The following is a 144,179-nucleotide window of genomic DNA, read 5'->3' on the forward strand; positions in this document are numbered from 1 at the left end:
GGTGGTGTGAAATGGGCCAATCACGCGATATCACGCAATGGGCTCGTGGTTTGCACATGCACAATGGTCTAGTCTCCGTGAATATACGGTAGAACCTTTACAAGGCACTGCAGATTGAACAAACACCTTACCAAACACCACATTAACCTTTCTGAAAATTCTAGAGGTAGGTTTTGCAATGCAGATAAGGAAACACTTTACACATTATATGTGAATGCGATCATATGATACTTTACATTATAAAATAAGCCGCATCTTCGGCGGACCACTAACTAAACTTGAGGATGTTAAAGAGCTCATTCCCTACCTAATAGCCCGATACCCGATACGAATCTGGACTTGGATAGGGAAATTTAGCAAAATGAAAACTCTCGCCTTCCACGCAGTAGCCAGGCTCTTTAAAGACCTGTGCCTCGATTATGAACGCTATCTTCATCTGTATATCGAGACGGTACACTTAACTTCTGTACTATTTGTATCTTACCCCGGTATGTTCTACCTACTTGTCATATCGACATCATATGATCGAAACAAGCCAATGGAATGACCGCACAAAATTCGTCCGCGTTTCTTGCGTCATTACCATTAAAAATAGTCCTCATTTATATTTTAAATAGGCTTCCGTAATAAAAAGTGCTCACTTAAAAGCGATTATAAACTCTAATAAATCCCAATTTAAGCAAAAAAAACTCGCTTAAATATGAATTTTGTATGACTTTTGGAAATCACGACGGTACGCTAAACGATCGTCTGGATGTATTTACCGATCGACTACAAATCTGGTTCCTTTAACGTCTCGACACGTACACTCGGAAAAATAGTAAAACAGATGGAAAAAAAATAACAACTAAATTTATTTTTTACAATGGTAACTTCCTTACGCCTAGATGCACTTATTTGTTAATAGGGCAGAACCTATCGACATTATTTTAACATCTAAGCGTTCGTTTTATTAAACTGATAGTTATGTCCGAATTTAATTCGACTTCAAAATTTACCAATTTTTCTCTCATATTTTTATTAGGCTTTTAAAAGTTTTAAACGATTAAAAGTTTTAATAAATCATATTTCAAGGAAAAATTGCTCTGTGAAACAAATTTTTTCATACTTTTAATGCGAAGATAAACGTATCGAGAGGTTCTAGACCCGTCGGTATAAGCCGATGTACTTACATCAAAACGTGATGTTGGGGGTATCGGTAGTGTACCTTTATAGTCGGTCGGGATACTTTTATATTCAACTATGACGTCATACTGAAGCTATGTCATTTGAGAGCGTAGATATGTGTACCGTGGCGTACTCTTTTTCTTGTTTCATATCGATGTACCTACCCAAAACTTGAAGGGGGGGGGGGGTCGGTAGTATATAATCGCTAGAGGGAACTTATCTTCAACTATACCGTCAAGGTGAAGGTATGACGTCTTTATCTTCCCATCATTATCGAGGCCCTGGACTTAAAAAGCGAGAACTATTTACGGACACCCGCGACAATATATGTTCTCAGATAGCAGTGACGTCAGAAGCTTGTTTTGCACTAACTCCTACCTTTAAGAATAAAAATGCTATTGTTTTCCCTAATAAATAAAATAAAATACAAAAGAATATTTAAGCAGGCCTCAGAAGGTTTATTTCTGACTTGTTGAGAAAGATTTTCCACTTAGATAAATCGTACGAAAAATCGAGAGATTTATCTCAATTTTTCTTGATTACCCGCGCCGTGCTTAAATAAATATTTTTCCATCAAGATTAAGTCTTTGAACAGGCAATGAATCATATTTGAAGAGCTTGTTGGAGTTTCGTATTCAGTCAAAAGTCCAACCAACTTCTCTCGTGGGCGGTAACAGGTAACCGGAATAGGTAAGACTAGCGTTAAAGTATTTACCACAGGATAAAGATGGTACTTATCAAAAAAATAGTATTTTTAATTATTCATCAAATATAGTGTGCGAGTATTAGTAACTATCTATAAAATAAATTTCCCTTTCGATTATAATCTATTTTATAAAGTATTACATCAAAGATATTATATACTAGAAAACATACGATTCAAAGATATTTTTCGATACAATTTTACATGTAAATATATATTTAACTATAAAATTACACAAAATAGATAGAATAACAAATATTGTTTTTTTAATTTTTTTATATTGTTTCAATTTCTTATACAATATACAATATAATGAAAAATAAATTGCGCGTGTGTACTTATTAACTACGACTTATTCCAAAGTGATTATTTGCAAAAATTGGAAGAATACCATGAAAAATGACAATTTTGTTATTTCGACAGTATGTATTATATTCCCGACACATGCGGACCATAGGTGTGTGGTATGTAGTATTGCTTGAAAACAAAGGCAGTTTAAATATGTTCAGATGTCTGAGTGTTCTCGATCCAGCATTTATTTGTATTTTATTGAGGAGGTTACTTTCTACTTGGTAAACAATTAACATGAAAAACAACGCGGCGTTTTTTCGGTTTTTTTACTAGTATACACGGTGTTAGATGGCCAAACGGCGAAACTTCTGTGAAATATTTTTTATAGTAAACTTGAAAAAAATTCCTATCAAGTTTTTTTCAAAAAGTCATTTTATCTTAGAGAAAACGTTTTTTTTTATAATTTGAAAATAAAGGCAATCCTAAAAGTCCCGGTCAAGCATCCATTCTACAAGCCCCTACTCCTCCCTTATCTTGCCTTTTCGCTATTCCGCATCTGCGTCCGGTGCGTATCGCTTCGTTAGTCAAATTGTCATGATCGTAGAACAACGACGCGTGTAATTTTCTTCGGCTTTACGTAAGAACATTTTTTTTGACACTTGTGTGGTAACTAAATAACAAAAAAAGTATATTTTTTTGTTACTTCGATTAACGGCAGCTTACGTTTTTTTTAATCTTCTGGCAGTCATATTTATTATTTCATTTCACCAATACTACACCGGCTAGGTAACGAGTATTGTGAAATCGATGTATTTCGTTTATCTTTATATAATTGTAGATAAAATCTTTTAAAGTTACAAAGGATTTAAATTAAACGGTATTCTTTTTAATTATATTATTTTTTATTTATTAAGTTTTATTAAATGTTCCTTTATTTTTTTTTAGGTATCTCTATGGTAATACATTTACTTATAGTTATGTGTGTGTCAGTGGCGTGCGGTGACTTTTTTTAAATAAAGAAATATTTGCGTTCTTATGATTTACCCTAATATTTAATTTTGAGTACTATTTTTAATGAGTTCTAAATAATTCACTATTAGAAAATGGGAATCAAGTTGGGGTAAAGTGGGATTCGAACCACGGACCTTTGATCCGTGAGTCCTAAAACACTAGCCACAGGATCACTACTCGATTATTTAATAAACGTAATATCGATGCTTCAGAACAGCAGTTTCCATTTTTTTCCTATGGAACCTTAATTATTATTGGTCACTTTTTTGTGGAACCCCATCTCAATAGTAAAAATGTAAATTGGCAAAAATAAATCCCGTGAAACGTATTTTAATTAAAAATATGAAAATTAAAAACTAAATATTTAAACAGTTTTTCTGTTTTCTACGTCGATTTTCCCGCGCATCCCTAACTCACAAAGTTCATGTGACCCTTCAACAAACCCACAGTATTCCGCGAAACACCTTTTAGGAGTTTCTCGTCTAGACAAAGTGAGAACAATATAACAAAAGTTTTAGTTTCTCAGATTAGTTTAAAGTTTTATACTAAGGAGAAAGCAGAGCGGATAGAACGCCATACCACTATTTCCTGATACACTTTCTAAGCACGCCGATTAAAAAATCTCCATAAAACTAAATATCCTGTTACTAAAAATATGTATGTAGAACTGTTGATTTCCCAAATAAAATAAAATAAAATAAAATAAATATGGTTTAATAAAATGTTCACTTTTTGATACAGTATATTGATACAACATACAATTCATATATGTATGATCACAGTCCGGCTCAAGTGTGATTCGTACACATAAAGTAGATTGTCATCATTCCATGTCCGTTCCCAAGTAGGAGCATATGGTGTCCACAAGAAGCCTCCGGGCATATCTGTCGGCCGCCATCTTCCGTGCCTCCTTCCTGGGCCTCGATTATGATGGGAAGATAAGGATATCATACCTTCACGATGACGGTATAGTTGAAGATAAGTTCTCTTGGGCGATTACGAAGATACACTACCGACTCCCGATCGATCAATATGAAACAAGAGGAAGCGTACATCACGGTACACATATCAACGCACTGAAATAAAGTAGTTTCAGAATGACGTCGTTGTTGAAGATAAAATTCTCACGACCAATTATGAAGATGCACTACCGATCCTCCCCACTATCAAATTTTGATGTAATTACATATGTTAGTATCGACGGGTCTAGAACCCTTACATTTGTCTACGCATTAAAAGTGACAAATATTTTGTCCCACCGAGCAATTTTCACACTAATTACGATTTATTACAACGTTTGATCTTTTTGAGGTTAAAACTTTTTTTCTTCAAAGCCTATTAAAAATATGAAAGAGAAATAAGTAAATTTTGAATTCGAATTAAATTCCGACATAACTGTTAGTTTTGAAAACGAGCGGCTAAATGAAGTGGATAAACTATAGTCCTTAAAATGTAACATGATTAGAATGACAGTTGTCAGAAAAAGTGACGACATAACTTTGTAATAACGTCAAAGGAGTTATTTATATTGAAACACGTAAAATAATTTGTATCTGGCGTGTTAATTTATTTTTTTAATACAATGCTTGAAACATAATACAACATTAATAAATAAAATCAGCTTTAAAACTAAAAAAACCTAAACTCAACCTACTTATTAACGACGTTCTTACATTCATTACATCATTTTGCAAAAACGTTAGAGATGGGACAAATTGATCAATGTAAATTGACCGAGTAAAAAAATAATTCATTTGATGTTGTTTTTATGAAAAAGGTGTAAATGTCTCATTTTTTGGTGAATAATTGTGTTAAACACATTATAATAGGCTTGTTTTTGCGTTTTTTATATCAATTTTTTAAAACAGAGTTTCATGATTGTATGAAATAACTGATAAAATCGATCACTAATTTTATTTTATTTTATTTTATTAGGGAAATCAACAGTTCTACATACATATTTTTAGTAAACAAACAGATATAGTGTATAAACTCAGAACTAATAACAGATTTCCACATAGTATACAAAGTTAGTAAAGAAAATATATTACTTATCAAATAAATAAATACAATTTATACTTATAAAAATGTTATTTTCATGTACTCAATAATCAAAGATTTTAAAAATATTAATTTTAAGAACATTAAGTTACTGTAAATTGGGCGGGATAAGGACAAAAATGCTTGAAGAGAGGATAAGGAGGGGAGGGGAGATGTACATATTTATTATTATAATGTCTACTAAGTTACATAATACATTTTTAGTGTAAATTTTAAATCTGACAGAGTGATGTTTGTGTAATCTTTTTTTTTAAATTTTGTATTTTGTAATAAAAAGTTTGACAGCTGTCATACTAATAAAGCTATATTTAAAGGACTTTAGCTAGATGCCTGCCCTATCAACATATAAGAGCATGTAGCCGTAAAATATTACCATTGTTAAAAATAATTCTAATTATTATTTTTTTTTCATCTGTTTTAATATCTTTATGATTGCACGTATCGAGAGTCGGTTTCGTTATCGCTCAGTAGATAAATAAAGACAATCGTTAAATATACCGTCTTTCTAATTGTCAAAAGTCATATGAAAAATCAGGGTCAAATGAGCATTTTTTGCTGCAATTGAGATTTATTGGAGTTTATAATTACTTTGAAGTGGATACTTTTTATCACAGAAGCATCAAATTACGGGGTCATTTATTGGTTCTCTTTGATCATATGATGTCGGGAGAATAAATAACTGTATTCATTAAAAAAATACTACTTGAGGAGGTACGTGGAGGGTGAAATTTAGTTTTAAGTTCTTTTTTTTCCCTTAAATATTTCTTTCTTGCAATATGTAAATATAAAATTTTTATTTTTTATTTTTATCATGGATTGTTTAAATGATGGCGAGCAGATGTATGATTTGTATCATATATTTGCTTGCTATCTTATTTCAGTTTTTATGTACGTAATATTACTTGTTACTTTATTACTATTTGTTGCTATATTATTATTGTTAACATACCTATATGTAAATATTTTTCTGTCCCAAAATGAGTTTGTTGTTACTCCTGGGAGTACAAAAAAAATAAATTTTGTATGATTTAATAAATAAAAAAAAATAAAAAAATAAGTAGGTAGAACATACCGAGGAAGAAACAGATAGTACAGAAGTTAAGTATACTGTCTCAATATGTTTAGATGAAGATAGCGTTCATAATTGAGGCCCAGGTCAGGTTCGACATGAACTGCCGACAAATAGTCAACAGCGGACGTCCAGGACGTCGAGAACTTGATACCTTTTAAAACAGGTGAGCGTGCTTAAGGTTTTTAGAAGGTATTCGCAGTATATAGTCCAGCCAACCGTATAGCCTCCGTTTGATGATAGTTGTCACCGTAGTTTGCTGCGTCCGTTTCTTATACCTTCGCTCTTTACAAATTCAAACCACCAAATATTTGAGATTCTTCTGAGAAATATTTTCTCAAAACTAAGTATTTTGCTGTTTTGTTTGATACGATTCGCATCCGTAAAAGAAAATAGGTGTTAGGTACGCAGTTTTGCGAATATGGTTCCCAAAAAAAATGTTTAAAATAATCACGAAACGGAGGGTTAATTTTCTGCTCTGGGATATTCTATTATTCCTATTTTTCTGCATTCTGAAGCCCTGGTTAATGGCTTTTGTGATCTCAATGTGTTCTGACATTATAATGGTTTGATACGCATGTTTCTAAGGGGGCATAACAACAACCATGAAACAGAGAGTCAATCATCTGTTCTTAGAAACTCTTTATCGTTCCTACCTTTCGTCGTCCTGAAGCCCTGGTTGATGGCCTTCGTGGTTCTGACGGCGGCGCGGTAGATCCTCCAGTAGAAAAACAGCATGACCAGCATGGGGATAAAGAAGGAGCCCATGGCGGAGTAGACTACGTAGCCGGCGTCGTTTGTCAGCTCGCACGTCCAAGGGCACGCGGGAGGGCCGCCGACACTAGCGTTGACGGCCAACGTCACGTTGCGAGCCCTCGATGGGTCTGGAGCAACCTAGAAATAACGAAACCTATTATTTATTTTTATATTGATAAATTAAATTATTAATAAAAATATGATGGTAAGATGAACCACTCCTGGAATTATAAATTAATACAGCAGAAATCAACTCTTGTGTGGCTGTGATGCTACATTAGTCTACATACTGAATTACTTGATAAGTTTGAACGATTGGAGAATGTTTGTATATGATAAATCTTTGATCTTCGCAAATTCTACCACATGATCGAATATCGCTCGCAACTACACTGGCTCAGTATCGGGCATAGAAGAAACATTCACATTCTATCACTTCTTCACAATATTTTAAATAATCCCACTTCGCCTGTTTACCTGAGAGAGTTCTTCCAACCTCTATCACAACACATACTATCTCTTCGTTCTAGTGACGAGAGTACCTTTTTAATACTCTTTCATCGCTCTAATTTTCTAGCCTCCTCTTTCACAGTAGTAGCTGCTCGATTGTGGAATAATCTAGCTACTAATGTTAGAGACGCCCCTTCTTTATTTACATTTCAGTCAAGATTAAAATGTCACTATCTCAATATTTAAATTGTTCCTTTATCCTTTTTTTTTCCTTCCCATCCCTTCTCCTCTCTTTATAGTATGGTGTTAATTTTTTTTAATATGTTTTTTATGTTAATATTTTTTTTAGGATATTTTAGTCATTTATATTTTTAAATTAACCTAAATAAGTAGCATTAAGTCGTCGTATAATAGAAAGTTAAATTTTGGCACTTGATCGTCACAAATAAACGCTCCTCAAGATTGAAATGTCACTATCTAAATATTTAAGTTGTTCTTTTATCCTTCTTCTCTCCTTTCAATCTCTTCTCCTCTGTTCAGAATATAGTGTTAATTTTTTTAATGTATTTTTATTTTCTTAATATTTGTTTTTAATTTTTGTCTAAAATTGTAAGATTCTATATGTCCATATACTTGTAATTTTCTCAAACTGAACGGTTTGTGTAGGTAGGAAGAAACTGCCTTAAGGCAATATGCCCGCCCTTATGTGTATATAAAGTATTAAATAAATAAAATTATATTTTTTTAAACATATCTATTAAAAGTAATTGTATTAACGTAAAATGGTCATATTGTCAATGTGAGTCCTTCAGCTTCCAGGATGTTGGGATTTGTGAAACATTATTCTAAACACTTCGCAGAATTGAATACCATCAAACTTGCGTATACTACTTTAGTACGTAGCATTCTAGAGAGTGGTGCGATGGAGTTGGGGCTGAAGAAGCCACTTACTCACTAATGGTTGAGAAAACCCAGAAGAAGTTTCTTCATTACTTTTACATGAGAGGGTATGAATACTATACATTGCAGTACCCAGCATTGTTTCTTTAAGGTATGCTTGGTATTACAATTTTGTTGGCCAGAAAGAGCATCGTTGCGCTTACGACGTCCTTAAAATTTCTGAACGGGTTAACTTACAATCCCAAGATTTTGGAAGGCATTAGATTATATGTATAGAGCAACTATTTAAGGGTTAGGCAAACACAGACCATTGGTTTTTCCAGAATGCAGGACAAATTTACTGTTTATGATACCTGTGGGGAAAATGATTGATCAGTTAAACAGTCTACCTAGAGAAGTGGCTATTTTTCATACTGGGATAACCAGTTTCAGATTCTTCCTCTCTTGCTATGTATCATAATTGATACCCCCCTGAATTTATTTGAAAATAAATTAAGACTCATTCTTTCTTGCTGGAATACGCTCCCACTTGCTATTTAAAGATGCTCACGCTTACACACACCTAAACACTAACTCTCACACAAATACACACTTTTGTTGCACCAAAATTTAATATATATGATTTTTATTTAGAAACTTCGCTAGTATGTCTTTAAACTGAATTTTTTAAATGTTATTTATCATTGCCGACTGTTTTTTTCTGTAAAATAAATAATGCATAAATAATCTATATGGGTGACTTATTCGTATTGGTTTACTATTGTTTTTGTGGATCGTATAATCTATTGTGGTTTTTTTTTATTATGCTTTTGAATTTACCCAATTATATTAAAAAACATTTAAGACTCACCCCTTCCTAGACTCCATACCAAATAATGTTTATTTTTTATTTTAAATTTACCTTGTTTATTTTTAATTTACTTTGTTTTAATTTACTTTGTATAAACAATACAAACAATAAAAAAAAGTGAAACGAACTCCCTCTCTAAACACAAGTATCTACTTTATTAGAGAGGTAGAAACGTTATATATAAGATGTTCTGTATATTTACCTATTTATTATAGAAAAAAAAATTATTTAATAAAAAATAAAAAAAATAAAAAATATATATATAATTTACGTACATTGCAATTGGCAGTAGTGCTGCATTGTACATTTAAATAAACTTATTAATTTTTCTCTTTTTTAAATGATGTAGTTTTATTGTTGTTATCTTCAAATGAACATTTTCACACCGGATTCAGAAAGTAAAATTTGTATGACTACGCTGGATTTTAATATAAAAAATCCTTACAACGCGAATAATGCAGGTGTGTTATACCAATACAGCAATAAATTTAACATAAAAAAGAGCACGAAGATAGAACTCATAACAAAAAAGATAGAGACGCTGTTTTGTAGCCGGTGTGCATGTGAAACAGATTCAGTCGGTTATTGACAGTGATGAGCGACGCACGTATGTGAGATGACCGACGTATTTGTGATTTCAAATTTATTTTCCTATAACAGGGCTAAACTAAAGTTTATTTTATAAATTATTGAAAGAGTATTTTTCATTTTTTTTTTTTTTTTTGCACCACAACAGGCCAGGATGCCCAATTACAGTGGTGAATTACATTACAGAACAACCAGGCTTGAGAAAAATCACATTTTTAATTTTTGTGTTCTCACCGGGAATCGAACCCGGAACCTTCCGTGCGTGAGTCAAGCGTCTTGACCACTACACCACGGAGGCCGCCAGTATTATTAAAGTATTATTAAACAGAATGTCTCTTTTTTTTTAAAATGTCTGAATTTTAGAATATTCCGTCGTCTGCTTGTAGGAACGCGATGCTACATCACCGCACGCAAAGGATTTATTTACTACAGTTTTTAAAGTGTATTTTTTAAATACTGCACCCTTTTAAAAAATTAAACAAGATCAAAAATAAAAAAAAAACAAAATAAATCTTTAATTTTAATTTATATCTACAAAAACATTGTATAATACTAAACACTTCAGTATTATTTTTCATTGGAAATAATCTTAGATATATATTTTTGCAGATATAAAATACAAAAAACTTATCATTTTTTGAGAAAAAAATACAAAATAAGATACCGTAAAGCGAATGGAAATTTCAAAGAATAGCTTTCTAAATTCTACCTTTGAAGACAAATGAGCGTGCTTTGTGTTTTGAGAACAAAATAAAAAGCGGAAGTTCCAATACATCCTCTTTCAGAACAAAGCGGATTCGGAAATAATGATGCGAGTCTTGGACTTCCTCGAGCATCCTCGTCTCCGTGGCATATCTTCATCAGACAGGATATCCGGCTATTGTGAGGAAATAAATAACGCGCGAAAAAAGTTTTTTAAAGAAAGCAATCTAGACTTGAGTTTCTATGCTAAATTGTCATTTTTATAATTAATACTTATTTATTTATTTTTTTATTAATTACATCATACATACATTTGTTAAGGACAGAGACACAGTTTATAGCGACACAATCAGGAACGACCCATGTCTGTGAACTTGCTCCGACTCGCTAGGAAAATCCGTGTTGAGTCGGGGCACTTGTAATGCATTCATAACCACATTCACACACATATATACATATATATTCGCACATACATATTTATACTATATTTTATACATTCATATACATATATATTAAGTTTATACACATCATTGATACTTTATACATTATTACATTTTACATTTATAAATACATTTTAATAATTTTGATTTGATCACACCACATTTGATCGCTGAAATCCATTCCCGTTCGAGCAAACCAGTTACTCAAACCAGATTTGAATTTCGAAAATGACTCAGATTCCTTTGTTACCTGATCTAGTAAACTAAAAATTGTCTGTTAATAGGCGACATAAACTTTATTTTTCATCATTGAAACTCAAAAAAAAAACGAGAAGTTTTTAAAATAATGGAGTATCCGTAAATAACCAAATATATAGAATAAGTATTTTTAGGCATTTATAAAACTTATGATATGTGATATTATCATTTTTATAATGAAAAAAATAGAACCTTGTGAAACCATGCAAATGAAAAATACAATTTTGTGTGTGAAATAGAACTAGAATTCCGGTCAAGCGTTCTTGGCTCGATAACTACTCTCAGGTAAAAATCCAGGAAAAGAAAATCGAGTGGAGATAAGTTCGCCCTACAGTGTAATGGTTGGTTTACCAAAATTGAGGTTCCGGTTCAATTCCTAAATATGTGAACATGAAATATTGATTTGAAAGGTGGTACTGTAATATTTCTTTTCTCATAGACTAGCGCCTGAAGCGTAAGATTGATCCCCTTATTTTCATGTAACAGACGATCAATATACACTGCATTTGGTGTACTAAAAAAGTGACCTTTGCACCATTGGGTGCGGATAAGGACGTGATGATAATGATGAAAACTATGTGGCTATTTTTAGTATGTCGTAGAAAAATAAAAAATAATTTCTGGCCGAGGGGGGTTCGAACCTCGAACCTCTTGATATAGTCCGCCACATTACCATGGGAACACTAGCCTATTTTGGTATTTTTAAAGATTAACAGATATTTCTACTATGATTACCTAACCTTTAACATACCTTGTGAAAAAACTCCGTCGAGTCACCGCGTGGTAACTCAAGGTTAGGAAACTATCGCCCGGTAACCACTTTCCTTTTTAACTTATTAAAATTATATGTCATTAGCCCAAAGCAACAGTGAGGTAAACTCTAAATTTCCAGATCCACATGCAGATATGTTAAAAAATGAAATAAATATATTTCATTTTTTTATTTTATTTTATTTAGAAAACATACAGTCATACAAAATAAGTACTAGGAACAACAATTTTTTAACATAAAAAGACCAATTAAGTTTTCATAAATTAAAAAGATATAAACATTAAATGTGACAAAAAATAAAAAATAAATAAGAATTTTAAGTGAGAAAAGGATAATTGTTGACATTTGCGTTTTCCATGGAGGTAATAAATTAAAATAAATAAAAATACCGAATGTACACTCCGAGCCATCCACGCACACACATTAACGCACATATAAAACATACACAAACATATACATTACATGTGGCACATATACAAAGCATAAACCACTCAAGATGTACATTCAGCAACTATCCCAAATAATCGACCCCATGAAGAAATTTTCTGTACAAATGCAACGTGCAGTTAAAAATGTCTACATCAATACTGAGTCCGTTATAATTTCTACAGGTACGTCTAATGAATGAATTCGAGGTTTAATTGTTTTTACAAGTTGGTACATAAAAAAGGAAATTTAATCTAGTATAGCGAAGAGGACAACGGAAACCAATATTTTGTAAAAGATACGGCGAATCAACTATGTTATTGAGAATTTTGAAAAGAAAAATTAAATCATATCTAAGGCGCCTTTTTTGTAGTGATTCTATATTAAAATTGATCAAAGATGAAAGTTATGTTTTCAATTAGTAAAATACTTAAATTATATATTTAACACAAGTCACATTCATAATCTACTTCAAATAATTTAATTCAGCCAGACCTTATACACACACCAAAGTCCACTTATGTCAGAACATATTATTCAAAGATATCCCACTGTTGCTTTGGCCAAGCGATGTGTGTGTTGCTTAGTGACCGAATCAGCTTATATTTCTTTCTCTTTAATAAATAAATGGTTTATACACTTGTCTCAGGGAACTCGATATTTTGTCATTTTCGGAGATCCTGATGTAATTTTTTTTTTATTGAAAATTATCAAACATTCTTAAAAATGTGATATTTTTTTTTTTATGTGTTAAAGTTCACTTAAAGATTACCAAAAAAGTCGTGGCAATTTTCATAGCAGTGTCCGAGATATGCATTGATTTAGTATAGTTTGCAACGCCAGTTACATCATATGAACAAGCGGGTTAGTACCTTTAAATTTATTTCGACAGAGAGGGAAAACATTTTTGAGAAGGGAAATGGAAGTCTAGGCATTTACAGGGCTTATGACCTGTCATTGGCTGGTTTAATTGGCCATTTTACACACTGTGTAACATTCACCATTCTGCCCATGTTTGAACATCCACATTTCCTCAACTGTTCCATCTGTTGACTTAAAGTGAAGTAAAAGAGCTGAAACCTTTATCACGTGGGTGAGATTCATCCTGTAAATGCCTAGACTTCCATATTCCCTTCTCAAAAGTGTTTTCTCTCTCTGTTGAAATAAATTTAAATATGAACAACTCCCTACGAAGGAAACCCAGCCAGTCTGCAAACATTTGGACATAATCAAACATTGTTAAATTACTACCTGGTAAAAGAAGAAGTATAAAAATTGGAAAATTGTTTTCATTTAAATATGAACAACTCCCTAGGGAGGAAACCCAGCCAGTCTGCAAACATTTGGACATAATCAAACATTGTTAAATTACTACCTGGTAAAAGAAGAAGTATAAAAATAGGAAAATTGTTTTCATTTAAATATGAACAACTCCCTAGGGAGGAAACCCAGCCAGTCTGCAAGCATTTGGACATAATCAAACATTGTTGGGTTAGTACCTATTAGAAAAGTTTTTCAATCTTTTACACAGTGCATGTTCTACTTATATTTAATATAATCATTTTTATTCAATTTTGAATTCCCGAAAAAAAGGTAATTGCATTGGGCACGCCCCTAATACGTCACGATTCATGTTCATTTTCAACATTGTTCCAAACCATTCGAATGTTTAGAGAACATCGTCACAAATCGTCACGAGCAAGACGTCACAACTATCAATACCCAACATGGCGCGTTTTTCTAGTGGCTTATTTTTTAAAAATATTTCCTTTTTAAAGTTATATCGAAAACATTTCTCCACAATATCCATATTGATTTTGAAAATTCCATTTATTATTAAAAATACATTTCATGAATTTCTATCGGTATTCATAGTACGTGATATTTCCCTTTTTTTACTAAATATCAAGAAACATCAATATTATTTCTTCGTCTCTTTTAAGATATTAATCGACTTTATCATTTAATTAAAATTACCCAAATTAACCCTGCAATAGTCACGCGGGGTAAATATTTATGTCACTCACTCCCATAAAAAATATAATATCTACAAACCAACAGACAAGTAACTTGGAACTCAATCTACTTAAAATACTCTTAGAATATTAGTGTTCCCTGGTCAGAGTATGTCGTGCTCTGCAGATACTTGGACGTGTCAGGAGGATCTCTCCAAGTTCGTTGTGTACATATTACATATGTAACGCGTGCCACGCAAATTTTCCTCGAGGTAGGACTGTAGGATTTTGCTGTGGTTAAGGGTTAGAGCTCCTACCCCAGTTGGAGATTGCTAAAATACATGAGGTTGATATTATACTATTTTTTACAACGCGTAAAAAAACATTCCGATTTCCTGTTTCACTGAAATTCCTCATTTAAGATGACAAAAAAAAACTGCTCTAATTTCAATAAAGTAAAATATTGAGCACAGCGTTTCATTTTAATATTCCTAAATCAAATTTGGTTATATATTAAGTATCCCGCGTGACCACTCGCATCACATATTAAGGCGCGACCACTGTAGGGTTAATAGCCGTTTCGGCACTTCTTTTTCGTAAATTGGAAGCAATCAATCAATTTTTAACAAATTGAATGTCCTTTAATAATGGCGAAATAAACTCTCGAAATAAATTACTATAAACCCTTCTTGGGTCCATGGCGAAAAATGATTTATATATTATTGCTCCCAGCTCTAATTCTAAAGGGTTTCTTTTTGAAATATGAACTAAACCTCCCTCACGCTAAAGTGCCTATTTTTTGTTTTACGGGAAAGATAAAGGCTTTGAATTTGACTCACTAAAAACCCTTTGCTGTATCGAATTACTAAAAATACTCTTTTCGTTTGAATAAGTTTTTGGACCGTGGCTAATGTGTTAATCGAGAATATGTATTTATTTATTGAAATATTGACGTTTTTTTGTAGATATTTCTTACTAATAAAGTTTCATGGTTAAGTTTTTGAAAAATGAGCGCTTTCGCCCGAGTCAGCTAGTTTATCTAGAACGCAGAGTTCCCTTAGATATTCTGGAGCAAAGTTGTGCAGTGACCTATACATAAGCCAATAGAGTTTGTATTCCACCCTCTGTGGAAAACGTAGCCAGTGTGATTCCCAGATAAAGTAGTGGGGTGATATGACTGAACTTAGAAGTTCCAAAAATAAGTCTCGCTGCGGCATTCAATAAATACTGTAGGCGAGTCATTTTATTCATTGGTACACCTGTGGAGACACCATTACAATAATCGACTCTAGACAGGGGTAGGAATATAAAAGTCTGGGCATCTGCAGGGCTTACGACCTGCAATTGGCTGGTTTGAGTGGCCATTTTAGAAACTAACATTTGCCTCTTATCATCTCTGTTGTAATATGTTAATATTGACAGCTCCCTAGGTGGTTGAATCCAGTTCTCGTTAACAAAAATTTGAACAAACTCAAAACATTGTTGCTTATTATTTTGCCATTAAAACGCATTGGCATTTAAAAAAAAAAACTTTTGACATATTTCATTATTATTTTTAAATTTACAACATTCCCAGTCTCAGCGTTGGTCTTTCATTTTTCGAAGTGACAAAAAATTCGAGCTTATTAATTAATTTATGTAATAAAAAAATTCACGGTCTTTATTGGGGAACGCGGTTGAAGAACGGTAGAACTTGTTGCTAAAATAATGACTGAAGTTCTTTAATATTGTTTTATAAAAGTCACACTTATTTCTGCGACTGAGGACAAGTTGCACTAAAGAAGTTGTTCTTTAGAATTTGATTTAACTTTAAAACCCGTAGAGGTATTCTCTTATGATAGAACTGAAGCACTCTCTTATGAATGAAAAAATCCAAAAGAAGTTTCTGAGATATCTCTACACGGGAGTGTGCGAGTATTATCCTCGGCTCTACTCGACCGAGTTTCTCCAGGGTATGCTTGGCCACAACAGTTTAGAGTCTAGAAGGAATCTGTGTTTGACTACACACTTTTATCAATTGTTGCGCGGTATGGTAGATAATTTTTAGATTATGATAAGCATTGGTTTGTATGTTTCTGATAATTATCTTAGTTAGCGTCAACATAGATTGTTTCATATTTCGATATACAGGACCAACATGCCGTTGGAAGAACTACCACTGTGCAGAACAACATTGCTTTTAATGTTATCTATTCGCAGGATTCTCCCACTTCATTGACAATCGAATCCAATACATTCGTAAAATGCAACTCTGAGTATTTCACATGAAATCGGAGGGCATCGTTCTACAGTACATTCACATCGTCCCTACCATGAAAAAATGAACTACAAAGAAACGTCGCCTACAAAAAGACCACAGGACGCAGCTTGCGCCAGTCAGCTCGTTCAGTCAGCCCAACAAGATCAGTACAGTTCCTCAGCTCCAGCATGTAGTTCAAGTGCAGTCTCTTCAACCCATCATCGCCGCTACGCTCGCGCTACCCAACCAAGTGCTGTATCTTATTCGCCATGCAATAAATACGTATTAAACACCAACCTCGTGTCTTCTCTGTCAATCTCTAACTGGGGTAGGAACTCCAACTAACATCCAACAACTTAATCCTACAAGAGTCACTTTTTTATGTATTATTTTCTTTTTATAATATGTTTGTCTCGAATTTAAGTTTGTAATGTACCTGTTATTTGAAATAAATGATTTGAATTGAAGGTCATTGTATAGTATTTTTTACTGTCCTGCATTTGATTTTGCGTTTTTAAATGTGGTAGTGTTGTTGTTGCCTGATTTAATATGTTATGTCATCATTTCGCATGTTTTCCCGGTAATTTTTTTTTAAATATAAAAAGTGTTAAATTAAATAATTATTCCGTCTTCGCTTAAATGGGAAAATTGGGTAGTTTATAAAGTAAAAACTGCTTTTGGCGTATTTTTACTTAGCAGTGAATGAGTTTGAGTCGTCACACTTACAAGTGAAACATTTATTTGGCTAAATTCGTAGAAGCCAAGCGAAAACAGCCAAGATAAAAAAACATTTAGAGCGTATAATTTTTTTTAGCGCCCAGTGAATATTATTTGGTTTGTCACGCTTTAAGGTCAAATGCATTCATTTAAACACGCGGACATTCTTATTGCGGGAACTATGCGCCGTTCATACTTCCGGCGTTCGGATTGTACCAATTTTTCCCATTAATTATAATCCTAGCGTGGCGGCCAAAAAATGAATTATTTTGGTATTTGATATCGTCAAATAATTGTTTGTCATCGATACTTGAAGGGATTGAATTTCAACTATGCCCTATGCACCACAAGGTGCGGAAAAGCACATTATTTAATCACATTTAAGGTATAAAGCAGCTTGTCTGTCACATACCGCACTCTGAATCTGAGTCTCTTTGGTGGTGGCACATACATGAACAAAATGTACAATAAATGGATGCTCCTTGCCAAACGAAAAAAGCTCCCTGCTGGCAGCCATGGCGTGTTTATGCTGAAAGAAGGTAATTCAGAAGCACATAATATGTACTTCAATAGATTAAAGAAATGATGGAAGTAAGTTCTAGACTAACTGGGATTAAATGCGCCGAAACGATTAAACGGTTGAAAAGCCTGTAAATTATTTTTCAAAGCAACCAGAGTTGTATATCCGACAAGACTAAAAGAAAGGCTATGGATTAAATGGCAAGAATTTCAATTTGGTATTCATAGAGAGAGAGAATGCGACAAGATCACAGGATGTGTTGAAAAGAAAAGAAAAGATGTGTGAAAAAAATATTACCATTACGAAAATCAAATAATTTTTCATGAATTTAATCATGACCTGATAAATAAACATTGGATTGTCCCGTAATCAGAGATAACTTAAGGAGATTTTAAGCTCCGATGAATTGAGGGGTATAAAACACATTCTCTGAAGCGAAGGATTCCCATCGCAATTGCAAAACATCAATAAAAGCATTTCAAGACAATTGTTTATATCCAAATGTGACATTCCATCAGTTGGTGCAGACATACGCCACTTATAAAAGAGGAATCCTTTGTTTTTAAGTGGGAATTCGCGGATCGTCACTGGACTTCCAGGTCCTAAGAAGACAAACTCGTTAGAACTAGAAGTGCTACCGTCGAGTAAGTCCAATATGGTCTAGCAAGAGCCAGAAGAGGTTGCCTTTGTCCGTTTTCAACCTCTGCGATTGGTTTGCTACAAAAACATGTATTTTTTCCATTTTTATGGTCTCTAGCGGCTTTTTAATTGACGATACGATGTGTAATCAAAATGAAATATTTTTTGTTTCAATTTTGTAAACACTAACTATGTAAGTAGGTACTTATTTTTTTTACTAATATATTACAGAAGAGATAGCAAAAAATTTACACGAGGTAAAAGTGCAGGCGTTTACAGGGTATAAACCCTGTAATCGACCTGACGTTGGCTGGTTTAGGTGGCCATTTTACATATTGAGTAATATTTAACAACTAACCCATGTTTGAACATCCGTATTCCTTCCATTCTTCTATTTGTCGATATTTGTGAAGTAAAAGAGCTAAAACTTTCATAGAAGCCTTTTTTCATTCTGAATCTCACCTGTATCAAAAAAGGTTTTAGCTCTTTAACTTCACAAAGATCAACCGATGGAATAATTTAAGGATAACGGATGTTCAAACATAGGCCTAATGGTAAATATAACACAATATATAATGCTGCCACTTAAACCAGCCAATGACAGGTCGTAAATTCTGTAATCGCCTATACTTCTACATCACCTTAATTAAAATGTTATTCATTTCTTTTGTAATATATTGGTAGAAAAATATGCAAAATGGTGAATGTTACACAATGTGTAAAGTGACGTCCAAACCAGCCAATGACAGGTCATAAGCCCTGTAAACGCCTGGACTTTTACATAACCTTCCATAAAATGTTCTTCATCTCCTAAGGTGGTTAAATCCAGTTTTTGTCCATAACAATTTGGCAAACTCAAAATATTGTTGATATTTTTTTTCGTTATAAAGAAACATTTAACTTAGCAAGGAAGATTTATGATCAATCCATGGCTGGGCACCATTAGTTGTGTTAACGAATAGGAGGCAGATCAAACGAAACGAAATAGGAAGTTAAAAGCAAACTGGAAATGAGGTTACGAACAAGAAAAAATATCAGGTATTTTGATATGCCGATTCGAGAAAATATTTTGGAAAGTTTTGCCAAATACATATATAAGAAAAAGTGGAAAAATTGTAATTTCCACAATTACTTTGGTTTTTTTTTTGGGTTTCCCGTAGTGATACGCAGAAAAAAGAACCTCAATCATACAAAAGTATCAAAAATATTTTGAATTTGTCCAAATTTTTGTAGACAAGGACTGGATTTAACTCCCTGGGGAGCTGTTAATATTAACAAAACAACAGAGATAAATAACATTTTAGATAATTTTGAAGTCGAGGAATCTACTGACAGGGCTTATGACCTGTCATTGGCTGGTTTAAGTGACCACTTTACACACTGTGTAACATTCACTATTGCATATTTTTTTACCAATGTATTACAAAAGAGATGAAGAACATTTTAAAGAAGGTAGTGTAGAAGTATGGGCGTTTACAGGGCTTATGACCTGTCGTTGACTGGTTAAAGTGGCTAAATTACATATTGTATAATATTTACCATTTAGTCTATGCTTGAACATCCGAATTCCTTTAATTCTTCCATATGTGGCTCTTTGTGAAGTTAATGAGCTAAAACCTTTATTGATGCACGTGAGATTCAGAATGAATAAATGTTTAATTAACCATTCTGCCCATATTTTAGCATCTACATTCCTTCAATTCTTTTATATGTTGATGTTCGCGAAGTTAAGGAGCTGAAACCTTTGTTTATACGGCAAAATTCATCTAATTGAATTATTTATATAATCGTATTAAATAATTCAATTATGAAGAAGTATAATAATTGAAAAAAAATTTTTTTTCAGAAGTTGCCTAGTATGTAGTTTGTACGTAAAATAATTCAATTAGATGAATCTCACCCGCATAAACAAAGGTATCAGCTCTTTAACTTCGCGAACATCAACAGATGAAAGAATTGAAGGAATATAGATGTTCAAATATGGGCAGAATGGTGAATGTTACACAGTGTGTTGAGTGGCCACTTAAACCAGCCAATGACAGGTCATAAGCTCTGTAGATGCCTTCGAAATAGAAGGAGCAATAAAAATTAATACAACTCACGTCTAAAAAAGATTCTGTTTCAATTACGGCACATGTACCTTATCTGCATAATGATTTAATCGGGCTGTGGTCCCGTGGCTATTGTCTCGGACTCACGGCTCATAGGTCCGTGGTTCAAATCCCACTCCACCCCGTGAGGTAGGTTACTTTAATAGGCATAGGGTGAACATTACAATGAAACAACGTAAACTGGGCTTTATTAATATAATGGTTATTTATCAAAGGAACATTATTTTATAAAGCTTTCCCAATATAAAATATTTCCATATTATTTACTTTTTTCTCTTTATTATTTAATATACGATTTGAACTCCTGAATCTTAATTCATAAACTTTCAAGTCAGGATTACACTTGATTAGGTGATAAGCTAAATCATAAAAATCTTATTTATTTATTTTACACAAACAAACAGTCGACAATGATATAATAACATTAAAAAAAACGGAAGACAGGCCATAGAAGTTTCTAAATAAAAATAATACATATTCAATTGTGGTACAACAAAACGGTGTGTTTGTGTGTATTTGTGTGCGACTAAGTGTTCAGGTGTGTGTAAGTGTGAGCATCATTAAATGGCAAGTTGGATCGTATCGCAGCCAGAAAGAATGAGTCTTAATTTATTTTTAAACAAATTAAGGGGCGTGTTTAATATATCATTTGATGAACAAAAAACATAAAAGTTGAAACAAGAACGATAGAGGAAAAAGTGTTGTGCAAAGTTAGTGCTACAGATTGGCAGATGGAATAAATACTTATGTCTTGCCGCGCGAAAGGGGACAATAAGATTGATTATGGAAAGTAGGTTAAAAGAGTCCGCTTTATTATTTCATCATTTGTATAAATAGCATAATTCTAATAGAGTCCATTTATTTTCAAGGATAAAACATCTCCTTTTCTGACTTTTTAAAGGTAGGATTTTCGTCTTCTGTGGTTTGTTTGGCCGCGTACTGTTTTGTCGCATCTGCCATCTTCACTAAACGCGTCTTTTCTTTCATCTCAAAATTAACACAGATCAATTGTTCAATAAAATAATCCTCACGATAATTATAAATCGCCACCCCAGGTATGTATATTTATTCTGTTATTTAATTAAACATTTTCAAGATACATCCTCCGAAAAACGTGTTTTTGAGGATAGTATGTATAATGTATAATGTCTGCCGCTCAAGCTTTCTTGCTAGCGTATTGCCTTTTTATGAATATGCGATGTAACAATTTAATAAGTAAGTTAAAAAAAAACACGTTAACGAATAGCAAGAGACTTATCTTTTTTCATAATTTAGAATATTTCAGATTAATAAAAATAATCAAATCGTACTTTATCAATTTTGAAAGCAACCCTTGGGCGATTTATTAAGAAATTCCATACAACATATTTCTCATTATCTCGCGTGGTATCGAGTTGTGTTTGCGTGTACAACGAATATAAAAATATTGAGCAAAATGTATCCAACCCCAGCCCACGCCTGCTACAGCTTTATTTAAGTAAAAACAAATTAATTTTAGAAATAAGTATTTCGGTAATGTCAACTAGAAGACTGGTCTCAGTTAGCCAAAGGTCAATAAACCTATTTAACATTACTCAATGAATAAAGCAGGCGTGGGACACCTATAATGAGGAAGTTAGTGTTTTTTTAATTTTATTTATTAAAATACTATGAAACTAAGCCATTTTTTTTTTAATCATGTATCGCAGTATCAACTGTTTTTTATTTGTTTTTTATTTCTGAAATTACTCCACATGTGACGCCTCAAGTTCTCTTCTGCTTCTTCGCGGTCAGTTCTACCGATTTGTTCGTTCACTACCGTAAACCGGAAATCTTTCGCAACTCTCTTATCATTAGTTGATTCGCATGAATTAGTGACGTCGTTCTTGGTACTTAGTTTTTATTAAAATATTTTTTTTATTTCTTCATAGATTTTCAATAAACTTTGCCGTACAATTTAGTGCTCTAATTTATAATTTAAAGAAAACTTTTTTCACATCAAAGTTCCTGAAGGGCCGAAGATCCCATTAGAAAATATATTTTTTTTATTTCTTGAATGGACAAACTCTTACACAAATTTTATTATAAAAGTATTTAAAATAAACAGTTTTTTTTTTATTTAATAAATTGTAAAGCAAGTTTTGAAAAATATATGTTAATCAAAAAACTTTAAATAATTGGTACATATATTTTTATGTATTTCATTGCTTTATATTTGTTTTATTATATATTATACTACATTATTTATGTTTAAGTCACGTGTATACTTTATATTAGTACAATTACGATTTTTAATTTCTTCTATTTGATTAGCTAGGCATTTATAATTAAGTATTTTTATTTTTTATGTTATTGTAGGACTACTTATGCTCTCAAGATAAAAAATCAACATCTTAGAACAGGCTGTGCCATGTTAGCTGGAGACTATCATAAACAGAGAAAACTCCATTTTCATTTTTCATTAATAGGTTTTATAAAAATTCCCTGTTATTAAGTATGTTTATTATTTTTTTGCAACAAATTTATAAATAAATAATTGAATAAATTGCGTAAAAGAAATAATGAAAATTTTCTTCCACGAACTTCTTCTTTGCCTTTTCCCAGTTTATCTAGGGTCAGTTCTTCTGGTACGCAGTCTCCAATTCTTCCTGTTCTGTGTCATCTCACTGGTCAGCTGCTTCCTCCTCTGGTCCTTTTCAACATTGGTCCACCAGGTGGCTTATGGACGACCTCCAGCTCTCGTTTGTGTGGAAATCCAAGTCTGACCACGTGATCGTCATTCCATCTGTTTACGTGTCCGTAGCATCGAAGTCTAGTTTCTATTAGTTTTTCCTGAATAGACGCGACCTAAAAACCACTGCGAACATTTAACAATGTTTTGAATAAGTCGAAATATTTGCAGGCAGGCTGGATTTTCTCCCTAGGAAGTTATTATCTAAATGATTTATTTTCATAATTCATAATTTCTGATCATAAGCCATGTAAATGCCTTGACATCCATATTCTATTCTCAAAAATATTCTTCCTTTCGGTTGCAAAAAAAATTAAAATTAACGCGAACATCTTCATTTTTTATATTATCAGCCCTGGTAACACCTGCGAACCATCTGGGCAGCATACCAACTGGTAAAATCTCTTCAATGTTTTTCCCAACGTTGGTTGATGCAACAAACTTCCGTCGTCATCACCAAAGTACTTTCGAAATGACTCCAATTTTTACCAGACACGGAGCTATAAGAAATTACCTATATGGGCTTAAATTAAGGAATGATGACTATTGTCCATGGGATGATATTTCTCCACAGAGTATCGAACATATGTTATTTCAATGCCCATTTTTTGGTTAACAACGCCATACTCTTGAAGCAGAATGCAGGAAAAATAGAATATTTTTAACATATATTAACATGGTCATTTAAAGTAGTTATCACGCGCCGTTGTTTTCGGACTCATAAAGGTAATAAACCAAAATCAATGATCAAATATCCCATTTTTAAGATAAATAATAACGATTTTTTCTGAGTAACTTTACCTTGTACATGATACGTAAGGCTTTTAAATACAGTGGTCCAAACATTAAAAAAAAACATCTGCGCATCTTAATTTCTGCAGGGAAAATTTTTTGCTCATGCTTTATCTTCATGGACCAGCATTCTGATCCGTAAAGCATATCTGGACGAACGACCGTCTTGTATATTTTCCCATTGGTTTTAATCGTCATTTTTGGGTCGCCTATTATACCTGACAGGGCTTGCGTGTATGAGAATATGTATGAATGTAGAAGAGGCGAGGTATGTATGCAAAGACATAGTGATATAGGGTTTTATTCTCTATGTCTACTCTTTCGGGAAAACGGAGGGATGGTTTGTTTGTTTGTTTAAAATTAAACGGTAGTGTGTGGTTAGTAGTTTTCTGTTTAATAAGGAGTGTTTGAGGTTGGCACCCGCAATATTGCGTATGTGCTATAACAAAATATACGCCTTAAAGCCCTCGACCCCAAAATATACATAAAAAGCCTTTGTTGTAAAGATTGTAGAACACGTTTTTTGATAATCAGGGGCTTTGAAAAGATTTTGCCAAGAATAAAAAAGGCACTGACCGCCATAACAAACAATATTTTCCAAGATTTTATTCATATTTATTTGGAAAAGAAAGCTGTCAGCAAACAATTCTTTGGCTTTCGAGTTGAATTTGTTTTGGAATATGATATACGAGAAAAAAAATATTAGTAAGCAAACATTAAATCCTTGTTCTTTACTAATTCAAATTAATTTATTTTACAATAATAACATAACAAATCAAATTAAACGTGTAAGCCGTAATAAACACAATTACAATAACAAGTTAAATGAAATATGTATTGGGACAATACATCAGATGAGGAATCCTTGAGCAATTAATTAGGTATAACACTTTCCAGAGCAAGAGTATTTGAAAGCGTATCTGCCCCTCACCTGTTGATGCATTGCCCCTTTTTCAGCTTTCAGAAGCAACAACTGGAGGCAAAATTCTTTGTGATGACCTATGTGACATCCGGTGATACTTTGTAAAAAACTTACGAGAGAGGTAATATCTTACATGGTTAATTTTGTACCGGATATTGGTAAAATGAAAGAAAGTAGTAGGTACTCAAAATGCCGAACACTTTTTTGGTGCAACGGAAGGTCTGTTGATAACTGTCATCAGGCCGGCTTCTGCTGAAGAGTTTAAGGTTGTTTCTTCTTCACTACAGCAAATGCTGAAAAGTTTATGATTGGCCCACTTTGAGAATGTCAATAAAAAATACCATAAAAGCTTATTAGAACCAGAAAAATCCACTTTTATGAATTATAAACTTTGTAAATAATAATAATAACGTTCAAACTGTCAGCTGCGATTAGTGCACCAATGTAGTGCCCTATGCACCATTAGGTGCGGAAAGGGAATGATGACGATAAAACGTATCAAAGATTCTCGTTCTAATTCATACGCCTAACTGTAATATTCGTTTCGCCCGGACATAGAAAAATTTAAAACAGGTAATACAAGTATTATTTCGCGTCTAAAATGCTTAATTTAAGATATTTTGCAGCCGCGTTTGCCAGAGGCAATATTTCAGGATATTTCATGATGTTTTAGGGATTACCTACAGTTTACTCCGGTAGCCCGACGTCTACGCAGGACAATGGGCCCTAATCTAGACATTAAACTTTAAGTTAATGCAAACATGTTTTCGCAATCCGACCTTTGCGTAAGGTCATAGATGAATATTTGGGAGCCATTACCTTGGAGGGCAATTATGTAGGCCGTATCCTTTATCGATAACCAATTCACACCTTCTTAAACTGTTGCGAGCTATCAGACTTATTTTTTAAAAAAATACTTGAAAAAAAAACGCAAGATTTAATTTTAGAATTTAAATACATAATAGGTATATCTATACCAATAAAAATATGTGAAATGGATTTGTTTTTTTTGTATTTTCAAAATCAATATGGAGATTGTCATACTTTTTAGTATATTCGGGAGTGTTGTCAAGTTACAGAAGGTGTTGACCTCGCTCTTTCATGACATTAGTCGTAGGGAGTCAGAAAATTTGATGCATGCCACGGATTGGAGATTCTTACTGGATGTCGAAAATAAAATATAAAAAATAAGGAATAATTTTAAAAATATATATTTATAGATGACAACCATGAAGCTTCGCATAAATAAATTGTCTATGTTTTTATGAATGTATGTATGTGTATGCGCATGGGTATATGTACGTGTGTGTGTATGTACATGTGTATATATGTGTATATATATTTATGTGTGTAAATATGTGTATGTTCGTATGTTTATGTATCAAAATGTGTAAACGAATAAATTTATATTTTGTTTGTCTGTGCTCTATATTGATTTGTTAACTATTATAATATATTAAAATGTAATTGCCTAGTTTGGAACGAGATATGTAATTTGTTAAGAAATTTTACTCATAGACTTAACTGTTATAAATAATATTAAGAAATATAATTGACTAGCAGTTTGGGAACAGTAGCCATTACGTCTTATTTACGATAACTGTAACACGTAAAGGTTGTTTGGCGTAATTTATCAATGTGCCAGTTAAAACTATCGATAGAATTAGGCGATATATTCATTATTATATAATATATGCGTATATTGTACCTATATATATTACTACCCTTGGGAACTAGGAAAACGTCTAAGTTCTATATTTCAATATATTAACCAAATTTACGAAAGACTTTAACTTTGCGATTGATGTACAAATACGAATTATCCATGGTGTCTCCTCAGTATTTATATGTATCGTTTTTTTTATTCTTGAACTCGGTAGTCGTTTGACTTGTAAAATAGAAAAAAACGCCTGTTGTAAATTTACTGTATTTTTTTGACATATTAAGTAATAGAGTAGTATTTTTTTCAGGTAAGCGTAACAAACAGGGCGTATTAGAATTAATTAATTAATTAATTTACACGGCGCGCAGTGCCTTTTACGAGGTTAATTCGTAAAGTAAGGTTCCCTATGCTGTCAATAAAAATAACGACGCGCTGGGAGAAATCTGGCAACACTAGCTGACTCATCAACTCCTCCAATCTCTATCCCTGGTGCTTTCGCTACGCTACACCCCTCAGTGCCGGCCTGGTAGCCATCGAAGATGGAGCTTCCTATCGCTGTTTCCGCCAGATGCAAAATTCGTGGTGTGATATTTTTTTACACGCAAAGAGAACTCCGCCTACAGACATTCATTGTCAGTCAATCGAAATTTATGGAAAAAGGTGTATATTTGTCAAACATCTCGCAAATGGTGTAGATAATTTAGTGAAGGTCGCACAGAAATTCACGGTGAAAACCGGAGCGGAAGGCCTTAGGAGGATTAAAATATATATATATATATGTATATTGTTAATAAAACATATAATACAAAAATTACATAGTATACTCCCAGGAGTTATTAAAGAAACTCATTTGGGACAGTACATTAAATTAATATTTTTTTTGACAATACATAATATCATACATATTAATACATCCGAAATAAAAAGAAAACATTATTGTATAAGAAACATAAAACACCATCTCATATAAACTACATTAATAATTATCACTATCAAAAAGATATAAGAAATATTTTTTAATTGTGACACTTCTGGATTTTTATTCAGTTTTTCGTGTCTTAGCTCACCAGGCAGTTTATTATATTCGGAATGGCCAATATTTTCCAAGGACCTCCTGCCAAACTTTGTTGAGCGAAACTTAGACACATGAAGATTTCCTGAACAACGCGTATTGTAATTATGAATATTATGACCAAATGTGTATTTTAAATTTGAATGAGCAGAAAAGTTGATGATATTTCAAATAGTAATGGTTATGTCATGCAGTGGCATTACCTTGAAATGAAGTTTCTTTGTTTGTTGGTAGATATCCTTGACATGGGAATCCCGTTTAAGTTCAAGAATTTTTCTTAGAGCTTTGTTCTGAAGAACTTGTATTTCCGAGATCTGATTTTTGGTGGCAAAACCCCATATGCATTATAAATAAGATAGGTGGGAATGAATCAAAGCGTAGTAGACGGCAAACAAAACGGAATGAGGAAGCAAGCCTCGAAGTATATGCCGTACGCCATTTACGGGTGCTATTTTTAATTTTACATGCTCAAATTGGTATCCATGAAAGTTTGGAGTCAATAAATAGTCCCAAGTATTTAGTTACATTGGTCTTTTCAGTATAGCCAGTTCCGAAAGAAATATTGATATTTAAGTCCTGTTTGTTCCCAAAAATTACCATAAACAAACTTGCTATTTGTACTCCTGGGACTTTCAACACCACAATTCACAATTTTTTTAATGAAAAATTAGGATATCGAAAGGTGTGTGCGCGGTGGGTACTACGAATACTCACAGAAAACCACAAGCAGAAACGTGTTGAGTGTGTCCAGCAGTTATTTCAACAGTGTGAAGACAACGAGGAAGAATTCTTGGATTCCATTGGTACAGGCAATGAAACAAAGGTGTTTCACTTTACCTCCAAAACCAAGCAGCATTTACATGAATGACGTCATTCAACTTCACCGAAGCCAAAGAAGTTTAAACAAACGCAGTCTGCCTGTAAAGTCATGGCAACTGTCTTTTCGAACAGAAAAAGCCTACTTTTGATCGACTTTTTGCCTCATGGAATTTGGAACGCATAATCTTGAGCAATTCAAATTATTTGTAAAAAAATGGCCACTTTATTTTGGCGCCCTTGAGATAGTCATCCCACCAAAGCTGTTAACTTGTTTATATAAAATTATTTTACAAAATCTCCGCCTTTTTATTTGAAATGTGGAATCGGACAAGGAGGTTGTCTGTCTCCGGCACTTTTAAATTTATATATGGATGATCTCACCGTGCTCCTTAATTCATCCAAAGTCGGACGTCATTTTAACGGCGTCTGCGCTAGCAATATTAGTTATGCAGATGATATGGTATTATTGACTCCATCTATTAATACTATGAGATTGTTGCTCAATATTTGCGAAAAATATGCAATTGACCACAATATGATATGCAATGCAAAAAAATCTGCCGTACTTAAACACTATATATTTAAACACAAGACGTCACTTTCTGAGTTCGTGCACCCATCACCACCTGTATTCCTAGACAACAACAATTTAACGGATACTGCAAAAGCCAAATATCTAGGGCACATACTGACTGATGATTTTAAAGGTGATAAGGATATTGAGAGACAGAGAAGAGCCATCAATGTCAGGGATTTTATGCTAGCGAGACGCTTCTTTTAATGCAGTAACGAAGTGAATAAAATCAAATTTACTTCGTTTTTGACGTCCATGTATACAGCGCAACTAAAGAACAACTATACGCAAGCAGCAAGGAATAAATTAAGGGTCACGTATAACAATTCAAACAGACAATTATTCGGATTGCCTAGGTACTGCAGTGCCTCTGAAATGTTTACAGCTGGACGAATAAACACCTTCGCTGCCCTACTTCGCCAAAGAGCCTGGAGCCTATGGGAATACCTGAAAAGCTCTAATAACGAAATTCTTTAAGCCACTGCAGGGTGGATCCATTCACCGTTGATCGAGCGATGGCGCGATATGCTTAGACCACCATAAGTGCTGCAAATATAACATTTTATTTTATGTTTATATTTATTATTATATTTAAGTTTATTGTTATATTTTTGTTGTTATTTATAATTATGTTCATGTTTTTATGGTAGAATTGGCTCTGGAATAAATCTATTGGAATAAAATAAAATAAAAAATAAATAAGAAATATTTTAAAATGGCAGTCAATTGATACAATGTAAATTCAAACGGAAAATGACCGCACGAATAATCAATCATGCATTTATATTTCTTAATTCGGCACTAAAGTTATATTTGTACCGTGCCGTAATCACCTCTTCTCACGATAGTCGTCTTTTGTATTATTATTAGAGTCAAATCATAATGCCGGTCAATCAATATTCTTATTATAGTTTCGGCATTTACTCATACTTTTACAGTTCGGTGGATATGTCGCGTGTCACCGAGAAATCGTTTTATTTCAGGGCTTTGTAGTATTTTAATTTAAACATTGAGCGAAAAATGAATAGGTGAAACGGCCAGCAGGCCTATTCGTCAATACTTGACCCATTATTCGTCAAAAGCGGACTGTCGGATGGAGATATCAAATGCGTTATCAACCCCAGTAATAAACAAAACAAACCAAATTATTTTTTAAGACGTTTATGGCATAGCCGAGATCCTACAATAAAACAAGGGTGTTTATGCTGAGTGACGTAAGCAGGCGTTACTCAGAGGGGATTTTGTAGCGTTTCATTTTTTTTTAAACATACCAAAATACCGAATAAAAAAAAAAAACATGGTGAAATACAGAGTGAAAGATGTAATTAAAATAATGTATACAAACAATAAAAAAATAAAAATAAAACATTGAAATAAAATAAAAATAAAAAAACCTTTAAAATGTCTGTCTATAAAAAAACTAAAATAAAAAATTGAAATAATAATTTTTAGTTTTGTGAAAATTTAACCAAGTAATCATTTCTCATTTGTTTGCATTACATCGTGGTTTGTAACGCCTGTGACTGATGATGGACTGTAACTATTAATTACAGTTTAAATAGTTAGTATGAAACAAAAGTATTTTAGTATTTTTGTTAACATCTGATTGCAACCTACCCAATTGTATTAAATTCAAGAATAAATATGTATTCATTCAAATTCATAAAGTCTATCCGTTTTGTAAGAAAAATTATTATAAGAGTATTAATATTTATTTTTACACATATTTATTGGTGGAACTGAATTTGGAACTGTAATGGAACTGAAGTAATAATAAAAATACTATATTGATGTTGTTTTTCCCCTTTCATTAAATTAAAAATAATCTAAAATAAGTTTGCAAACTCGTGGTAGAACAGGTAAACGTAGTTATGCAGAGAGCGGAATCCAAAATTTTGGAAAAAATAGATATTGGTGTTATCGGGTGCAGTAAGATCAATTTAATGTTTCGCGAAAAGCCGTCAGACCGTTTCATACAAAAAATTGTAATAATCACATTCTGAAAATGGTGTCGATCACAAAAACGACATTTTTTAATTTGCAGAAAACACCCACAGCACTAGAAAAATCCTATGGTACCTTCAAAATCCTTAAAAGCTGGTCCAATACATAATTTAATTTTTGTAGGTAAGATATAAAAAATAAATAAAACATTTTTCAAACCCAAAACATTCCATTCCTTTTGACAAAGGTACTATTCATTTTTTTTTCTTCTATGGCTGGCTGCTTTCTGCATCGTTTAATTATGGCAATTCATTTTGAATAAAAAAATAAGTGGCCGACTTCATCAGACTGGTGGAAGACTACACAAATTCTAATTTTAGTTAGATCATAAGCCTTGTAAATGCCTAGACTTCTGTGTTTCCTTCTTAAAAATGTTTTCCCTCTCCGTTGCAACAAATTAAAATTCTTATTTATGACTTATGTAGAATTAAGGAATGTTGATATTATTTTGGTATCTGTGTGACTTATTAATATCGAATTCATTATTATTTTCTTATTTGTAAATTTGTCTAATAGAATTTACTTTGTAAATAGTGTCTACTGTATGAATTGAAAATAATTTTTACAGATTTTGCGTTTTGAATGTTATGGGTTTCTTTTAAATTACTTTGATAATTAATTTTTGTACTATTTTAAGAGGGATTAATAAATTGGCAAATGCACCAATATTTATTATATAGAATCATGCAGTGATTAATGATTAAATTACACGTAAAGATAAGTTTTAAATACAGACCAGCAAAACTTCTGAACATTTTTTTTTTTAAATTTATTTGGAAGTTCAACAAGAATATATAAAATACATACATTTTAAAAGTAAGCATAACTAACGTTCTTTACATATATTCTCAATTATAGAACTCCACCATTATTCATAAATTATATAAAATAAGAGTGTTAAATCAATTTAAGTATTAATAAAGATTGAAGATAAAACATATAAAATAATGGTACATCCTTAAATTCGTGCATGCATACAAACTATTTAATGCGCGGTACGTCCATAAATTGAATGGAACCAATGCTTCCCTTAATTTTGACATCTAAACAATTAGTACCTTTTTATTTTATTTTATAAAATGATAAATATTTTTTTATTAATTTATTACAGCTATCTGAGATTCGTTCGATGTTCATTTATTATTAACAGCTTACAATTTTTGACAAACCCACATACAATCTTTCGCCTATGCAGTATATAAAATGCTGCAAAAACAATTTTAAATGAATACAACTTTCGATCAAAGACGATTGGCCTACTACTCGATTAAAGTGTACAATCTGCTGTATTTTGGATGCTTTTGGCACTATTTCTGTAGTTCATTGTTATATTTGAAAGGAATAAATAAAATTATTATTAATTTTACAAGCATTAACTTTGTGGTCAAACGTTAAACTAATTGTTATTAATTATTTGTGTATAACCACTTACCGACTTTTCTATGTCTACTGGTTTCGAGACGTACCCGTCCTTCATCAGGACACCGATTAAACCAACATGCAAAACCATAAAAAAAAATGCATCAAGAATAACAAATTTTGATATTCGTGTTAAAGAACATACTAGGTGTCTTCACAATAATAGCTTTTCTGAATTCGCAAATCACTTAATCAATTAAAATCATGACTTTAATAAAAATACTGGAGTTCTAACATACAAATAATAATGGGTTAAAAGTAAATAATATGGAAATATTTCACATTAGGAAAGCTTTAAAAAATAATGTTCCTTTGATTAATAATCAAACAAACTTCCACTATAGTCCTTTATACGATGTTGCACTGTAATGGTCACCCTATAAAACCTATTGAGCTTATCCCCTCCCTCCATCCCCTCTACTTTTTAAATTAATTTTCAAACTAGAGAATATTTTCATAATTTAATCAGTGCATATTTGTCCAAATCAGTGCATGTGCCTATGAAATGCATGTCGTGTTGGTTTTATATTTTTGTGCAACAACTATGGTGAAGGTGTATAGTGGGTTTTGCATATTGGTTTAATTGGTGTCCTGACGAAGAGACAGGTACGCCTTGAAACCGGTAGACAGAAAAGTCGGTAAGTGGTTATGTACAAATATTTAATAATAAATCAAATTACTTTGTTTTATGAACCACTTTTAAAAAAATATTTTCACAACTGACCAGTTGTGGCAACTCACGTTGTCCTTTTTAGGGTTATTATATAATTATTTTATTAGTTGCCAAAACTAGTCGGTGGTGACAATATTTAAAAAAAGTGTTTCATAAAACAAATTAATTTAATTTATTCTTTTAAAATGTACAATCTACGTCCATTGTCCACAAGGGCAATTAGTAAGTACTTTTAATATAAAATTGCTACCAAGAAATGGATCGTCGAGGTGGATTGCGCACGGATCGATGAGTGGATCAGGCCAAATGTAAAAATTGTTTCCTGATTATGAATGCAAATTAATGGAAAAAATCATCACTGAACAAATTTCTCCAGGGGTGAAGCACTTCATTGATCCAAACCAACACGGTTTCTTTAAAATGCGAAATGTTTCTACTAATCTTGCTGAATTTACAGATAGGGTTCTAAACGTAATGGGCAGCCGACATCAGGTCGACGCTCAGTATACAGATTTTAGCAAGGCTTTTGATAAAATCAGTCACAAAATCCTTCTTCACAAATTAAAATGTTATGGCTTTCACGGTAATCTACTACGTTGGATTGAATCTTATTTAAAGTATCGCCTCCAATCAGTTGCACTATTAAACTATCAGTCTTCATTTAAACAATGCTATTCCGGTGTACCCCAGGGATCCCACTTGGGTCCATTATTGTTTATTCTTTATATTAATGATATGGGTAACGTCTTTAAATTTTCCGAATACAAAATATTTGCCGATGACACAAAAATATACAATAAAGTTACTTCCCTACAAGATTGTCTTGATATGCAAGAAGATCTTGAAAACTTCTCTACTTACTGTGCAAATAATCAGCTCATATTAAATCCGCTTAAATGCAAAACAATTACCTTTACGAGAATAAAAAATCCGATAGATTATTCGTATTCTCTATCGGGTACAGTCTTGCACCGTGTCCAAGAAATACGAGATCTAGGTGTAGTTCTGGACTCAAAAATGACATTTCAATCACATATTGATAAAATTATTGAAAAAGCATATAAAATGTTAGGTTTTATTATACGAGTATCTAAGCCTTTTAAAAATGATCTAACAATAAAAAATCTTTATTATAGTTATGTAAGAACCCATCTTGAATTTGCGTCTATCATTTGGAATCCACAATACATTACTTATATTGACAGGCTGGAGAAAGTACAAAACAAATTTTTAAAACATTTGAATTTCCGATGCTCTCTTATATTTCCAAATCATGACTTATCTGGACGTTTTCACAAACTGATTAACCTCGAAAAAAGGAGAACATTAATGGACCTCACATTCCTCTATAAAATTATTAACAGTCTAGCTGATTCATCCCAGCTCCTAAATAAAATTCAAATTAACTGTCCATCACGTGCCCTACGAAATCACCCAACCTTTAGAATACCTAGTGTCAATACGAACTATTGCCAGAATTCGTTTTTACACAGATCGTGTTCCACTTTTAACAGCTTTTTTAACCATATAGATATATATCATACAGGATTACAATTATTTAAAAATAGTGTATTGAAAACTTTTGAATAAAACTCCGGTTGGTCCCTTTTTCTCTTATATCACTCAAATTACATACATTCATATTATTATTATAAATTAAATTTCTCTTTTGAAATTTTGTATTACTTCTAAAATCGCTTTAATGAAATTTTATCGACTTTTCTTGGTTTAAAATCTTCTCCTTAGATTGCTTTTTCAAATTTTAAATGATTACTTGCCATACTTGTTATTCCTTCTTTATTTTTTCTTTTTTCTCTGCTGCCATTGGCATGTTTTTATACTTGTTATACTTTTAAACTACTTTTAATTACTTATATTATATATGTTAATAAAATCAATATATTGCTGCTCTTACTATAATGTGTCATTAATTTTGAAGATGTTTTTTAAATTGACCTAAATTTAAATTTACTGTCTTATATTTCACTTAAAGATTCTTCTCATCGTTTCTTTGAATCTCTTAAAATAAATATGTGTTTATGTTTTTCCTTTTTTAAAAAAAAAATAAAATGTTATTACTATTGTATTTTATTTTTACATCTGAGTATTTTTTTCATTCTTTATTTCCATTCTTAATTCTTAATTACTCTTACAAGTTTTCTTCATTTTTAATATTATTTCCATTTGTAAATAGTCACTACAAACTACAAACCTTAAAATATATTTTTTTTTCACTTAAATTTAAATATTTAAACAACTTTCATTTATGTTTTCTTTTTCCTTCTCTTTTTTATACTTTCATAATTAACATTAGATTTAAATTGCTTTTTAATATGGAAACTTCACTGGTCCATTAGAATTAAGTCCAATTGTGTAAAATATTAAACTTTGTAACTGTACTGTATGTTTCCTGAATAAAAGAAAATAAAAAAAAAATAAAAATGAAATTTTGCCTGCAAGTTTATATGAATTTATTATGTTATTTATGATTATTTTTGTTTATTTTGCTTATAATGTTTACGATGACAATTAGGTTAATTAGATTAATTACGTTTGTATTATCTTATTATGTTAACTATGTCAAATAACTTATTTAAGGCATGTTTCATTATACTTATTGTAAAATGTTTCTCTCGGCATGGGACACCCCAGTGAGGGAACTATATTCTTTATGAAAAAAAAAAACAAAATTTTAAATGTATAAATAAATATAATTAAATAATATTGCCTTATATTTAAATTCAGTTTTTTTAACATCTCTAATGCATATGCTTACGCGTAATTTTCAATCCCAGTTATGGTCCCATGTAAAACATCAAAAAAATGGTCCAAGATTTAGAACAAACAGTATCGTACAAGTAACTGCAAAAGATCTTGTACTATTTTCTACCCCATATAATAAAACCTTAAGACACATTTGTATCTTCGCTCAAATGTATCTAAATGCCAATATAATAGTAAAGTTACATAAATTGTCGTCCTTAAATTTATTATCTATTTGTAGATTTGTATCGGGTATCTTTCAAAGCCAGGATCAAACGATCCTTAAACTTCGTCCTTCTATCCGTCTTCAGTCAATGGACGGTGTAAAATCCTTATTCAAGTTACGGATACGTCTATTTATAGAATTAGGAGGAACGAAGTCCTTAGATTCAAATTGAGTAATGGGTTAAGTAAAAAGAAGGATAGTATAAAAGCTGCTGGGACTTTACTTACGAGTATTATACATAATATATTTAATCGTCGGTATACAGACCAAACCCTTAAAAGGCATTTTCATTTATTACTGGGAAAAAATGATTTAAATGTTTTACCTAACAAAAGTATTTTTATTTAATAAATACAAAACAATTTTATTTTTAACTAGCTATTCTTTTTTTTATTCAATCTACCGATTTCATATCCACACAAGCTTATTATTCAAAGTATACGTATTAACTTATGAATCCTATCCTATTTTATTTTCACAGTGATTACTAAATATTATATCGATACATATGGAGCGAATAAGTAAAATCTTTTTGTCATGTTGTTCTTTTAAAAATGGGAAGTTTGAAGAGAGATGGATACGAGCTTTAAAAGTGGACTATAGGAAATATTGTTTATTTAGTTATTTTTTTTTCTTTCTTAATCGAGATTTTAATTTCTAAGATTTCCAAGTTGTCTAATAATTTAAATGATGATTATTTTCAATTGGGTGGTTGGCGAATTCAGAACAAATAATATTATTTTGGCTCATTAAGTGTTCTTTTACTCTAATATAAGGGTTTTTAAAAGTTTTTACAATGTAGATTGAATCGCAATCCTAACAATTCAATTGGCATTTTCCAGATTTATTATTTTTAAGAACTTTATTTTGGTGATTTTTCAACAATGTTCTTTTATTATTAGTTGTGTAGAATGCAGGTCTAATGTTTGATGCTAGAGAATGAGATAATTGTTTCGAAAAATTGACATTTATAAAAATAATCCTTCTCCACTCTTTCTCTTTTTCTTTGGTCTTATTTATTCATATTTTGTCCATATTGCATGTATTAATACTCATGAAACCATCTGAGTTTCTTTAGACTGTTGTGATAGATGATATGTCGATAAAAAAAATCTGAGTAATAGAATGAATGGTTTACATTAAAAATCATTTTGGAAAACTAATTTTATTAGCTATTTATTCAAGCTCACTTTGAAACTAAATTGATAATGACTTTGACTCTATTAAAAATCGTGGAAAACACAATATAAGGTAAAGTCCGTCGTGTAGCGTAGGCCTAGTGACGCGCGTTGGTCTTTTTTGAAATCCTGGGATGTATTAATTTTTAAACTAATTCAATAAAAACCGTTTCGAATATTTGTATAACCCTCAAGATCAATAACTTATTTAGTGTTAATTTATTTTTTGATATTTACTTACCAAATAAAACGAAACATGTATTATGCTCTTATTAGGTGAAGTTATATATTTTTTTAAATACTGATTATCCTACTTTTAACGCTTTTTTACCCGTTGTTTTTGGGTTACTTTAAATATTGTTTTTTCGTTATTACTTTGATCATGTTTTAAATGATTTTTATTTTAATTAAATCTTGTTACTACTTTCAGCTATGTTTTTTTCCTTATGATATCTATTATTATTATTTATTTACTTAAGTTAGTTAATATTACATTGTATATTAACTAATATATTTACAATTATAACAAATACTTATTAAATATTTCTTACATAACTACATTATTACAATGAACATAACATTTTTTTTTTAAATCCGTAAGTTTTCTTTCATTCTTCATACTTTCAGGCATCTCATCATACAGTTTTAACCCTTTATACATTAAGCTATTTTGTGATTTTGTTTTTTTCTTAAGTGGTAGTCTTATCCTATTTCTATTTCTTGTCCTATATTTATGTACATTTCTATTTAATATAATTTCACTTATAAAATACTTGGAAAACTACCACATAAGTCAAATTGCTAACTTTTCAGGAGACAGTGTTTTGTTTATTTATTTATTGGGGATATCAACAGTAATACATGTAACAAAAATAAAACAAATAAAATATACAGAGAATAAAACCAATTACAGATATCCACAGAAATACATTAAATACACGTACAATGCATACTAGTATGTTTTTGTGAGTGTAAGTGAGTGAGAGGGTGGGTGAGTGGGTGTTATATTGGAATGAGGGTGGACATGTGTGTAAATATTATTGCACAAGTAGTGTCGAAAATATAAATATATAGATATATAAATATAATTAGAGATAAAATAAAATAAACTACGATAAAATAAGACTTTGTCTCAAACATTGCGGGAATCAAATCTAATATTAAAAGAATGTCCCTTTTCTCTTCAATACTTATAAGAATTGGATAAATAATAGATAATTAGGTAATAACTCTTTAATGTAACGTCGTTTAAGGTATTAAGTTAGAAAAGGTTCTACTTTGAGAAAAAGTTTTTTTTCGCCGATAACTTATGAATTTATTTTTGCGTTAAGTATGTTGATAATACTATACTTAAAAACTTTTTGGTGTTTTGGAACACGTATGTATATAGTTGCATACTACAAGATGATCAAATAAAAAAAATAAAAAAATTAAGCTGACTCATGTGATTGTTCCCACCGCCCTTGAGGTATTATATTACGAAAATGGCGCTGTATAAGTTATCCATAATTATTATAGATATTATTTTTCTTCTTAAAATAATAAATAGTAATAACTTTACCACGTAATATAATTTAAAAACTTGTCTGGTCCATTAGAATTAAGTATAATTTTGTATAAAAACAAACAAACAAACCATCACGCCGTTTCCCCGTAAGGATAGGCAGAGAGGATAGAAAGCCACATCACTTTATCTTTGCATACATATCTCGCTTCCTCTACATTCATACGTCTTCTCATGCACGAGTGCAGATTATTCCGGCTTTTGACATGTCCATCTTCAAGTATTTGTTGAATTTGATCATGCCATGTCTTTCTCGGTCTTTCTCTATTTCTGCATCCATCAACATTTGCATTGTAAATATTTTTGGCCGTTCCCATGCCATACTTTTTGCTAACAACAAAGATGAACTGCAATTCTTGGTAACAAAGGTCTACGATGTATGCGAGGGAAGCGATTTGCTGATGAATGTCGATAAATCGATTATAATGGTTTTTGAAAGAAATGAATGTATGACTGAATGTGAAATCACTGTGAATGGAGTAAAACTAAAAAAAGTAAAGAAATTTGTGTATCTGGGAAGTATGTTTACTAGGAATGGAATGACTAAAAAACTATTGAAAGGATGGTGAGTGCCGGGAACAGAGTGAACGGCGCACTCAAATCAACCTCGGCAAATAAATGTTTGTCACAAGAGGCAAAATTAGCAGATAACAATGGAGCCTGGTCCCGACCCTGATGTATGGGAGCGAAGTATGGACTTGAGAAAACAGGGATAAAATTAGTCTGAATGCTGTCGAAATGCGATCTCTCAGGCGAATGTTTGGTAAAACTATGTACAATGGATGCACAAATGTCGAGATCCGTACATTATGTAAGTCTGAGACAAGCATTATCGACAAAATTAAGAAAGGAACTCTGCGCTGGTTTGGACATGTAGAACGAATGGACTGCGAAGAACGGATAAGAATGATTTTGTATACTACTATGAGATCGTACTGCTTGTTTTCTGAATAATGAACATTTAAAGAATTCAAATAGTAAGCATTACATTCAATTTTTTATAAGAGCTACATTATGCTTTTGAATGTTGAGTTTTATTTTTGTCTCCTATGCGATAGGAGGATGAAGGCAGAGAGGATGCGGCGCAGTTTATCCAGGTGGCAAATCAGAAGAGGGCGGTTGAGGACAGACAAAGTTGGTGGCGAAAGTTGCAGGAGGCCAAAGCTCGATATGGGCTGTGGCGCCATCGAGATGGAGATATAATTTATCAAGCAGTCGGTTAAGTAATCGGTAGCGATTTGACTGAGTTCAATTCAAAGTCGATAAGAAGAAAAACGTTCTGGATTTCCTTCACGCAAATGTAATCTCGAATTTTCTCCATATATTATGGCACAATGTCTCATGTGAACGCGCATAGTCACGACTTTAAGACAATAGAGATTTGCTCGACGCATGCGTGTTGCTTCCACGCGTGTTTTCTGCCATAAATGGGGGCAGAAAAAAACCCGCTTGAAAAAAATCAGGTTTATTTTTTGTGTTTTCACCGAGAATCGAACCCGGAACCTTCGAGTGTGAGTCAAGCGTCTTAACCAATACACCACGCAGGCCTCCAACTCACTCTCAATAAACACGGTAGTGTATTTTTTGTCGCCTTGCTCACTTGTGACCGCGGCAAATTTTTCTTATTGACAGCGTTCTGTTCTGCTCGGTCGAGGCTGTTTATAGCTTCATGGAGTATGCAAACGATACTTTACACGTGTAAACGATACTTTACCATGTCGTGTGGATTTGTACGACTGGTGTAAAATCAGCCGTGTAGCTAAGAAATAGATTTAACAGTCACACGATGTTCCATAATAATTTTCAGTTCCCCCCGTCAAGTTAAAGTAAACTTCTTAATGCTCGAACTTTTTAATTGCTTTCATGAGGGTGCCCTGAATCTGAAATATGTCACCCCCGATCGTGAATTGTAAATTATGTAGATATTATATTTAGTAACGGAGCTGTTGTGTAACAAATTTACAAGTTTTGAGGCGTATGTATCGTTTGAAAACGATGAATCCAGATTTTCTGGAAGTCTGTATTTTTTGTTACAATATAGAACGGGTGCGCGTGAGTTGATTTGGAGTAATGTGAAAAAGATAGATTACAATTCAAGTTATTTATTAAGCAGTTAACCACAAGTTACATCCTTTTATTTTGTACATAAGGAGTTTACAGTAGCGAACACTGGCGGGGAGCTTGTAGGCCTTGCGACACGAAATGTCAAGATGAATGCAGCCAGCCATAGAAAAGTGAAACTGAGATAATACCACCTTTGTGAAAAGACTGAATTATCAAATTTACCAAAAGTTGGAATGTTTTTGGCTTTAACAAATAATAAAAAATGAATACAATAGTTTTTTAGATTAAAAAAGTTATCTTTTTTATTTTATAAAATATTTTATTTCACTTGGGATTTTTACAGCTATCACTTAAAAAATAAGAAAAAATATATTACAATACTAGAGCCAATTAAAAAAACCACTGTTAATTTAATAATATATAAGAAGGGGGTTTACGTAATTGTATGCGTGAACGTTTGTATTCATGTGTGTGTATGTGAATGTGTGTATGAGTGAATGAATGAGGGAGAGGGGACATGTGTTTGTGGAAATAAATCAAAGAGAGGGTGCGTGTGTGTGAGTGCATAAATATAAAAACAATAACAAAAAAACCTTGTAATTATATTGAAAAGGGTACAGAAACGAGCTTGGTAAGAAGTTTGGTATAAAAAAATAAAAAAATAAAATAGTTTATACATACTATCTATTTGACCAGTTTTAACGATTTTTAAAGAACTGTCAAATTTTTCTAGTGCTGTGGGTGTTTTCTGAAAATTGAGTTAAGCCATTTTTTGTGATCGACACCATTTTCAGAAGGTGATTAATATGAAGATTTTTTGTATTAAACGCACTCTGACTGTTTTGAGCAGAACATAGAATTGACCTCACTGCACTCGATGACATCAATATATATTTTTTTCGAAATTTGTAAACTGGCTGCTTTCTGCAAAACTATGTTCCGATGTGAATGCTCTTCCGATGCATGACCTTCAATATATTGTCCGAGCTGACGTTGTAGCGGACTACGCGGACCTATCAACCCCACGGTTTTGGTGTTACCCTCCACAGAAATATTACCAACGTAATAAATATAATTTCAAAAAAATTAGCACATGGAAGAAATGAACAAACGCGGATGTTAAAACACAGGCAAAATGGTGGATGTTCCATCGAACCCGTGACTCTAGTTTCACAGTTGGCCGTCTAACCATGCAATAATAGTAATATGTCTAGGGATTTACAGGGCTTACGAAATATCGTTGGCTGATTTAAGTTGCGACTGAACCCACTGTGTAACGTTCACCATTTTGTCTATGTTCAAACATTCACATTTCCACAACTCTTCCATCTATTGACTTAAAGAACTGAACAAATAAAAGCAGAATGGTGAATGTTAAAAAGCAAATAAACCAGCCAATGACTGGTTGTAATCCTTAAAAATGCGTAGACCTTCATATTCCCTTCTCAAAATGTTTTACTTCTACAAGTTTAGATTTAAATATTTATTAAATAATGGTTTTCAAATTCGCACCAAAGTATCTTTGTATTCGTCTACAAATATTTGCACATACTCGAAATATTGGCAATCTGCTAACTGAATAATGTTATTAGTCTCGAATTTAATGAAACTTTGTATTCAACCTTATCTAAATTAACAAGATATAAGTGTGTTTGTGTTAGCGAAAACACGCGTCTTAGGAAACAGGCTGTGAAATTATTTATTCAAGTCAGCTGAACGTAAGTGAATATAAAATTTCACTTGTTAAACAAACATTTTCACTGTCATTAACTAAATTCGAATAGTATTTTGGTTGAAACATCGTCTAATCTATTTTATTTTCGGTGTAAAATCTTAACTGTAAAATATGAATATCTTTATAATCTAAATATTCCTCGAAAACTTCTTAGATATAACTTTCTTCCATATACTCCTCTTCTTCTTCAGCCTTATTATCTCCACTGCTGGATAAAGGCCTCTTTCAAACTTCTCTATTCCTTCCTATCACCCGTTTTCATCATCCACGTTTTACCGGCAATAGAGGCAATGTCGTCGACTATTTACTATGCAATATACTATAGTGTATACTCCTTTTGTTTCATCTAATTTTAGGCAAAATTTTTATGTGTTTTTTTTTCCTCTTGATTTCTACGTCCACTCCATAGAGCGTTTGAACATCACCAAACGCTTCCAGGAGATCCTGCCGTTAGCCAGACTCCCTCCTTGTGTTCTAAGGCTCCTAATATCATAAATTGTTATAAAACAGCAGACAAATTGCACAAACCGACGAATAAACAAATTAGTTTTTTACGATCTGTGTAATAAAAAGTTTCACTTAAAAAATCGAAATATTATTTGGCATATTATATTGACAGAGGCATTTCCTGGTATAAAATATGCCGAAATTCCAAGTTTTTAATGTCTCTGATGTTAATAATGTTTTTTGAGGTGTTCTTTCTAATGCCCATCTCGTTTTGACTAAAATTTGGTACCTCTAGCTTTAACCCTTAGTTTTATAAAGTAATAAGTTTTCGCGTTGAGTTGACAATCAAATTTATAATCAATTAAGGTAATTAAAGTTTAATATTCTAGAGCTTCAGAGTTTATGGAATAAGTTTATAATTAATGTAAGTAAGAAGCTTTAGAACAAAGCCTTCTAATGATTTTAACCGGAAATTAAAAGCCGATTGATAGGTCAAGATTTTTTAATTATTCCTTTTATTCATTATTATAAAAGAACTATAAACGAAGAGTAATAAATATTACCGAAATGAAATAACAGAATATGGTGGTGCTTTTAAATACAACAAAAATACTTAAAGTAGAAAGAAAACGTTTAATCATGTGGCATTGTGCAGCGAAACAATTCAGAAAACAACGATTCAAATCTTCAACTAACAATTCTATTGCTATCTTAAGATGAACTTTAAATACCCAAATTTAATAATGAATCAGGTAAAACGGTACATTTTGTATTGTGTTTTTTATCATATCTGCTTTTCCATTTTGTTAACTGCAATTAAATACAAGTTAAATAATAATATACTTGTTTACCTTATAGTACTAAAAAAATGGCAACACCAAACACCAGGCAGTCCACCACATTAGTTTAGCATGCCACCAGCCGCTAAAAGACGAAACCGTCAAACCCAGACTTTTTCTGTTCAGCGCTTGATTCTAAACGTGAATTGCAACGTCACAACCGACACTTGACATTTTCGTAAATTTTATTCCAACGGCTAAATTCATTAAATATTATCTGAATTTCGTATTTTAATATCTACTATAAATAAGTAAGGTCTAAAAGTAATAAACTTTTTTATAATATGTAACTGAACCTTTCATTTGATTACACGCAACCTATACAACAAGACTCTTGGTAAGTTAAATAAATTATTTTAATAAGGGTTGTGGTCATATTTCTAAGACCAAATGTATTTCAAATGCATGTATTTTATATATTATGAGGCGCAGTTGAAATCCTCGCACTTCCAATACTTTCTCGCTCCAAATACTTCCATAGGGGGCGTCTTCTGTGATTTGTCTCCTCAACCATTCTTTCTATTGTGTCATGCAAGAGACCCTCATGGCGCATAATGTGGCCCATCTGTGGGACTCGCCTCTCTGAGATAGTTTTGATTAGGTGCCTCCCTTTTTCGATTCTACTGAGAACCTCGTCAATAGCGATTTGGTCTCTCCAGGAAATTCGTAATATTCTTTCGTAATATTATTCTGTATCACCACATCTCAAAGACCTCAAGTTTTTTATTTTATTCATCTTTTTCGGTAAGGCACCATGTTTAAAAACCGTATATCAATATGTTCCATACATATGTCTTGGCAAGTTGCTTACAGAGTTTTATGTTTATGTTGTTTGACTAGAAACTCTTTGATTTTTCGTTGAACGCAAGCCTTGCATGATGTATGCGGCAGTTGACGTTTGTTCTAACATCCCAGGTGATCCTCAGGTGATGCTTGCAAGGTACATAAACTTTTTTACGTTTTTCAGAGTTACTTTTAACATTACTACATTTATTTGCTGCTCATTACGGGCAACAGTCATCACTTTAGTTTTGTTGCTATTTATTTTCGTATTTTTTTATTTTTATTATTTAGTATATTTTCAACGGATGTCAGAGCTTCAGTGAGTTTTTTTTTCTTTTAAGCGATAAAAACTATGTCATTGGAAAATGTTTATCTTTTTTCCGTGTATTTTAACACCCTCTCTATCACTCATTTTTTCCCTGATTTCATTTATCGCTTCATTCATTTATATATCCATAAAAGATTACTTGCAACAACGAGTATTTCTGTATTGACCCACTGTCTTGTTTTGGCTTCTTTTTTGTCATTTCCATAGGATATCTATAAAAACTGTGTTTTTGATTAAAAAACCTTAAATAATACATCATTTTTTCACTTGAATATTGAAATTTCAATGTTTATTGCTTTATATCAAAGGGTTAGAAATTTCTTAGTAAGAATTAGTGGGAAGACGCAGGCTGTGATGGAAGTATGAACTGAGAAAGGATGCAGCGCAGTTTCTCCAGGCGGCAAATTGGAAGACGGCGGCTGAGGACATACAGAGTTTCAGGCGAAAGTTTCAGGAGGCCAAAGCTCGATATGGGCTGTCAGAGAGAGAAAAAGCAAGTGACTTATATAATTAAAAATAGTAAAATATAATATGATAAAATACAATAATATTATAATAATATAAGTCACGAGTTCATATAAATCAACCAATGATAAGAGAGTCCAGAAGATTTCAGGTTTACGGTATGTAAGTTAACGGGCCAATCGGCGGAACTCACCGAGAAGAAGCAGAAGAGAAATTGAGACGTCACTCGCGGAGTAATTTCAGAAATACAAATCATACGTTGATAATATGATACATAGAAATTTTTTAAAAATTGTCTTAGTTTAAAAAGTCTATTAACAAATAAAAAAATATCAAAAAACATTGGAGCTCATCAAATATATTGGAGTATTGTCAGTGAAAATAATTAGTGATTGTATTGCTTTTGTCTAAAATAAAAATTAATAACTAGACTGTTTTTGTAATTTGTTGACTTATGTAGTTACGTAGTTCTACGATCTTTAGTACTCTTATTTATATTTTTGTAATTTATTTAAAGTTCTTATAGGGTACATTAATAAATTGTTAAATATATGTTTAACTTAATGCTACGAGTATAAGTGATATCTCATCTCTGTTGCAATCAATTTCTTTTCATATTCCCAAAAGTGTCACCAAAAGTCAAAATCTGATATTTATTCAATCTTCTAAGAGCAACTTATGTTGTTATGCCCCAATGTCCATAATGTGTAGATTAGTCAATTTGTTTGGAATTCTTTTGGAAAGACTTTCAGGCTTTTTGTAGATGTCTTTGCCATTAACACAGTGCGGGTTGAAGATGGATAGGCATTAGTTTGCTCGAAGTCTTATATGTTAATTTTGTTTATGAATATATTAAATACCATTATTTTATTGCCCTGTTTGTCATTGCTACATTGTTTTATAATTTTTTGCTGGGCTTCTTGTGCATACGTTTCTTTATATAATTTTCATAATTGAATTAGGCGGTGTGTATAATAAACAAATAAATAATGATGAATATCATTCTATTTAATATCCTATTGCCATTCATTTGAACGTTGTGTCAATTCAAAGTAATCACTTTGTCTATAACATCAAATGATGAGCAATTTTTTTACGGTGTGCTATAAATTTTCATCTCACGTTGCACTCTAGCAATATCCTCTTCATTCAGGCACTAAAGCCTTAATTAACGACCCCTAAACAATCCGTTTCATAGATAAGGGAACGCTTAACGGCCCCGGGAACAACCGTTGGGCCGAGTTACGCCACCGTTAGCGTTAGTATAAACATTACTCTATTACGGTTAACGTGATAACAAAAATGCAGCTTTATCGCATTTAAATTGATAGCTTAAAAATAATTATTGCAAGCAATAACTTTTATTTAGGAAATGTTATTTCAATAATAAGAAAAAGAGAAAAATAACTATGATAAGGAGTGTTATATTGTATTTTAATATTACTTTTGTGTTTAAACATTTCAATTAGAGATTATCTTTATTCTTCCACAGTTATTTCACCTACATACTAGGCAACGCCTGAAAATATTACTTTTTCAATTTCTATACTTCTTCATGGACCAGGTAATTTATCAACAATATTTTGAGTTTGTCCAAATTTTTGTAGACAAGGACTTAGGTGAAAAAATTCAATTAGATGAATCTCACCCGCAGAAATGAAGGTTTCAGCTCTTTAACTTCACAAACATCAACACATGAAAGAATTGAAGGAATATAGATGTTTAAATATAGGCAGAATGGTGAATGTTACACAGTGTGTAAAGTGGCCACTTAAACCAGCCATTGACAGGTCATCAGCCCTGTAGATGCCTAGACTTATATATAACCTTCTCTTAAACGTTCTTCATCTCCGTTGTAGTATGTTAATGTAAGTCTTTAGTTATTATATCTACTTTTTCTAATCCAGACTCTACATTTCACACCCTTTTCCAAAACGTCAAAAAATTTCTTTGAAAATCGTGATGCTTTGCCAAATATTATAAACCCTTGATATTTAAATCAGATGTTTGAACTGAGAACCCCTTTTTATATCCCCGCTATAGCTCGGAGGCTTAAAAAAATATTAATCGGTTTCAAACAAAAGGGCAAGGAATTCTTCCGAAATGAAAATTTTGTCAGTCCTTTTCATCTTAAGCTGTGAAATTCGAAGATGTCCTTTAGATCTTCATTTCGAATTTAAAATACTCACTGATTTTCCATTTAATTTTAGTTTTTTTTTATCTTCTGTATACGAAAATGGCGTCTTTATAAGCAATCTTTAAAAAGTAGACCATATTTTATATACTTTTTAATACATCACTTTTTAATTAATTTACTTTTGCTCAAATGGCACATTTAAAAGCAAACTTTTTTTAGAAATGGCAATTTACCCTTTCATCCCTGATAAAAGATTAAGTAGACTCTTTGAAATAATATGCTCTTATTTATAGCTTGAAAACGATTACACATTTTTCTTGGTTTTTTTTTTAAACTCCATAAGAAAAATAGTTTTACAAGGATTTAAAAAAAAGTTTTTTTTTTGTTTCAATGCGATATATTTATAAAAGTAAACTATTTATTGGTACATTATCACAATAAATCTTCACATGTTGCAGTGACGTCAAAAGTTTGCAAAGCACTAACCACCACCACGAAGAATAAGGTACATTACGTTTGCTATAAATAATTGATTAATCAAAATTTACGCACCACAAATATAGAATATTCTTTTGTAACGTCAAATCTTTCCTGGACTTCCTACTTTAAATAGAATTTAGTTAGGCAAGACAAATAACCGGTTTCTAGGCGTGGGTAACTCAAGATTGTTTTTTGAGCTGCAGGTCAATCAGTAGCTTGAATACTTGAGCTGAAGCTTTGAACCGGCTTGCAGATCAGCTGAATGGTTCACGGAATCGGAATCATCTGACTCAGCTGACCTAAAGCGTCCCGTACACGTACAATTCAAAGAAACTCCCAATGAACCATGAATTTTATATCGTCTTTAGTACCTTGAAGATTTATATCGGACAATTTAGAATTACAAAATAAAATCGTTTTTTGGCATTTGAAAGGCCTTCATTGACATAATACCGTAGACCCATATAATTTAAATTTGACTATGAAACAACTAATTTAATAAGAAAAGAGACCCAAACCAGGGGCATATTATTTAAATGATGATACTAAATTTGAGATTTAATTTTTCATAAAATTTACCATGGTGGACGGAAAGGTGTGCAATGCTACTCGTATCACCGAAACTCCCTTCATACAACAATATTATGTATTTGGGCTTACATTGAAAGATTTTAACAATGTAGATAAAGAAAGCAGATTTGAAATCATGGAGAATATACGTCTAGAATTCAGGTTATCGATGCTTCAATCCTGGTTAAGGTTTTTCGAACGTTTGTTACATTTTAGTAATAAAATACCTCTTATGAAGTGGCAAGCGCGTGGAGACGATGACAAAAAAATGATTGCAGTCACAAAAAAAAATATTCAACATAAATTCATCACCGTAATGAGTTTGCCCTTCGACAAACCAAAACCCAGTTCTGAAATTAGTAATGATGGCAATACATCCAGGCGTTTCTTCAGTATTACTGGAATAGATGTAGAAATAATTAGGAGATTCAAAATTGTCTTACAAACAATTTCCAGTGGCTATGAAATAAATGTGAATAAGTTTCGCATATACGCTATGGAAACTGCAAAACTCTTTGCGGAAAAATATACGTGGTACCCGATACCTCCAACTGTTCACATAGTTTCAATTCACGGCCCAGAATTCTTGCAATCGTTCTTGCAATTTAGTTAATTTAAGAGAGTCTAAAATTCTGTTATAATTTAATTGATTAGTAGAAAATCCATCTTAAAATTAATATATCTAAGAAATTTATTCGGAATTCTTATATGAGGTGTCTTCAGGATAATAATTTCTTTAAACTTGCAAATCACGTAATCAATTTAAATCATGACTTATAAAAATACTGGAGTTTAAATCTTACATACAAATAATAAAGGGTTAAAAGTTAATAATATGGAAATATTTCACATTAGGAAAGCTTTAAAAAAGCATGTTCCTTTGATCAATAATCAAACAAACTTCCAATATAGTATTTTATACGATGTTCCACTGTAATGGTCACCCTATAAAACCTTTTAAGTTTATCCCTCCATCCCCTCTACTTTTTTTATTAACTCTCGAACAAGAGAATATTTTCATAATTTAATCAGAGCATGTTTGTCATAATCAGTGAACGCGCTTATTAAAATGCATGTCGCGTTGGTTTTATATTTTTGTGCAACAACTATGGTGAAGGTGTATTGTGGGTTTTGCATGTTGGTTTATTTGGTGTTCTGACAAAGAGACGGGTACGTCTCGAAACCGGTAGACACAAAAAAGTCGGTAAGTGGTTATATACAAATATTTAATAACGTTTACTTTTATTGATGTTGTCGCTATGGATTTGAAGTAAATAACTATTTTTAAATAACGATTTTACATTTTAAACCCTAAATCTCTTCAACAAATAGACAGTGGGAAAGTGAGTATGGGTTTTTAAAATATGATTTTTGTAATTAATCCTCAAATATTTCTCTTTTAAAAAGTATGAATTGGTCTAACAAGAAAATGGTGAAGCGTTAATAAATCTTCCCTAAGCAGTCAGGAATGACAAACCTAAAATACCTGACTACGGAAATATGTCTTTCTAAAACTGTTTCATGTTTTTCAAGACAAAAAAGAGTAATTCTCCCAGTTGGCGTAAATTATTCTCACCCTCATAAAGAAGAATAAATTCTCGCGCCGATAAAGAGTGTAAAAAATAGTGTTTTCCATTTATTACGTAAATAAATCTACCCCTTCCAACTTCGGGAAAAATTCTCGTGTTAGAATGAAAATCATAAAGAATCTACTGTGCTGATACACTCGTTATTGGGGGTTGTTTTTTTGACGTTTGTCAGTATTTTTCAACGATTGACCATTTTTTTACAAAAATGTATTTCAACATTTTGATAATGTCCAAACGTGTGTAGATAGGACTGAATTTCACTCCCTTATGAGTAATTTATATATAATAAATATAAATTAGAACTAAATATTAAAAAATGCAAAATAATGTCATTTCATAGAACAAAACAACCAATTTCCTTCGAGTACCTATTAGAAAACTCCAAAATTGATGTAGTCAAGTCCATCAGAGATTTAGGAGTTGTTTTGGACTATAAACTGACATACAACGAGCATATAGATAATACAGTAAATAAATCACTGAAATTACTTGGCTTCATTAACAGAATATCCTCTGATTTTACTAATGTCCGTACAATCAAAACTCTTTATTGCTCAACTGTTCGCCCTCTTCTTGAATATGCCTCAGTGGTCTGGTCTCCATTCTATGTCAATCGCATAAATCACATTGAATCAGTCCAACATCGCTTGCTTCGAAAAATAGCGTGGATGCTTGGACTAGAGAGAGATAATTATTCTTATGCTGAAATAGAGTCAATGTTAAATATTTCTAGTCTACAAAAACGTAGAACTAATATTGACTCCATACATATGTTCGGCATACTAAATGGTATAATCGATGTTCCATCATTACTGGGACAAGTAAAATTCAATATTCCGACTCGTAGATTGAGAAACAATGAAGTACTGTTCATCGATCAGCATAGAACAAACTATGGCCTAAATTCTCCAATGACCCGCCTTTGTCGTATTGTTAACTCAAGACAGGATCTGGACTTTTTTGGTTTAAGTTTACAACGATTTAAACGAGCACTAAATAAATAGTCCAGATCTTGTCTCGATGTCCCTTATGTTTGTCAATGCTTCTTTCTTTTTTCTTTAAATGTTTTAAACTACTCTTTTATTGTAATATTTAAACCTTATAAATTGTATACATGGACAATGTCCGTTAATAAATAAATAAATATACAACAACAGAAAAGTTTGTGCATTATTACAATAATCTTATTGGCTTCCTAAAAGGTAACATCCAGTCTTAATGTGAAAACATTTCAACAATCTTAAAATATTGTTCATTACCTTAACTGATCCAGAAATTCGCATCAATAAAAATACAGCTCTTAAAGTACACAAAAATCAACAGATGGAAGAATTGAAGAAATATAGACGTTCAATTATAGGTGAATTGGCGAATGTTACACGGTGAGTAAAGTGGCTCTATCCCACTTCATTTATCTTGGGCATGCTGATGATCAACAGTTTGCAACGTAGAAGGGATGGGTTAATACGGACCCTTGTTTTCAAGCTGATAAGAGGTTATGTCGAGAACTCTGCCATTTTGGAGAGTATCAATTTTTATGAACAAATTAGCTGAACCCAGCCTCGTATCGCTGTTGCTTTGTCTGATATTTATTATTAGGGGAGTTAATAAAAATAGTCTAGCAACCATACATTTACCGAGAAAATACATTGCTAAATTTAATATCTTCATTTGCGTTGCTGGAATTTTGCTGTAGAATATAAGGAAAGAAAATTGTAACTTGAACTGGCTAAAATTGACAAAACGGCAGCACTGTGTAGAACTGTCATTCAGTACCTGTTAACTATGACAAATAAATTATTGGTCGATTTAAAACGCGTAGAATGTTCCGTTTTCATTGGAACTTCCGAAGAAAATGTATACAAACATTCAAACAAACAAGCTATCGCGCCGTTTCTCCGTAGGGGTAGGCAGAGAGGATAGAACGCCATATCACTCTATATTTGCACACAAACCTCGCTTCCTCTACCATGTTTATAGTATAGAAAACGTTCAACATAAATGTCTACGATATATAAACTACAAATTAAACATTCCAATACAAAATGTGAATTATGACTATTTATTAACACTGCTCAACCTAACAACACTTTCTGAAAGAAGAATTATTAACGATTTCATTGTACTGTATAAAATTGTAAACTCTCTTTTTGACGTTCCAAAAATACTTGCATTGATCAATTTTAGAGTACCTGCTGTCAACACTAGGAGTACTTTATTGTTTCATTGCTCCAGTACTTCTTCGAACCAACAAAACAATTCATTGATACCGAGACTGCATAGATTAGGTAACACTTGTGGAACGGCTGCTGGCATTCTGTCCAATTCTTTATTATCTTATAAGTCCACAATATCAAGTTTATTTGTAGCTGCTCGTCCAACTATAATTGACAATTCAATTCCACATATTAAAAAAATACTTACTTGTTTATTTTTATTACCTTATATACTTGTTTTTTTTTTTTTTTACTATTTTATCAAATTGCATTGTAGTATTGGCAAATACGCATTTCATATAAACATATTTTTACATCTTCTTTTTTCGCTATAATATATGCTTGCTGTTTATTAATTTAACTTAAATTTGTCTTTCTTGCTTACCGTAACACTTTATTTACTGTGTTTGCTTTACAGAATTTATTTCATAAGCTTATATCTTTGCATTTTTTGTTTATATGGTCAATGTTTTTTCTTGCATACCTTTGTTATTATTATTTTTACTTTTTAAAACTTTTTATTATACCCTTTCTAACTAATTTTACATATTTTTTCTGTATATTCTGTTTTTATTATTTAGTGTGTTAGAATGTATTTTATTTTTATTTTTTGTAAATGCCTTTTGGGCGTTAATGAACAAAATAAATAAAAATAAAATTAAAAAAATAATACATCTTTTTATGCGCGCACGCCAATTATTCCTACTTTTGACATGTCTATCTTCAAGTATTTGATAGATTCGATCGTGCCATGTCTTTTTCGCCTTTCTTCGTTTTCTGCATCCATCAACATTCGCATCGTAGATCCTTTAACCGTTATTTCGTTTTCCATTCGCTCTACATGTCCAAACCAACGCAACACCCTTTTCTTGATTCGGTCGATAATGCATATCTCAGCCTTACACTGTTCACGGATCTTGCCTACTATTTGCTTTGAAAAGGACTTTTCATTGATAAGTAGGTACCTAGGTACTTGTTTATGGTTGAATCCCAAAACATAAAATGATTCACTTTAAAATGAAAAATTAATTTTGCATGTCAAACTTGGCTCTTCTCACCAACAGGGGTGCAATTAATTCATGAATGCGATTTTTAAAAAATGTATAAAATATCAGTTAATATTATTTAAATATTACCAAAAATCCAGTAAAAATAAATAATAGGGAGAAATTATAAAAAATAAAACCTAAGAATCTGATTGGGATCCATAAAAAGCAAATGTTGTTTGTAAACATTTAAAAACCATATTTTTTTAAACACAAAAAACAACATCCTTTAATTTTTTGTATCTGAATTCTTGTCGTATGCACCCTTGGTAGGTCAATGAAAAAAATATTTCTGTTTCTAATTTTTTTAACTGATTCGATTGAAAATTTCAATATCTATGAACACGCGAAGCGCAAAGATCTACATTTCGCTGAAAACCACACGCAAATCGGCTAAGCCGCTTAGGGAAAGTTCAGGGACATCACACGTACAGAAGAATTATATATAAATATATATATATAAATATTACAACAGGGATGGAGAACATTTTAGAGAAGGGAAAATATAAGTCTATGCATTTACAGGGCTTATGAACTGTCATTGGCTGGTTAAAGTAATCATTTTAAAAAATATGTAACATTAATCATTTTGACTATAATTGCTTTAAGCTTTGTTAACCACTCATGAACAAATAATTACCAATGAAAAGTTACATAAACTTTTTTACAATGTTTATTCGAAAGGTTTTTACACGCTCTTATGACACAAGTTGGCATTTTGGTTTCGATTTTTAACGTCATGCCTAGCTGGCAGTCAAAGAACGGCTAAATACGCGTTGGGCATTAGTAAAATGACATCATTTTTTATGGCTCGGGGCATATCTATGTGTATTAATAGGTCAATGACTGATAAAATATTATTTTACTACAGTAAACGTTATCCTCATAAAATGTAATAAAATTCATTTGATATAACAGATAGTCAAATTCGCGGTTTATCACACACTATCCTGGCATATATTCCTAGCTTCTTTCACATTCATACATCTTGTCATACATGCCCTTCGGTTCTGTCGCTTTTGACATGACCAGACTTAATATTTTGGTTTATCTGATCATGCTACGTTTTTCTTGGTCGTCCTTATCTCACGTTACCGTTCATTTTGGCCATATATATTTTTTTTATAATTTTTTCGTCATCCATTCGTTCTACATGACCAAACCATCTGAGATACCCTTTCTCAATCTTATCAATTACACTTGACTCAGATTTACACTCTCGCCTGATTTTATTATTCTTTATCCTGCCATACATTGATTTCCCACACATTCGTCTAAGATATTGAATTCCAACCGCGTTCATCCTACGTTTGCCAGTTCCTAGTTTCACTTCCATCCATGAACGTTGGGACTAAAACTTCGTTGTCATACGCTAATATGTAATAAAAAGAAACCGACAAAAATTCTGTACATAATGTTTGTGTACCCAATAAAATAAATAAATATTTTTATTCCTTCCGGCAAATTGAAACCATTGTATACATTATGTAATGTGTTTTATTTTTTCTGAGAAAATAAAATAAATTAAGATTTTTAATGTTATTTTAGTCTTATAAATATATATTTGAGTGTGAATATGGATAATATAAACAAGCAAATGTATTAATCGATTAATTCAAACTTTGACCAACATACACCGATCTGCTTTTTGAATAAAAAAAGAAGAAAAAAAAATATATAGCCTCATAGATCTCAATGAATAACCCCATTAGATATACCACTTTGAGTGATGCTTTGCAGGTTAGTAATTTGATAACCTTTTTTGCAAAGTCAACCAAAAATATGGAACACAGCGGACGTTGTCGGAAATAAGTAAAAAATAAACGCAATGTGTATTTTTCTCCTGAAAATATTTTCTTCCTAGCACCGTGTTTGTCTCCGTAAAAATGGAAGATTTATCTAGTGATACTTTCGAGAATTCTATCTCTTGAAAGCGCGTTGAAAATTTATGAGAAAATTAGTAATAAGATGAATCGCAAGGACAGTTCAGTTGGTCACACGTGTTTGTTTTATTTATTTATTTATTTATTTATTTATTTATTATTTTTTTTATTTTTTTTTATTTATTTATTTATTTATTTATTTATTTATTTATTTATTTATTTATTTATTTATTCATTTATTTATTTATTTATTTATTTATTTATTTATTTATTTATTATTATTTTTTTTTATTTATTTATTTATTTATTTATTGAGACTAACACAGTTGTAAATAATCGAATAGTGAAAAAAAACAACGAATTACTAATTTATAAATAAGTTTGATAAAGATCAAGCTATTATAAAGTAAAACAACCAAAGAAATAAAGGTAATTTATGTTTTGCAATTCAATGAATATATCGTCATTGTACTGGTTAAACCTTCTAAATGCATTATTGACAATACTGAGAAAAATCACTTTGAATGTTTTAGTGACAGACCGAAGTTTCGGTTACGGTTAGTTTCGGCCGCCAATTTGATAAAACTTCGGCTCAGCTGGAACCGGCGGTCGGCATGTGCCAGATTACGTTTGTCTGTAGTCGAGTAAAATAATAGCGCAATTAGAGATATTGTTCTGTTGTCCATTTTATTATTTTTTTTATTTTATTTTATTTATTTATATAAGGATAGATTCCACAAAAAAATAATAACGTCTCCCTTACTCCATGAGGCCAAGAGCCTTATATTTTATTTAGTAGATATTTTTTACATTACCGACAGACTTGTGTTTACAGCATCCAATGAAATCCTATTAGGACAACGTCTATCGCAAAGATCATCCAAGAGATGGGGAAACATCATCTCAGGAGATGTTCTGTGATTCAGGTCTTAAGATGTAAAAGATGAAGAAGTTATAAAAGATGTTTTTTTTATCTCATTTTTTAAAACAATTTAAATAAACTTATAAATTTAGATCAAGATAACTCCCTAGGAAGGAAATCCATACTGTTTGCAAACATTTTGACATACTCAAAATATTGTTGAATTAACTTATTGGTAAAAGAAGAAGTATTCAAAATGGAAAATTGATTTCAGGCGTTGCCTAGTAGCTGAATTGGTTCAACCGTATGAATCTCACCGACATGATAAAGTTTTCAGCTATTTTATTATAGGGGCTTATCGTTGCTTCAAAAAACTAAAACTTGATTTAAAGGAAAATTACAGATTTTTTAATAAATTAATGAAATTGATTCTTGAAGGCAACGTCAAATTTTTATTCTTAGGACCTCTTCGTGCCGATTTCTTCCTGTTTTGACGAGCAACTGTCTTAATTTAACTGGGATTTTTTTTAAGAGTTCGCAATCTCTTAGGGGGCTTATTGTTGCTTCAAGGCGTCCGGGTGCCTCTGTGCAAATATTGTTTTCACTTAAGGAACCGTCAGTTATCGCTTTGGTCCTTTTGGAATTTATTTGAACTAGTTGGGGTGTCTTGTCGTGAATATCTTTTGACAGGGTTATTATAAATAGCAACCTCACATTCAAAACTTTTAATTTCCTAAAAAGTGGTAATGAATGATACTAAAATGCTTTTTTGAAATTGATTCGTTCAATTAATTGCGATTTTCTTTTATTTTGGTTTTGTCACCCTGTATTTTTGTTTAACTCTTTATCAAACTTAAAATAATTTTTAAAAAGCCCTTCAGGTACCCCAGCGTCAAGTTATTTAAGGAATTCGAGATCTTAGATATAAGACAATTATATATTTTTAGAATAATAATGTTTGTGCAAGTCAATTTTTCTATCAAATCCTTTTGAGGAACACTCCCAAACTACTAGAGGATGGGTCATGGGGTCATTCACAAACTCTGAATTCGGGCAATGAAATTTCAGGTTTCTGGGCCCCAAAATATTCAGTATGTTACCCAAAGATTGCAAAACCATAACCCGGATTCAATTTAAAAAACTTGTAAAAAAATGGTTACTGGATTTAAGTTGAGAAAAATCGGAAAATTTACTAAAAATAAATTCCTAATAAATTAATAATGTATAACTGTATAGTATATTAACAAGTAAGTAGTCATGTTATTGTTTATTTTTGCATAAAAATGTATGCTTTAAAACAGGTTGTACCTAGTTAGGCAGACTAGACATGATCTAGAGAAATCTATTACCTAAGTGTTTATGTAGTAGATAATGTTATTGTTATTTTTGTTAAAAAAACTTTGATTAATATTATTATTATTATTATCATATAAATGAAAAAAAAGCAAAACAGTTTTCAATTTAAAAAAAAACTCATATTTGGTAAAATTTTGAGAAACGCTATTGTATGAACAGTATTAAAAGTCGACTTGAATTAATGCTGTCTGAGTTTAGTTCCATTTAAAGTTAAGTCTTTTTAAATACCCCAGAAAGGTCAGGGTTTAAATAGTCCGTTATTCGGTTTCGTGGAACTGAAAAGCTTGTTATGTGTAGATAATTCGATATTCAAGTCCACATTTGAATCAAGAATTTACAATAGCGAATCTCTTTACAAACCACGTACAGTGTACAGTCCAAATTATTCTGAGTTTCTGAAGACAAAAATATGTGACCAGAATATCTTAATCCGTTTTGTCTTTTTATTTATTTTTTATTTATGAACCGTTATGGATTTATTTATTTAAAAAAACAATTTTTTTATATTCTTATTTTATTGTTAATGATAATATTTTAATTTTTTTTGGTAAGGTCGTCTGAATCATTTGTTTAGTTTTGTCTGGAAATTTATTGAATTTAAGTCCCTATTTAATTAGTCTTGACTGTCCTTGTCTTATTTTATAATGTTGTAAATGATATTGTTCTGATTTTTTTTTTGTGTCCATGTTTAATACATTTTTTTTCAATTTTTACTTCTTCGTCTACAATAACATCAGTAACTAATTAATTAATACATTTAAAGTATTCTAGTTGAAAGAGTTCAGTTATATTTAATTGTTTAGTTTGTTTAAAGACAAAAAATAAAATTTCTTTATTTCTTCATTGAACAAAAAATACAAACAAAAGGACTGTTTATTTATTTAAATCATTATGAACAAAAAGAAAGTACTAAAGAAATATTTTCTAGTCAACCAAAAAACAGACCAATTAAAAGAAGAGTTGGTATAAATTTGTACTAAAAAACGAAAATATCCATCAGAAGATACAAACATGAAAAAAACCCTAATCAATACAAATCAACAGCTGTGATCAGAAAGGTTGGATCAGAAAATGAACTTTGAATAAGAATACTCATCATCATCAATATATCATCATTACCTTTTCTCATTTATTGGTGTATAGGGCATAGCATTGGTACACCAGCACCAAAAAAAAATAGATGTTGGTGAATTTGCTGCAGCTATATTTATAGACTTAAAAAAAGCTTTCGACACTGTGGACCATGAGATTCTATTGGATAAGTTGAAACACTTAGGCATAGTTGGCATACCTTTGAAAATATTTCGAAGCTATCTCACTGACAGATACTGTGCGGTTCAAATCGGAAAAGAATCTAGTGATCTAGGTAGGATAACTTGTGGAGTTCCGCAGGGGTCAATCCTTGGTCCACTCTTGTTACTTATTTATATTAATGATATCACTAAGTGGGGGTTAAAGGGGACTCTTCAATTGTTTGCCGATGATACTGTCATTTTTTATCATAATAGTAACCTAAAAGAACTAGAAAAAATAATGAAGACAGATTTCGATAGTCTTGCCGACTGGATGCGATTAAACAAATTAAGTTTGAATATGAAAAAAACATCATATATGATTTTTGGGAACAAACAGGATTTGAAAATTAATATTTCTCTAGGAACTGGCTATATTGAAAAGACCAATGTTACTAAATACTTAGGACTATATGTTGACTCTCAACTTTCATGGAAATACCAATATGAACATGTTAAATCAAAAATAGTACCCGTAACTGGCGTTTTGCATAGACTTCGTGGTCTGCTTCCTCACTCTGTTTTGTTTGCCGTCTATTACGCTATGATACATTCTCACCTATCCTATTTATGCTGTATTTGGGGTTTCGCTATCAAAAACCAGATCTCTGAGATTCAAGTTCTTCAAAACCGAGCTCTGAGAAGCATTCTTGGTTTGAAATGGGATTCCCATGTCAAGGATATTTATCGTAACACAAAAATACTTCCTTTCAAGGTAATGGCACTGTATGACATCACTAACACTATTTCAAACATCATAAACTTTTCTGCTCACACAAATTTAAAACTTACATTTAATCATGAAATTCACAACTATAATACACGACATGAAAAAAATCTTCACATTTCTAAATTTTGTTCCACGAAGTTCGGCAAAAAGTCTCTGGAATACATTGGTCGTATACAATTTAATAAACTGCCTGATGACCTTAAAAATGAAATGTCGAGTGGTAAATCTCAAAGACCAGAAATGAAGACCTATTTCTTGAATCTTTTTGAAAGTGATAGTTTTTAGCTCAGTTTCTGTGAATAGTCTATATATTGTGTTTTAGGTTTAAATGTTTTTCTTTTCTTTTTTAATATTAAGTTCACAGAATGTTTGAATGTTTTTATTTTCTTTTTTAATATTAATTTCACAGAATGTTTAAATGTTTTTCTTTTCTTTTTTAATATTAAGTTCACAGATTGTTTAAATGTTTTTATTTTCTTCTTTAATATTAAGTTCACAGATTGTTTAAATGTTTTCTTTCCTTTTTTAATATTAAGTTCATAGATTGTTAAAATTTGTTTATATTTTTATTGTTTAAATGTATACTATGTATTGTTACAAGAAATGTACTATTTTTTTATGTACCGTCCCAAATGAGTTTTTTCGTACAACTCCTGGGAATATAATATCATGATATTCATGTCTTATATGTTTTATTAATAAATAAAAAAAAATAAAAAAAAATTAACATGAATTTAAGATGTTTTGATGTAAAATGTTTTGATATTAAAAAACAGATTAAAATATCTATTCATAAAATGATATCGAATTGCTTATTAGTTCGACCTCTTCTTAAAAGGCAAACCGCGAATTAAAATCGTCTCATATTGTCTCGTCTCACAATGAAAATAGAATGGAATTATTTCTGTATCAATGTAAATCCGACCCGACCAAAAATATGTACAAAATATGACGTCATCGCAGGCGTTGATGAAACTTCACTCAATTGGAAACACGTCATAGAACTCAAGACTGAAAGAGATAATAGATATTTTATTCATCTGACAGATCATTTTAATTTGGAAAATTTTTGTATGGAAAAATTGACAGAACGAACTATTGACTTATCGTTCAAACAATGGTTATAACAAAAGTGAGAAAATACATTTTTCAGATGTAGAAATGGAAAACTAGATTAATTTTTTTTATTTTTTTTATTTATTTTTTTATTTTTTATTTTTTATTTATTAAGGAAAAACAACAGTTGTTTTATAAGAATACAAAATATAAAAAATAGTACACACATCCAGTTAAAGTTTTTCACAAATATAATGAGAGAACATGTTACACAGTAAAGAGAAAAATAATATATTATATAAGACATGAGAAAAAAAAAGCTCTTAAGAAGGTTAAGGGATGAGGAAATAGAGTGGAGGAGTGGAGGAGAGGGATTTTCATAATAAAGTTGACCAATTCAAAATTTTTATATTATAGTAAAATAAACATAATTAAATGAATAGAAACTTATTACACACTGACAAATGTTTTATTTTACAGTGTTTTAAAAAGTTTTTTTTTGAAGTCACAAAATTTTGTATTAAAAATATCTAAATGGGGAAATATTTGGAGAGATTCACTGGAAATCAAACCATTATATTATTTTATTCTTATTTATAAAAAAAAACATATACGAAATAGCCATGAAAAAACAATATTTATTATTAGGTGTTAACATAAGCTGTTTTCATTTTTTTTTTAGCACGGTAAATACAACTGGGAAGAAGATCCAGCCTGTCTGCAGGCATTTGGACGTAGGTACTCAAAATATTTCTGATGTTATGACGTTATTAATGTTTAAAGCATTCACTTTGTGGTCAAGTTTGTAAACAACCACTTAGAGACTTTATATGTCTACCTGTTTCGAGACATACCCGTCTCGTCGTCAGGACACTCAATACAACGATATGCAAATACTAAAATACACATCACCGTTGTAAACATAGTATTTCAATTTGGGTACAGGAGTTAAAATTTTACATTTATTTACTGAAAAAGAACATAAATAAAATAACATGAAAGTTTTTCCCGATAAAAAATATTTAAAAATAATATTTCCTTGATTAATAATAAAATTTCTTTTTCAAGATAGCCCCCTTTTTTATTGCGAAAATAACCAGTCGTGTATGTTTCAATCTCCTAGCCCCTCCTCTTCTCAACCCCCACCCATTCACCAACAAAACACTAAATATTATTTATTTTTTTTGTGCATGTTTGGACATGGTGGTGTCTGCATCCCCTTGGACTCTGCATGTAAATTATTTATGTGTTTATAAATAGTATGTACGTATACTTCAGTGACGGTGAAGGTACACGTGTATTTTAATATTTGGATGTTGGTTTTGTGAGTGTCCTGACGAAACCGGTAGACATAAAAATTGCGGATGACTTAAAACTTTTCATAAAGGTGACAATTTTCGACAGTTTTCGTCTTCTCCGAGCAAATATATTTAATATATGTGAATGGGGAAGGCGAAACAAACTTAGGTTTAATGTTTCTAAGTGTTCGGTCACGTTTTTCACTAGGGCCCAAAAAACTGTATTTTTTCGAAACAAAATGAATGACCAGAATCTGATACGAACATCAAATGTTAAGGATCTGGACGTTAAATTTGTGAGCATCCATAGATACAATCAGTGGTAATGCATTGAAGAGTTTAGGATTCGTTTTGCGTACTGCCAGGGTTTTCAAAAATACCCGCGTACTGAGAACTCTTTACAACTCTCTTAGATATCTCTACATGAGAGAGTGCGGGTATTATCTTTAGCTCTACCCAACCGAGTTTCTCCAGAGTATGCTTAACTACAACAGTTTAGAGACCAGAAGGAATGTGTATTTGACTACACATTTTTGCGCGGTATGGTCGATAATACTGAGATTATGATAAGCATTGGTTTCTTTGTTCCTGATAATTACCTTAGATAACGTCAGCATAGATTGTTCATATTTTGACATACGGAACCAACTAGCCGATTGCTATGCCTGTTGGCAAGGTTACCGCCATGCTAAACAATATCGCTCTGGATGTTGATCTGTTCCATATACGAGTATTCGAAGGGGTTTTCCGGAGCTGGATTCTCCTACTATTTAGACATGAGTCTCATTCATGTATTTTTTGTTTTTTTATAATATATACGTATTAAATTTAAGTTCTTAATGTATGTATTATGTAAAATATTTTTATTTTTTTTACTAATAAACTTCATAAAAAGTACACGTTTTTGTAAAATTCTACACACATCTACTTTTACACATCTAGTAAATGTTGTCACTGTAACTCTCCAAAACAAGAGACTAACTCTTGTGCTAAGAGAGTGACTTACACTGTTTTAGTTGTTTATTTATAAGAGTTTATGTAATTTTAAATACGAGTACATGAAAAAGAAAAGAAAAAAATAGGATAAACTAATTGAATAGAATTGAAAATTCCGATATACAATAGGACCAACCTGCATCGGCTATCGGGTTATGCCTGTTGGAAGGGTTACCGCTATGCTAAACAACATCGCTCTGGATATTGATCTATTTCACGTATTTGAAAGGGTTTTCCGGAGCAGGATTCGCCTATTAAATTTAACAAGAGTCTATTTAATGTATTTTATTATTTACGTCTTGAATTTATGCTTGTAATATATTGGTTATTTTTTAATAAATTAATTGAATTGAATAAAGTCTGTTAGCTGAAGTATACTTATGACTAACATAAATTATGTATGACGTCATTGTATTTTTTAATTCGATCAAAACTATACGTTATAATACGTTCCCTCTTAACGTCAAATTTTTACTCGCCCAGAATGATTTGGATACTTATTTACTTCTGACTAAATTCTTAAGGACACATAATAGAAATATTTGAATTAGTAAAATATTATTTGCCAAATTTAAATAATAAGTCTAATTGAATGTCCCTCTTTACTTTTGGCCCAAAATTCCATGTTATGTTTACGTTCAATTTAGACGGTAATAATATTTTATTGTCATATAACTCTTTCATGCTGATTTTAACTACCTTACATTATATTACATTTTTTCGTGGGTATGGGTTTTTTTATGGCGTTCACTGAAGTGTATATTCTTTAAATTTCTTATTCTTGTTTCTAAGACCCAAAATCACTCGCAAACGAGTGGAGGCGTATTAAAATTTCAAAAAATAAAAAATAGAAAAACTATACGCCCTAGTAGTTGTAATATACAACTATTTATTTGATCATAAAATAAAATGTGCCCAAAATAGAATCCCAATGGAACACCTTTAGTCATGGATTTAGGACGAATGTTTACTGTGCCTTTTCTCTTAGCTCTGACTTCAAACAGACGCAGACGCAAGGATATGTTTGTATAGGGATTAGAGATGATGGATGACATCCTTGTTCTTAACGGGACATCAAAGGATGCCACTTTACTTTAATCTACGGAGAAAATACAAGCACAAATGTATTATTTACAATTGCCACTCGGAAAGATGATTAATTTCTGTTTCCATCCTGTTTTTTTTTTTAATTGTGGGGGGGTGTTTTTGAACAATGTCTAAATCAGCTTGAAAACAAAGAAAAGCCTTTAAGAATTACGCCTTTATCTACAAACAATTTGACATACAACAAGAACCCTGGACGAGCGTTTCTAGCTCGATAGCTTTTCTCAGGAGAAAATCTTTTTAGGGAAATCGAATGAAGGTAAATCCGCCTTGTAGTATAGTGGTTGGCACATTTTTCTTTCATACTTGAGGTCCGAGATCGATTCCTGAAATTATTAATTTAAAGTGTGGTCTTACATTGCAGTACTTAATTGTTTTTAAACTGGTACCTGAAGCGTAATACTGATCACTTTACCTTTTTTATATTTTTAAATGTAATTCAGTACCTAATGCACCACAAAGTGCAGATAGAGACATGTTGATGGTAAAGTATCAACTCTTAAAAGGATGTTTACATAAACAATAGCATAAACAAACTTATTTTAGTTAATGTTAGTAAATATAAGTTTTTAACTCAGAATAATAATGCGTCCACCTAAAGAGAAGCCCTATTTCTATGTTTCATAGACGTAAGCGATATTGGTTCGCAACAAATTGGCGGTAATTTTGTTTTGTTGGACGACATACGCGTAACGTTTTTATCGGATGCTTTTGTCGCTATGCTTGGCTTTGTTTCTAATAACTTGGATATTTACGTTATAAGAAATAAAAATCGACAATAGTGGATTGCAGTATATTTGGTTACAACTGAAGGAGCGTCAAAGGTGTTAAAGGAGTCAGTTTTCACAGGTAATAATTGCGAATATTTTCCTTTGATTAACATTGATTTTTGGCATTTATTAGTCCGACACGTACTCAGTGCATATTTAAAAGAAATATATTGTTAGGTTACCAGAATGCCATTTCTTAATGCGCTTTGTAGCTGCAAGACGTTCGTTAAAGTAAACGTCATAAATTCTAAACTATTTCCAACATAAAATTCATAAATTTGGATTAGGATTCCAACCGCCATTACGCTTTGTCGTTACAGAATACATTGTAACAGTTCCTATTCATAAACTCATAAAATAAAATAATTAGAAAAACTTAAATTCACTTTTGAAATTATGTGGAATTATGTTGGGCTAGGTTTCATACCATCCATGCGCTTTGTAGCTGCAAGACATACTGTAATTAACCTCCAGTCGGTTATCTGTCATTAAATATATTTATAATTGAAAACGAAGAACTAGAATCCTAACCGTCCATACGCTATGCAACTGCAAGACGTGTTGGGATATTTATTATACACCACCCTTGAGGTGATTTTAATAAAAGTAGCGCTTAAAAAAGTATTCATTATAATAATATTATATAATTAATCACTTTGTAAACTAATAGATTATGCATACATCACACGTGAGTTTAATATCAGTACATTAATAGTTTCAGGTATTCCGAATTTCCAATCTTCAGGTGTAAATATCAATTAAACCAAAGTTATTGTGCATAATAAAATTAGGTACTGATTGGGTTCGGTGGCGATGGTGTGGCAAGGTGATGTTGAGGGGTTAAAACAGGGTGGGTATTTCTTTTTATGGGAAATATTAAAAGCAAGGGTGAAGAATTTTGGATTACAATTTTATTATATTAATTAGAGTTTTGTCAGAATTTAAATTTCATTGGGCTTCCATATTTTCTTAACTATTCATTATTAATCCTTTATTTGAAACAAAATGTAACTTTTTAATTTATGCAAATTAAAAGAAAGATTATAATATATAAAACGGTTTGCGAATTCACAGAAACTGTTGCAAGAAAGTTTGCTAGAAAGTCTGAAAATGAGTAATTCAGAATACCAGATACTAATTGTGTTCTTGTATTATACCAGTTTTTGTTTAATATATATGGTAAATATATCGTTCGGAAGGCATTTAATGGCTTGACAAGAGGGTTCACACTTGGAGGAAGGAAGTTATCCAACCTGAAATATAGTGATGACACCACACCCATTGCATCTCAGAAATTTAAAAAAACGAATTGACAAATTAGATGCTGCTAGTTCAAACCTGGGATTATCAATGAACATGAGCATAACTAAGCTTATGCTCATTGATCAAGCTAATGAAGTCACGCGGTTATCTTTGTGGCATAATTTAGAAAGAGTCAACATTTTTATTTATCTAGGTTTTCTTATTAGCAATGGTGGTGGGTGTGAAGGAGAAATACGATGACGTGTTGGTATTGCCAAAACTGCTATGAGTCGGCTGGAGAAAATTAAGAAAAATCGCAGTATAGCTATTAACACCAAAAAGAGACTGGTGAAAGCCTTGGTTTTCACAGTGTTCATGTACGGTGTGGAGTGTAAGACACGAGAGAATCCGAAAAGAAAAAAATCGAAGCTTTCGAAATGTGGTGTTTGCAGCGAATGCTGAAGATTCCGTGGACATTCGTACGTGCAAATATATCTATACTTGAGGATCTGGACATAATGGAAAGACATACATCCACATACAAGAAAAGAATCCTGTAATTCTTTGAACATATTTGCAGGGTGAACTCTGATAATTTAGAGAACACTATTTTCCTGGGAAATGTCGAACGGACAAGGTTGCGTGGATGTCTGCCGACAAGATGGAGCGGCTTAGTCACTGAATTATCAGAATATTATCACTGACGAATGCCTGCAAAACAGCATACGACCGTTTCTGATGAAGAGAAACTGTCCACAAATGAGCCATGCCTGGAGTCAGGCGTGATCACCATCCTCAGACATGAAGCACGGATTGAAGAAAGATATCAAATTCGTATGTTGTATTTATATAATTACATTTTGCAAGCTGGTTTATTTCGAATATATTAAAAATTTTATTACACAAAGAAAGTTTTAAAACAGTTAGTAATTAGTATGACATTCAAATGTACGGTTTATCTGTAATAAATATTTAATCTTTAATCACGTGATTAGCCCTGAAAGTATTTTAAAATCAAATACGTTTGAACGCGTAGGTAAACTGTAGGTGGGCGATGTAAACGAACACATTAATTATTTCAGACCCACGCAAGACTTGTTGCATAATTTACCCACTACCCCGCTCACTCATTCTTGCATCAACTAGCCAAATATCTCTTATTTTATAATACAAATTAAAACCTTTTGTTTCCAACCACATAATATTTATTTTATAACAGACAGATTTCGAAGATCCACTAGCTTAGTTATTAAAGTTAAAATTAGAAAATTTAAACCTTGATAAAAAAGGTTGTGTAGCTTTGAAACTGGCGGTAATAAATTAAATATAACTCTTTTGATCCCTGAGCATAAATATCGTTGAGTTTTTGGGATTTTTCTTTTTGAATTTCTTTTTGAATTTTAAAAAATCTTGTTTATTTTTTCAAAAACACATTGTATAAAAAAAACAGTGGTACGAATTTGTAGGTTGTTTTTTCAACACGATAAATTGACAAAAATAAATTATAAACCCGAATTACAAAACCACAACATTATTCGAAAAAGGGGAACTTACATTCTAGTATATTAAATATATTGAAATTTATAATTTTAAGAACCAAACGGGTGACAGCTCTACGCAAAACTGAACCCTTAAAGTCTTCTTTTTAAATCTAATTATTTAAAAATGACCAAATATGTACCGGCAGTGATCAGTTTTTAAAATATTTTATTATATGGTAGATGCTTTATTACCTCGCTTATAATATACAAGATTTTTATTTGTGGATTTTTCTGCAGTTAAATTTCTTAATTATAATGTATCGGTTGGTATCAGGAGGGATATACCAATGTGGGCCAATTAGGAACTTCTCAGCATTTGCTCATGTGGAGATGAAACCACTTAAAACTCTTCAGGAGAAGCCGGCCTGTTGGCAGAAGTCAACAGGTTTCCGTTCCACTAGAAAAGCGTTGAGCGGCAAACAAAAAAAATAAATATTGGCAGTGATTAGTTACATCAAATACATTCTCATGTCGGAAATATCAGTTATTTTACAGCTGGAAAAAATAGTATCATCGGCGTTGGTCGAGGAGGAACGGCTTAGCTTACACATAGAGAACAATCAGTATTCTGCCTGATTGTGGTTTCCACATCTAGACAATTATTAGAAGTTGTATTCATAATATGTGTATTCAGATAAAATAGATTTACCTTATTTGATACTTCCTCATCCACGAAATATTTTGACGCTTTGGAGGAGTTTTTTGTAAATGGCAATAGTATTTATTTATGCGAAAGATTTTTTCTCACAAATGAAATATTTTACTGCTAGAGTAACTAGATTTTTTTTTTCAATTTATTAAGAGTATGCGTGCTCTGACTTATCTTCAAACAAATGTATTCCCGTATTTTCTCCCTGGGTTGTGGTACTAAAGCAATATTTTTTTACACACTACTGGTATATACCATTTGCGTGTTCCTGTTTGGCAATAAGCCCGCGAATGTACAATTTACATTATGTAAAATAAATATTTTCAAAATTGAAAAATAAACATTTTCAAAATTGAAAAAACGTACATCCCATGTGGTTGTTAGAGCGAATATATGCTTATTTAATGTTAAGTTTTATTCTTATCTCCTACATAATTTATAAGGTAGTCAGTTCACTAATCGTTAGCGATATGACTGAGTTCGATCTTTAGGTCGATAAAAGAAAAGGCGGTATGACTTTTCTTTACACAAATGTATTCCCGTATTTCCTCCGTAAATTATGGCACATGGTCTCGTGTGAACGCCCATGGACATAACTTTATGACAATAGAGATTTTCTCAACGCGTGCGTGTTACTTCAACGTATTTTTTAAAGTTTAAACCCTGAAAAGCGCCTATTTTTATTTACCGTCATCAAAAATAGGGTGTACAAACATAACTATTTTTTCAAAATCAAAACGTGTTCACAAAAAAAAATTGTGTTGATACTCTTTCTTAAAAATAATCAGTTCAGTTTTGGGGTACGGAAAACGGAAACACAAGACGTCGATTTTGACAGTCCGACGCAGTTGTCTTTTAAGCTTATTATTTGGGAAGCCATCTGCAAAAAATCAAAAGAAAAATTGCAATTAAATACCTATTCATCAAACTGCTCTTCCTAAACTTCTCATGAACCAGGTTTGAATGTCAATATTTTGAGTATGTCCAAATGTTTGTTTCGAAGGATTTCATCTAAAAATGTAGAAATATCAAACAAAACGAAAGCAAATAAACGTGAAAAGCCCTGTTAGTGCCTTGATTTCCACATTCCCCGAAAATTCGTTTTCATTACCATTTTATTATCTAAGTATTGCGTGCTTGTTTATTATTTTACTCAATTTCGTATTCAATTCTCAAGTCATTTGGACCAAATAACTGTGGAGTACAATAATATTAGTTCAAATGTTTGGCAATTTCATTTATGTTATCCCATAAAACTAAATGAAGGACAATGATCTAAACCACATACGATAAGGTATTCAAACACAACTCTTACTTATGGTTTTTAAAATAAAAAGCTTAGTATTACATCTCTTCATAGAGTGAAGATATTTTGTCGATTTTCATTTGTAAAAAAATATTTTGTTTTATAATAAAAATGTTATATAACCAACAATACGAGTTCGTATACATATCGAGATATAAGATAAAGAGATACCACTCCATACAAATCTGAAGTAAAATATCGTCCTCAAAAGAAAGGGAATCACTAGCGGAAGGAACAAGTATCGTTACGTCATAGCTCGTCGACTTTGACAAGCAAAACAAGTTGTTTAGTAAAAAACACGGACTGTATATATCGGTTTACTGTAAGTTCTATACGGAATGTTGCTCTTTTCCGCATACGCGTCACATTTGTTAAATTTTCACTATCCGCCCGACTAACCAAGGAGGACAGAGACAAGAGATAGCTTACGACTGGTAAAAAATAAAAACATTACTTACCGGTGAATGGTTATACCATCGCGTTTTCCATCTTTTCCAGGTCGATTTGTGCAGTATCTTAGCGTACAAATAGGCATTATAGTAATTACGGGGAGAAAAGTAGCCGGTGAACACTTACAACAGACTTAAGTCCGTTCTATCAATTATATGCCCTTTGGTTGCAGGTCAATGGAACATATTTTAACAGCTCATGTTTACTCTAGTTGTATACCTCAATTCATATACCACTGATTTTCTCAAATTAAACGGTTTGGGTAGGTGGGAAAAAAATGCCTTAAGGCAATATGCTCGCCCTTACGCATACGCGGCCTCCGTGGTGTAGTGGTCAAGACGCTTGACTCACGCACGGAAGGTTCCGGGTTCGATTCCCGGTGAGAACACAAAAATTAAAATGTGATTTTTCTCAAGCCTGGGTGCTCTATGATGTAATTCACCACTGTAATTAGGCCTCCTGGCCTGTTGTGGTGCAAAAAAAAAAATGTAAAAATGTAAAATGTGTGTTAACTGTACATGTTGTGATATCTCTTGAAACAATCCGATCGAAGTTTTTTATTTGCCCTTTTCTATGCCTTAAACTGAACCTATTTTGATTTTGTTAAAATAAAATGCATAAAAAATCTGTGTCGTTAAAAAGACTGATTTTAAGTGTTTTTGCATAGTCTCAGGTCTGATAAGACTTCCTATAAAAAAGTAATATTCTTGAACAAAAAAATATCTAACTACGAGTTTATAGATGCCTATGATATCCTTGCTCAGATTAACCTCAATATACCTCACCATAACTTGCGTACCAAGGCTGTCTTTGCTGTGAAAAATTCAAGAATCAACGTCGAATTATTTTCCCCTCTGTTAAAGATCCTCAGAACAGTTAACACAATCTCACTTAACACTGTCGATGTGTTCCTTCAGCAAAGTTAAGCATTCAAGAAGCGAGTGGTGTCATCAAAATATACTTGATATGACACACTTGCCATGTCTGCCTTGATTATTTTGTGACTTTACCTATTGTACATTGAAATACATTCTCAGATTGATTAGTTAAGTTGATTCCAAGTATTATATTATATCAATAATGCTTATCTATTAGAGTTCTCAAAAGGTTGATAGTCTTAAAAAATAATTAAAAACAAAACTAAACTTACGGTGCCAATAATGAATATATTTTTCACTTGTACTTAGTACTTTTGCGGACTTATTGCTGAAAGCAATACCTTCCAGCTAACCAAAAAAACAGATTGGTAAATAAGAAGAGATTATTAAAAAATTTGTACTAAAAAAACATTAGTATATACCAAAAAGTTGGTATATACATTAAATAAATAAAAAACCTAAGTAATTAAAAATAACCGCTGTTTTGTAATTAGAAGATAAACATATTCACTTTCATAAAATGAAAAAAGTACATTATGTTTTACTTGTTAAATAATCAGAAATGTGGGAACAAATAATGTGCTTGGAAGGAGAGAAAAAGAAGTACCAAGGAAAGAAACAAAGGAATGAAAATACATATTTCAAAAAACAAAAAAAACGCTGTAAATCTCAGGGAGTTCGGGATTCTGGGGATATATAATAATATTTCAGGCGTTTCTTGAAGATGACTAGATAAGGTGCGTTTTTAGTATGTAGAGGTAGCTCATTCCAAGTCAAGCAGCTTAGACGGAAAAAGAATAGCTGAAAAATGATGTGCTATGTCGGGAAACGGAAAGTGATCTCTCCTGAGAAGAGCGAAGCAAAAGACCATGATCAGAAAGATAAATTAAATTCTCAGCAAGATATTTTGGAGCGCAAGGATTGTGAAGAATATTATAAAGAATTGAGAGAGATTGAAACTGAATATCTATAGTATGTAAAAAAAATCATTTTACCGATGCCATAATCCAGGGAGGAAGTACGGAAATACGTTGCATGAAAAAAAAATCGAACCGTGCACGCACGTGAAAAAACAGAAGAGACGTCATCACAAGTCCTTATTACCCATTACTGTGCACATAAATTGTTTTTTTTATTTGTGCAATTGAAAAATTAAAAAAAAACAGTTAATTAAATTTTTTTAATATTTTATTATCATCTTAAATTTTTTTATAGATAGTGGCTGATTATTAGAAAAATACTGAAACCTTAGAAACAACAATGATATTTTTATAAATGTGTAATTGGAAATCAATTTTCAGTATCATATTATGTTCTACTATCGTATTAAGTACATTCAGAAATGAAGTCACAGATTTCATGTATGTAAACAATTAATTTACAACCCATTCTACCCCAACTTGATTTTCATTTTCTAATAGTGAGTTATTTACAACTCGTTAAAAATGGTCAATGAATTTAAATATTTGGGTATATCAAAATAACGCGAATATTTCTTTATAATAAAAAATAAAAATATCAAAGCGTTCAGTTGACTGTTAAAAGTGGCCACTTAATCCCATAGGAAGTTAAGTGACAGGTCATAAGCCCTGAGAATGCATAGAATTATATATTCCCCTCTCTAAAATGTTCTCCATCTCTGTTATCATTTGTTAATTTTAATTGCTCCCAAGAGAGTTGAATCCAGTTCCTGTCTGAAAAAATTTGGACAAACTTAAATCATTGTTGATAAATAAATGAGACTTTGTAACAGAAGAAATATTGTATAATATACAATAATACGTAGTACGATATACAAAATCTACATATTATGACGAATGAGAATCTTCAGCCCTACGGGAAATTGGATATAATAAAATGTTTTCTTGCGCGCTGTAAAAATTAGAGCAATAAATTTTACTGAGAAGTTTCCTGAAAATGTATGACAAAAATAATAAATAATATTGTAATAAAAACGCGTTACTTTGAACAACATCACTGGTTTATATGAACCAACCATATCCGCTGTAAAGGATATCCGGTTTGCTTATCGGAAAAACTGACAGAGAAGAACCTCTGACATCACACGTGGAGTTATTTCAGAAATACAAAACTTATAAAAATTGTAGCGATAATAAAACGATAAACAAGTTTTTTTAAAAATTGGCTTAGTTTAATAGTCTATAAACAAATACAAAATAAGAATAACTGAATATAACAATACTTTGTCTTTTAATAAACCATACTATAATTAGTATAATTCAGATGCTTTAAATGATTTCGACAAATAAATATTACCTTTTCGTACCTTAACACTTTTTTTTTAAATAAAGTTATTGACATAAAGTAATATTTTTTTTTTAATTTTTTTTTCGAGCTTTAAAAAGATGGGCTATCGTTGAAAAAGCCCTATACTGGAACGTATTTGCTATTAATCAAAAACTGCTAAAAGTTCAAAAAAAAAATATAATCTTAATTTTTTTTATTTTCACCTTTTAAGGCCATTTATTGTTCTCACTGAAAATCAAACCAAGAACCTTCTGTGTATGAGTCAAACACCCTGACCACTACACCACGAAGGCCATCGTTATAATTTTTTACGAATTATAAAATAACTTATAAAGTTGAATAAATACAATCATAAAGTTTAAAAAAACTCGCACTTTGTGATCAGTTAAATCAAGGGTTATGAAAGTATTATTGGTACACTGTTATTTTTTCTAAATAAATGAAAATATACCTTTATAATGAAAAAATAATTTTCTTAACTGATTTTTTTACGATTGTAATGTTCGAGTTTTATACGCCTTTCTTGCGTATACAAATAAATGCCTACAAAATCACACGGGGTTGTTTTAAAAGAGAAAAAACCTTAGAAAGCAACCCTGGTAAAATTTGTGCACAGAATAGATGGAAAATAAAACCGCGAACGGTACAGAACAATAAACTTACGAATCACGCGCTTGCTGAGCGTGTGATGAAGGGATGAGGGTTGTTCAGAGACTATTTGCGTTCACAAGTGAACAAAGGGAAACTAGAGGGAGGACTTAGATTATCTGTTCAGACTGCAGATGGAAAAAAGCCTTATCAGTGAGCTTAATCGAATTTCAATTTTTCTCGATCAAAAGACCGTTTTTAATTTTTATTTTACTTTTTAATTTTTTTTCTTACATTACAACGCGTACACATATGATATGTTAATATTTATCATATATTTTGCCTTCTCCAACTACAACAGTTATCTGAAGAAACATATGCACAAGAAACTGAACAAAAATAACATAAAACTGTGTTGCAAAGGCAAACAAAAGCAATAAAATAATGGTATACAATATATTCATAAACACCATCAACATATAGGACATTGTAACTCATTCAAATTCATATATATTCCGCATTGTGTTAATGGCAAAAAAATCTACGAAAAGCCGTAAGATCTGTCCAAAAAAATCCAAGTTGTGTTACGTATTGACTAATCTTCACATTTTGGACATTGGGACATACAAACTAAAGTTGCCCTTAAAAGAGTTAATAAAAGTCAGATTTTAACTTTTAATGACATGGTTGGAAACATAACACATAATTGTAAAAAAAACTCAAAAAAGCATAGCCTGTCGTAAGTATACATAATTAATCAGTTTCACGTAGGTTACCAATAAGCACAGTAAAAAATACACAGTAAAAGATAAAAACTCAATTTTTTTCTAAAACAATATATCTATCAAATTTATGTGATTCATTTATAAGAACTTTAATATCTGGATACATTTAAATAACAAATTATGTTATTCAAATGTTATTAACATTTAAAATATATATATTATTTTCTATGTATTTCTACATCAGATTGTTATTTTTCAAAATCATTTAATTTACATCATTTTTTAAATTCGCCACAGTAACGATTAAATTAATTTTTATTTATGTCCAGGCGGATTTAAAATGCCTACAGTTTTGTATGTAAAAAAGAACTAGAATCCTGTTCGAGTGATATTGACTCAATTACTACTCTTAGGTATCGAATCGAGTCAATCAATACTTAAATTTAAATTGATTTTGCATTGCACGACTTTCATATTAATTTGTATGGAGTGAACCTAGTAAATGATTATTTTCAGTTCAACGCAAACTTCGCCATGAAAAATCAAATCTGAAATGAACCTCGGAGCCGGACAGATTTCACTTAGTTAGATATATTGTTTATACGCCTATCTACGATAAACACGTTTTTGTGTATGGTACATAATATAAATTACATTAATGGGATTATTGCCATATGGAAATTTCTTCTACCCAACCTGTTTGAACCGATGCCCAACCTAATATCTTCCTACCAATCCGTCCTTCTTATTTCCTAGCGCACTCCATGTAACAATAATTTAACGTGTGAGTGCCGGAAAAAAACATAGCATTATTAGTACACAAATAACATTATTCGAGTGTAGTGCGTCTTCTTTCATCAAAATCATTCATGCTCCGTGACCAAAATATTATGCAGATTGCGAAGGTTAAAAATCTAGGCATCACTTATGTAAGTTCCCTGACATTTCATGATCAGATCGAAACAGTTTGTAGTAGTTCGTTGAAGATGTTTGGATTCGTCTTTCGTACTGCCAGGGTTTTTGGTGGTACACGAGTACTGAGAATTCTTTATAACTCGTTGGTGCGAAGTAGACTCGATAGTGGCTCGATGATTTGGGGACCGTGTGAGTTGAAGTACTCTCTTATGGTGGAGAAGGTTCAGAAGAAATTTCATCAATTTCTCTACATGAGAGAGTGCGAATATTATCAATGGCTTTTGTTCACTGAGTTCCTCCAGGGTATGCTCGGTTACAGCAGTTTAAAGGCCAGAAGGAATGTGTATTTAACAACGCGCTTCTTTCGATTGTCGCGCGGTATTATTGAAAACCCTAAAATTATGAGGAGCATTAGCTTTTATGTTCCGGACCTTAAACAACGTCAGCATAGACTGTTTCACATTCCAATATACGGGACCAACCTACCAATGGTTATGCCTGTTGGAAGGGCTATCTCTATGTTGAACAATATTATTTTGGACATTGACATTTTTCACGTCTCTAAGGGAGTTTTTCGTTACAAGATTCTCTTACTTTTTTAACATATTATTCTCTGGATATTATGTATACTTACGTGTTTTTTTTATATAAACCTAATTATTTGAATTATTTGTAAATGTATGAATTAAGATATTCTATTTTTTAATGTACATACATGTGAAATAATAAAATTTAAATTGAAAATACGAGCTAAAAAGAATTGTGGATGGGTATTAAAAATAAGAAAAAAGGCGCTTTGAGAATAAAAAAGAAGAGGTAAACTATGAACTGATGAGCGTTAAATTTTTCATAGAGATATTAGGCACGTTAGAACAATGAGTCTAGCAGTGTGACATTGATTAAGGTAACTGGGCCCGTATTCCAAAGGAATCTATCTTAAATGTTATCTACAAAGCAAAATTATGCTTTGTGTATGAAAAATAAGATATGCATACAATTTATTTTTTTTACAATTTCTCAACCGAGTACCGATGAAAGAAGCGTCTTAACACGCGGCCTTGAACACTCAAACAATGTTGGTAATGAGGCAGCTGATAAATTAGCAAGGCTGCAAGATGAGATATCATAAATAAGCCTTTAACCGTGCGTTGCTCAAATATGCTACTCGTAATGAGCTTAGGTCATAGGTCAGGAAGCAAGGCAAAATGCCATAGCAAAAATTGCCTGGTCAGGATAAAAAGGGTACTGACAAAAGTTTGATTTTGACGCAATAAAACTCAACAAAAATCAAGTAAAGATTATCACTAGGGCCCTCACAGAGCACTGAAGATTTAAGAAACACCTTGCTAGAATAAACCTTTCCAAAACTTCTAGGTGTAGATTCTACAGTGCAGATGCGGAAACGCCCATACACATAATATGTGAATAGGAAGCTTTACATCATAAAAGAAGCCTCATTCTTGAAAAATCATTCACTAGTTAAATCCGAGAATGTCAAAAATCTTGCCCCTTACTTAATAGCCTGATATTTTATGCAGTTAGATTGGGATGGACAAATTAAAAAAAAACTTAACTTTCGTCTTTCACACAGTAGCCAGAATTTTAAAGACCTGGACTGAAAGGCGAGTACTGTTCACGTAAATCCGTCTTAATAAATTTTTACAGGTTGCAGGAGCTTGTACAGCATTATCTGCCACCTCAAATATTTACAATAAGAATTGGTATATGAGGTATAGTGCACAGAAGTGAGACCCATAGCCTTATTCCTTTCCTTAACCTTACACGTTTCTCTACCTTGTTTCAAAGCTGAAGCGTATTATTACAATGCTCAACATGATATTTGCTTCACGGGTAATTATAAGTACATATAAAGGAGTTTTTTTTATCATGTTTTCAAATATGTATTTGGAGTTTCTCCATCACTCACAGAATTTTGTCAAAGCCATTTAAATACTCCTGGTTTCACGCACCTCGAACAGAAGTTTTCTAAAATAAGTTGTGGTTCTATTGCAGCACTCAGTCCTTGTTCAAGACAGTTGCCAGTATGGTAAGAATTGCCGCGACGATTTCTAACCTCCATTGTGAAGAAGAAAGAGGAGAAGAAGAAGTGAGGCAAAAACGAAAGATTATTTATTTGTAGCTCTACAAATACAATCAAATGGAGAATAAAGTTGGAAAGCGTCCACAACTGTTACTGATAGTTTTAAAGGAAATCAGAATGTTCGACTTTTTCCAGTTGAGAATGGTACAGGAGGCGTAATTATCGTAATTCAAAGTTGGTCGATTGGTTGTCACAACTCAACATCCGTTTACCTACAGCTACTGTTCACTTCCCACCTCAGTATTCTTTGATCATCCGCCACAATAAGGCCCCGTGTCGTGAATCGCGCGTTTATTTTGTTGAACGAGTGCCGCATCATAGACTTTGTTTCCACCAACCACCAGTGTTCAGCTCTAAATCGAGGCCCTGTCCTAGTGATTGTGCCGCTCACAATTGACCAATTGGACAACCGCAATTCCATCAAGAACGAACCAGGTTAGTGGCATACATTCCCAATCCGTGTCATTCGTTGAGGTTGTGACCAATTGACAATTAAAAGGACATAAAAGTACAATTTCTTTTAAGATAATTTCAAGTAAGGTTCAACAAGAAACAGAACTCGCGATTCTTGTTATACAGTAAAAATCAATTTAAAACAGGCTTATAATATGCAGTAGTGTGTCATTCTCCAAATCAAAACCTTATTTTTTTATTGATTTTATTTGGAAATTGGTGTCAAAAAACAAAATAATACCAAAGAAAAAATAAGTATGGATTATCAAAAAGAATAACGAAACATCTATACCCGAAGTAAATGATACTGAATATCATTTTGTGGTGAAAGTATTAGACAATATCATGCCTAATAAAAAATATATATTTAATCAAACTAACCAATAGTGGTATATTACAACCCCTGCGTGAACTAGCATTTTCAATTTATTGCCGAAGAAACTTAAATTGAACACTTGTGTATTGTTACATAGTTGTAACAAGAGAAAATTAAGAGAGTGGCTACTCGATCAAAAGTTTATATATGAATAGTAGCTTATGTGTAAATATTTTAATTTTTCATGTATTTATTTTAATTTAAAAAAAAAATGTTTTTTTAAAAATTACTATTTGTATAAACACGAATATTCTGATCTTTCTGACTGTCAATTTATTGTTTTTATAAATGCAGATAGTATTATATAGGTTAGTGTAAATATAATCTCCACCAACAAGCTACAGAAAGTGACTTGGTGGGATTTAAGTCACTAAAAATATAAAAATCGAAATATAAAAACTGTAAAAATGTATAATTATATGAATAAAATAAACGAAAAAAAAACAGGAAAATGACACACAAAACTACTTAAAAAATGAAATCAAATGAAAAATTTGAAAAAAATTATAATAAGAAAACAAAGTGCATCTGAATCAAGTAACTGAAATTATTTTTATTAAGTTTATATTTGAAAAACTAACTTCATTTAAAAAAACTTTGTTTTAAGCCAAAAATTAGTGGTTAAAAACAAAGTTGTTTTATTTATTTTATTAAATGAAATAATTTTTGTTTATATTGATTATAATATACGTTATAACTAGTTGCTCAAGATTTTTGACAAACTATGTAAATCAATACATTCCATTATATAAAAATGTTTGAAATAATAATTGCCTGTATTTTGAAAACATTGTGCGATGGGGAAAACCGATATCATATTTAAATTCAAGACAAAAAATACGACCAAAATAACATATTTTTCTTTCTGAGACAAAAAAAAATAATTGTTGCTCAGTGTTGTTAAAAAAAGTTACATTTAAACAAAATAGGAATATCTTTCCTTTCTTCCGGCAGACTCTTATGGTCAATTCTGGTTTCATTTTTCAGCTGAAAACAAAGGTTATTTCGTACACAATTTGATTATGTACATTCGGTTGGGTTTAACTATTTCCCTGAAGATATTTCCCACACATTGTGAATAACCCAACTCTGCAAACATGCCTCATACAAGGAAAAGTGTTCTATATGATTAGAGTAATCATTCGTTATCCCCTATCGCCTCAAGGAATAAAAATGAAAAATATACCCTTTGTTCTATGAAATGATTCCTTATTGTAATTTAATGTTGTTTACATCGAACCTTTATCATCAAGCTAAAAAGTATTTTGCATTTAAAATATTCATAGGTTTCTAGATAATTCCATGAATTGTTCACTCTCAAAACAAGGGATACCCCGGAAAGAGAGAAAATATTTTGTAATTTTTCATTTTTAGCACAAACTTTGTGCTTACTCGTTATAATGAAATAAATATAAAACAATATTTGAGTTTTCCAAATGTTTGTAGAAAAAAATCTGAATTTCAGCCCCTCGGGAGTCAAAAAGATTAACAAATTACAACAGCGATGGAGAATACCTACAATTAACATAGTAGCCTGCTCGACGGCAAAGTGTAAGCGGCATTCATTCCTTTTGAGAGTGATAAAGAATTACCAGGTAGAACATTTAAATTAGAAAATTTCTACTTAGTTTTTCAGGCTGAACTACTCGCAATACAAGAAGCTCTCGAATGGTTATTAAAAAAACCACCAGAGAGGTAGATTTTTGTAAAAATATTATCTGATTGTCGTTCGGGCGTTCAAACTATAACTGATACTCGGTCGGTAAATCCATTCATTGTAGATATTTATAGTAAAATAAACGTCTAACAATCAGAAGGATGATTATTCAAGTATGCTGGATAAGAGGACATGCTGGTATCGTAGGAAATGAGAGAGCGGATGAACGAGCAAGAACCGCAACTTGTAAAAGAACGGCACCTTCCTTCTCAGAATTTTCCCTTAGCTTTGCTAAACGCTGTATAAAACAAAATACGCAGCAGCGTTGAGGGGATCATTACCGCGCTTCTTCTACAGGTAAAAGCAAAGTACTTTCGAAACGACCCAAATTTCTACCGGACACGGAGCTATGAGAAATTACCTATATAGGTTTAAATAAAGCAACGATGACTATTGTCCATGCGATGATATTTTTTCACAGAGTAACAAACATCTGTTATTTCATTACCCATTTTTCAGTTTACAATGCCATAATCTTGAAGAAGAATGCAGGAAAGATGGGATATATGTAACAAATATCTACACTGTCGTTAAAAGTAGTTATCACGCGCTATTGTTCTTGGACTTTGCAACAATGGTGATTGGACTCATAAAGGTAATAATAAACCAAAATCAGTAATCAAACATCCCATTTTCAAGACAAGCAAAAACGTTTTTTTTCCGAGTACCTTTGCCTTGTACATGACACGTAAGGCTAATAAATACAGGGGTATATAAAAATATAAAAAAATAAAACCTACAACCAACTGGTCCGAGAAGAAGTTTAAAAAATTGGAAAATTGTTATTAGGCGTTGCTTGTATGTAAAATAATTCAGTTGGATGAATCTCTTCACAAAAATAAAGGTTTCAAAATCTCAAAATCAACAAATGGAAGAATTGAAAATATAAGGATGTTCAAACATAGGCAAAATGATGAATGTTACACAGTGTGTGACTTGGCCACTTAAACGAGGCAATGACAGATCATAAGCTCTGTAAATTCCTAGACTTCCGTATTCCTTTCTTTAAGGTATTCTTCATCCCTGTTGTAATTTGTTAATCTTTATGACTCACGAGGGGGTGAAATCCAGTCTTTTTTCTACAAACATTTGGACAAACTAAAATATTGTAAATTTAAAACAACTTTCACATACTATGATCTGTCTCTGGTTGGTTAACAACCAGTGATAGATCATAAGCCCTGTAGATGCCTAGACTTCTATATAACCTTATCTTAAATGTTTTTCATCCCTGTTGTAATATGTTAATATTAACAGCTTTTTAGGGAGTTGAAACCAGTTCATGTCTACAAAAATTTAGAAAAACTCAAAATATTTTTGATAATTCTACCTGGTCCAAAGAAGTGTAAAGTGATATGGATACGATCTTTAAAACTAGACAGGAGTCAGGAAAGTGAAATAAGAGGGAATTTATAAGTTGATTATACCTTGATAAAAAATCTTGTAAAGATTTGAAACCGGTCGGTAAATAAAATAGAAAATATGTGCTGATAAACAAAGTTGTTTTATCAACAATATTTTGCAACATTTAAGTTTGTAAGTGAAAATTATTGATGGAAGTTCATTGTAATTTATTATAAACAAATTTGAAATAACAAATTTGGAATATCTAGTTACCGATTTCATCGCTTTCGCGACATCTTTGAGACTGGTATCTTTATTGAGGAGTTCAATGTATTTATACGAAACAGAGGTAAAAATAGATAATTCAAAATTATATGAAAGTCAATTTAAAAAAAAATATATCTTAAAGATCATTATCAAAAGCAAAAGCGATGAAACCATTCACAGGATATTCCGAATTTGTGGATTAAAGTATCACTCGTCTTTTTTTTACATAATAAATTACAATGAACTTCCATCAAGAATTTTCACTTACAAACTTAATTGTTTTACCTAATATTTAATTAAGATAAATCTTAAGGGCATCAATAAAAGTTTCAGCTTATTATATTAAGAATATCAACATGTAGAAGTGTGGATAAAATATGAATTTTCACCCATAAGCAGAATAGTAAATGTTACATTGTGTAAAATGGCCACTTGAACGATGTATTAAAAGAAATGAGAAATTCGATTTTTTTTTTCTCTGGCTTGAACCTAAAAACTCTGTCAATATTCTACTTTACCTATTATTCTTACTATTTGCATTGTGCAAAGTGCATAAGGTACTGTTTGGTGAATAAAAAATATTGTTATTCGTTTTGTAAAAAAAAATATTTGAAATACTTGGATAATATGTAGAGATGATGTCATAAATATTCCAAAAAGACATTAAAAATGGATTAAGGTCCCTATTTCAAGAAAAGAATAACAAGACGTAGCCACAATATTTATTTAACATAATGTTTGGGGATTGCTGAAATATATCTTAATTTTTTGGGAATTTATTGGCCATAAAGACAGTTAGATATATATTTGCTCCCCTGTTATTACCCTATAGAACATCTATTGGAATATATATTCACTATTGGGGCGAGTTTATCTGTTCCCAGTTGGAATAAGGCCATAATGGTTATTTAAGATTTAGAGATGTGACTATACTGCCTCTACGTGCGAAGTTTTCGTAGAAATAGTATTTTGAGTAAATTCAAATATGTATTTTTTATTTATCATTTATTTAGTATGTTCATAACATCCTAAGAACTTATATAAACTTTAAATAGCATTAAAAAAAAAATTACAATTTCTCAAGAACATATTTTTCCAAATAAATTTGAAATATTTCAACACTTTACATTTCTTTTATTTCTTCGGGTAAATTACTCATTGTACAGCTTTAATTCAGTTGTGCAGTTTTTTTCCTCGTTGGTAATCATATGTTCTTTTATCCCTCGTTTCATATGTATGACATTGGTTGTTAAATTTAATTTTATTTTTCATTTATTTTTCCCCTGGATTATTTTATGCATGAACACTGCTAAATAATAGTGAATTTATTTTTTTTATTTTATTTTATTTATTTCATTCATTTCATTTGTTTCATTCGTTTCATTCGTTTCATTCGTTTCATTCGTTTCATTCGTTTCATTCGTTTCAATCGTTTTATTCGTTTTATTCGTTTTATTCGTTTTATTAGTTTTATTAGTTTTATTCGTTTTATTCATTTTATTTAGTGGGTTTTGCATGTTGGTTTGCATGTTGGTTTAATTTATGTCCTGACGAAGAGACGGGTACGTCTCGAGACCGATGGACATAGAAAAGTCGATAAGTGGTTACATACAAATATTTAAAAACATTTAGTAAAATGTAAGACCACAAAGTTTATGCTTTAAATGTTAATAAAGCATCTTGACCACTACACCACAGAGGCCGCCAAAATGTTGTTAATTTGTTGCTTTACTACTGTGAGCGAACCAATTTATGTGTACATTGTTTCTACACTAGAATACATATTTCTTTTGAGTATATTCTTCATCGCCTTAATTTAAAGAATTTTCATATTCTTAATTTCCCCTTCATAACATAAAAAAAATAATGTGAGAACAGAAATTTATACGTGGATATATGTTTTTTTTATAGATAAAAACACTACTTTTTATATCTATTACATTTCGTAAAGAGATCTCTTGCATGGTAGGCAAACGCGCTGAACATTACACCACGAGGCTGACTGAAGCGTTAACTTTTTGGTACAACATTTTAATTAATTTGAGTAAATATGAGTTTATAACCACTTACCGTTGGCTTTGTACTAATATTCAAGAACGTTAGATTTTATTTACTTTTTATTGCTTATGCATTTTACAAAGGTATTTTGTTTTATTATTTCAACACCTTGTAGGTTTTAATATGGTTAACATATGTAAATATAAAATCAAACATATATTTAACAAAAAAGTATTAAATCAAAATGAATTAAGAAGAACAAGAAAAAAAAATATATTTAAAAAAATAAAATGCAGACATATATTGCTGTAGAGAGAACTTGAGTGCATTTTTTCCGATCAATTATATTAAAATAATTTTAAAATGAAAAGAAGTTAGAAAAAAAAATTAGAATACTGGTAAAATTAATTTATTTTATTTATTTGTGTATTTTAACACTCGGTCTCGTGGTGTAATGGTCAGTGCGTTTGCCTACCATGCAAAAGGTCTCGGGTTTGATACCCGACATGTTTGATATGAAATATTTATTGAAAGGGGTGTTTTTACACTAAAAATATTGCACAGTCCCTGGACTGGTACCTGAAACGTGAGACTGATTATCTTACCTTCATGAAACAAAAATAATCCAGATAGGCTGCGATTGGTGTTCATACAGTGCCTTATGCACTATTACGCGCGGAGAGGATATTATGATGATTTAAACGGTTTATATACATATACAGCTTACATTTATTTAAAAAAAGGTATCGGCATATTGCCTTAAAGAAATTTTTTCCTACCTCCATAAACCGTTCAATTTGAGAAAATCAGTGGTATATGAACATACTGTTTGCTTATTATTATTATTTGTTCATTATAAAATAAAATATTCATAAACACACATATTTAAAAAAAAAAATTGATTAAATATCTACACTGTACTATGAAGAGGAGGAGGGAGTAAAGAGGGAACGAAAGAAGAACGAGAAAGGAAAAACTTAAGTATTCAGGAAGTGACATTTTAAACGTGATTTGAATTCAAATAATGAAGAAACGTCTCTGACATTAGTGGGAAGATTATTCTTTAATCTAGCAGCTGCTACTGTGAAGGAGGAGGCAAAACAAGTAATTACCGACAAACAAACATACTTCCTTTCAAGGTGGTGCCACTGCATAGCATCTCCAAGACTATTTTAAATTTCATAAACTTTTTTGCTCACACAAATTAAAAAATGCACATTTGATCATGACATTCATAACCATAATGCGAGTAACTCGAAACATCTTCATGTTACTAAATTTCGCTCAAAGTTCGGAAAAAAGTCTCTTTAAAATATTGGCCATTCTGAATTTAATTAACTGCTTGATGAGCTTTAAAACAAAAAGTCGAACAGCAAAACCAAAAGAGTCTCAATTAAAATATATAACTTTAATCTTTTTAAAGGGATAACTATTAATGTAATTTATATAAATTGTGTAAAGTACCGTGTTTTGTGTTTTTTATTTTATGTTTTCTTATTACTTTGGAGTGTATTAACTATGTATGATATTATGTATTATCACAAAAATCTTTTCTTTTTATGTACAGTCCCAAATGAATTTTTTTTATAACTCCTGGAAGTATAATATCTACTTAATGTTTTACATGTTTAATTAATAATACAAATATTTGTATAAAAAATAAATAAATAGGTTAATAAAAGGAGCACAATTTAAATCAAAATTGTAACAATAATTCAATCTAAATAGATTTTGCACATCATTTACATTAAACTACATTAATATTATTAAGTTTTCATAAAGACTAGACATTGTTTTGTCAGCAAATTTCATCTATTGAAGAGTTGGCTTATTCTGTTTTATGTTTTGTATCTGTCTTCGCTGTACGCGTCAACTGAGCAGCCTTTTGACAATTTGCGTCATTGTGAATCCTTAGCATTCTTGGTCTTTCAGAAAACGAATAAAGCGATCGCGAGCAATAATAATGTTTATTTGAGATATGTCTAGAGTATTAATATTATTTAATATACTTATTCGTGAGACAACGGACGCAGCAGTGACACTTCTCATCTAGCGGAGGCATACGGTTGGCTGGGCTATAATATGTTGTGGATACTCTCCTAGTGCTTTCACCCACCCGTTCCTGTGATGTAAATTGAACTTATTTAATTAATATCCCGGCAACTACTGTGAATATAACAAGGAATTGTTTGTGTATTCTTTAATTAAATCTAAATATTTAAGAAAAAAAAAATCATTTATTTAGATACGTTAGATAATTTTATATGAAATATTTTGTCCGTCAGGATCTCCGAAAATAAAACACAAGTACCCCGAGACAAATATACATTTACATCAATGTTTTGAATTTGTCCAAATTCATGTAGACAAGAACTGGGTTTTACCCCCTAGGAAGCTGTTAATATCAAAATATGAATTTATTTATTTCACATACAACTTTCAATTTTTCATTTTCCATATGAACTTATCGAACCATTTATGGTAGACAATTTTCACTTTTCACCGCGATCACGAACCAGTTACTTTTAAGATTAATAATTAAATTAATCAACTGTGTCGTAAAATAATAATAATCAAGAAACCATCTCAAGTGCTCTTCCTTCATGACCCCACGTTCTGATCTGATCCTGACTTCCGCGAGACAAGTTACAAACAATAAGGTACCAGAAACCCTGTGCTAGGTAGGAATTACATTAATCGTATTTAGGGTTCAGTGGCAAAGCATAAGGATAACACCTTCCACGAACGAGACAATTACGAGCGTTCATCTGCCAACGGGCAAGTGCTGCGATCATTTTTTGGTAAGGCATTCATTTAATATATTTTAATAATATGTTCTAGTACATAATAAATAAATATAATATAATAAATAACACTGTTTGGATACCAAATTCCTCCACGGACTGGCGGCGGACTTCTTTGAAGCTGGATTCCAAAAGTGGATTAGTCGTCAACAAAAATGCGTTGAAAAATCTGGTGATTATGTTGAAAAATAGTTGAGGAATTGGGCTTTCCAATAATGTATTTTTCAGTTCAAATAAAAAATGCCTCAAACCTAAAAAAAAATTGAAAACTTTATTTTTTACACAACCCTCGTTTATGAGGACCATTGCACTTTAGTTAACTCTTAATTTTAAAAGGCGTAATCTGCCGCTCAAAAGGTAATTATATTTTATTTAAAAAATCATCGAAAAGGATAGTTTACATTTAATGTTTCTTAATTAAATTTTTTTAAGGTGCAATAAAAAAAACGACGTTTTAAAATGTCAAAATCGTATTTTTTCTTACTTTTTATTAGACTATAGCCTTAATAATCAGCTTTTCGACGTTCTGGGCATCTACTGCTAACAGTTCATGGGTAGCTCACGTTTGAACTACGTGACAACGTGACAACGTGCTAGAAAATCGGAAATAGAATTGTGGTTGAACGAGGCTCAGACCTGGGAATTCTGATTTTTGAATCCGTGATGCTACTGTCGGATTTTATGCTCGTAGATGTTGTGAGCTTTTACTCCAGTTGGCTTCGGTGTATTAATTAATTGTTAAATAATAGACATAATCAGTAATGGAGCGTGAGAGTTACGACTTAACTGGGTAAACTGACTGAATGAGTAATTTCTGGTACCTAATAAGCAGCCTGTGGGTTAACATTTGTGGCCAGTAGTATAACTTAAATGTATTTTTACATAAAATTAATGAAAGGATTGGTCAAATTAACGTTTTATTGTGGCAAGAATATTTTTAAAATGTCAAAAAATCTGTTTAATTATGATTATGATTTTTTGTAAAAATTATCACGTCGGGGTCACCAATTATGTAGTGAATATATTTTCATATAAATAATTATTTATTTATTTAAATTTTTATTCCAGTAAAATGGCTATAAAGTGCAGAGCCAATTCTACCATATGAACATATAAACATGAACATAAATGTAAATATAAACAAAAATATAACAATAAACATAAATATAAACATAAAATTAAATTAAATTTTAATAATTATATGGAATTTCGACTGACTGAAGTTTTGTTATATGGGATGAAATTACAAATTAAATTATTAGCGCGTGAAAAATGAAATATTTTGCAAGCATATTTATGTCAAGTTGTATACTTAACGTAGTTGCCTAAAAAAAATTAAAAATACAATAAAATCAATGAACAATACCGGCTTAACCTAACCAAGGTGCGTGAATTTTAATGTTGAAAGTCGTTAACAACGTTATGAAACAATCGAAATCAGTGTCGGGCATTTGCAGTTTAGTAATTAAGTTGTTAGTGATATGTTGCGTTGCTGCGTTGGCAGACCTCACATCTGGTGTTGCAAGTGCCCATAGGTGCTACTGCTTATACAGTAATTGTACATAATGGTTTCTTTACTTTCCAGTGGGGTATCTAGGTTTTTTTCTATTTCCGTGACTGTCAGCATTTCCGGATGAGTCTGATACTTCTAGCCGCAAACCAATTTGAGATATGTTAATAAAATATTTGTAAATTTATTTTAATTATGTTTTTTTCTTAGTCTTCATATTTAAAATAATCCAATTTAATCATAGGTTTGTTAAATTAAGCGAGGACATTAACTGTGCTAGTCCAACATCGTATAAGTTATAGTCCTGAAATCTATTTCCACCCACAAACTACCCCCACTTGGCGTTATACCCCCATAGTTAGGGTGAAGGATGTTGGTGGCCAAGGATACAAGGTCCTAGATAAGTGAAAATATACGTTTATTTAAGGACTCGGCCAAGAATAACAAAACTGGCACTAACATATTACACTAATTAAGAAGGATACATGATATTTTCGACAAAGATAAAACGATTTAATTTTTTTATTTTACACGATTTAGTTAATTTAGAGGGATCTTATGATTTTTTCAAACGACTAGATTTACTGACGATTATTCTTGAAACTGGGTCTAAACTATAATAAGTAATATACGTTTTTGTTTGCCAACACATTTGATGTAAAATTGTTTACCAGAGAACGGCTTTAGTCGTGACCAATGTCGTCACGACAAAACCGTTATCCAACTTCGTCAGGTATCGTCGTGCCAATGTCGGTCGTAACGAAACCCGGTCACAAATGATCAATTTTCATCAAGACGCTTCCCTGATGATCCAGCGGACTTCTTGACTGTGGTACCCAAATCGATTCAATATCTGACTGTCCTGGATCTGGATGTACTCGTACAACACATTTTTTTTTCTTTTTCATGATTTTATTTCCTTAAAATTGTTTTCTGCTAAACGCTCAATAAATAAATTATTTATTTTAACATATTACAACAGGAGGGAGAACATTAAAGAAAAGGTAATATAGAAGTCTAGGCATCTACAGGGCTTATGACCTGTCAATGGCTGGTTTAAGTGGCCACTTTACACACTGTGTAACATTAGGGCTTAAGAAGATTCCGGGTTCTATTCTCAGTAAAAACAAAAAAATCAAAATGATTTTTCTCAAGCTTGGGTGAACGCGCTCTAATTCACCCTCGTAATTTGACCTCCTGGTTGATGTTAACGTACTGCAAGACGTTGCTCTTGTCGTTATGTACAGTACTGCTAGTCTTTCAGAATATGAGGGCATTGGTTTTGCTGTTTTCGAAAAAAATAACAAAAATTTCTACACTAATGCCAAAGATAGTTTTCACGTTAGAAATGTTATGTTTACTGAATTTAAACTTAAAGATACAGATAAAGAAGCTTTATTAGAAACACTAATTAAAAACACTTTTTAATATTTGTATGGCACGGCAATTTTGAAAATTTATACATCAAGCCTGTAATTGGTCGAATAAAATGGCTAATGGATATTGCTATGTTTGCTTCCAAACACTATTTTTAAAACATCAAAATAATGATTTTAAACTTAGTTTGCAACTCTACTCATGATTTTTATTAAAATAAAGTTGATAAACTACAGAATGACATCAAAACCAAAATTTTTTTTTTTAAGGTCGGTATCTTTGCTTCTCATGCCCTCATATAATGTGTTGAATCCAATATAAAATGATGACTTACTTTGTAGGTCGTCGCTCTGTATTTTAGGTGAAATGATTTTATACGTGTGTGTGGCATCAATTATGTACTTTGAACTCTACACAAATACCCCGTAATAAAATTTAATAATTTAAGAAATTGCCAATAATGAAAAAATGATTTTTACCAAATTAATAAGATTTTTTTAGAGAGAAATGAAGTAAGAAAATAAACAAGAGGCTAATAAATAGACTCACTATCACCGCCCATAATAAATCTTTTATATTTAGTTTTGGAGAGATGAAGAACGTCTAAGTGACCAGATATAATTTATGGTGAAAAAAAAAGGTATTCACCCGTTGTTCTCTTAAGAATGTATAAACTATAATACAAAATCAATGTACAGCATTCATAATAACCGCCATCTCCCAAGTCAATTATTGCATTATCTCCTTTACATCTAAATTCAGGAAGAACTTCCTGATGAACCATGTTGTGTGGAGCAATAGAATGGCCTTCCCGAGAAAGTGGTTGATGTACTCTCGGTCAATGAGATCAAAAACCACCTGGACGCACACATACAGCGGATATTTTTTTTCCGAATTTTTAAAAGAAAAGGTTCTAAAAAGTTGCCTTTTAGATTACTCGGAATGTAAAAAATATCAAAATAATATTCGATACTACTTTTGGTCCTCAACCAGAGCTTGGAGTTTTTTTTTGTCAATTTTTTGCGCTAAACCGGCTGTCATTTCGTATTTAAGTAAGAAAATCAACCCAATAAAATTTTATAATGTGCATTAAACCTTATAAAATTAGCGTTTATGGACGTGAGTTGCACTTTGTTTTGTAATAAAGGGGTAGCATTGTTTTAATGAGCCCCTTTTTTTGCCAATCACTCAACGGAATCAGTTCCGCGGAGTGCCAGCTTTTTGCATTTCGGTAGTTTAAAACATGTTCGAATTTGCAATGTGATTAAGTTATATATTTACTTAAAAACAAATAATTTGATCAATATTGATAATTAACAAAATTTTCAGATAGTGATAAAGTTCAAACCTCGGTTTAGGGCCAAAAGTAGTATGGAATATTTTTTACGTTCAATGTGATTCATAATTCAACTTTTTGGACCTTTTCCATTTTGATGTCTAAAAAATAAAAAAAAACTTCATGCATCATCGGCCCATTATATTGTACACGCATCAGCTCAAACGCTGCTGGGGTATAAAATAATAAGAATTTTACAAACTGAAAAGACTTACCTCTCGGTCCTTCCAGCCCACGAGCGGAGGGAAGCAGATGACGAAGGACAGCACCCAGAGCACGCCGATCAGGGACTTGGCCCTTCGGCGCGACATGAGGGACGGGTAGCTCATGGGGCGCGCCACGGCGACGTAGCGGTCCAGGGAGATTGCGCACAGGTTGAGGATGGACGCCGTGCACATCCAGACGTCCACGGCGAGCCAAACTGAGCACCAGACGTCACCGAATATCCACACCTGGGGAGTGAAAGTCTCTAGTAAAAGGGTGTGGAATGATTAACCGAAAAATCAAAACATGTATTTTTGGTGTTTTCAGTTGAATGGATAAACTTGAACGACTTCAGAATACATGCATAAGGTACATGTTTGGTCATAGGAAATATGACCACATTTCAGATTATCGTAGGCAACTGAAATGGGTCAAAATTAGACAGCGGAGAGATTATCACTCTGTTCCCTCTCACTTCTGTTCAATGTACTTCATAGTCCTAACGATCCTATATACTTGCGTGAAAAATTTCAATGCTTACCAGTTCATGGTTTACTCTTCGTTCTCATTCTCAAGGAACTCTCTTAATACACATCCACCATTCCTCTTTCTTCTCTAACTCATATAGTGTCCATGCGGATCGACTGTAGAATCATCTCCAATACACCATCAAAGATGTTACCACATTATCTCTGTTTAAATCACATCTGATGAAACATCTGCTCTCTCTTCCTTAATCTCTCTTCCTATCATTTTTCCTCTTTTTTCCCTTTTCCCATTGAGTAATAGTTTTGATTGGGTGATTTATAAACAAATACGTTTATTTATATTTTTATAGCTTTTTAATATTATTTTTCTATTGAATATGTTCTGTAACTTGATTTATAAAAATAAAACTTTCATTTTATTGGTTGGTTGAAGAAATTGCCATTTGGCAATAAGTCCGCTAACGTAACAAATAAATAACATTTTAATAGCGCAAAGTTTTGCTGCTAATATTGATTGTAATTAGGATTTAATAATAAATTCACTCGGACAAATATATTCATTAGCATGAAAGCACTTTCTAGTTTAAACTGCTTTCAAAGAATAATTTTAGATTCGCAAGCGTTATTATTTTCTCTCGTAAATTTAAACTTTAAGTAAGGAATTTCTCTGAACATTTTACTCAAGAAAACACATTATCGGCCATACGTGCAAGTGAATAAATTATAACTTGAACAAACTTTCTTTTTAACTTATTTTGCTATCTAATCGTAATCACCGTAATAATATAAAACCTTTATTAAGGTAATTTAATAGTAAATGTTATTAAATATTTGTATTTAACCACTTACCGACTTTTCTTTGTCTACCGGTTTCGAGACGTACCCGTCTCTTCGTCAGGACACAAATTAAACCAACATGCAAACCAACATGCAAAACCCACTATACATCAGTGGTGAATGGTGATTTCATTTACATGTAAGCCATAAAAAATATCATATATTTGTACCTACATAGGAGGTACATAATATAATGTTGACAGGTCATAAGCCTTGTAGATGCCTAGACTTCTATATTACCTTATCTTAAATGTTCGTCATCTCTGTTGTAATATGTTAATATAATGTATGTAATATAAACTATAAATATATATTTTCCTGTGGTTCTGTGTGATACAACAACTCTTATCCATGAAATCAACTCAAACAATGTAACTTCATGATATACTATATTATAAAGATATATTTTCCATTACTTTAATATATAATTCATTAAAAAATAAATAAAAAATACCACTAATTCAGTCAATATTAGGTATTTAATTGAAATGTCAACTGGCCGCATTATTCTAGTAATTACTAGTGCTTAAAACGGCCGCGTAGAGCGCTATATGTCCTGCAATATGACGCATGAAAGTAATTATGGTCTTATGTCAAAAGTACCATCTCAAAGAAAAATAGTTCTTAAGAAACAATGCTTGAAATACTGTTGTCCAAATCAAGAATCTTCAAATAATTTGTGTAATCTTCAAGTTGGATCTAGGAGAAAAAACCCGCACTGGGGTTAATACATTCAAAATACAGTAAACTTATTTGAATGAAAAAATAAGCTGGAATAATCGGCTAGTTTCTTGGCTCACCGCAGGCGCTGGGTGCTTTATTAAAATTTATTTTTATATTATGATAAAAATACAAACGGTGGAAATGATTTAAAATAAATGGTAATTATTCATTCGTTTTTCTGTAAATAATGTAACAATAAAACATAATTATGGTTAGTCAAATATAATGGTAAACTGTGCATAATCGCTTCTATACACAGTTCGCCCCTGCTAAACACCTCCATCATAGTTGTTGCACAAAAATATAAAACCAGCACGACATGCATTTTAACACGCACATGCAATGATTAGGACAAACATGCACTGATTAAATTATGAAAATATTATTTTGTTCGAGAACCAATGAAAAAAGTATAGGGGGGTATGTTTCGAAACCGGTTGACATAGAAAAGTTGGTAAGTGGTTATATACAAATATTAAATAACATTTTGTAAATGTTTGACCACAAAGTTAGCGCTTTAAATATTAATAATTATATAATAATAATACTCATTCTAGAGAAAAACCTTAACCTTTCCGAGCCTGAACGAGAAAAAAAAACCGCAAGTTCATGAAGGGAGTTAAGGGATTCCCCTCCAAAATACTTATTTAAAAAAAGACATTATGTTTATCATGGTTCCTCCATGGCAACTATCTACGCTGGCTTAGCACCAAGCATAGAAGAAACATTCACATTCTATAACTTCTTCACAATATTCGAAACAATTCCAATTCGCCTGTTTATCTGAAAGAACTCTTCCAACCTCTTCCACAACAATAACTATCTCCTCGTTCTAGTAACGAGATAACCCCTTTAATTACCAATTCACAGATCTTTTTTTTTTGCCTGATCTGATGAATCTACCCCCTTCTTCATTTATATTTTAATCAAAATTGAAATGTCATAATCTAAATATTCGAGTTTTTTTTTTTCTTTCTTCTTTCCATCCAATCTCCTTTTTCTTCAGAGTAAAGTATAGATTTATAGTCTATTTTTATTTTTAATTTTGTGTAAAATTATATTATTCAGTTTAAATATCCATGTACTTCTTATTTTCTCAAGTTTAACGGTTCGAGTAGGTAGAAATAAATTGTCTTGAGGTAATATACCAGCCCTTATATGTATAAAAAATATTTATCAACTGTTAAATAAATAAAACGGTAGTGTTTATAAAATTATTTTATAATATTTCGAATTTTCTGCGAAAGTCATTCATTCTTTTATCAAATACTATTGCGAGAGGATTCTTTATAACATCGAGCTGCTCTTACTGAGACACGTTGAACAGCACTGATCTCATATTGTACCACTCGTTACGGGACGGTAAAGTGGCAAGTTGGGGGGGAGGGGTGAATGCATGTAAAATGTTAAGTACGAAATCTAAATTTTTGTGGTTATGGCTGGAAAACAGTGGCCAAATTGCAAAAAGCATACGTGCAAACAAAGATAGACATATCAAAAAATATTTGACTGTAGAGCGATGAATTGTAATGTTTGCTGTTTGCACGGGGGAAAATTGATTATCTGTTTTTTTTTTGTAAATAAATAATGTTTTTAATTTTTTAAAATGACTCTGATTAAAATAATAATATTCGATTGATTGTACATTATGATAAATTACGTAAAGTCATTAAATAAAGGGTTAACAGGAGTTGATGTTTGTATTTTTTTTTATGGATGTGAGGATTGATGAAGACACAATAACTGACAAAATCAAAATAAAAAACTTCTCAGACAAGGGGACAGAATATCGCCAAAGCTTTTTGCTCTAGCCTTGAAGGATATTTTTAAAACCCTAAATTGGGAAAATAAGGGTGTTAAGATTGATGGCATGTACGTGAGTTACCTCAGATTTGCAGATGACATGGCCATCAGTTAAGACATGAACAAACAAGGCGAAATAATTATGGAACTACATGGTTTTTAAAAAGGATTGATTTAAAAATGATTATTCATAGAACAAAGATTACGAGTCCAACAAAAAAAGACATTTTCATTAACAATAATAAAAATGACGTGGTTGATGAAAACATATATCGAGGACGCAAATTCAAATTTGGTAAAGATAACCAGATAGCGAATTTGCCAAGAAGATTAGGGCTAAACTGAGCTGCTTTCGGCAAACTAAAATATCTTTTTGAAAATAAACAAGTTCTTGTACCCTTAAAAAGACAAGTCTACGAGTTGTGTATATTGCCGGCTAGAAACCATGTATGTAACAGGGAAAAGTAGCCTGAAACTAAAATGCACGCAACGATTCTTGGAAATACAGATGCTTGGTATATGTCTAAGAAAAAAAAAGATATGAAGAAATAAGACACTGAACCGGAGTCTTGGATATCATGGATCGTGCAGCAAAATTAATATGGCAGTGGGCTGGACACTTAACGTGGCAAAATGATGGCAGGTGGATATCCAGAATAATGAAGTGAAAACCATGGGCAAACAAAATAACTGTTGGAAGGCCACAGAAAAGATAGGTCGGCGACATTGCCTCAATAGCCGGTAAAACATGGATGACGATGGCGGGTGATAGGAAGGAATGAAGACGTTTGGAATAAGCCTTTATCCGGCAGTGCGAAAAATAAGGCTCAAGAAGAAGAAAGAGATGGAAATAGCTAATCAATTTCTGCACTTTAGAGGATAAAACACGGGAGTCTATTATATTCTGTTTTGCAGTGAAAAATGCAGAAATTACCGCAATAAGCTATTTAACACGTAAATAAAACACTTAAGTCCACACTTTCGTGAAATTTCTTCATTAATTTAAATAAAAATCTGAAGGCCGCTTCGTTTCAGTGCAAATTATATCAGTAGTCCCAGATACGGTATTTAAATATACTCGTAAACCATAATTATATTAAAAATCGATATTTTACATTGAAGGTTCTTTGTGGGGTAAAATTATCTTATTTGATTAAAAAATAATGATGTTTTGGAAACCGCACAATCATCTATCATAACCTAAATAATTCTTCATATTCGAACGGCATGCATGACAAAATTATACATGTAAAAGGTACTATACTTTAATGTCAATAATCTGACATTGTTTTTATTGATTTCTACATAATAAATACTTTGATTGATGTACTCGTATGTAACTGAATATTTCTCCCCCATAATATCCGCTTTAAAGCAGTGACTGGTTGTGTATTTAAGCGTTTATCATTTACACACCCTTACCAAAATAATTTCTTAATTTACATTTCATTGTGTATACATTGAATTAATAAGTGTATGAAGAGGAAATTCATTATTGAAATTTATACATGCGAGAGATACAAAACATAAAAATATACCATTCCAGATGATTTAAAGGGTGAATAACAATGATATTTTTACAGTTTTCATGTAGTTATTTTTATTTAATGACTTGCAAAACAAAACACGCCATTTCCTCCTAGAGGTAGGCAAAGAGGATGGACCGCCGCACACGTCTACCCTTACATACTTCTGCATTCATTAATCTTGGAAATCATGCCCTTAGGTTATATCTGCTTTTAACATGACCAGACTTGAGATTTTGATTTATTTGATCATGCCATGTCTTTCTTGGTCTTTCGCGTCCTACATAACCATTCATTCTAGCCATATATTTATTTATTTGACAATTGTAGTCTGCATTAATTTGCGGGTTGCAAATATAAGGTAGAAGTTCATGTATAGAAACAGATAGCTACTAAACTGCCGAAACGTAAAGAAAAAAGGTCTATATTATCCGCAAAAGCCGTATTCAGCAAGCTAAGTGCCCAATTAATTAATGAATTCTGACTTGCATTCGTACAACTTCTGGGTGCGTACAACAATGCAATCGCTCTAGTATAATAATTGAGAACATGAAAATATCTGTTTTATCATACAATTTTCCATAAATTACCATTATTTCTTAATCCATTCGTTCATGATTTTCACTCTCCGTGTTAAGGGGGATTAAAATACATATATGTGTTCGGAATAGAGATTTTTTCAACTCGATAACTACTCTTAGGTTGAAATTTTGCAAAACCTTCCCTGAGTTACTGCCTGCTAACGTCACTCAACATAAACGTTTTTGTTTTCATTGTAAATCTCAGTTACACCATAAATATCTCATTAAATAAATTGATTTATTTCGATTAATTCTGGAGTGGATAACGCGTCAGATATTTCCATCTACAAAGCTACTTCGGGTGGATTCTAAAACATCTGAATGGTCAACGCGTCGAATACTTACGAATTTGCTAATGGAGGATAATATAATAAATTTATGAAGTAAAATAGGGTGATATGCCTGCCTCTATAAAGGTAATAATACAAAAATAGCGTAATTAAAAAATAATACTTAGTAGGTGTTATTTGTGTGTTGAACTGAACGTTGCTGCCAGATTACAGCTTTCCATGTTCGTTATCGTAAATTGTAGAAGTCCCACCACGAAGCGGTCACCCCGATAGTTTTATGAGATGAGCTGTGGCCTTATTCATAAAAGCTACGATATTCTGTTACTGTTAGAGTATTCCGATCATTTTTGTTTTATAAAGTTTAAGACTTGATCTGTCTTAATTAGAATAACGAAATAACGCAAACCAAAAATCTATATTTTACGTCTACCCCACCAGGTATCGAGCACAGGTACTCAAGAAAAGTTGGCAAACTCGTCAACCACTATATAACAAGGCGGATTTACTTCCACTCAATTTCTTTATCAAAATTTTAACATGAGAACAACTGTCGAGCCTAAAACACTCATCCAAAATATTGTTTCTGTTTCACAGACAAAAAGCATTTTTAATGGTTTAATTATGTTTTCATTTATTTTTACAGTAAAAACCCACTAATGGCAATTGGATTACGTTTTTTTTTATATTGGGAACAAGATATTATTTAAAGTAACACATAAATATTAGTATTTTGTTTATCTTCTTTAAAGTAATTTAATTTATTTATTATCTTTATACCCCAGATAGTTTATTCAAGATAGGTGTAAAATTGAAATTAAAGCTTTGTCAGATACAAAAAAATATGAAATATAAAAAAACAATTATGAATTATACTTTTAATGGTATCGAATGACATTATGCTATATATATTTATTTATTTATTTAAATATATAATACTGCACTTCTGCCAATTACAATGTACATTAATTTTATTATTAGGTTATTACAAAAACACTTTTTAAAAAAAAGCTTAACAGATTATTAAGGTCAACATAAAGTTCATAAGAAAAATAGTAAATATAGAGTGATACTAATATACATCGTCATAGTTAGAGATCAAGAGTCATGTATACATAATTAATTATAATATACTGCATAAAAGTCGGTAGGTACTCAGTTAAATGTGTTTGAAAAATTATAACAATTTTGGGCAAAAAAAATATGTTTACAGTAGGTAACGGCAAGTAGGTTAAAGTCTAGGTAATAAAAATGGAAAACTTCGTTGTGATTTTTACATCGTTTGAATAATAAACGTTATTTTGATTTTATTACTAAAATAATTTTCGTGATTGTTAAGCAATTAAATGAGGGTGTGAGAATCTAAAATAAGCCATTCCATGAGTGCTCCGATTCAAGTTGAGTTTAAAAATCTAGTTGACTGATCGAGTTTCGCATGCCTTCCTTTCAAGATGCAACTACCAGCCAACTCAGTCATCAATAAAAAAAAATTCCATAAAATCGAAAATGTTACCACTTTACGAGATCTCTCACAGATTCACCCAGGAGAATACTTTGAAAGTTGAAATCGCAAACGCTCGAATGGTGTTTACTGAATTCAATTTTACAATTCAAATACAATACAATCTTATCTGGCACTTCAAATTTATCCTAACGTAATATTTTATTTAAATTATTTATTGACGATTCTTGGTAAAATTCCATTGTAATGCTGTAATAACTTATATTTAGGTATAATTTATTAATTAAAAAATACTTGGTACACTTCCACTTATTTGTTTGACCAATTAGCGTTTTCACCCTCTTGTATTTATAATTTTCTCAAACTGAACGGTTTGGGTAGGTAGGGAGAAATTGCCTTAAGGCAATATGCCCTCCCTTATATGTTTATAAAGTGTCAAATAAATAAATAAATAAATGAGAATCTTCAGACTGGTGAATATTAAACAGTGAAAGGATAATTTATATAAAACTAAATATTATCTTAAGTGTAAGTACATTTAAAAATTTAGTTGAAAAATATATAGTACGCAATATTTCAATGGAACAGAGCGGTACAAATTATTGAAACATGTGTTGGCGGTGTACTGTAAGGGAGGATTCTATTTTATGAAAAACATTTATTGTTTTATTACAATGTACAGGGTCCAACTAAGGGGACTAATAATTATTTGTCTTTATTTTTTGTACACGATCTCAATTATATCTTGCATTTTTTTTTCATTTTAAATAGTATGTTTTTTTTATACCTTTTCAGTATCGTTAAGTCATGGACGTCCAGTGTATATTTTGTTGAAAATGTAAAATTTATTTAACCGCAAAATCACTTAAGTCGCAAGTCACTCGAGATTTGACAAATGCCTCATACAACTATAATAACGAGTGAGTGCTGGATAAGACCCCCGTAGGGCGGAGTTAATCCGACCTAGGGTTTTGCGTGTTACGCGGCCATTATTCGTGTACTACTTCTGTCGTCGGACGCAGATGTCTCTACCGTAAATCTTACCGTCCTACCGGGCAACAAACACCCGAAGGGTTACAATAATATAAAGACGGAATTACCTTCGAAATACGTTGGACTCGACCATGTAGATAATTAGAATAAAAACGTTAAGTGTTTTCTGCTGATTGACTTTTGGATTCAAGCGTTTCCAGGCAAAAAAATACACTTCTGTGTCAAAATTGTGGTTTTCGGATATAAGATGATTTGGGAATTCTGAAAATTGATTATTATTGAGGCGTCTTGTAATCGTGTTCTTAGATTCTAATTTTGAATTTACATGAAATTTTACTAATAAAGAAATTTTGGCAAATATTATTTTTACGGTATTTTATTATATAAATAGAAACACAAATGGCACTAACTAATTTCAAGTCCTTAAAATAAGGAAGTTTCTTCAAAACCGGCCCACGTTAGACTCTAAAGTAAGAGTGCTTTAAACAAATGTTTAAATATATAAGTATAAAAAAGTTTAAACATTGTGTTGGTTAAATTATGTCAAAACTATTGTCCTTATTTTTTTTAATTATTATTTGTCTGCTATTTGGGTGTTTACTGAGATTCTGATCTTTCTCTTCATTCTCAGGTCAATAAAACGGTAAGTGCTGGTTCATTCCATCTCCAACAAATCACATCCGTGTGGAAAAATATTCCTATAGACAAACTAAAGTTCTTGTGGATGCTTATGTTAATTTGCGTCTAGATTACTGTAATGAAATAAACTTAAATCTTCCAAAATATCAAACTAATAAACTTTGGGAGTAATAAAATATTCTCACATCTAAAAACATCTTCGAGATTTTCACTGGTTAAAAAGCCCAGAGATAATAAAATACAAGCTTTACTGGACCGTATTCAAATCCTTTCATAAAATGGCTCCAAAATATCTATCGGACTTTTGTTTTAGGGAAAATATATATCAAAGAAAATCAACTCTTAGGTCAGCATTTGATTCAGGCAGAGAAAAACTTGTCAAAATCCGGCGCTCCCCAATCACTTGATTTGAAGATCGTGTTTTTGCCGTTGCCGGCCCCTCTGCCTGAAACCAATTGCCTTCAAACTTACAAATTTACGACAGTCCCAGATAGTTCAGATCTTAACAGAAATCTCACTTCTTTAGTTTATCATACCCTCAATTTTAAATCAGAAAATATAATATGTCAGTTTGCCTAAGTTAGAATGTAAGTTTAAGTATACAATTGCAAAGCGTTTTTGAGATAATTTTTCATAAAAATAGCGCTTAATAAGTCAACCAATTAGTAATATTATTATTTTAAAACTATTCTGCCATCAGATGCAAAAAGGCAGCGACATAAATCACAAAATTAATTGAACATAAGATAATGTTCAAAAGATGTTTTTAATCATCTGATATCAACCAAATAGCAATAATAAGTATATTTTGCACCAATGTCCCGATTGTGTCGTATTGTAAACTCGAGACAAGATCTGGACTTTTTTGGTGTAAGTCTTTATAGATTTAAAAATTCACTAAGATAGACCGGATCTTGTCTAAAGGTAGTAATTTTTTTTTTTTGTTCTAGCTTTAATGTTATTTAATTGTATTTAATTTTATTACTGCTTGTATTTATTGTAAGAAATTGTATATACCATTGTTTGAATGGACTGCATAAGTCCGTCAAATAAATAAATAAATACCTATTTTAGTACGAAAAAATACATTATGCTTATGCGATACAAATAAATTATATTTTATTCTCTCCCTCAGTGAGGGCTGTGTGATGACGTTTATTCGCACACACACACTAACATCAGTCGTCACGCCACTTTAGAGATTGTAAAAACTGGATGGGTAGTCTAGCCTCATCTTCCATACTGCCCAGACCTGGCTCCATCACATTTCTATCTGTTCGGGCCGCTAAAAGAATCTCGTTGTGGAATTCACTTTGAAGGTGAGGATACCGTGAAAATATCCGCGCGTCAATGCTTCAAGAAGTACGACCGAGTTTTTTACCAAGAAGTCCATGGACTGAAATTGTGAAAATGGACGGAGATTTGAGAATTGAAAAGTGTCAAATTTATCGTCATAAGTTTTTTTTTCAACCTATGTAATTGCATTTATATTTTTTGACAGTAAAAAGGAGAAAAAAATAATAATACTAAAAAAAATCGTATTTCAAAACACGACTTTTGCAAATAGCTACTTATATGATTTTGATTACAGTATAGGTATCATACGCAGTTTGTTCATAGCTTGAACGGCTTTAATGCTTCCCTGTAAATTTGACTTCTCAGAAATCAGTACTTATTTTTTTATTTAATAAATTCAACAAAAGGTACACTGATCTTTAGAACAATAAAGAAAAATACTTTCAAAATTATTTTGTTGATTGTAGCAATTTGAGATGAGCTCGATGTTCATTCATTTGTAACTTCTTAATCATTGCGACAAGTCCACACACAACCTTCTTTCTGCGTATTTAAGCGCTAACGCCTCAAACTCAAGTAAAACCCACTCTGCTCGCACTCCATTTAATTTGTAGAACTGCGTAAGTCTGTAGCTTCCCATGAGGCGGTCTCCCAGTACCGAGCTCACAGGTCCGCGTCTGCACAAATTAATATATCATTAGCTTTGTGGAAGCAATTCTGACAAACCAATCAAACAATTTAAACAAATAAAAACTAATACCTCTTTCGGGCAAAAGGATTTTGCGTATAATTTAATAAAAATCTATAACCTTCTTCCACTATCTATTAAAACAAATAGTAACGAGAAAATGTTCAAAAAGGCTATAAAAAATGGATAGTGGAGCTAGGTAGAAGTTAAATGGATTGTCTTGATCGCCTAAATCAATATTGAATCAACCACTCCACAAAGAGATTTTTTAAATTTATTTTTTATTTTATTATTTAAAGTTTTATTTTTTTGTTTTTTTACAATAATCATTAGTGATAAAACAGAGTATTTAAAATTTAACCTAATAACATAGTAATAAAATACATATTAATAGTCAATTTTAGTATACAAGGAAATTTTAATGAATTTTTGCTCCTATAATAAATAATGGACAGTAATAATATTTTCGTGTAACATATGAAAGAAAAAATAAAATATTCTTTAAAAGATAATGTGTTATTTTTTATATAGTAATTATAAAAGGAAATAAAAAATATTTAAAAAAAAACACAAAAATATTCCTTATTATATAAAAGGGCAACAAAATTAATCATAGAAAAAAAGAGTTTAATCCTAAGTTTGAATCCAGGATAGTAGTGCATGTCTTTTAAAAGAAGGAAAATTTTGAAAGTTTGTAATCAAAGAAATATTATCAGTAAAAAAATAATGAAAAATTTTTGAACCTATAAAAAATGCATATTAATTATATAAATTAATTATAAATATACATACGTAGTGTTTAAAACTGTCTGAACATTTTGTTAATTATCTCTTTTTATTAAGTCTTCTTACTTTATTCTCAAAAGTAAAAATATTTATAAAAAAAAGTATTTTGATAAGTGTCGTCGGCACGGGTAACCCCAGGGAGGTAACTCTATGTTATTATTAATCATAGTGTTTAATGGAACAAAATATGAATAAATAAATAAACGAACCCATAGTTTTTTATATAATATATTGAGTGATTTATAACCAATTTAAAATTGAAATTGATTGATACAAATGTATGGTATTAAACTATGAAGAATAACTCTTTCATGCTGAAATTAAGGCATCAAATTGATTTTTACACATATTTTACCTACATTTATATCTAAGTAACTTTTTATCTAACTGAAAATCTCACCGCACGCTCCTGATACGTACATATATATTATTTTGAATTTAATTCAAACATTCCGTTTTACAAATTTATTTATCCGCTACAAAATACGTACGTCGGAAAGAAAGATTAACAATGGAAATGGTTCCATGATCTCTTATTCCCGAAATTCCCGAAATTTCAGAAAACATAATTTCACCTTTCCAAATCAGATTTGAGCTCGTTATGTCATTTTTACACGTAAAATTGAATCACAATTTTCAGCCAGGCGGAAATGAAACTCTTCATCCTTCGTCGACGTAATTCTGACGTTTGTAGTTATCATAATCCAAACGGAATTTTGGTGTAATTTTACGTCGTCTCCCAATTAAGTAATTTTTTTTTATTTAAAAAGAAATAAAATTTATTTGAACTTATAACATTACAAATCAAACACTGATGTGAGTCTACTGAACACTTAATTTTATTTTTACAAATATAAAAACAAAAATTTCGTGACAGTGGTTTCGAATGTGAAGATTAAATTGATTGAATGTCGTTATAAACATGGTTATATGACTCAAAATACTTAAGTAAAAAATAAAAATAATCTAAAGCATGTACATTAATCATAATTGAGGGAAAAACCAATGGTTCAGGGCAAGCCTAAGTGTATAATAGGTAATGGGGAATTTAGGTGTTAATATTTGAATTTCGGAAAAATTATAACAAAGTAAGTATTTATTGACATACATGTATGTATTTTGAAATAATTAATGAAGCTTTATAGTATTGTAACTTTAGATAATTGTTGTCGAAAATAATATTTCATTTTAATAGGTTGATTAATAATAGTATTTTAATAGGTTGCTGTTCATTTCAATTTTAAAACATGATTGAAATATAATGAAGAAATTTATTATATAGTTGGAGCTTTATTATGGTCCAAGCTGGTTTCTCAGCATGCGTCTCTATCTGAATATAGAAATAAATTGGAGCATGTATTTAATACTCGGTTTACTAGTGTATATATACTAGTTCTTCCTAAATTCAATAATAAATACGGGAAAGAGCACAATTTACTCAAAATGTATAATATGCTCCCATTAAATATAAAAAATCAAAAAAACTTATCTGGCTCTAGATCAAGACGTCTGCTGAGAATCTGGCTTTTAGAACGTGGTTTTTTGCATTCATTTTTTTTTGTGTTTTTCTTATTTATTTGGTTAATTTTTGTTTTTTTTTTGTTTTGATCTACATATTTTCTTTTTTCCATGGTAATAAGAGTTTTTATAGAATTTGAGAGATTATGTCCGTATATATATAAGAACTTAACTATAGCACCTGCTGATAAACTGCATTTTAAACAGTTCAGTAGGACTTGAAAATTTCAATGTTAATTTTTGTATGCTTTTGATAAATAAAAAAAAAAAAAAAAAAAGGAATATGTTTAACTAAAAATCTGGTCCAACTTATCGACAGGTAAACAAATTCTCTCGAAGTTTTGATTAAATTCTCAGAAGAAGATATTTGTTATTGAAACGGATAGGGATTGAGTAGCAGGTAGGTAATGTAGACGAGTTCTGAGAAGAAGGTTTTTAAGTAAAACGTACCTTTAGATCTTCAGGGTATTTGCATAGCAGGGAAATAACTTGGGGCGCGATATGACTTGGAGCTCTTTGCGAGACTTACAGAATCAGGAATTCATTTGCAAACAAACAAAATACATGCTCGTATCAGATCTAATTGCAAGTGGATCCATCATTTATATTTTTAAAATACTTTAAAAAATAATTTCATAATTATTTGAAAAATATATTAACTCTTAAAAGACTGTGATACTGATTGATTGATTAATTCAGTGTTTTATTTTTATTTTTATTTTTTTATTAGTAATAAAACATATAATTTAAATATTACATATTATACTCCCAGGAGTTATAAGAAACTCATTTGGGACCGTACATAAGAAAAAACATGTTTTTGACAATACATAATATCATACAAATTAATACATCCGAAATAAAAAGAAAACATTATTGTTTAAGAAACATAAAAAACCATCTTACATTAATAATTATCAATATCAAAAAGATTTAAGAAATATTTTTTAATTTCTACACTTCTGGATTTTTTATTCAGTTTTTCGTGTCTTAGCTCATCAGGCAGTTTGTTTTGTAGATCTCCATATTTAATTATATAAGAAATCAAACACTGATTTGAGCCTTCTGAACACCTTATTTTACTTTTACAAATATAAAAACAAGAATTTCGTGACAATGTTTCACCTTGTTAGGGCATTTTTAAACAAATGTGAAGATTGGATAAATTGAATGTCTTTTTTTAGTTATATAATTCAAGGTACTTAAGTAAAAAAATAAAATAATCTTATGAACTATATATGGCAAGTACATTAATCATGATTAAGGGATAAAACAATAATTAAGGGCAAGGCTAAGTGTTTAATAGGTACTGGGGAATTTAGGTATTTATATTTGAATTTCAGAAAAAGTTATAACAAGGTAAGTATTTATTGACAAACATAAATAATTCCTATGCGCACGGTGATGTAACATCGTGTTACCACAAGCAAAAGGAGGAATATTCTGAAGTTCAAATATTTGAAAAAAAAAACGTGGAGCCTTTTTTAAAATATTTCCTTTTCCATAATGTATATTAAATAGATGCAAAATTTAGCCCTGTTCCAGCAAAACATATTAAACATCATAAATACACCGGTCATCTTACATGCGTGCTCCTTTGCCCACTGCCAATAACTGACTAAAAATACCGGCCACAGAACAGCTTCTGTGTCTTCCTTATTATGAGTTCTATCTTCGTGTTCTATCTAACACAGATATATTGCTGTATCGGTCTCACATTCAGTCTTCGCATGGAAAGGAATAATATTTTTTGTATTGAAATCCTGCATATTTGTACAAGTTTTACTTTCTAAATCTGCTGTTAAATTATTTTTTTGAAGATAACAAAAAAAAAACTTCATCATTAACAAAAATAAGATATATTTAAATCCTTGAATCGTATGTAGACTAGTGTGACATCACAGCCACACAAGAGTTGAATATTACCAATTTTGTATTAATTTATTATTGATACCTAGGTGTTTGAATATTTTTCTAGTAAATGGATTAAAGTTTTAAAACTGAAAGGATACAATTAACCCTTGATGCTATAATGAGACAGTTCTGTTAAAAAATATTTTATTGTTTACAAAATCCAAAATAAAAACCGAAATTAATTTTAAATCAATGTTTCACCACAAGGTGAACACTATTCTATGCAATCAAAGAACACTTTTTTACAAAAAGATGATTACATCATGGTGTTGGCTTCTAGAGAGTCCTTTTAGATTCACTCGCCTTGAAACTAACGAATAGGAACGCGTATTTGAATCTTTAAAAAAAATCGAAAAAATATATATACATTTTTAAAATAAGTTTCTTTCCCAAAATATTTCACACTTCTTCGATAACTGAGAATTCTTTGAGATATTGTAACACAATGTGACATAAATATCACACTCTGAATTTCTACAGTTTTTTAATTTTAAAATGAATATTTTGAAAATTTTAAAATCACGCATTTCATAAAAACGAAAATTTAAATAAAAAGTAATGATAAAAGTCAATTATTTAAGAAATTTGATATTTATTTCGAAATTTAATTTATTTATACGTGTTTAATTTCAGAAAAATACTCACAATGTTTTTTTTTATTTACCCAAATACTTAAATTTTTAAACCATTTTCTCTAAGTTGCAAATATTTTGTGCTAAAAAAATAGGAATCGAGTTGTAGTAGAGCGTACAATAGTCTACATTTCATTCAATTTTTTATTTAAATTTGCTTATGTGTGCGAAACAAACAATTTAAATTAATCATTCAAATGCGCGTGCAAAAGTTAAAATTGTATGTTTACAGGCACATTGACACAGGCTTATCAAACATTCGAACACACTGTACATTATATTCCAAATTTTTCGCTTTTACTTTTTTTGAATTTTATTTTGTAATTTATTCACAATTGTAAAACGTCAGTTTCAGGTGGAAATAGTTATAAAAAATATGTGTGTACAAAAAAATATCAAAAAAAATATTTATCATAAAGAAATGGATAAATTATGATAAATCTATATACAGAAAATAATTCATGTTTGAAAAACTATTACTTATGTGGAAATTAAAATTTTTTTAAATACTCTAAAAAATAATTTTTTAAATAGTATATTTTTTGTTTACAAAAATAATTTATTTGACCCTTCAACCTTTATGCATTAATATTATTTTGCAAAGTGTGTTTTATTATATCTGACGCATGTAGAGCGCAACTTAATATGTATACTATGTTAAGGAATGGAAAGGTATGAGACGTCTGCTCTGTGAATTTTCATAACTAACTCGGGAAATGAAAATAGAAATGAAAAACTCCGCCATTCCTTAAGTAAGTCACTTTTTCATTTCTTGCCAATTCCCGTGGCGAGTTAAAATGTTGGTCACGTTAGCGAACACCAACCCTTTACGCTCCAGGCTATTTTGGTACGAGCATTAAATACAAATTAAAGAAAAAAAAATTAGACTACGCTCAAAAATAAGGGGGTGAATAAAATAAAAACAATTATAAAATTAAACCAACAATGCCATACATATGGAAAAGGGTAAAATTACCAATAAAGAAAAAAATAGAATCTCAAAACTCATTGTACAAGGGATTGAAACGGTACAATGAATTACATGAAAAAATAAAGGAGATTGAAAAGCTCTAAATATTTCAAATTAATTTATACGTCTGAAACAGGGGATAAAAAAAAGATATAATTACCAATAAGGAGAAAAATAGAATCTCAAAACTCATGGTACAAGAGATTGAAGCTGTACAATGAATTACCTGAAAAAATAAACTAGATAGAAAAGATCTAAATATTTCAAATTAATTAACACAGTGTGTAAACGGGCCACTTAAATCAGCCAATGACATATCATAAGCCCAGTAGATGCCTAGACTTCTATATTACCTTCTCTTAAATGTTCTTCATCGCTGTTGTTATATGTTTATGTTCACAGCTCCCAAGGGAGTTTAATCCAGTCCTTATCTACAAAAATTTGGACAAACTCAACATAATGTTGATAAATCCACCTGGTCCATGAAGAAGTATAGAAATTGAAAAAATAACATTTTCAGACCTTGCCTAGTATGTAGGTGAAATAATTCAATTAGATGAATCTCACCCGCAAAAAAAAAGGTTTCAGCTCTTTGACTTCACAAACATCAACGGATGAAAAAATTGAAGGAATATAGATGTTTAAATATGGGCAGAATGGTAAATGTTACACAGTGTGTAAAGTGGCCACTTAAACCAGCCAATGACAGTCATAAGCCCTGTAGATGCCTAGACTTCTATATTACCTTCTCTTAAATGTTCTTCATCTCTGTTGTAGTATGTTAATATAACAGCTCCCCAGGGAGTTGAATCCAGTCTTGGTCTACAAAAATTTTGAGAAACTCAAAATATTGTTGAAAAATTATGTTATTGGGAAATTTTGATGAAAAAATTGTCTGGTTATTAAAGCTTTATATTAGTTCTTAAGTGTTATGAACTATTAACATATTACAACAGACATGAATAACGTTTAAGAGAAGGTAATATAGAAGTCTAGGCATCTACAGGGCTTATGACCTGTCAATGGCTGGAATGTTACACAGTGTGTAAAGTGGCCACTTAAACCAGCCATTGACAGGTCATAAGCCCTGTAGATGCCTAGACTTCTATATTACCTTCTCTTAAATGTTCTTCATGTCTGTTGTTATATGTTAATATAAACAGCTCCCCAGGGAGTTGAATCCAGATCTTGTCTACAAAAATTTGGACAAACTCAAAATATTGTTGTTATGAACTAACTTAATAAAGCATAAATAAATAAATATACATTTTTACTATCATCGCCATGAAACTGAGTCGAAAAAGTGAGCGTTATCACTGAAGCAGACAAATGAACACCTTGCTAGAATTAACTCTTCTGAAATCTAATCTAGATGCAGGCTCTGCAGTGAAAATGATAAAATACCTGTACACAGTTATTATTATTTATTATTATTTATTATTATTTATTTATTAGTTTATACATACAATGTTACAAAATGGCACAAAAAACACTCTGGCAAATTCTGCTAGTACTAGGAGTAGGCTCAGTATATGAAGGGTCGGCAAGCCTCAGCAAGTTGATCTCAATGTGATGTTTTATAGCACAAAACGACCCGCATTTCGGAGGATTACTAGTCAAACCTACGTAAGGAGTAAGGACATAGGCTTAGAGGAGAAGACTTGGCAAATGATATAAGATTTCTCGCCTCCTAATCACAAGTCCGGCTCTTTCTAGGCTTTACAGACAAGGATTTACTCACGGGGATCCATCACAATATAATATATACAGGTCAGAAGCTCATTAATACGGACTGTCTTCAAAAACAAAAATCATTATCATTATTATATAGTAAATAAGATCCTACACTGGTAACCCAAATGCATTAAACCTTGATCATCTGTGTAAAGGTAAGGTGATTGATTAGCTTTATGTTTCAAGTGCTAGTTTAGGGACCATTATTTTTATTACTCTTTTTTTTTATTTTATACAAATTTTAACCCACACCTCTAAGAATAAGAATAAGAATAATACTGAAATTTAGAATTGAGTGGTTTAAATAAGTAAAAAATATTTATTATATTTAATTTGGCGACAGTACGTCACCACCAAACCGAAGGGTTAAGTGTCGGAAGGTGCGAGAGGGTGTTTTTTACCTCCGTTCGCTCAAACAGCAATCTACTTACTTATCTTCCTATCCGGGGGTCTAAATCACGCAAAACGGGGAATCAAAACCACCCTGAAAGTCTCTGAATCATTTCAAACGAAAATGTATCTAAAAGTTCTTTTCAAACGAATTGGAGTTCCAACCCCCGATTATCCTGTAATCGTCTTAAAGTTTTCTTTTCCCATTTAATAACAGAGGTCGGAATTCATAATAATAAAAAAACAACCAAGAATCCTTTAAATTAAAGAATGTGCCATTTTTTTCTATTTAATTTATATTATTATTATGGGAAAATTATAAAGCACCATTTTCGTAACATAATACCTCAAAGTAATTATATAAATAAAACGAAATTTACTTTGTGGAAAAACATGTTAATTGTATGAAATTTAGTTTATGTTTACACCTGATGACGAGTAATTCAGAATACCTAAAACTAGTTGGGTTATAATATTATATTAAACTCTTGCGTGGTAAAAATTACAAAGTGTTTAATTTTAAATAAATCTATTTAATTTTCACTTTTTCAAATCCTCATTTATATAGGACCTTATTTTAAAAAATGGGCAATGCACAAAAGATAACTGTAAAAATTTATAAAAAAGTTTTTTTGTAAAATAAATTCGTGCTAAAAATATCTGGAATGAAATGAATTAAGTATCTTAAAACGGGGAAACCGACCCTATGTTGGGCGGTTTAGGTAACTTTAAAAAAATGCATGTTTACTTACTACGCATCAAACTTATTGTTTATCATAACAAAAAATGGAAATAGATCAATAAATAAATAGGTGCAAACACATAATAAAAAAGTATTATAATGCTATATTTAATATTCTGGGAAAGAGAATTCTGTTTATTGCTATGAATTTGATTTATTACTTGAAAAAGGGACTGCTTCCTGGGTGTATGATGTTTACAATACAATAAGGATTTGCTCAGTTATGAAACGATAAATGGATTAGCAGAGACAGAGGATCGAGAAATGAACAGCCTCAAATACTTCAAGTCCACATAATAGAGGATGGAAGCATGCACAAAGAGCTCACAACCCGCCTAGGAATTGCTGGAGCAATTTCTAACATGATGCGTGTTGTCTGGAACTCTATTTAGTACTCGCTCAAGACAAAATGCCAATTATTCAACTCTTGTATAATGCCACTACTCTATATGGATGTAAATCTTGGCACCTTACCAAAGCTCAGAACGCCAAACTTCTAAGTTTTGAAAGTAAGGGCTTGAGGAGAATATTAGGTATAAGGTGAGTCGACTTTATAACTAACATTTATGTCTGAGAACGGACGCAGCAGCCTCCTATAGCAAGCATCTTGAGGGTGCGGTAGTGGACCTGGCTTGGACACGTGCTGCGCATGCTTTAAGATAACCTAAACCAATGTTGCCTCGTCTGAAAATCTGCGGGCTTACGCTATTCTGGATGACGATTTTTTTGTTTTTCCCGGCGGTACTTAGAGTCGCTAAATTGTAGTGGGGGAAAGCGAAAGTGCTTGTTTGGTCTCCTGAAGGCAGCTGGTGATGTCTACATGATCCACTTAAGAGTAGATGTGAACAAGAAGGAGACGAACTGACTGACTGACTGAAACTCAAAACAGCCATTACTATAAAGGTTTACATAAATAAATTACCAAAAAGACTCAATGAAGCCGAAAGCATCTCCACTTTTCGAGCAAAATGCAGTCAGCATATTAAAAATATACTTGTGGATAATGAATTTTTGTATGATGTAGTTTTTATATATATTTAATTTAGGTATGTTTAGTTTAATTATTTCTTAATAAGATTGTTGTGCTAGTAATTAAACTTAAGTCAATCCTTAAATTTACCATCTAAACAAATAAAAGCAAATAAATTAATTAATTATAAATTTAAGTGTACAATTCATAGTAAAAACAAATATGTGAATAAAATTAAAGTAAAAAAAATCATTATTAGCATTTATAATAATTTAAAGAAGAACTGTGGAATTCATAATTATAAAAAAATATATATTATTATCAATTATAATTTAATCAAATTATATCACTATCCAAAAGATTAATTACAATATTTCATAATTATCATAATTAGTTCATTTAATTTATTATTATTACTTTGGTGAAGGTCTATAGTGGGTTTTGCACGTTGGTTTAATTGGTGTCCTGATGAAAAGATGGGTTCGTCTCGAAACCAGTAATCATAGAAAATTCAGTACGTGGTTTTACACAAATATTTAATAACATTTAGTGAAAAGATTCAAATATTTTTCAATTGCTACATTTATAGATTTACTTTTTAACTTTTTGTTTTTAAGTTGATGAACTTAAAAACCGATGGGGCAGTTTAAAAAACGGCCAATATTTTTTTTTTTTTCATTAAGTAGTGCCTTAGAAAATAATTATTCAATAAAAAAATTCATGAGTGCACAAAGTGTTGCGTGTTTTATATTGTTTTTTTTTAGTTTATGATTTTGTTCTGTTTTGTCTGGTTTGTTCATCGTTTGCTTTAAAATGTTGATTTTAAATCTGTCTGCAATATGGTAATAAGAGAAATATCACTTTTTTATTTTAACAATTTTAAATTTATTTAAGTCTAATTTTAAATTTGCAAATATTCCTTAGATATTCTTGATTTATTAATTAAATTGAGAGAAATCAAAGAATCAAGAGAAAGGAAAACCTTTTTTTGTCATATTAATAAAGTTTTCACAAAAAAAATCGTTCGACCTCACAGCTGTGAAAATTATTAAATTGAAGGTTTTGATCACTCAAGTACTGAATTGGTAAAACGGCATTCCTAACAATGTTCAAACTTCGGCAAAGTTTGGAGATTTACTTTCATAATTAACAAAATTAAACTGGGTTTTATGAAAAGGTTTGCAATTACCTAATATAACTTTAATTTCCTCATCAAATTAATGATTTTTAGACGCTTTTAAATACCTGTGAACCTATGAAATGAATCACTTTTATACACAGCTATAAATATCTAATTTTAAACTTTTGTAAATAATTAACCAGAAGCATTTTTCAACGCAAATTTGATTTAGTTTTTTATTTATTTTACCGAAACAAACAGTCAACAATGATATAATAACATGAAAAAGATACGGTTTAAAGACAGACAAGCGAAGTTTCAAAATAAAAATCTTACATATTTAATTGTGGTAAAACAAATGGGTGTGTTTGTGTGCATTTTTGTGAGAGTAAGTGTAGAGGTGTGTAGGGTATGTATTTGAAGGTGTTCAGGTGTGCATCATTAAATAGCAAGTGGGAGCGTATCGCAGCCAGAAAGAATGAGTCTTTATTTATGTTTCAATAAATTAATGGGCATGTTGAATATATCAATAAATGAAAAAAAAGCACAATAGTTTGAGCAAGAGCGATAGAGGAAGGAGTGTTGGGCATAGTTAGTGCTATTGATTTGCAAATGGAATAAAAACTTGTTTTTTGTCACGCAAAAGGGGACATTAAGATTAATTTTTAAGAGAAAGTTAAATATCCTACTTTATTATTTGATAATTTATATAAATAGCATAATTAATAATTGTACAATTTTTTCATTTTATTTGTGTACCTGTCGACTGTATAATAAAATTAGTTACTTCACTGTAGTGATTTATTCTTTAAAAATTAAAGTTACTCAAGGGGGTTCTGGTACTGCAGAAACATAACTATTGTTTCAGGAGCAAGGCAAGCAAATCTGGATCAGGAAAAAGTAAAAGAAGCAAAGAGAAATAGAAACTACCCATATATCACTGCCTTTAGTCTCTGGGGGTAGCTCCACCTAAATATAAACCAAAATAGGCATCTAATGCACTGGAATCTTCCCACGCAGGAATACCAAATTGGTAAAAAATACTTGGAATATTAGGATTTTAATACAATTGTTTGAGTATGTCTAAATGTTTGCAAACGTGCTAGATTTCCTCCCTAGGAGTGATTCAGATGTAAATTTGTTGCAACAGGGGTAAAACATTTAGCTTTGTAAATGCCTAGACTTCCATAATCCCTTCTCAAAAATGTTTTCCCTCTTTTGCAACAAATTAAAAACATTATAGTTTTTTTTGTTATTTATTATGGTTCACATACAGTAATCCATACATACGACATTGGTATAATAATTACAATTTGTTATTTATAATTTACAATTTTTTATTTTCTTCCTAAGGATTTATTTAAATGTAAGTTTGTTTAGATATTGTTCGTCAATACATTATATGTTTACACAACATGCACAGCCTAGTACAAAAAGCATTTTTATTTTTTTGTAAATGGACAGGCTTGGTTTAATTCTATTAATATATTTGTAGGGTTCATAGTCCACGATCAATGACAAATAAAAGCTCTTAATAATTTCACCTGAAATTATAAATGAAAATACAATGATTACCTCCATTGTTAACACACAGTGTGAACAATATAGTGGGCCAATGATGTATAAAGTTTTATTTTTATTTTTTTAGACATCAAAGTGATAGGGGTCTTAAAAGTTGCCTTTTAAATCACATTGAACGTAAAAATTATTTCGAAAAGTATTTCGTACTACTTTTGGCCCTCAACCGAGGTTTGAAGTTTATCACTGTCTGAACATTTTGTTAATTATCCATATCGATCAAATTATTTTTTGTAAGTAAATATAACTTAACCACATTACATATTCGAACATGTTTCAAAACTACTAAAATGCAAAAAGTTTACACTCCGAGGAACTGATTCCGTTGAGCGCCTGGCTAATATTCACAAAAACAATGGCTTGTTAAAACAATGCTACCTATTTATTACAAAACAAAGCGCAACTCACGCCCTTAAATTTCATAAAGTATAATGCACATTATAAAATTAATTGGACTGATTTTCTTAATTAAATACAAAGTTTAGCGCAAAAATAAACTTTTTCGAAAACTTCAACTTGGTCATGTCGCTCCCGCACATCTTTTTCAAGAAAGCGGAAGCAGAATTTTTTTTTTAGTTCGTCGCTAAACGATTTCAATACACATTAGTATAAAATGAATGGTGTTTTTTTGTGAACTCGTTCGTAATAAATAATGCTGCTCTTTTGTGCATTTCTTTTCATAGCGCTCATGTGAACTGCATCCGAATTCTCAAACATATTAATAAAGATTTCAGCTCTTTGACTTCACAAAAATCAACAAATGGAAGAATTGAAGGAATAAAGATGTTCAAATATAGGCAGAATGGTGAATGTGTAGATGCCAAGAATTCTATATTCCCTTCTCTTCAATGTTCACCATCTCTCTTGTGATATGTTAATATTAAAAGCTCCCTAGAGGGTTGAATCCAGTTTTTGTCTACGAAAATTTTGACAAACTCAAAACATTGTTTACTTACATTTCATAAAATGTTTTTTCTACATTATTAAAATATAAGAATAATAAAAATACATTATCAACACACCATTACCCCGTTTCTCCGTCAGGATAGGCAGAGAGGATAGAACGATATATCACTTTGTTTTTGCATACAGATCTCGTTTCATTTACATTCATACACGTTCCATTGCGCGCGCCGATTATTCCGACTTAGGATATGTCCATCTTCAAGTATTTGTTAAATTTGGTCATACCATGTCTTTCTCGATCTTCTTCTATTTTTGCGTTCGCATTGTAAATATTTCTAGCCGTTTTTTCGCTGTCCATTTGCTCTACATGTCCTAACCTACGCAGAGCTCCTTTCTTGGTTTTGTCGATAATGCTCTTACGAGTATCAGCCTAACATAACGTACGGATCTCGATAATTGTAATTAAAATACATATTTGATTAAATTCCACTATAACTTTTTTTTCCACTACAAATTTTAGCGGTGACCGGATTTCGTCGTCACCAACATGGTCTGACTGGTGAAAGACTTAACAAATTCTTATATAAAATAAGTGTGTTAAATCAATTAAAGTAATAATAAAGATTAAATTATGTTAAAGATAAGAATAAAGATTGAGTTTAAGAAAAAAATTGAGTTAAACATAAGAAAGTACATTTTTTTTTAAGAAAAGAAAAGAGAAAATAACCACATATAAGATGTAATAAAAAAGACTCAAATTTATTTACATACACAAAAATAAGGATTAGGCATTTAATTTAAGACACAAAGTAATATTTTTTTTATAATCATTTGCTCTATCATGATAAATGTCAATGTTAACTTTTTTTTCTGTTTTGTTAACATACTTGCAAGAGGGTTAAAATGTGCCATATTGTTTGTAAAAATTGGAAGGTAAAATGTATCAGGTGATCTCAGACGCCTACGGGGAACGTACAATGACACATTTTCAACACAAAACACTGAATCAACATTATTATGAATTATATTATACAAGTACACAATATCTATAATTTGTCTCCTAGTTTCTAGCTTTTTAATTTTAAAATACTCCAAGCGCTCTTCACAACATTGAAGTATTCTGGCAGTGTTACACTTAAATAACAAAAAACGAAAAAAAAAATTCTGTACAGTTTTAATTATATTTGATACAAAAGTGAAATCAGGGAGTTAAAATTAAATGAATTTTTGTACAATTTTATTCATTTGTTCTTTCAAATGAATTTCCACCAAGAAATGAGATCTATATTTGAATCTGAATTAGTTAAAAAAATATAAGTAATAGTTACCTTAAAAACTTCCCAAGTTGCAGAAAACGGTAGGACAGCCAGCCCCACCAACAGGTCTGCAACCGCCAGGGAGACAATAAATAGATTCGTGACACTCCTTAACTTGGAGGTGCAGAAGACAGCGGCAATGACTAGACAGTTACCCACTATGACGAGGACATTGATCATGGCCAGGACCACCAGGCTGGCGATGGAGCCAGGGTCTGTCCAGTTTACGGACTCGCGCAAGTCTGCGCAAGCTGTTTCGTTTAGCATCGTATGACGATTACCAGAAATGAAGCACTCTGATTCTTGACATTTTAAAGCACTCCGATCGTTCACAATTTAAAGCACTCTGATTGTTGAAAATTTAAAGACCTTCGATTTTCTTTGGAAACAGTTATATTTGTTTATTCCGTTTTATATCCACTTCAAAATTAAAATGTTTCCATCGATTACCACACGCTCTGAGCCCTTTGATCTTCGACAATATTGTGATTTTTCAATCAAAAAAAACCTTTTTTACCCTATTTAAATAGGCTCAAAACACGCTTATTGTTTTAAGAAACAGTTTTCTGTTTTCCGTTCTTTTTTTACTTAAAAATCAAAGACCTTTTAGAGCACTTAGATTTTTGACATTACCGTTTTTTATTTTTATAAAAGGGCTTTTATCAATTTGAATACGGTCAAAATACTTTGATTGTTGAAGAAATCGTGGTTTGTTTTACGTTTTATTTTCATTTTACAATGGAAGATGCTATTATTTTCCATGTTTTGAGAGCACTTTGATTACTGACCATGTTAAAACACTTTTTTATGTATTTCTGAACGCGATCACATTTCTGTATTATTTTGTTTTCTACTAAGTTAAAATTTTGTTATTCCTTCTCTCAGTTTTTAATATAATAACTGAGTACTGCTCATAAGACCAAACCAATTGAATATTTGTTTTGCATAACAAACTGTTCAATTCTTTCAATCTTTAAATTTAAAATATTATAATAATTGACGAACACACTAATGTTCTAGTCATTTTAGTCGTATTTGGCTGAAGCACAATTATTAATTAGTCATTATAAGTTGCTAGATTGAAATATTAATGCCTTTATTTACGTTTCATTTAATATCAAAAGCATTTTTATATGATTAAAAGCATTTTAGTTTTTACATTTCAAAAACATTGATCAAAAACCAAGTATAATTTAAGTATTAAAATTTATTACACTGTTTTTTTCATCAAAGACACTTAACTTTCTTTACCAAGTTTTACGATTACATTTAGTAGTACGTCAGTTATATTATTTTTTGTTTATTTTGCTAGTCGTTTCATTTAATTAATAAACACTTAAGTTTATAATTTATTAAGCACATTTATTTATTATTATGATTATTATTTATACCCGTTTAACTATAGGCAAACACTTAATATTTCTTAGTTTTATATTTGACACAGAACATCGAAATCTATTTTATTTTTCTATCAATATTTATATATTTGAATTACTGGTTTAAGCGCATTTGTTTTCCAGATTAAATTGTTTTATATTTACAAACATAATAAAACAAAACAAATAATTTATGTTTACTATTGCTTAAGACGGCAAAAGTTTTTATTGATTTTAGTTCACATAAAATAACTATGGTTAATTTATTCAAGTTTTTTACGTACTTATTTTATTATTTAAATACACCAATTCAATTAACAATCAAGTTTATGAAACTCTTTAACACTTTTAATTTGATATTTATCCTTTTCATGGCGGTATATCACAAAAGGCCAAAGAAAATACATTACTTATCCCCTTTATGTTTAAGCACATTAATTTAACCATATTCATAATAAGATTCACGTTTTAACCACACTTAAATGTTTTTCAATTTCGTTTTATAGTTCGCATTTTTACATCATTTTTTAGTACTTTTGATTATCGTTTATCGTCACATTTTTGCTAACTTATTTTTCTTACATAGAAAATGACCAACAATTATTGCTCCCGGCGTTCTCCAGCGTGCGCGAATCTGAAACAAATAAAAAACAATTATTATTTTTCATATTAAATGTTTAAGTTCATCGTGAAAAGGGTGGAAGTAAAACCATTTGTTAAATGTATGTAGTTCTTCACTGCAATATTTAAATGCCTCTGAACTTGCATCTGAACTGAAGGTAACACCAAAGTAACTGCAAAAATAAATCAAATTAACCGTTATAATGTACAAAACTGTTTAAGAATCTAAAAAAAACGAATACGGAATGGTCTATTTAACCTTAATAGTTTTAGATAATGTTTAAGGTCGCAATAACAGTTTAAATAAAAACCATGTTTAGTTTTCTAGACGTTTTATCATCAGTGTGTCCATACATGAAGTAAAGTGTTTTCGCGTGCAAAAAATAAAGATCCTTAAATTAACCACTCTCATTGGGGTAGAAAAGATTCAGAATGAGCTGCTATTCTAAATGATTTTATCTTCTTCTCCTTTTCCACAAACACTCCTAAGTCGAACTTGTGGACATCACCAGATGCCTTCAGGAGGTCTTGTTGCCAGCCAGCACTCTGGCCTTCTCCCACGTCAATCCAGCACCCCTTAGTTCCGCCGAATAAAATCAAAATATCCTCATCGACGGCTTCCCAGGACGGCGTCAGCCCGCAGGTTTTAAGAAGAGGCACCTTGGGTTTAGGTTCTCCTGAGGAATGCGCAGCACGCGTTCAAGCCAGGTCAACCGCCACATCCTCAAAAAGCTCACTATAGGAGGCTGATGCGTCCGTTCTCGGACTTTAATGTTAGTTATAAAATCGAACCACCTTATGTCTAATATTCTTCTCAAGCACTTACTCTCAAAACTTAGAAGTTTGGTGTTCTGAGCTTTTACACTTGTTAACTTTTAAAATACTGTGGTAAATAATCCCTTTGCGCGCGGTGATGTAACATCATATTACTACAAGCAAACGACGGAATATTCTAAAATTCAGGCATTTAAAGAAAAAAAACATTAATACATAGTGTTTAATCATTCATTTTCCATAATTTGTGCAAAAAAACATATAATTTAGCCCCGTCATAGCAAAAAAAAATTAAAATCATAAACACGCCGCTTATATTACGCGCGTGCGTCCCCCATCACTGACATCAACCGACTGAAGATTGAATCTGTTTTATACAACACCCGCCACAGAACAGCGTTTCTGTCTTTCCTGCTATCAGTTCTATCTTCGCGCTCTTACTTATACAGATGTGTTGCTGAATTAGCGGACATTCATTCTTCGCGTAGCAAGGATAAATATTTTTTGTATTAACATCCAGCATAGTTATAAAAATTTTACTTTCCAAATCCGATGTTAAAATGACCATTACTAAAACAACTAGTTAACTACGCTTTTATTCATTCCCACCTATCTTATTTATCATGCATATGGGGTTTTATCAGCAAAAATCAGATCTCGGAAATACAAGTTCTTCAGAACAGAGCTCTAGGAAAGATTCTTGGACTTAAACGGGATTCCCATGTCAAGGATATCTACCGACAAACAAAGATACTTCCTTTCAAGGTAATGCCACTGCATGACATAACCAATACTATTTTAAATATCATCAACTTTCTGCTCACTCAAATTTAAAACACACATTTGGTCATAATATTCATAATTACTATACGCGTTATTCAAGGAATCTTCATGTGTCTAAGTTTCGCTCAACAAAGTTTGGCAGTAGGTCTTTGGAAAATATTGGCCATTCCGAATATAATAAACTGCCTGATGAGCTAAGACATTAAAAACTTAATAAAAAATCCAGAAGTGTCGCAATTAAAAAATATTTCTTTAATCTTTTTGATATTGATAATTATTAATGTAGTTTATATAAGATAGTGTTTTATGTTTCTTATGCAATAATGTTTTCTTTTTATTTTGGATGTATTGATTTGTATGATATTATGTATTGTCAAAAAAATGTTTTTTCTTATGTACGGTCCCAAATGAGTTTCTAATAACTCCTGAGAGCATAATATATAATTTTTGTTTTATATGTTTTATTAATAATAAAAAAAAAAAAAAAAAATACCAAATACTAAAAATATGAGTTCATCATTCAGAGATATATCAAGTCTTGTATCGTATGTCAACTAGTGTTACATCAAAGCCACACAAGAATTAAGGTGCCAATGCTCGAACCCAAATAGGAGTACTGGCATAACAAAAGAGATAAATAATTGGCGTATCATTTCGACTGAGTTCCAGACAACGCATCGTGTTAAGTTGTTCCAGCAATTCCTAGGCGGGTTGCGAGCTCTTTGTGCATGCTTCTATTTTCAATTATTTAAACTTAAAAGTATTTGAAGCTGTCAACTTTCTCGATTTTCTGTCCATTATTAGAAAGACTGATCCAGGCGCTTTAAAAAACGCTTTTATAGCGCGTTATAAAAACCGTCAGAATACCAGACCTGGAATAATTATTTGTATTATACGAATGGCTATCAATCAGTTTATTTGGATGATATTATTCCAGAAATCAACTTAAAAAAATGATTCCTAGAAAAATATGACGACAAAATAAGAAAGTGGGGGATCCAGCATCGCCCTTTTAAATAAATTATTTTTTTTTGTTTTTTTTTCTTTAATAAGGAAAAACAATAGTTGTTTTATAAGAATACAAAATATAAAAAATGGTTTATACATCCAGTTAAAGCTTTTCACAAATATAATGAGAGAATATGTTACACAGTAAAGAGAGAAATAATATATTATATAGGACATGATAAAAAAAAAGAGCTCATAAGAAGGTTAAGGGATGAGGAAAAAGAGTGGAGAAGAGGGATTTTCATAATATGGTTGACCAATTTAAAATTTTGATATTATAATAAAATAAACATAATTAAAGGAACATTAACTTATTACACACTGACAAATGTTTCATTTTACAGTGTTTCAAAAAGTTTTTTTTTTAAGTTACAAAATGTTGTAATAAAAATATCTAAATGGGGACAAAGTAAATTAAATTTGGAGCAACTACGATAAATAAATGAGTTTTGGAAATAATTTTTTTTTGGCAATGTATTATAAAAAAAATGAACTTGTCGTGTCGACTTTACGGGACAATTGATTGAAATACGCTCTAAAAGATATGGGCTATCGATAAAATTGTTTAAAATTTTGAAGAGAAAAGACAGATCAGAAATGCTTCTACGTTTAGTAAAGGAATTTAAACTATGAAAAGAAGAAGAGTCTTCATACGAGTCAAAATATGTAAGAGATTTACGACCCAGAAGTTTAAGGAATCTTTTCTGTATTTTATCTAGTTGTGATATTTGAATTGTTTATTGAGGATTCCAAACAACAGATGCAAACTCAAGATGGCTGCGAACATATGCATTATATAAGATTTTAAGGGATGCGGATGTTTTGAATGGTTGAGTGGTGCGTATAATAAAGTCCAGATTTCCGTAAGTCTCATTTATAGATGCCTGAATATGGGAATCAAATAAGAGTTTTTCATCCATAATCACACCTAAATCTCTCAGCTCGTTTTTCCGGACGAGACAATTACCGTTAATTACTTAGTTAAAAATAATTTTATTTATGTTTCTAGTGAACGAAAAAACGAAACATTTATCAGTGTGTAAGAATAGCTGGTTATGGTTACAGTAATCCGCTAGTTTATTTAGGTCGTTTTGTAATTCCCAACAATTATATTCTATCGGAAGACACAAGTATCGCCATTGTCGAAAACATTTGAAGGGTACACAGAAAAAACGGGCTCGTTAACAGTTAAAGAATTTTCCGGGAGTGCAAAAATAATTAAAATTAGCTTTATTTGTGGAACATCAAATTTTTCTTGAATATTTTAATGTCTAGTCATGTTATTTACATCTGGTTCGTGTAGTCATGTGCTTTTTCAGGTTGATTTTAAATTTGTCTCCAGTGTAATTTTTAGTGGTAATGTAAGTCATCTTAGTGATTGAGCCCATTGTATAGTATTTTTTACTCTTGCCTTTGCTTTTTAAATGAGGTAGTGTTGTAGTTTTTTGGTACTATTTTTATTTATTTTATTTATTATATAACACTTTATATACATAAACAATATATATACATATAAGGGCGGGCATATTGCCTAAAGGCATTTTTTTTCCTACCAACCCAAACCGTTCAGTTTGATAAAATTACAAATACATGGACACATTGGATCTTTCAATTTTATACAAAAATTAAAAACGGAGATTAACAAAATAACAATTTATGAAAAAAATTAACACTTTACTATGGATGGAAAATAAAGGAGAAGGATAAAGGAACAATTTTAATATTTAGATTTTGACATTTCAATTTTGACTTTAATGTAAAAAAAGAAGGAGCGACTCTAACATTATTGGGTAGATTATTCCACCATTGAGCGGCTTCAACTATGAAAGAGGAGGCAAGAAAATTAGAGCAATGACAGGGTATTGAAAGGGCGCTCTCGCTACTTAACGAAAACATAGTCCGTGTTGTGAAAGAGGTTGGAAGAGCTCTCTCAGATAAACAGGCGAAGTGGGATTATTTAAGATATTGTGAAGAAGTGATAGAATGTGAACGTTTCTTCTATGCCTGATACTGAGCCAGTGTAGTTGCGTGCGATACTCGGTTATGTGGTCAAATTTGCGAAGATCAAAGATTTAACGTATACAAATATTCAGCAATCGTTTTAATTACTACTACATTTGTGTATGTCACCATTTTAGGTTAAGTACTTTAAGAATAATTTATTTGTCACTTTCAGAATCAATTATAAAATACGCATTTTCCTCGTCGGCTTTTTCGATTCGTTTAAAAAAAAAACACTTGTCTTTTTCGCAAAGGACCGGGGAGAAATCAGACAGGAAACTGTGAATAAATACTTATTCATCAACCTTCCATGCCACGTATATCCTCTTAATATCTCGAAAATCGAAAAAATGCAATCGTCCCGTTTTAGCCGAGTACCCTTAGATCTTATTTAAAATTCAAGTTAGATCCGATAGAATTATTAAAGCATTAGCTTTATTGAAGCTTTGTATCGCTCTGATTTGTTTTATTGTGTACTTCCTCAGGTAAGAGCAATCGAATACGTGATGCGCCTTTAAATGCGCTGCTTGCAATTTGCATAGCAGGTGTGTTCTCTACGTTGCATTGGATAGAGTTTTACAGGCGCTCCGACGAATACTATACTTGGAATTAGAATTTATTATAATAATATTGGTTTTAAATTTACAGTCGTCGTCCATGCAATTGCGAATATGTAAACGTATTCTTTTTTTGATCAGCCTGGACACAGCAGTGGCGAATGGTAATTTTATTTACCGGTAATGTATTAAAAAAATAATCATATATTTGTACCTACATAGAAAGTACATAATATAATGTAAGTAATATTTACTATAAATTGATATTTTCTGTGGCCCTGTGTAATACAACAACTCTTATTCATGAAATCAACTTAAGCGACGGAATTTCTTGATATATTCTATATATTATCTATTCCTTTAATACAAAACTCATTTCCAAATAAATAAAAAATAGCACTACAAATTCAGTCAATATAAGGTATTCAATTGCAATGTCAACTGGCCAAATTGTTCTAGAAATTAATAGTGCTAAAAACGGCCGCGTCGAGCGCATATGTCCTGCAAAATGACACATGAAAGTAATTATCGTCTTGCGCAGGCGCTGCGTGCGCTTTATTAATATTAATGTTTATATTAGAATAAAGATACAAACGATGGAAATGATTATAAATAAAAAGTAATTATTTATTGGTTTTTATGTAAATAAAGTTACAGTAAAACATTTTTATGGTCAGTCAAATATAATTGTAAGCTGGGCATAGTCGCTTTTATACACGGTTCGCCCCTGGGACACAGATATTAATTTATATCACCAAGTGGTGCATAGGGCACCGTATTGGTTCTTCACTCACAGCGTATTTAGATTTTTAGTATTGAAAGTAAGGTTATCGGTCTTACGCTTTTTAATCTAAGGACAGCGAAACACTGAAGTTAAAACGACCTTTTAAAATTATATTTCGTATCGACTTTCCAAGAATAGAATTCATAAATATAATATATTGTTTACTGAGAATTATAAACTTAATACAACAGAGTTGAAGGTCATTTAAGATAATTGAATTTATAAGTCTAGGCATCCACACCTGTCATTGGTTGGTTTAAGTGATCACTTTTTACACTTTGTAACATTCAACATTTTGCATATATTTGAACATCTATATTCCTACGAATCATCCATCGGTTGACGTTTGTGAAATTAAAGAGCTGAAACCTCTGTTGTTGCGGGTGAGATTCGTATGATTGAATTGTTTCACTTACATACCAGGCAACGCCTGTAATTATGTCAATTACCAAAAAAGGAATGTTTGGTCAGCTCAATGCCTTTAAGGCATTGTACACTGATAATAGAGGGAACTAGAATTTAGTGGACTGTATGGAAATTAGTACTCACTTTTAAAGTTCTTCCGATTTTTTCTTATATGGAGCACTTCACTATTGCTGCAGCCCGGATACCGGTATCGTGTAGATGATGATGAACTGTATCATTCAGCCTGTTTATACAAAGCTCACTTCACTTTTTATGAAATATGCGGACGCAGGATATGATAAGAATTTATTAGAGATAACACTTTTCACGTGTGACTTGCTCAAAGGACGGTAGAAGCAAAATAATTTATGTACTTCTTCTTGGACCAGGTGGATTTATCAGCAATTTTTTGAGTTTATCCAAATTTTTGTCAACATGAACTGAATTCAATCCCCTAGGGAGCTGTTAATATTATACAATACAACAGAGACGAACAATATTTTTAATTTGTTAAAGTTTTTGTAGACAAGGACTGGCGTTTTCAGGCGTTGCCTAGTTTGTAGGTGAAAAAATTCAATTAGATAAATCTCACCCGCATAAAAAAAAATTTCAGCTCTTTAACTTCACAAACATCAACAGATGAAAAAATTGAAGGAATATAGATGTTCAAATATGGTCAGAATGGTAAATGTTACACAGTGAGTAAAGTGGTCACTTAAACCAGCCATAGACAGGTCATAAGCCTTGTAGATGCCTATACTTCGATGCGTAAACTTTGTCCAATAATAGTTGCAGGCTTTCCATACTATCTGCTAGAAGGACAGTATCATCCGCGTATCGGATATTGTTTATAATTTGTCCATTTATGCTAATGCCGTTTGTTAGTTCATTTAGTGCATTTTTAAAAATGGCTTCCGAGTACATATGAAAAAGGAGAGGAGACAGAATGCATCCTTGCCGGACTCCTCGACATATGTCTATATCCGATGTCAATTCATCATCCACTTTCACTGCAGCTTTTTGATGCCAGTAAAGGTTACCAATTATTTTTATTTCTCTAGAATCTAGGTTGTTTTGTTTTCTGCATAACTACGATAATTTCAAAGTTGGTCCAATTTTTAAATCGAATATCTACCCAGTCGCCATGGAATACCCCAAACGCATAAAATAAATAATTATCCTTGATGCCTTAGTTAAAATCTAAGTATTTATATTTAAGTCTCATTGTGAAATTAATTAATAATTATTAAATCCTTTGTTGTATTATTCGATCATTTGTTAACACCCCGCTTATTCACCAAGTCTGTAAATTAGTGAAACAGTAAGTGAAGAAGTCTCTCTGCTATAAATGTCTCGTTTTATTTATAAACTAAGTGAAATGTCAATACGAATACACTCCATTCCATTCACATATGAACAGCTCCGCCCTTTTCTATTCATGTCTCATACAATGACCGAACTCAGAGGAAAAGTGTGATAACTCCACTTATTTAAAATAAAAAACAATTGAAAAAACATTCCTAACTCTAACTGCGCTAAAAAAATATTCTGCACTTTAATCACGAATCACTATCAACGTGCTTAAAAACATGCTAATCATTTGAGCGGTCACAATGAACAATAATGAATATAGTTCAATTTATTTCAACAGAGATAATATTGAACAACTATCTAGGGAGAAAATCCAGCCAGTTTGCAAGCATTTTAACATACTCGAACATTGTTGAATTACTACTTGGTAAAAGAAAAAGTATGAAAATTGGAAAATTGTTTTCAGGCGTTGCCTAGTAGGTGATTTGGTTCAGCCGGATGAATCTCACTTACGTGATAAAGGTTTCAGCTCTTTTACTTCACAAAAGTCAACAGATGGAAGAGTTGTGGAAATGTGGATGTTCAAACATGGGCAGAATGGTGAATGTTACACATTGTGTAAAGTGGCCACTTAAACCAGCCAATGACAGGTCATAAGCCCTGTAAATGCTTAGACTTCCATATTCCCTTCTCAAAAATGTTTTCCCTCTCTGTTGAAATAAATTTAAACATGAGCAACTCCCTAGGGAGGAAATCCAGTTAGTCTGCAAGCATTTGAACATACTCAAACATTGTTGAATAATGAACATGCTTAAGTTATCGTAGTCATAAGTCAATGCGTGTGTGATCTCTAAGTCAACGATCGTGTCGGTTTGTTTTTTGTTTTCCTCGTAGATGAATACAGCTCATTGGCGAAAAATCGGCGTTTACTATAAAAAATAATACAATATATTGCATTTGCAAAATAGTAAGGAGTATCTAATATAAAAAAGCGAAAATAAAATTACAATTACTATGGCGACTGTTTTTTTTTACATTTGGCTTGCCAACCGTGGGCTTAATGCAATGAATAGCATGCAAAATAATAAATCAATAAATAAAAATAGCAGTTTTTCAATATTTTCCATATTTACACCGGTGAAATTCAAAAGTGTGATTGCGCAGCAGAATGATACGTCGCAAAACGTAAATATTTTGACATTTAATTTTAAATGTTCACGGTTGTTCCGTTGTGATCGCAAATACGATAAACAACCATGGTAAAAAATTGTAATCACGTCGCTTATTAGCACGTCATTAGTTATTTGTGATTGGAGACGGCGCTGTAACGTCGTGTTACGTTCAGTCAAAATACGGGATATTCTGAATAGGAAAATATCACATACTATGAATACTGATAAAACATATGAAATGGATTTGAAATAATTTATTTATTTTATTTATTTTATTTATTTTATTTATTTTATTTATTTTATTTATTTTATTTATTTTATTTATTTTATTTATTTTATTTATTTTATTTATTTTATTTATTTTATTTATTTTATTTATTTTATTTATTTTATTTATTTTATTTATTTTATTTATTTTATTTATTTTATTTATTTTATTTATTTTATTTATTTTATTTATTTCATTTTATTTAATCATGTATATATATTTCAAAATCAATATGGATATTGGAAAGAACAATTTTCATACATGCCTTAAAAAAATAAATTGTAAAAAAATATATTTCTAGAAAAACGTGACATGTTGACGCGAATTGTTAGATTTAAATTCGTGACGATGTTCTATAAAAAAATTAACGGTTTCAAAGTTCAAAATTTACATTAATCGTGACGTATTAGGTGCGTGGCCGATGCAATTACTGTTTTTTTTCCGGAATTCAAAATTATAAATTTCAAAATATTTTTTATGCTTATTAGTAAAATTATATTTTTTACCTGATAGTATTGTATGGACCCTTACTTATTTAAAATTGTACAAAATGATAGTTCACCATTAGAGATATTTAAAAAAAATGGATTTAATTATTGATAAGTAAAACTATTTCCTTTACCTAAAATAATAATCATTTTATTTATGCCTGTTATGGTAGGATAAATTAATATGATATTATTAAACCAGCGTGCGCTCTCGCGTACTCCATATAACCAACTGACTTGTCGTTTTACAACAAACATTTGTATATACACGCATACTTTTATACACATACATAATAAGAACACAGTATTTATATTTTAGTACGTGCAAAAACAACAAATTGCATATTTTGATAGCAATTTAGCAAAAGTAATCAAGCACAAATTTTTTCATGACCCATTTTTTAGCATATAAATGCCGGCATTTAAGAACAGCATAGCCGTCCTATTGAGTGGCTGATTACCTATTTGGCGGCGACATATATATCAAGACTTGTATCATATGCAAACTTTTATAACATTGAGAGTCAAGGATATTATTTTAATTATTTATTTAAAAATTTTAAATTTAAATTTTTTTTATTCCAGTAAAATGGCTATAAAGTGCAGAGCCAATTCTACCATATGAACATATAAACATGAACATAAATATAAATATAAACAAAAATATAACAATAAACAAAAATATAACAATAAACATAAATATAACAATAAACATAAATATAACAATAAACATAAATATAAACATAAAATAAAATTTTGTATTGCAGCTTTTATGGTGGTCTTAACATATCGCGCCATCGCTTGAACAACGGTGATTGGATCCACTCTGCAGTGGCTTGGAGAATTTCGTTATTAGATTTTTTTAGGCGTTCCCATAGGCTCCAGGCTCTTTGGCGAAGCAGGGCAGCGAAGGTGTTTATTCGTCCAGCTGTAAACATTTCAGAAGCACTGCAGTACCTGGGCAATCCGAATAATTGTCGGTATGAGTTGTTATATGTGATCCTTAATTTATTCCACGCTCCTTGCGTATAGTTGTTCCAAAGTTCCGCTGTATACATGGACGTCAAATACGAAGTAAATATGATTTTCTTCACTTCGTTACTGCATTGAAAGAAGCGTCTCTTATGCCACAGAAAAATTCGTTTTTTATTGAAATATTTTTTAAAAAATTGGATTCAAAAAAACTTATTTAATTTCCCTGATCTTTTTAATTTACATACAAAAATTTTAATACAAAATATCAAGTCCTTCTGAACTGCATAAAATGCAGTTCTTCAGCAGGTGCTATAGTTAATATATAATATATATACATAATCTTATATCTTAAATTCCATAACATATAAAAACTCCCATTACTATGGGAAAAAAAGAAAAATATATATTACCATGTACACCGAAAATATGTTACACGAAAAAAAAAAAATTGTCAAAATAAAAAATAAAAACAAAAAAAAAAATCAATTTTAAAAAACCACGTTCTAAAAGCCAGATTTATAAAAACAATTTAATTATTCAATGGTGAAAATATTCATTCATCAACATAAAAAATCACCAGTAAGTTTATTTTTAATACGAGAACATAAAATCGATTAAAAAAAATATTAACCTTTTAGAGTTATTTTATTCATCCTCTTGCATTTTAAAGCATAAAGTAACATACATTTGTATGTTCAGATATATGCGGCTTAAGGGAAGTCTATTTTCAGATTAAGGTTCTCATTTCAGAAGACAAATAATATCTTTCATTTAGCCTGGTATAGTTATTTATTTAAGTTTACTGGATGTACCGCCATTACGCAATGTATACAGTGAATATGTTGTTATTAAAACGGCAATCAAATCCTTGAAAATATATATCTTAGCAAAATACGGGTATCAAAATGTCCCTACTGAGTTTATCGCAAAAACAGACATTGAAGATATTAATCATTTTTTTTCAAGAAACACGCATGGTATTGTTTTATTTTATTTATTTACATTAACGTCAAAAATGACTTTCACAAAAATTATAATATAAACATAATTTGTTAAATTAACGCATACAATACTTTTTACCCAAGATTCAGAAAAAAAAATTAACATAAAAATTATATAACACATTCGAAAGAAATTTAAAATAATTTAAAAATACATGTCAAAGTCGAATTAAATAATCAAATATATTTTAAAGGATTAATGTAACAAGAAAATCGTGAAGCACTGTTTCATAAAAAACGCATACAATATTTTTTACCTAAGATTTAGGAACAAAAATTAAACCTAAAAAATATATAACAAACTCAAAAGAAGCTTAAAACATTTTAATTTGTTATGTAAAAATCAGAATTGAATATTAACATATTTTAAAGGATTAATTTAACAAGAAAAGGTTTGGTCATGTAGAACAAATCAACGCCAAAAAAATGGTACAACAAGTAAATATGGTGAAAATGAACGGTAACGTAAGACGAGAACGACCAAGGAAGACGTGGCATGATCAGAAAAACCAAAATCTTAAGTTTGGTCATGTCAAAAGCAGACAGAACCGAAGAGGATGTATGACAAGATGTATGAATGTGGAAGAAGCTAGGAATGAATATATTTCAAGATATGTGTGTGGCGGTCCATTCTCTCTGCCTACCCCTGCGGAGAAATGGCGTGATGGTTAGTAGTAGTAGTAGAAGTATGAAATCATAAAGCACCGTTTCATAAAAATAATAATTATGCGAATATTAAAATAAATGTTCTTAATAGAAAACAATTTCATTAATATCTTTTGTAATATCTATAAATCGTACATTTCTAAAATTATTTAGACATTCTCAAAATATTTTTATTTGAATCAGGCTATGAGATTTATTTAATAAATTGCCATAATAATGTAAGGTTTTATTAAATTTTTGCAAAGGCTTTCATATGAGATACCTCTCATGTAAAATTCATGACAATTTAGTGAAATTTATTGTTTTAATTAAACTTTGAGATTCTTAGGTTAACCTCCATAAAGAAAAACAAACCCCTTAAATGATGCTTGCGTTGAATATTGAACTTAAAACAACGATTTAATTCTAACTATTCAAAATTAATTATGTAAGCTAGATCATTAACAGCGTCTAGTTAAATGTTATTTTATATGTATTATTACAAAAGAGATGAAAACATTTTTTTAGAAGGGAATATGGAAGTGTGTTAGTTTAAACGTTTCTATGTCAGTTTGTTTAAATAGATCTTCAATCACTGGTATAATGCATAGGTTTAGGGGAGTTCTTCCGATCTCGCTTTGCCGTGCAGTGTATTTTGCAATGATACACTCTCATTTGGTATACTTGTCGTGCATCTGGGGATTTGCCACAAAAAATATGTATCAGAAATACAAGTAATACAAAATAGAGCTATAAGAAACATATACGGTATACCAATAGAAATGCATGTCAAAGACATTTACAAACTTACTGACATTCTCCCATTTTTGGTCATACCGTATTATAAGATTGCACAAACGGTGCTTCAAGGTGTAAATAAAGACTCTCTCACTAATATTGGCTTTACTTTCAATCGTGACGTTCACCAGTATAATACGCGACGGAGTCAAAATATTCACGTACCTGGATCACGCACGTCTAAGGCCTCTGCTCTGCCTTGCTTGTAGTGAGTACAACAGGCTACCGGAGTCATTTAGGACGCCATAAAATAACTATATTAATTTAAAAAAACACTACTTGAGAAGGTTTGTAGAAGGTAAAAATTCGTTATAAGTTTTTCTTTTCCCATGGATATTTCCTTCTTACTATATGCACATGTTTAATATTAATTTTTATTATGAATTGTTTTAATTTATTTGTATTATATATTTGCTTGCTATCTTCTTTCAGTTTAATGTAAATATGATTACTTGTAACTTTATTATTATTATTATTACCATACCTTTAGGTAAATATTATTCTGTCCCAAAATCAGTTTTCGGTCCGAAGGCGAAACAATGTCCGGTGTCTATAAACCGCTATTGCAGATTTGTCAGGGTGCCCAAGTTTACACGCTTTTTTTGTGTTCGTCAATCTTTTTCTTTGCTGTGCACCCTGTTTGTCTTATTTACACTTTATCACATCCTTCGCAACTTAGTTTATAAACAGTTTCGGTTTCCAGGGGATATTTTTTGGGTTCAATAAATGTTTTTTTATTTTTCCCACAGTCCTAAACGTTGTTCTAATATTATGTTTCTTCAGAACTTTGACTATTCTGTCAGTAACATTATGAACATATGGTAGGTTTGCAGTTTTTTTGGTAATATCTTCTTCCTTGTTCTTTTTTGTAGCTTGCAATTTAATAACGTTGACTTTATAATATTGAGAATGTTGAAAATTGACGACGGGCTTAAATTAAACTCAAAATGGTTCCCAGCACTACGTATTACAAAAACCAATAGAAATGAATATATTGTCAACTAGGACACGGCTCTTACTCATGAAGCCGAAACTGATGGGAGCCGAAACGTTGGTACAAATCTAACATACACTATATCACCCAAAAAAGAAACATTTTGAAAACAGTGACCGTGAAAACCTTCGCACCTTTCTTTTTTTTGTATTTTTTTCTAGATTCAAAATGAATAATATTAATATATCAATGCCAGCTTTATAAAAAGTAAAAATAGTATTGAAAAATGTATTAAAATATCACTCTTTGAATATTTCATTTATTGGCAAACGAGTTTGTCATTTCAGCCATTCGCGTCGCGTCATCTCAATCCCTGAAAATCCTGAAAATATCTGAAAATATCCAGAAACGTAGAATAAAAGTCTACCTATGTCTCGTCTTGGGAATATATATTATTGCAAAAGTGGCGGATATTCAAATCAACGGAGTTCTGGTATGAAAATGTAATATAGGAGTGAAAGTCACGTCTAAAGTAAAATGATTTATAATTAAGAATAAGGGATATCTTAAAAAATGACATATTTAAAAGGGAATTTCAGAAACAAAGCATTGTCACCTTTCGGCAAAAATGACCAACCTTTAAAAAGTTTGTTTAGTCAATTCTTAAAAAAACTGTGCTCCAAAAAAACTCTTTACACGCGGTAATGAAATATCACTTTCCTTTAAGGATAAAACAGAATATTCTGAAGTTCTGACATTTGAAAATAAACACAAAAGACACATTGTTAAATAAGTCCTTTTTTATTATCATAAAATTGCCTTTGCCTGTTGCCTTTCAACATTTTTGTTTGCCCGTGGTCTCCATTTTATTATTCTGATTGTCCACCAGCCATCATTTTGTCTCGCCAAGTGCCCTGCCCACTGCCATTTCAATTTCACCGTTGGACTTTTACACTTATACTTCTGAACCAAGAAAATGTGACTAAACAAATACGAATATCTGGAAAATGCAAGAGATGTTCACTTTCAAAATCTACAGTTGTCTATGTATATGTATGCATATCAATATTAAAATTATTCTTTTTGCGAAATATCTCGCAACTACGCCGTACAGGGGGTTATAAAAAGATCTCAACGCAGCGCGATTTCGCACCACTTGCGTCACAGGAATGAGCGGGTTAAAAAGTAATGCTACATAATAAAAAAACCCAAACCGTTAATAAAGAAAACAAAATAATTATAAAGATGATTCTTGATGAAAAAACAATGTCATAAAGAAACTTGCACAATTCAACAATCATCCCATCACGAAGATCTTACAACATTTCGAGTTTTTCTAAATGTTTGTATAAAACAGACAGGATTTCACCCTTTAGAAAGTCATCGAATAAATCGATTACATGAATTTCTTCCCAACAATAAAGGTTTTAGCTCTTTTACTTCACTAAAATCAACAGATGGAAGAATTGAATAAAAAGTGAAAACAAAGGTGAATGTTACGAAGTGTGTAAAATGGCCACTTAAACCAGTCAACGACAGGTAATAAGCCTTGTACATGTACATGTCTAGACTTCCATATTCCCTTTTATTCAATGTTTTTTTATCTCTGTTGCAATTTGTTAAACACAAACATACTTACGCTTAATGAAAGATAATGTAATATTATGTATTTTGAATACAGAAAAAAAAAAAAAATTGATGCTTACATAAAAGCCCAGTCAAATAAGACAAAAAATGGGTAATTGGTGAGATAAAATTCAAGAGTTTTAGAAATGGTCGTGAACGCTTTTTACGATTTGGGTTGATGTGTGTCAAAAACCCCGAAGGGTGGTGGATGGGAGGGTTAAATGTACCATTTTTCAGTTTTTTTTCATAAATCTTGGAAACTATCATACTTATTGAAACATATTACATACATACATACATATTTAAAATTTTAATTGGTATATTCTGTAATTTATTTTTGTTCTTCAATTTTTATTGTTATCGGTATGTTTTCCAATATATATTTTTGTTTAATTTCTTAATTACTCATTTTATATATTATAATGTGTATTTGTGGTTCAATTTTTATTATTATCGGTATGTTTTATAATTTATAATAATTGTGTCTCATTTATTTACTATTAATGGCATATTTTCTAATCTATTTTTATGATTCAATTTTTATTATTATTACTTGCATGTTTTCTAATTTATATTTATATTGATTTTTTCTAATGTTATTATTATTCTTTGAATTTATTAAGCATCATTTAATGAAATTAAAAATAAAAAAAAACACACGAAAAAAATAAGGTCCTTCCTAAACACAGGAATTTCCTAGCTAGTCGGGACCTGAAACAAATAAACTCTGTACATTTTAAAACTGTGAAATACTAAATAAATAAAATAAATAAATACATGCAAAATTCAAGGTGATAATATTTTCCACAAATATATTTTTCTTCATTTTTGTCCTGGGACGTTTGGTTGCCGAGCTATGAGCTTTTAAAGTTTGGATGCTAGACCAAATTGCATATTACAGCGTTCAAAGTTCTTTCAAACTTATTTATTTGCACACTATACGAATTTATATTGAAATAATGTGTAGAAATTAAACAAAAAATTTAAAAGTATAAATTCGAATTTAATTTCTACACATATTTTTTATTTTATTTTTTAAAACCTTTATTAGCATAAATAAACATTACATTCAGTAGAAAAATGGAACACTTAAGGTTGAACTTGCCAAAAAAGAGTCTAGCTCTTGTGTTTGGCAAGTTTACAAAATAACATAAAAATAAAACATAAAATGCAAAACCAAATAATAAAATAAATAAAAAATTAAACAATTTTAAAAATTGAGAAAATATAACACTAAAAAAAATTAAATAAAAACACAAAATTTGTAAACATGTGCACATATTAAACATACATCTCTTTTTTTAAATACAGTTAATGTTAATTATGTCAAGAAGCTTTTCTTTAATTTATCCTTAAATTTTCCATAATTTATTTCTTGACGTAGATTTTGTGGTAAATTATTGAAAAGCTTCCGTCCTATGTAAGTATAATGATGTTTGGCCGTGGTAGTTTTAATTCTCGGTAGAGCAAGGCATCCTGTTTTCAACCATATCGTATAAAAATCAAATGCATATCGTATGAAAATCAAAAAACTTTGGAAGGATTTTCAAAGCTGGAATATACAATTTGCTTTACCATCCAACTAAAAAAGCTCATAGCTCAGCAACCAAACGTTTTAGAAAAAAAATAGTGATTTTACGTTATTTTTGTGGGAAATGTTATCACCTTTAATTTTGTTCTTGTATATGTTTCAGTAGGGGCGATAGTTTCCGATATTTATGCAAAAAACTGAAAAATGGTACCTTTAAATCTCCCTTCTTCCTCTCTGTGAGCCACCCCCCACCATCGGGGACTTTTGACACACATTAATTCAAGTTTGAAGTAAGCGTTTAAGACCATTTCCAAATTTTTTGGATTTTTTCCGACAATTTGTCTAATTTGACTGGGCTAAATGATGAACGACCATCTGATATTGAACATGTTAAATACTTAGGACTAACAAAAGACCGACAATTGACATGGACAATTCATATTATCAATTAAATTAGCAAAGTGGCGACATTATCAAGTCTTTTTTAACAACCAAAAATGATGAAACCAAACAAAAACCAGATGTATGAAGCCTATGCAAAAACTAAAATACTTTAGGAATGTCCAACTACTATGGGGAAAAGGAAATCAAAATGACATGAACAGATTACAAAGACAGCAAAATAAAATATTAAAGTTAGTATTTCATCTCCTTGTCGGCATCGTTTCGAGTTCGATTTTCAACATGGTTGATTTGAAATATTTTGCTAAAATTGTGTTTTTACACCAGAATATATTATAGTCCCTGGACTGGTATCTGAAGCGTAAAGTTGATAATTTTACCTTCATGTAACAAAAACGATCAAGATATACAGCGATTAATGTACAAATTCAGTGCCCTATGCCACATTAGGTACGGAAAGGGAATAATGATGATGATAATGATATGACCTCCCTTATCTCACAACAAATAAATAAATATTTAAACAAACTAAGTATTAAATTTCATCGGAACTGTTTCAACTAGAATCCTTTAAATGCTTTCATAAATAAGCTATTGATGTAATTGTAGACGAAGAACTCAAACTTGAAAAAAAATGTAGTAAACATGGACACAATACGAGAATATGAGAACAATATCATATATTACTTTCTAAAACGAAACGAGGACAGTCAAGACTAACAAACCAGGGACTGAAAGTATACAATCAAGTACCAGACAAAACCGAAAATGTCACATATGAAACATAACAAAAAACCCAAATCAATTATCTACTTTATAAAAAAAAACCTTCTTATATATAACACCGAATATGCTACTAAAAATATACAAAACCTTTATCATACCAACTCTCGAATACGGGTTTCAGATATGGAATCCCTATTTTGTTAAGGATATCAATTTATTGGAAAAAGTCCAAAGACAAGCTACAAAGTGGTCGCCGAGCCTTAAACGGCTTCCATATGTGGAGAAACTGGAAACTCTCGGTTTCACAACGCTGCAGGAACGGCGAGAAAAGGATGACCTAATAGAGACATACAAATACTCAACAGTCACTATAGCTGCCCAAATTCGGATCCTATGTTCAAGCTTAAACAAGATGCTCGTCTTCGAGGCCACAGTCTCAGGCTGGAGAAAACGAGATTCAATCTAAGTCCACGGAAGCATTTCCTAAGCAATAGGGTTGTTGATGGTTGGAATATGCTGCCACAAGAACTGATTTCAATGCGTAGTCTCAATGGGTTCAAAAATAGACTAGATTTGTATCGGAAAAGTTAATATGCGCCAACAACTAACTTTTGTTTAAATAGATTTAAGCTTATCAGCTTAAAACTGCTCGCTTCAAATTAATAATTTAATAATTATAAAAACTTAACTAAAGATCCCTTTGCAACCTTTACAAAAGACTTTTAAAATATTATCAATAATAGTGGAATGTGAATTTTGAATAAATAAAACATTTTGTTGAATTTATGTTATCCGCAATGGTTTATAAATAAATTTAAAATTAAAAATAAAGTAATAAAGATAATTTTCAAATAATATTTTCGTGAATGTCGACGCTCCTATTTATATCGAAACTCAACCGTTCAGCGAAAAAACACTACCGTATTCATTCTGTGCGTAGTGAACGTAGACCCCGCCATAGTTATCCATGCATCGCTGGGTGCGGATGGAGAAATAATGATGGTGAACTCAGAGTAATAATGCGTAACCTAGAGAGAAGCCCTATCAATATGTTTCATAGAACGCAAGCGATGTTGATTTGTTGGTTAGCAACCGATCGGTGGCCATTTTGTTCAAACATAATGGTTTGGTTTAACATAACGGTTTGATCGGATGCTTTTGTAGCTGTGCTTGGCTGTGTTTGTTAATAACTTGAATATTTACGTTATAATAAATAAAAATCGACTATGGTGAATTGCAGTACGTTTGATTGCAGCAGTAGGAGAGTCAAAGGTGTTTTCACAGGTAATTGATTTCGAATATTTCCCATGATTTACATTGATTTTTGGCATTTATTGTCCCGACACGTATATTATGCTGCTTAAAAACTTTCCTCATATCAACATATTTACTTCAGATACTATTTTTTCTCAATTTAGGAGATAAATTTGTGAATTAAATTCTTTTTACTGTTGATAATGACAGTTAGTTACGGGCAATGAGTCAGGGCCGCACTATGCATCAAAAAGATTTTACTCGAAAATCACAATGTTAACTTTGAAATCGCATCTAAAATGACGTGTCCAAATTTTAGGCCGCTACAAATCGCCGTTTCGGAGATGTGACGGACAAACAAACAAACTCAACACAAGACTTTGGTTCCATGGAGTTGAGATTTATGTCTCAATAAATGTAACATAAGTACATTGTGAATAAAATGAATAAATGAATAAATAAATAAAAAAATAAACACACACATGTATTTTCAGTTTTGTAAAATAAATATAGGCAAATTATAGAAAAATAGTTTGGAATAACCCTGCAATAATAAATACACAGGTACATATTTAAAAGTATTAACAATTCAAATTAATATCTATTTGGAAATTCTCGACCTAAGTGTGGCCCATTGTTTTGCTGCGAACTGTAACTAACTTAATACTAAATAGTCATAAAATGGTTTTCCTTTGTTTGGGCTCCTCTATAGCTTGGCGCATTATTACTCTGAGGATGGCGAAATAAGTGAATTTCGTTTTAAATATGGAGTTCTTCACATTTTCGAGTCGTCCAATATGATTATTTCAGTCGCTGTTTACTGCAATCAAATATTTACTTCATTTTATGGCCCTGATTGAGTTTTAGAATACAAACAGGCGATCGATACATCGTTTCAAAGGATTTTTTGCTTCTGTTTCACAATGAATACAAAAGACCGACACTCTATCCTTTTTATTAGCAGTTTAATTGAAAAAAATGACACGATTTATTGTCAGAGCCCTTTATGCCGCAAACGGGATTATACGAGTGAAAATGATTTAAATTTATTTGAACGGACTTATTCAGAAACTTTATTTACTGTCTGTTGTATTTTATTTATCTATGAAAAAAGATGCGATTTATTAACTTTTTTGTTTCTTTTGTAAAAGATAATTAAATATGTGAGCTCTCGGCATGAGGGAGCACGTACCTAGGACCATTCAATATCAAGATATTTCAACAGTGTTTATTTATTTGTACAGAACTTAAAATTTAAATAAAACAGGTGGTTTATGAGACATGATTGTTTTTTATAATTTAATGAAAATTAAATTTGATTATTTTATTTATTTTATTGGATAAACAAACAGTATGTTCACAAATATTGACAATTTCTTTGTATATTAATGTAGGACACTCATGCACACACCAAAAAAAAATATTTACACTTAATACAATAATAGTAAAATATCAACAATATTTTGAGTTTGTCCAAATTTTTGTAGACAAGGACTGGATTTGACTCCCTGGGGAGCTGTTTATATTTAAATATTACAACAGAGATGAAGAACATTTAAGAGAAGGTAATATAGAAGTCCAGGCCTACAGGGCTTATGACCTGTCAATGGCTGGTTTAAGTGGCCACTTTACACACTGTGTAACATTCACCATTCTGCCCATATTTCATAAGCCCTGTAGGCATGGACTTCTTTATTACCTTCTCTTAAATGTTATTTTGTCTGTTGTAATATGTTAATAATAAAATATGTTTTTATAACAAAAGTAAAAGAAAAGAAATGAAAAAATATGTATATTATAATAAAGTTAAATTTCTGCTTCTCTCAAAATTTCTATGATTTTCACCTAAATTTACATACATTGTCACAAAAAGTATCAGCCTCGGTAAATCTATTGTTATACAGGTCGCATATTTTCAATATTGCAGATTGTTTAAAACAGTTTGTTAGCGCGTTTTCTAGGTAAAACAGAAGATTTTGTCTTGTCGGTCTAGATGGCACACGGAATGGAAGTCTTTCAAGTAGGTAAAGAGAATCAATTTTGTTATCTATTCATTTGAATAAATATAACTGGTCTAACATTATTCTTTGATTTTCAAGAGAGTTTATTCCATGGTACTGCATGGTTTCAGAATGAATAGAGACATTATTTTTAAACCGGTAGGTAGTCGACTTGCTTAAAAAAATGGTTGAACCCTTTCTAGTATATTAATCCTTACATTATAGTAAGGTGACCAAATAAGAGTACAGTATTCTAGGCACACAAATGTTTTGTAAAGTTGTTCATATGTCTCTGCAGGTCAAAATGGTTTCGATACTCGCATAATAAGTCCGACCATTTTACATGTTTTTTCAGATTTCTTCAGACTGATTCCATATGTATACGAGTATTAAACATTTGTTTGGTATCAATAATAATAACAACTAAGTCACAAATTCGACTATCTGTTATTGAGATCGGGGTGTTTTTGAAAGAGTGAGAAAAACGGACCGTCGTTTGTTTGCGCGAAATACAAAATGAGTGTCATTTACTTATATTTAATTTTGATAACAAAACTAAAAAAGTCTGTCAAGATTTTTTTTGCATTTTTGCACAGTACGCAGTGTGTGATTTAATGCAGGCATAAATTTTCATGTCATCAGCAAAGGAGATGAACTAACAATATTTAAAACAATGTTTATGTCATAAATACATATTGCATTGTAAAGGGCCTAGGTTAGAACCCTGTGGTACACCAGAAGGTGTGGTTAAATAGTGTGATTTAAAGCCTTCATTATGAATGGAATGTGGTATTAGCCAAATGGTCATCGCTGCTTCACCGAATGGCGTGTATTCAAGCAGTCAAATTTTCGATGACTTGACGGCATAAATTGGGCTCGGTATCATTGATGGCATAGTTAATGTTGACTTTTAAGGCATCAATTATATTAGGCTTTTGCAAAACCAGTGATTTAATATTGATCAACGAAAAAATCTGTCATTAAACCACACAATCTCGGTGGCCAGTTGACGTTGCCGAATCGCGAGAAAACCATGCTATCGAGTTTGTCTTGCAGAAGATCCTTTGTTGCAAGCGCTGTGTGACACGTATTGCCATCTTGTTGGATCCACATCTTTTAATATAGACAGCAAACAAATGGTTATCATGTACCTGCATCTCTTACCGATGAAATAATAATGATTTTTGAAAACAGGGTGAAAAAATTGATTGCATTGTGGTCAACGTTATTAAATTTACGGTTTGAGGCACAAAGAGATATTCATACCCCCGATCGAAATATATGGATAAATGCAGTAATTTATGTTTTTATGAGGGTGATTTTTCTTTTAGAACGAGGGTCACTTTCTTATTTATTACTCTTTACTTACGAACCTCTAGTAGAAAATAAAACATTTGGAAAAAATAATTACCCATTCGTCCGTAAGTACGCACTTGGCAACGTTAATCCTTTGAAAAAAACGCAATTGTTAGAAGTTAATGTCTGAAAAAAATATATATTTCCTTGGGGTTTTCAAATACAGGCGTATTTTAAACCAAATAAATGAATAAAAACCTTTATTTTAACAAATTACAGCAGAGTGGGAGAACGTTTTAGAAAAGGTTATATGGAAGTCTAGGCATTTACAGGGCTAATGACCAGTTAATATAAGCCTTGCACCTAATAAGCAAGACAAAAAATAAGCAACCATATAAAAAAAGAACTAAATTCATTCAACGAATCGCCTAGCTATTAAGTTTAATGTCGGCATATAGTTGATCGGCTGATTTAAGTAGTTGGCAATAAAAAACATATTTTTCCTTGTCATATTAGGTAGTATAAAACCTTAGATAGGCCAACAAGAAAGTAAGTAATGTTTTTTTAAATACCATTTTGATTATCATTGGATTAGGGCTATTATTCTCAAAACAAAGTGCCACTAAAGAGTTTAGTTTTGTTTTGTTTTAATTACGCGTTTTTAATTTAACGACAGTCATTTTCCAAGAATCGTGAATAATGCCATCGTGGTTATTATGCTTTGAAATTTTCTCGGGACTCGGGGTAGTCAAGGTATTTATTCCAGTCTTTCTCGGGGGAAATTATCACTTTATGGCTTTTCATCAATTTAACCTGGAAAAGATGAGGTTTCCATTACATTCCTTCCCCCTGCTCTATTTAGATTAGTTAGTTAAATGAATCGGATGTTTCATCACTTCCATCTCCATGGAATAATTTCATTTATCAATAGGGACATCTATTTTCAAGGTAGAAAAATTAGACACTCCGCTTTAATATTAAAATCAAAGAAGTAAAAGACAGATGATGCCATAATCTATCAAACGGAATCTAGTTATTTTTAGCAAATCATTTTTAAAACTTAGTTAAATATGAATTATCAAATCTTTTGATTTATTCAATCGTCCAATAGACGACTGGCACTCCGTGCTTTTGCTGTTTCTATAAGTTCCCTCCGCCCACCTCCCTCTCCACATCTAGTACCTTCGTAAATAGTGAAATTAGTTACCCACACGCATCGATTGCGGACGCACGGTAATTAGATCGGGATATATCGCGTAATCGTCGCCTGACAGACGAAAAGTTAGAAGTTCTGTAACTTTTTTTCCTTAATATGTATATTTTCATGTAAAATTTCTTTTTTTGTACAGTTGAAGATTGTCAAGAAGACAGTAGTCAACTAACAAGTAGAACTACTGAGTAAGCCAACAATTTGCAGCTATTGCCCTGCCGAAAACGTCGCATGACGAAATACTTCTCCAAAGTCTGCGAAAGACCTATTTGTGGCAAACACATTGTTTCTTTGTACAGTAGCCACCATGTAGGTTAATATTGATATTCTGTTTTGTTGTCTGACAGACGAAAGATAATTTACACCGGTACTCCAATATAAGGTAAGTAAGCTGGAGTAAATATTAAAATTAGACTCTTAAAATTGTTGTTTTATGGGCCATATAGAACGAACAATGTTAGGCATGTTGACGGTATATTAACATGTTGAAAAAGTTTTATAAGAAAATTTGATACTTTTACAAAGGGGGCCAATCCGACAAATTCTAAAATCTGTTTAACAGTAGAACTTGAAGAGCTCGGGAAAATTAATTTGTTAGATTCGACCATAAGCACAATATTAAAAAAAAAATGATTACTTTATAAAACCCACATTTACAGACACTACAATATACGCCACATCTCCGCACTTATGGTCTCACAAGTTGAGTAAACAGATGTACATCTTCACAACAATAAAGGTTTAAGCTCTTTTATTTCACTAAAAACTACAAATGAACTGAAGAAATAAATATACAAATATATATTTAAAAAAAAAAGAATTTAACTGCCTCACTAGGGATCACTTCCTTGTTTTGAGACTTTTTTCTTCTTCTTCTTCTTATCAACCCGTTTTTCTCCTTTCCTGGATATAGGCCTCTTCCAAATCTTTCCATGTTTTTCTATCTCGGGCACTCTGTCCATCCATGGCCCACGAGTTCGACGACATCGTCAGTCCATCTCTTCTACGGTCTCCTTACTTTCTGTTTATTTTCGTAAGATCTCCAAATTAGTATTCTGGGGGTCCACCTATCGACTTCTTGTCTTGCCACATGACCCACCCACTGCCATTTTTGTCTTCTCACTTTTTCTGCAATATCGGTTACTTTTGTACGGCGTCTTATCTCCTCATTCCTTATTCGGTCTTTTAAAGAGACGCCCAACATTTGTCTTTCCATAGACCACTGAGTGCACTTA

General features: G+C 31.3%; 1 protein-coding gene across 1 annotated transcript; it reads right to left on the reverse strand.

The window, feature by feature from the left end:
• Positions 1-6,920: 6,920 nt before the first annotated feature.
• Positions 6,921-118,493, reverse strand: LOC148285727 (octopamine receptor Oamb-like). Its single transcript, XM_088233387.1, has 3 exons — positions 117,011-118,493; positions 91,111-91,347; positions 6,921-7,196 (listed from the first exon to the last, which is right to left on the reverse strand). Exons 1-3 carry the CDS (start codon positions 117,263-117,265, stop codon positions 6,921-6,923), a joined length of 768 nt encoding a protein of 255 aa, XP_088089513.1. The 5' UTR covers positions 117,266-118,493.
• Positions 118,494-144,179: the final 25,686 nt, after the last annotated feature.

Source organism: Micrasema longulum, unplaced genomic scaffold (assembly GCF_059751315.1).
Source record: "Micrasema longulum isolate JH-2025_06_02 unplaced genomic scaffold, ASM5975131v1 h1tg000009l, whole genome shotgun sequence".
In the NCBI taxonomy this organism is placed as follows: domain Eukaryota; kingdom Metazoa; phylum Arthropoda; class Insecta; order Trichoptera; family Brachycentridae; genus Micrasema; species Micrasema longulum.

Coding starts and splice junctions, on each gene's coding strand:
- LOC148285727 (XM_088233387.1), bottom strand. CDS start 117,265: ATGCTAAACGAAACAGCTTGCGCAGACTTGCGCGAGTCCGTAAACTGG. Junction 91,348..117,010: donor CAACTTGGGAAGTTTTTAAG/GTAACTATTACT, acceptor TTCACTCCCCAG/GTGTGGATATTCGGTGACGT. Junction 7,197..91,110: donor TGGGCTGGAAGGACCGAGAG/GTAAGTCTTTTC, acceptor CGTTATTTCTAG/GTTGCTCCAGACCCATCGAG.